The following is a 140,477-nucleotide window of genomic DNA, read 5'->3' on the forward strand; positions in this document are numbered from 1 at the left end:
ATTGGCAAAGTTTCTGCAGAGGACTGTTGGTGGTCAGAATGCCAGTCTGGCACGACAGCAGCATTCTTTATGTATCTGTCCTCCGGGGTCTCCACAGAGGTCCTCAGACTATCGTCATCATCCTGCTGCTGCTGTTGCTCCACCTCTTCCTCCTCTCTCTTCCTCTTCCTATTAGTCTCCGAGGGTATGAGGGGAACAGCTGGTCCCTCCCCATCTGACTGGGGCCTCTTGAACCGTTTCCTCCTCCTAAGGAAACTCCCGTCGTCAAACATGTTTTCTGACTGTGGGTCCAAGGTCCAGTAGTTGCCGGTGTTGTTGCCTGGCTCCCCGGGGATTTTCACGAAGACGTCGTTGAGATACAAACAATTACGGAGAGACATTTGCCAAGCAGAAAACTCTCTGTAGTATGGGAAGCGGTTACTGATAAATTCACAGATCGCATCACGGGTGAGCTTCTTCTGCGGGCTCTGGAGGATGGCCATGGTGATGAGGGCGATGTAAGAATAAGGTGGCTTTACCAGACTGCTCTCTGGCTTCTGGATCAAACCCCTCGAAGCTGCACTTTGTTTCGGGGAGATGGTTGGGAGAGGGTGGAGCTGGATGGTTGGGAGAGGATGGAACTGGAGTGCCATGCACATCCTTGTCTGATCGCTGTTTTCTGAACTGCTTCGCATTTCATTTCCCGTCGACCCTTGGCTCATGTTGTGGCCCTCCGCATCCAGAGTGGCCTGTGTCCTGATTGGCTCCTCCTGGGAGGACTCTGAGTTTGAAAAAGAGCTGGTGGAGTAGGAAGATGAGGATGATGATGACGACGATGAGAATGAGAATGAGGTGTGGTCCTTGTTTTCTGGGGACCAGCTCCTGTCGTCTCTCATCTTCTCTTCTCTCCTCCTCTCTCGTCTTTCTTTCCTCTGTTTGGCAAGGTGACGGATGCAGTATCCCTGTCCCTGGGACTCCTTTGGGCAACTCTCTTGGGAGCACAGAGTCCTCCACTGCTTCCCGTTGAACCTCTTGCGGATGCCTGTGTGGTAACGCAGAACCACGTCACCCTTCTTGAAGATAAGGTGCTTCATATTAGCTTCACAAGGGCGTATTAGTTGGTAGGATCACTAATATGTTCTCAATATTATGTCGTCACTCTGTTGTCATCTGCATGCTTTGGGGTCAAGGGGGCAACTATTTATACAGACAATTTGTGACGTGGCGCACGTCACCAGCTGCACCCATTTGGTACTGTACACTGTACTACGTTTCCATGGAGATCAACAAAACTGCACCTGCCAGTCTGCAACGTCAGCGCCGTAGCCACGCCCCCGCCGCGATGAGCGGGGGAAGACGCGGCTTCTGATTGGCTGATACGGGGGTTGGACTTGGGAGCGTGTCATCTTGAAGCGCGGAGCGTGTCAGCTTGAAGCGCGCGAGCCGAAGTAAACAATCACGGTAAAACAGTAGCGGTAAAACTTTGCCGAGGCGAGGTCAGGGTTGCCATGTCCATTTATTATAAGCGACTTTGGACTTGCTTTCTGTAAAGTTGCTTGTAAATATTTGGTAGTTGCGGGTTGCGGTTTTTTGGGCTTGTTTCTAAAAGTTCAGTTGCTTATTTTGGGCTTGTTTCTAAAATTTTAGTTGCTTATTTTGCGCTTGTTTCTAAAAGTTTATTTGATTATTTTGGGTTTGTTTCTAAAGTGTAGTTTCTTATTTTGTTTTCCTCGACCTGGTTGCTCATTTCTCTCACAAAATCTGGCAACACTGGTTGAGGTTCTTACCGCGTGAGTCAGTCGGTGTTTACTTCCAGGCCTAATAAAGCAACCCGCGATCGCACGGGCATGGGATAACACCAGTGGTGGAAAAAGTATAGTGTGTGTGTGTGTGTGTGTGTGTGTGTGTGTGTGTGTGTGTGTGTGTGTGTGTGTGTGTGTGTGTGTGTGTGTGTGTGTGTGTGTGTGTGTGTGTGTGTGTGTGTGTGTGTGTGTGTGTGTGTGTGTGTGTGTGTGTGTGTGTGTGTGTGTGTTTCCCTCTGACAGATTTCTGCTCGTTGGAACTTGATTGAGGGGTTTTCAGACCATGACCACTTTAATTCTATTCTGAAGATAACACATTCTTCATTGATTGACATCACAGCTTGTCCTGAGGACAACAGCACGCTCGTCATGACGCAACACAATCACATCACATGTGAGTTTTGTGTGCACAGTGTGTGTGCATGCGTGCGTGCAGACATGATATCTCACAAATGTAGGACACCACCAGACTGCCGAAAGCAGTCCTCTCTACACCATGGTTCCCAAACCTTTTAGCTCGAGACCCAAGAGAGAAATGTAATGTCTCCCTGGGACCCAATCTAGTGAAAATAGTAGATCTACAAGCAACGTGTCGCACATGTCATATTGTTTTAAATACATTAAATTCTCTTGAAAATGTTCTTTTAATATCTGAAAATGTTAAGATTTCTTTTTAAAACTTTTTGAAAATCTTTTGAAAATCTTTTTTTTTTTGTTGTAGTAAATGAAATAAAAAAGGGATATTTTCTCGTGACCCATGAAAACGGGTCCGCGGACTCTGCAACGCAAACGTGGGTCCCGACTCCCAAACCACTGTTTGGGAAACACTGCTCTGCTTACACAATGAGCTGTGTCAGGGTAAGCTTGGCTTCAAAGACCAACTCAAATACCAACTTACTGTAACAGGCATGGATACCAAAATGTGGGAGTTCAGGGCTGCTGAAAAACTCCTGGCGTTCTGCAGTAAACAACACTGTTGTGAAGCTCAGCAGTCAACATCAAGCAGACGGCTGCAATGCAGAAACGTGCTTGTCAAAAGGGTGATTCATTCGCCCAGACCTCTACTTCAACCCCATCAGGCTATAGGCAGGGGTTCAAGTACACTAGATGCCAAAAGATCTGTCGGTCATGGTTTGGCTCATTATGGACATCAACGTACCTGCCTCGAAACAAAGCAGAATGACACCAAACTATAACTATAAAACTGTCTTGCCTATAAATGATGTGTTCATAAGAGGATATATCACTATATGTCCTTGTTTACAGAAGTGGAACCTGTTCCAGCTCTCAGGCCAAGATGACTGCCATCTCTGACATCACCATAGATGTTGCACATAAGATACAACACATGTGACATCATCATGAATGTAAGGTACAGCACAAATGACATCACCAAGGGTGTAAGATACAAAAAATCTGTCATCATCACAAATGTAAATTACAACACATGTGACATCATCATGGACTACTCGCCTCTCTTCCCCAGATGAAGGTGCTGCTAGCAGGCTCAGTTTGTTGTCTACTTGTGTGAACTGTTTGGTTTTTAACATCACCACCTCAGTCAGAGAGGTCGACATCCCCATTCACTCTCTGTATATTTTTGGTAAGTATAGTATGTCACATACACACATACACACACTTTCACCCTCCATCCACTTTTTTTTTTTTTTTTCAAATTGCAAATCCCCCCACTAATGCCCCGATATTGTAACACTTATGGTAAAAAGACACCTCAACACCTGAACAAAACACAGACTCTACAATGATTATTCACAGTGTTTCCCTAAACACACTTAAAATAAATGGTTAAATGAACATAAACCAACAACACATTCCCTATGACAAATAATAACACAATAGAACATTGACAGACACGAATGTGCCCCAAGGCATGCTGCGAAGTCTCTCCACAGCCAATTAACAGCCCAGGACGGTACAATTAATAATTAATATATCAATATAATCAATCAAATGAAACATTTCATAATTATTTATATTGTTTTTCCAGGGAGGGGGCCGAGCATGAAGGAATCTGACCTGGAAGTGTTTCATCAGCAGGCCAAGTGTTTGAACTTCTCCCTGCCAGCCAGCTTCCACTACAACCAGGAACAAGGTTCGATCCAACAAAATAACTCATTAAACAAAAGCCTTGTCACTCAGTTAGCTCAGATAGCGAGCTAACTAACAGTTATTGTAGGGAAAAATATGCTGTAAACTCTTTCCATCATTAGCCAACAAAGAAACTGAGAGACAGTGTAGGAGAGACAAACAGTAGGAAAGCTGAGAGAGAGAGAGAGAGAGAGAGAGTGTAGGAGAGACCGAATGTATAGGACAGCTGAGAGGGAGACAATGTAGGATAGACAGACGGTAGTACAGCTGAGGGGAGACAGGGTAACTAGGAATGACAGACAGTAGGAAAGCTGAGAGGGAGACACTGTAGGAGAGTCAGACAGTATGAAAGCTTATGAGAGAGACGGTGTAGGAGAGCCAGACAGTAGGAAAGCTGAGCAGGAGACAGTGTAGGTCTTACACTGTAGGAGAAACAGACAGTATGAAAACTGAGAAAGAGACAGTAGGAGAGACAGGCAGTAGGAAAGCTGAGAGGAAGACAGTGCACTAATCCACTACACCACAGATAGAGAAGATTTAATAGAGAAGAATTAATGAATGAATCAAGGAATGAATGAATGAATTAATCAATCAATCACTGATCTTTCACAATATATTTATTATAACTCCTCTTTTTATGTTTATCTCTCCTCATATTCATGTGTTTATCTCTCATATTCGTGTTTCTCTGCTCATATTCAAGTGTTTCTCTCCTTATACCCATGTGTCTCTCTCTCCCTATAGAGTTTTGCTCTGAAGACAACATGAACGCTGCTGTGAAGAAAGAAGAGAACAATATGTAATAAAATCAATCAAATCTTTAAATGTGCATTCCATGTTTTTCCATGAAACTAAAGTTTCCACCATCTAAAATACAGAAGACACAGTATCTTGTTGTATCATACATAGATAGATGAATAGATTGATTCATAGATATGAACTGATTTGATATGAAAAACTAAAATCAAGACTAGATCAAATGCAAACACTATCTTAGTTTTTCTTTTGTTATTTTTAATTAATTACATTTTTTTAAAATATTATTATTGTTAGTAGTAGTAGTATTAGTAGCCTATAGTAGTATCATTGTTGTTGTAGCACAGTACTTTGAGGACTTCACAAAATTGCATTTCGCAATATGACAATTATAAATGTTCTTGATTATTATCAGCTTTAATAATGTACTGTACTAGTATGTAATACTGTGAATAACAGGTTCCAAACAGTTAAGTAAAGAACAAGACAATCCCAAAGGAGGTGTAGAAAAGAATCCATAGAAATCTATCATTATTATTGCTTGAATTAAACCAAGCTTTTCATGTTGACTGAAGTCAGGTAATATCTATGAATTATTTTACAATATCAAATTTACTCTAAATATCTCTTACTGGCCAGCCCATGTTATGAACAATATTGTACCAAACATCATGTTCAGTGACTGTTTATTTGGGACTCTGTGGTTTCATCTATCTATAATCCAAGAAAATGAATGCAATAACTTTTTTATATCCCCACATATACCAAATGCAAAAGCTCAAATGGTATGGAAAATAAAGGATTCTTATCAGTCTTCCATACATACTTTGAGCGTACTGTAGATGTGATAGCTTCATCAAGACAACAAGGCATGCATTTTCGTTATAATTAAATTGGCCCCATGGGGAAATAACAACCATATGCACAGCTTTAGGAATATTTCCATATTCCAAATAATATCTGGACACTTCAGGAGAGACTACCCAAATACAATATACTGGAGCACTCCACTGGTCTGCACGTTTTTCTTGTTTTGCAGGGGTGACTTAGTCCAGATTTCTTGAAAGTATTTCCACGCATCATTTTGTCACTAAAATTATTTTTGAATTACTTTTTTATGTTCTGAAATTGTTTTAATCTTGTGAAATAATTAAGTCTTTTGTAATATCCCCTATAAATGACAATGTCCACAATATATCAGTTTTAAGCACTTTCCTGACATCTGATCTCAAATCAGAATACGGCAGTGGATTCCCCATACACGAAAACCTATAAAAGCTAAATTCAATCAAGTTTCTACCTTGTTTACTAAACAAATATATGTTTTTATATGGTGGCCACCACATTTAAATGGTCAATTTTGAGCTGGGCATACAGCAGATTTGGATTCAGCACCCCTTAATACCCCCCAAAAAACATGTATGCCCTAAATTAACACTAGCACTTTAAATAAGCGCATTTTCAGAAATTCTGCCTAGACAATCAGGCGTTTGATCACATATGGTACGTGCCCTAAACACTCGGCTATCAGGTGGCTCATCACACAGAATAACCTTGTATTGATTTGTAGCGATCCTTCCTAATTCTAGTCAAACCAGTGGACCCAAACCATAGCAGGAAGTCATGGTGAAGGATGACTCTTCGAACATCTAATTTTTCCACATCTCTGTAGATCAGTGCTTAGATTCGTTTTTGAACCACTAAACTGTCAAATGTGCATTTGACTTGTAATGAGGGGTTTATTCACTGCAACACCATACACCAGTGCAGTGTAAAAGTAGTATTGCCAAACATTCTTGTCATATGGTGTGCATTAGATAAAGAACATAAAGCTACCCATTTTGTAGCTTTACCACCTCTAGTGTTTAAAACACTAGAGGCGTAAATAAATGGCTTGAGACAACGCTCCACCCTCCAAATTCTCTCCGATGTGCTATTCAGCACCATGAACAGTGTCAGAGTCAGAAAGAAGAGATTGAAAAAGGTTTCATTGACTGTGGGGAGTTCTCCAAAAATATTCTTTTCTTTTTCAATTCATCATTGAAGCCTCTTCCAGTTGCGATTACATTTCAGTTTAAATTAAACATGGCAAAGGACCACCTGTCTTGAGAAGTGAGTGTAGATCAGCACAGGTCACAAGTCAGTATGAAACATCCAGAAATGGACCAGGAAGCAAGCTTGCAGAAAAATATATGAATATGAAGATTTTAATTGGATCTTGGCTAGGACAACAAAACAAATGTGTGGAAAGATATACAACTAAAGAAAATACAACTAAAAGGAAATAAATGGAGCATCAAACTGAATCCTCTAAACCTTTTCTGACCAAGCTGTTTCCTTTATATACTCAGACTCCACCCTTCCATTTCTGAACAACCAACCACAGTATGATAGCAATCCACCCCAGATGCTCCCCATATTCTAATCAACCAGCTAGACACCCCTCAATCAGATCTTCAGGCACCAATCACCCAACTACACAGTTAGGCATCAACAGGCCGCCTCCTCATAACAGCATCTTCCTGTGAAAAGATGAGAGAGATTCCAGTCACAACAGAATGTGCTCCTTCTTTGTGACTGGGAATCTACAAGTTACAAGCATAGCATACATTTCAATATGAATGTGTGCTGCTGAACATAGAGAAAAGTTGTCTGTAAGAGGCTGCTCTGTGACAAGTGACATACTCGATTTTACTGATTCCATACTATGCAATAATATTATGAATAAGCCAGGTCGCAGTAATAATATCAGAGTTTGCTTATTGCTTTTTTTGGGTTGTCTGGTCAGGTGCTCTATTTTTAGAGCATGCCCTGCCAGAGATCTTATTTTTGTTAAGTTAGCCAATCCTGCCATCTTCTGAATAACAGATTTGCCTGGAATGCAGCCACAATGAAAATAAAATCACTAACTGAAGCAATATTAGCTTTATTAATATTTCCTATTCCCATACAGTTTAGTGGTAAAAAGAAAAGAAAAACGGGGACAATCAATGCTTCGAAGAAATGATAGCAATCTAAATGTCATTCACTGCAACTCCTGCATTGTGTTCAGTATAAGTTTGTTAGGGCCGTGTCAAGACAAAAATTATATCCCTTTCTTATAGCCTTTTGCACATTTGTGAGGTGAACCATTTTCTGTGCTAGATTTTCTGGTTATATATGTGGTTTTAGGAAATATTTAGGAAACAAACCGTGTACAAGTATGAGGCAGAGATACCTCCAACCTGGTTATCGATACGGCAGAAGGTTGCCAGGAAACCCCTTTAGCTGTGCCAAAAGAGCATCTATTTCAATTAAAGAACGTTTTTTGTAGGTTCTAAGCAAAGGTCATAATAGCAGATTGTTGAAAAGTCTTGTGTCAATCCCAATCATTTGGAATCCAAAGGAATTCACCTTTCAGCAAGGCACACACAAGTACCCTACCCTTTCACAATGTTCTTGATGATAATTCCTTTAATACAAATTAGCATTTCAAAGTGAGTACTGAAAAGAAAAGACAAGTTGAAATGAAGAATAAAATATATCTTCGCTAAAGCTATGAAATATGAATATACTGTATATCTTAACATGAGGACAAGATTTGATTTCACAGGGATTAAATAATGGCACAGACCTTTCTTTAACAATGGTCTTAACTACTGTGCAAAACTTTATTTATATTAAATGTTTTAATAATACTGTCTCCCGCCAGATTATTAGTTAGCTATGCATAGCCTACATACGTGTATCTCCCCTATGCCTGGTATGAGATTAGGCAGAGACCTGGTGAAGAGGATAACTGCCAGTAGCCTGGTAAACCCCTCCCTCCGGATATCTCATTTCCATTTGATATCAAGTCAAATGTAAATGAGATTTCCGGAAGGGTGGGGTTTACCAGGCTAAACTGTCAGTGGGAACATTCCTTCTTGTCTTCAATGTCATGGAATGATCTGGAGCTTAAATGCAGTGTAATGGTCTCATAAACAGTGGCATAAATTGTCTGTGACAGAGACACAACACAACACACATCAAACAACACTACTGCCTCTACCTGCACTATAAAATGTGCCATTTACTTTTTTCTATTGTTGTAATTTGATATTTCCAATTCTAAACACTAAGTGACAGCCTACTCTAAGATGACAGTGTATTAGAAGACTATTGCAACTATAAAGAATAGTTGCCATACTAATATCAAGGTGACCATTGTTGTTGTGTCATGCCTGGTTAGATGTCTCCCTCCTCTGGTGAAAAAGTGTTACCTTATTTATTTGTTTTCAGAGACGGGTACATTACGATCAGTCATTTTGTGTAATTAATATTTCAAAACCTTGCTTAACACTATAATTTCCAATTCCTTGTTATCACCTGCAAAATGTGTGGACTTTGTTTCCTTTCTTTGTAAACATATTGTACTGTATGGTCTTCTGACAAGGCACACACATTCATCTTGCCTGTCTCTGTGTTTCTGTGGGAGAAGGTGGTGGCTTTTAGAGGCACGGTAATAGAGACTGTTCCCCCTCTCACTACAGAGATGTGGAATGTGAGGCTGCAGGACCCATGTCTGCTGGTAAGACAGCAAACAGTTGTCACTTCCTTGGACTAAAATATTAGCTCCGACCAAGCTGACCAGTGGTGAAAGGCAAGCATCCCATTCTCTGTGTGGACATCCAGATTGGTCCAGAATGGCATTGCCATTTGTCTGTTTATGTAATCTGAACTCAACTCAACTGCAGAGGTGATTAACTGTTAATTATTATTTTCTATCAAGATGATCTGCATGCCAAAATATGAATCAGATGACACAAATTAGTCTTTCATGGTATTTATTACGAGCTTGGATCATACAAAATGTCCACCAGAATACAAATATACAAAATTCATTATTCATTATACAAATATACTCTAAACAATTTATTGGACACACTGAATTAGAATTAAAAGTGCACATTTGATTAAAGGTAGTATTTAAAACAGCATTCATCACAGGTTAAAAGAAGTAACTAGACCAGTCCAATCCGTGTGTGTGTGTGTGTGTGTGTGTGTGTGTGTGTGTGTGTGTGTGTGTGTGTGTGTGTGTGTGTGTGTGTGTGTGTGTGTGTGTGTGTGTGTGTGTGTGTGTGTGTGTGTGTGTGTGTGTGTGTGTGTGGGGGGGAGGGGGGTTCAGGAGGGCTGGCAGCCACCGCACTTGTCCTGCTGCTCCACCTGGACAAGTGGTGGGCCCTGTGGAACCTCCATTACTGTCTCTATGGGATGACGATAATGTTTTGGCTTTCTTCCCCTCTTCCTCCCGGTGTAGGTGGTCCTCTTGAGCGGAGGTGGCTCCAAGCTGACGTCCACTTCAATCCTCGGTGCATAAAGGCCTCCCGAGAAGGACTCTGTGAAGTGCTGCTGTCCATTAGCTAGCAGAGTAAAGCTGTAGGTGGGGCCAGACAGTGCTTCCCATAGCCGTTGTTTGATTCTACGGCCCAGCTCCAGGGTGTACTCGCGGGCCTTGCCATTAGCATGCTGCAGCATTGGGTCAACTACTGAGTGGTATAGCTGCTGATACTCGGCTACAGAGCGTCCATGAATCATCAGAGGCTCATCCCCAGACTCTGATGCAGCAATTGGCAAAGTTTCTGCAGAGGACTGTTGGTGGTCAGAATGCCAGTCTGGCACGACAGCAGCATTCTTTATGTATCTGTCCTCCGGAGTCTCCACAGAGGTCCTCAGACTATCGTTATCATCCTGCTGCTGCTGTTGCTCCACCTCTTCCTCCTCTCTCTTCCTCTTCTTATTAGTCTCCGAGGGTAGGAGGGGAACAGCTGGTTCCTCCCCATCTGACTGGGGCCTCTTGAACCGTCTCCTCCTCCTAAGGAAACTCCCGTCGTCAAACATGTTTTCTGACTGTGGGTCTAAGGTCCAGTAGTTGCCGGTGTTGTTGCCTGGCTCCCGGGGGATTTTCATGAAGACGTCGTTGAGATACAAACAATTACGGAGAGACATTTGCCAAGCAGAAAACTCTCTGTAGTATGGGAAGCGGTTACTGATAAATTCACAGATCGCATCACGGGTGAGCTTCTTCTGCGGGCTCTGGAGGATGGCCATGGTGATGAGGGCGATGTAAGAATAAGGTGGCTTTACCAGACTGCTCTCTGGCTTCTGGATCAAACCCCTCGAAGCTGCACTTTGTTTCTGCCCGCCTCTCTTCACAGTCCCTGTCTCCACTTCAATGGAGCTCTCCTTGGTAGTCATCCTGCAATCCCCATACATTTCCGTTGCTTTGTCGATTCGTTGTTTGGTCCTCATGGAGAGGTGGCGGTTGCAGTATCCCTGCCGCTGCGACTCCTTAGAGCAGTTCTTGCGGGAGCACAATGGTCTCCACTGCTTGCCATTGAACTTCTTGCGTAAGCCTGTGGGCATGCACAACACATCGCCCTTCTTATGCTTCGGTTCTGTGGCCGCCAGCGGTGTGAGCAAATGCTGGCCGGAGGACGTCACGCCGGCACCTGAGACTCCTCTGGCTCCCAAGGAGCCGCTGTCCGAGGAGCACTTTTCTGCTCTGGCGGAGAAAGTGGTGATGGTTGAAGGGGAGATGGTTGGGAGAGGGTGGAGCTGGATGGTTGGGAGAGGATGGAGCTGGAGTGCCATGCACATCCTTGTCTGATCGCTGTTCTCTGAACTGCTGATTTCATTTCCCGTCGACCCTTGGCTCATGTTGTGGCCCTCCGCATCCAGAGTGTTCTGTGTCCTGATTGGCTCCTCCTGGGAGGACTCTGCGTTTGAAAAAGAGCTGGTGGAGTAGGAAGATGAGGATGATGATGACGATGACGACGATGAGAATGAGAATGAGGTGTGGTCCTTGTTTTCTGGGGACCAGCTCCTGTCGTCTCTCATCTTCTCTTCTCTCCTCCTCTCTCGTCTTTCTTTCCTCTGTTCGGCAAGGTGACGGATGCAGTATCCCTGTCCCTGGGACTCCTTTGGGCAACTCTCTTGCAAGCACAGCGTCCTCCACTGCTTCCCGTTGAACCTCTTGCGGATGCCTGTGTGTAAACGCACCACGTCACCCTTCTTGAAGATATGGTGCTTCATATTAGCTTCACAAGGGCGTATTAGTTGGTAGGATCACTAATATGTTCTCAATATTATGTCGTCACTCTGTTGTCATCTGCATGCTTTGGGGTCAAGGGGGCAGCTATTTATACAGACAATTTGTGACGTGGCGCACATCACCAGCTGCGCACGTCACCAGCTGCGCCAATTTGGTACTGTACACTGTACTACGTTTCCATGGAGATCAACAAAACTGCACCTGCAACTTAAGTCTGCAACGTCAGCGCCGTAGCCACGCCCCCGCCACGATGAGCGGGGGAAGACGCGGCTTCTGATTGGCTGATACGGGGGTTGGACTTGGGAGCGTGTCAGCTTGAACCGCGCGAGCCGAAGTAAACAATCACCGAGTCGCGGTAAAACTTTGCCGAGGTTGAGGTCAGGGTTGCCATGTCCACTTATTATAAGCGAGTTTGGACTTGTTTTTCTGTAAAGTTGCTTGTAAATATTTGGTAGTTGCGGGTTGCGTTTTTTTGGGCTTGTTTCTAAAAGTTTAGTTGCTTATTTTGGGCTTGTTTCTAAAATTTTAGTTGCTTATTTTGCGCTTGTTTCTAAAAGTTTAGTCGATTATTTTGGGTTTGTTTCTAAAGTGTAGTTTCTTATTTTGTTTTCCTCGACCTGGTTGCTCATTTCTCTCACAAAATCTGGCAACACTGGTTGAGGTTCTTACCGCGTGAGTCAGTCGGTGTTTACTTCCAGGCCTAATAAAGCAACCCGCGATCGCACGGGCATGGGCATAACACCAGTGGTGGAAAAAGTACTAATTTTTTTTTTTACTTTAAAAGTAGTATAAAAGTAGAAATACTCCGTTACAAGTAAAAATCCGGAATGCAAAATTTACTTGAGTAAAAGTACAAAAGTATTGGCATCAAAAGGATTAAAGTACTCATTATGCAGAATGTCCGTTTCACAAGTTTTCAAATGTATACAAATCTTTTGAAAATAGCAGATCTAGACTACAATTAAGCTCACAATGCTTCGCATTGCACACATTGTGAGCTTGTAGATCGGCTATTTTCAAATGGCCGAAATATATGGGCTGAAGTGGTTAAGCACAGTAGGCCTACTTAAGTAAATGTACTCAGTTACTTTCCACCACTGCCTACTTCAAGGTAAACTACCCGGATTCGTGACTTCCCCAATATATCGATCAGTGATTGTTGTCTCTCACAGACACAGTCTGCTCCTTTCTAGTTTGAACTTTTTTTATGGATAATCTGATTGACATTAATTACATCAACATAAGTGTTCCTCGATCAAATTGTTTTTGTTTCCATATATTTAAAAAACTATATTTTCCTCTGTTTACTTCTCCTATTTTCCAATGTTTAGGCAGTGTGTGTAGCCTAGCTTACGGTTAGTTGTTTCGTGTGGTTTCATTTAGGTTATAGATTCTTAGCTGTAATAGGTGTTAGACATGGATTTGGTTTGGGTTTGGTTTCATTACACGTTTTTTTAATTTTGGACATGCATATGGAATATTGGTTTAAGGTAAACATCATTATTATTATGATTATTGATTGTTTCATATCATTAGACTTCAGAACGTGATATCAGAACGTGCAACGTTTTTGCCTAGGCTTATATTAAAGCTATTCCTGGATGAGTTTCTAGTCATCATGTTTGCCTATTTTATTAGAACACATTTCATCCAAAGGGCCACTGTCTGTGCACCATGGGTTAGCACGGCAGTCTAGTAGCCTATAAAATAACATTTTATTGGAATTCGTATTGTGATGTGGGGCTATATATATATTTATGTTTAGAGCAAATAGCCTATATATAGGTATTGTGATTCACAATACCTATATATAGGCTATTTGCTCTAAACACAACTCAAAGAAGTTGTAGGTTACATTCCCCAATATGCGTTCTACATTTGGACCTATAGCAGAAGGTTTCCTACAGCTACAAGCTCGATAGCCTTGGATCAAGAGACTATCATAGATCATGTATTTTATCGATATAAAAGTCAGAGTAGATAGAATACATCTACGGTATGATAGTCTTGATACAAGGCTACAAGCTTGAGAACCTAACCTGCAGCTACTTAGGCAACATGGTCATTGGTCACAGGTTTGATCTAAAGGTAAAGTTGTAGGCTACTCAATAATCAAGTGGCGTACAACTGGTCACTCACTCATAGATAGAGGTACAACAAGCAGCGAAATATTGGTGTGAGATGATCATGATCAATATTGCACAGTCGACTGCATGTGCAATTATATGGTATAGACTCATCAGATAACTGTTACCATCTAACGACTCATCAGGAATGTCCCTTTCCAACCTGCCAAATGTGTGAATAGATGTCAGGTTTGGTTGCCTTGGCTGTTTTTGTTTGACAAGCTGTTTGTTCCATCTGTATTGCAAATTATCATATATGTGCACAAAAAATTATCTCCACTTTTGGGTTCTGCTTTGCTTTGAGCCACACACACACATGATAAATTATTCAGATTCTTGTGACAGGGGGTTATTGGGACAGAAAATATGTAATCATGTCCTCCTGTGGTTTCTCCAGGTGTCTGTATTGCACAGCAAGCCACCAGATGAGTCAGACCCATCATGTTCTCCACACCGCAGTCGAAATCCTGGACTTTTCCAGATTGTCTACCACCTACCATGACATGGAACTAAAATACAGACACCACAACAACAATGTACAAAATGTTTGTCTGCCTCCTGTCTTGTCGCATCTTCCATCTGGGAAGAAGAGAATCAAGCGATGAGAGTGCGGTCTCTCCAACACCAACTCGGGACTCCTGAATCGCTGCCCTCCACACTCTCGTATCTAGCATCAGGGTCTTGAGCTCTACAGTGTTGTTAGCTAAGCTGTTACGCCGCAGTGTGTCTACGTAGGTGTTGCGCTTCTTGCCTTTGCCCTGGGTTGGCTCCCACAGTGTCAGTTTGCTTGCCACTAGTTCCGGCGGGTGCCTGACGCTGTGCCCTAGCATTCTTGTGTAGACTCCATCTAGGGCCCTTTCAACCCTCACAAACTTGTATCTGTGTGTCCATCTGGCTAATCTTGCAAAGCACTCGGCAGACCAAATTTCTTGTGCACACTGCCAGTAGGCCAATTTTTTCCCTCTGAATTCGTTTGTGTGTGTAAATATCTATCTATCCCTTTTCAGAATTCTTAATCTCAGTTCCACTGTCCCTCCATTTTTGGGCAAAACATGACATCAGATATCCACATGGAATCCAGTTTTGAGAGCCAATGTCCTGCTAAAAGCATGAAACGCTCTTGCAGAACACAGCTGTGCTCAGTAGCTCAGTGCAATACACTATATTTCACATGTCGAAAATAGTCGACCTATAAGCTCACAATTCATGTTGCAATGCGTGCTCGTAGATTGGCTATTTTTGGGAAGTATTTAATTGAACCTAAAACTCATTCTTTTTTTCTGTAGCAGATACATGCCTGGTGTGATTCAAGGTGCTTTATCTTGAATTGTTTAATATGAAATGAGTGGTTGTTACAAAATGTATGCTTAAAGAATAAGTCTAGGGTACATGTTCAGTATGTTTAATTCTCAAATAAGTGACGACAAAAATAAAAACATTCACAGGGAGAAAAAAAATGTTGATCTGTACAAAACAATATACATGCAAAGAAATAAAAAAGTTATGGAATTTATGAAACATGAATCTGGAAACAAAAAAGGAAGAAAGCAACGTTGAGGTATCATTCCATGTTTTTCTGTTTTTAATGGCCTATGCACACCTTTATAATAAATAATAGGTTAGTAAATTAGACGTCCTCTTTCTGGTATTTTGGATCGAGTCGTGACATACACTAAGCATTTTCATGTTGATAAAAAACAGTCGGCAGAGCATTATGGGTTTTAATTTCCAGCAAAGGCATCTTCAACATGCCAGGGCGAGTGTCACTGATGATAGAAGCATTAGTTGTTCCACTAGGACTAAGTATAGTTCTTGTTTACTTTGTGTTAGGACAAAACAAGAACTACCTTATGCCTCCGTCAATATTTGAAAAGAGGTAGGTCTTCTATGGGGAAGACGGTAAAAAAAAAGATCATTTATTTTTGGCAAATAAGTGTCTACACGAATAAAGAATGAATGGCATGTACAGTATCTAATGATGTATAATAATAAGACACTTAAATCTTGAGATTAAACTGCTCACTGCATGTGAATTATGAACAGCGAGTGTCTTTCATTCCCATTTCCCAGGACTGCAATGAAGGCTGTGAATAACGAAATTAATTAATAAACGGGTGTAAACAATCTTCTCAATACGTATAGAAAGAATATGCCTAAATTAAGCAAAATATAATCGCAATAAAATATCTTAAGTACTGTAAAGCTAGGGCAACTTTGGTGTACCAATAACTACATAGGCCTACAGTACAAAAAGAAAAAGTGTCAACATGATTTTGATCAAACCATAAGTGCCGTGTAGATTGTGACTCCTAAAAATTGGCCTAGAAGTCCTAATACTCAAAATCAAATAAACACAACTACCAGCAGAGCTTGCAGTACCACGTACATGCTTTTCTCTAGATTTATTACAGATACAACAGATGTCTTCATAAATAGTTGCATAAAATGTTAAAGCCGCAACATTGCACATAAGAATCAGAAACATAACATACAGTGAGTGCATTTACAGTAATCTGTCCCCTCCCCTCCCTCCCCGCTCGCTCGCGTCTGATTGGCAATCCCTGCTGCCACTCGGGCTCTGCTGCCCATGAACAATCTAACGTTACATCCGTGTGATTCATTTGTCCCGCCTCCCGAAAGGCAGGCATCCATTTTGAACGTTGAGGGAAAAGAAGGCAGTTAAAAGTCTATATACAAAGTAAGGCTTAAACATCTTATATCTGCGCAACATAAGTTTGATCTAGTAAAAGCAACAATGAATCGTTTTTGTCTATCGCTTCTTTTCAGAGGTTTGGACAGTGCAGCATCATCACTTGTAACATGGTTGCCATGGTATCTTAAGGGTGATTTATAATTAGTTGCGCTCCAGTGCGCAACTAAGTATGAATCAGGCATTAGATTAGGTACATATGGTAAGCTCACATGGTCAGATGTAGAAATGTCTCAGCAAAGCCAGGAAGCTCAGTCCCTGGAAACTCAAGAGCAGTGTCTATGGAGTCCAAAGTAGCATGGCAACCTTCAACTGATGAGCATTTTCCAATTGTTTTTTATTCTTCTTATTTGAACTCAAAACAGGTTTTTGAAAATTTATGGACAGCATTTTCTCTTCTATACAATATTTCATTAAGAAAGGGTTGCTTCTCAAAGTCTTTGAGTGACGTACAGAGTAAAAGAGCAAAAACGGAGCGTCTCTCTCCCTCTCTAGCAGTAAGAGGGAAGGGGCAAACATTGCTCTTGCCGCTATCGCTAGCTTGTTAGCATTGCCTTCCTCCTGAAAGCTTTGCTACTTTGTGCAGTGGCGTCTAGACTCCATCGCTTGGCTCTTTTGATCGGCTCAAACTCCCACAAAAGGAAAATAAATTACTTAATACATTTTTTTTTTCTTTTTACATTTGTGTTTTACTAAAAAAATCAGTTTTTGAGTTGAAACCAGCAAGCAGCAGTAGACAAGGACATCCATCTTTGTTTGATTGGCTGAGAACTCTGTTCTCTAGGGCTCTGATTGGCTTTGGACCTCAACAGGTCTCAATTTCATTGGTGAAAGGACTACAAGACTTTTATAAACGGACATTCTCTGAAAGAGGATGAGATCAGCATACATTATTTTCCCTCCTTTCATTCTTTCCATTCAGGCTTCTGAGATGCCCAACTCCGGGGGGAACGCTGCATCCCTACAGCCTCACATCTTGTGGAAACAACACACTATTTGTGTATCCAGTTTGCTCTGTTCCATAACAAGACATAAGGCAGTATAAGGGCCGAGGGAGGGGGCTGGAGTAGTGAATCTCTTCGTCCCCTCCGTCCATCTCTCCCTCCAGCGTCAGACTCTGGCCTGGAGGCGGCTTTGGATGAAGCTCTGGATTCCTCCGATGGGCCGCGCGTCAGTCTGGTGTTTCCTGCGGTCTATGAAGCACACCAGGCGAGAGGTGTCCAGGCAGCACTCCGCCCTGCCCCGGCTGTTGTTGTTCCCTGTTCCGGTTTGCAACCAGGGCTCCTGGAGGCACAGGCCGACCGGAGGCCTCCTGGCGGGATCTGTCCTGAGCAGCAGGCAGACAAAGTCCCTGGCCTCCTGGCTGACGGCGTGGAAGTAGTCCCTGGGGAAGCTGAAGTCCAGCCGGCAGATGTTGAGGCACGTCTCCTCGGCACTCTCGTCCAGGAAGGGAGAGGCGCCGCTCAGCAGCACGTAGGTCACCACCCCTAGGCTCCACAGGTCGGAGGTCACGGACACCGGCTCTCCGAGGACCAGCTCGGGGGAGGCGAACTCGGGACTGCCCAGGAGGGGGTGAACATAGTGGGCACTGTTGAGCTGCACAGCATCACCAAAGTCTGTCAGTTTGACCACAGGCTGGCCGCTGGAGTCGTGGGCCACCAGCAGGTTCTCAGGCTGCAGGAAGAGATAACAGAGTTGGAGAAATGATCTTACATGGACTATATTACACACACACACACAATTAAAAAAGCAGTTCCTGGGGAAACTGCATGGGCTTGCTTAACAGCTGTTAAGAAAAAACATGTTTAGTAGAAATTGCATTTGAGAGGAACGTACCTTCAGAAGCATAGAAAGTTAAAGTAAAATTAGGTTGAGTAGAATTTGAAACTTGATTACAAACATTTGATAGAATTATTGATTATGTTTAGTAGACATTGATTAGAAACAGCATTTAAGTGAAAATGTTAAAACAGAAGTAGTGCGTGTATTGCAAAACCTGAAAATACTATAACAATCCTTATAAAACTGACAAAAAGTACAACATATCACATATCATATTTTAATGGATCAAAACAATGTTGAGCTGAACATTTTAGAGCTGAACAAGTTTGAATGACGTTTTAAAGTTTCAAGGTATGAAAGACTAATAGATAGAACTCTATTTTTGAAAAAGTTAAATACATTTAAAAGTATTAAAAATATTTCAATAAGTAAATGAAAATCTGATGGAACATTTTCAAGTTTCTAGGTGAACGTATGATCACCAACGATAGTCACAGGTAACACAATGCATTTTGTAATGGGTGAAATAAACATACTTTTACATCCAAATGTACTATTCTGCAGTTGTGAAGGTAGAGTAAAGCTTCCAGAATATCCCGGAGGTAGCAGGCCACTTTCTCCTCGGTCAGATTCCCCCAGCTCACAATGTAGTCCAGGAGACGGCCTTGATCTACCCTAAAACACAAAAGGGACACACTTCAGACCTGCATCGCACAAAACCCTACTTAAGCGATTCCCAACCTGTGGGCCAGGGCCACTGGTTGACCGTGAGGATATTGCCAAGTGGGCCTCCAAAGAATTGGCAAATCACTAGGATTGCAATGATAATAACACTAATATACAAAAATGTATGTAAAAAAAAAAGAATCCTGGTATTTTGCCTTTAAAACCTTGAAAATTTGACTGTTCATTCTAAGTAAGTACGTTTCATTGTGATACAGATTTTAGTTCCATTGATCCAAGTTGGAACACAATCGATTGATCGATGAAAATAAACATGCTGTGAAAAGGCAGGCGGCCAACCCATCTGACCACGTAGACCCATTAAAACCGGGAAAGCATCCGTGTCATTTTAGATTTTAGGGTTGGCTATTCAAAAATAGCAGATATACAAGCTTGCAGATATACAAGCTTGTACATCTGCTATTTTTGAAAAATCTTTAAAGTGTTTTTTGATTGATTGAATATTTTATTAGGCCAAAAAATGTAAAACAGCACAGTTGCATTTAAAATACTTTGTCTAACAGGTCCGTTCATAAAAGTCCTTGCGGGCTTGTTTCCAATGAGGGCCTTGGTATTCAATTCATAGACATATATAGTGGCACCACAGTTCAAATATCATTAAAAAAAAAACAGCAAAAAAATAACACTATGTACAACAAAAAAAATAAAAAAGGGGGAAAAAGATATGTACAAGAACAGGGGGGGGGGGGTCTGCTGTCTAACGGGAAAATGGTACTACCTCCTCTTTTGCCTCCTGAAAGGTGATTTTTTAAAGGCTCTTTTAAATGAGCCCAGCGAACTGCATTTTTTTAGGGATGGAGTTAGACTATTCCAATCCTGGGTGGCAGTGCTGTAGAAGGAGAATTTGCCCATGTTTGTTTTATGGGTGGGTGGTACCAAATTGTTGTTCCCTCTGGTATTGTGACTGTGGGTGTCGCTAACCTTTTGGAGGTATTTACTCAGATATGCGGGAATAGGGGGCATATCGGGCAAATTTGCATTTACAATTTTGAAGGCCAGTCCCATTTTTAGTTGTTTAACCCTGTCTTCCACCCTGAGCCAGCCTAGGCTGGCAAAATGGGTGGGAGAAAGGTGGGTCATGGGCCCCAATCCGAGGAGTAGCCGAATCAGTTTGTTTTGGGAGGTTTGAAGCTTAGTCTTCAGTGACACTGAGGTGTTGGAGTACCAGGAGGCGCAAGCATAGTCAAAAAGTGGTTGAACTAAGGAATCGTTGCTCTACTTATTTACTGACCGCAAAAACACAGAGTCATTGACAGGGCACCATTCTACTTGTTCCACACTCACATCTCCAGGACGAGTGCGTAGCTGCTGGAGGTCTCGTACGTGTCGATGAGACTGACCAGGTGGGCGTGTCGGAGTCTCTGGAGCAGGTTCAGCTCCTGGGTCACCTGGTCTCGTCTCATTAGCTTCTTGTTCACCAGTTTGACCGCCACCGAGCGCTTGGTGCCTCGGTCGTCACACCGCTTTACCACCGCAAAACGACCCCTGAAGGAAAAAGTACAAGCTTTGCTTAAAAATGGCAGTTTCAATGTCAGAGAGTCAAGTCAAGTCTATTTAATTTATAAAGCACGTTTAAAAACAACCAGGTTGACCAAAGTGCTGTAAAACATGTTAAAACCTAAAGAAATATCATTTAATACATAGAGGGACTCATACATAGAGGGACATTGCAACCAGGATATTACGATCACCTGGTACGTGAAGTAAGTGGCGAAGAGACGGTTTGTTTGCTTGTCATAACCATTACATGTTCAACTTTACCATCATCATAAATATCATTATAATTAACTGTAAAACATTGTTTTATAGACTTGAGCGTGCAGCATGGGGGACAGCGTTAAAGGAGTAGTTCACCCAAAGAATGACCCATTTTCTATCAATTTAACACCCCATGAAGCCTTGAATTCATGGAGATTATTTAGTTTTTGTCGCATTCCTAAGCCAATAATTCGATGACCGGGTGGCTAAGCAGAAGGAGACTCCGCTGATTGTTTTATTGGATCTTGTTTAGTCGATACACTTATTTGTTTTAGCTCCTGCTCATTTGATTTTGCTATTTTGTCTCATCTGTTTAAGGAAATAGGTAGCTGATATATTGCACTTTTACCTTAGCACTAGGTATACTCTTGGTTGCTGGTTTTTGCAGAAAATGCACTTAACACATTGGCTGCCAAAGACGCATATCTGCGTTCTATTTAATCCCTCGCCTGGCTGCCAAAGACGCAGATCTGCGTTCTAAAAAAAAAAAAGACCCAAAGACCAAAGAGATATGATTTATCGAAGATTTAAACTCCTATCCACTTCCTTGTTAACTTAAAACTTAAAAATTCTGTATCTCGGCTCCTGAGTACTTTTTTTTCAATGAAAAATCTCTGGCAGTGTACAGCAAAAAATCTGAAATAATTCTGGCAGATTAGGTGTTAAGACTTCTGGTGATTAGTAGTTTTCGTTCCCTACCTATGTTGAATGCACTTATTGTAAGTCGCTTTGGATAAAAGCGTCTGCTAAATGACTGTAATGTAATGTAATGTAATGCAACAACAACAAAAAAATCTCCATGAATTCAAGGCTTCGTGGGGTGTTTAATTGATAGAAAAGTTGTAATTTTTTGGGTGAACTACTCCTTTAAGGAGATGGACGTAGTTACCTGCCCAGTTCTGCAACCTCTATGTATTGAGACTCAAAGTTGTCCTTCCAGATCACCCTGACTCCATCACTGGACACAGCTGGAACAAACAACAACACAGAAGCTCAATGCAAGGCCATGCTTACAGTTGCATATAGAACAGTGGTTCTCAAACGTTTTCATGTCAAGGACCTATAAATTAATATGTATTTGGCCCATCTGAAAATATCCTGTGCCCGGGACCCCATTACAAGATTTGAGTTGTTAAAATGTTTCAAATATATATATATTTTTGGAAAATAACACAACGGACCCGTTGTAAGCCTGTAGATCAGATTATTTTCAAATGGCTGATGTCTATAGGGTTACATTGGTTGAACTGATTAACACATTTTGTTGGGGACCCCCTGGAACGCCTCAAGGACCCCTGGGGGTCCCAGGATGTCACTTTGGGAACCACTGATATAGAAACTATAATCAGGTAAAACATTTAATGGAGAATTTCATTTATACAGAGATATGGATGCACCGTCTATATAGTTTTATTATGAATGTGTACAAATGCCAACTTTCACACCTAGTACTCTGAGGCTGGCCGATGACGTCACACTGCCCAGGTCGTTAGTGGCCACACATGTGTAAACACCATCATCCTCAGAGGACGCGCCGACTATCCGCAGGGTGGCCTCGCCCGTATCACTGCAACACACACACACAGGCATTGAATGTATGGATTAAAGCTAAATTAAATCTCACGACCGAAAATGTTTCAATTTGTGAAACATTATGAAAGGAACCCCCAACTCTAGCGCAACACTATATGTAAAATTATGACACCTGCCAACCAGGTGAAGAAATCACAGATTGAGACTTTAATCTTAGCTTTTATGAGAAATATCTGATCTCTGATATCTACTAAGATTTTATGGAAGATGCTTCTGAACATGTTACTAGCTTGACCACTTCAAATGCTCTAATCTTTTAAATAATAACCGAAACCGGCTATTTTCGCTGCGCAACATGTTTCCATAGAAGACATGCTGGCTTCTATGGAATCCAAATGATCCAAATTGATAGTTCAGTGGAGAGAGACTGGAAACAGGTAGAGAGTGAGGGAGTCATGTGCAGCAAAGGTCCGCCGGGGCTGGGAATCAAACCCGGGACTCACTGTCAGACACCACCTGTGCCATAACAACTTGTATCGGCCCCTCCAGCAATATTTCTTTACCTGTAGGTAGGGGTGTGCCGAAATATCGTCCCACGATATATCGCGATACGTTTTCGTGACGATATGTATCATTTTGGGAGAAAAAAAGATATAGTTTTGAAAAAATATATATTTGGAGTTTGAAGTTTCTTTTTTACAATAATAATAATCAGGCATGCAAACAGTCCCGAGGTGAAAAGGGTGACAACATGTTGTTTTTTTTCGGATCAGGTGTCACACTATTGCCCTATTTGGATTCAAAACGGCTATTGTAGCTGAAAAGCTACAAGTTTGCATGTCTGAATAATGCAAAACAGAAATATTTGTTTGTATTTGCTCCCCCCCCCCCATATATTTTCATAATAAAAAAGTGCCATATATCGTATCGTATCGATATCGTATCGATGTCGTGAGCCCAATATCGTATCGTATCGTTTCATGAAATTAGTGTATCGGCACACCCCTACCTGTAGGCAATGCCTTTAAGCTAACATTAAGCCATGTTTCTTTACCTGTAGGCAATGCTGAAGCGGCCGTTGTTAGTGAGGTTGCTCTGGTTGGGGCTCTTCCAGGTGACAGTGGCTTTGGGTCTTCCACAGACCTTACACCTGAGGGTGACACTCTCGCCGTTGTCACAGGTCACATCACTCAGGGGTACGAGGAACTCTGGGGGGACTGGAGATAGAGGGGCAAAGATCTCACAATGTCAGTAATAAGAAGGAAAATTAGAGTTTTATCTCCATCTCACTAGGAGATAAAGTCTGGAAAACAACTACTGCCTAAATTGTACAAGGTGAAGTACAAGGTGTTACATGCCACCTCCCAGAACTGTCATGTACTTCCGGTTAGACACTTTAGGCAGACGTACTTGTGCAGCCTAACACTTATGATGCTAAAGGATGTATGCAAAATGATAAGTTGACTAAAGACCTAAGATGATGACTGATATCACTTACCATCATAGATGTAGTTTGGATTTAGAAGCTGGAAAGACAGAGTAAACATGACAGATGAGAAAAGGTAATAATAATAAATCATGATAAAATAGAAACAAGTCTAAATACCCTGAAGTCTCCTAAGATGTACGCAACAGCCTTTCCTACCTTTACAGAAACCTTATTGGCCAGGCCTTCTCTGGACTTCCTGTACCCGTTCTCCAGCTTGACTTCTTTCTTTCCCTCCTTCTCCTTCTTCTCAGACTTCTTGCGGATGCGTAGGGATGTGTGCCACGATGACGACTTCCTACTTCAAACACAGACAAACAGATGAGCCACCCCATTTTTAATTGTACGACAGCGTTTGTACTACTACAGAAACATTTCTGGTGAACAAACAGAGGCAGGGTAATTAATCAGATTCCAGGTTCCACAGAGCCGGTGGAACTTTATATTTGGGCAAATATTTTGATGACATGTGTAACTCCATATTTGTGCATGATTTGGGAGAGAAATACATACATACACGCAGACACCGTTCTATGCCAATGGTTCTCAACGATAGTTCCAGGGTAGGGGTGGGACGATATATCGATATCGCGATATATCGCGATACTTTCTCCCGCGATAACTAATCGATATACTGCCGAAAAATATCGATATTATTATTATTATTATTTTTATTTTTTTTAAGTTTGTGATACGTTGTTTTTCCTACTCTGTATTTGTGTAATGATGATTTTGAACTGTTTGGTGCTATTTTATGTGTTTATGAATTGAATACAAGGACTATCGTGATATATCGTTGGTGAAATTTCATGCAATATATCGTGATATCGCAATATATCGATATTTTCAGATATCGTGATATATCGTTGGTGAAATTTCTTGCAATATATATTGAATATCGTGATATCGCAATATATCGAATATCGTCGAATATCGTGATATATATTGTTATCGTGGGCCTAATATCGTGATATATATCGTATCGTGAGGTACCCATATCGTCCCACCCCTATTCCAGGGATCACCAGGGGTCCAAATGGACCCTTACGGGTCTGTAACACTTAGGATTTTACAGTGCTGATTGGGGTTCCAGAGATAAAATATTGAATCAAATGCGGGTCCGTGGCCTAATGCATATCGAACTGGAGGTCCTTGAAATTCAAAAGGTTTGAGAATCATTGTTCTAATACGGCTCAACCCCCCCAGTCCGTCCCGTCTCACAAATGAGACAAACAGCCCCTGAGGTCTTACTTGATGGTTCCGTCGGGGCAGTCGGGGATGATGGCCGAGGTGTGTCCCAGCACGTATCCGGGGATCCAGCCCTCGGCGGCGGGGCCCTGCTCGGTGGCCGCCCGGAACACCAGGAACATGTTCTGCTGGTTGCTGGCCAGGATCTGCACTACCTCGCCCTGCAGTACACTGATCTCATCCTCTTTCACTGCCACGTAGTCCTGGGTTACCAGCATGGTGGACACACTACTGCTGCTGCTACTTTCACTCTGCACACAACACAATTAGTAGTATTATAATTAAAAACACGCATGTACTGTATGAACACGTTTAAACGCTTAAAGTCTGGCTATCTAAATCTATAGATGTTTTTATTTAGTTTCTGCTTTAATGTAGCATACCAGTCTTGCGGGTCATTTGTCACTCTTACTTTGATAGGATTTCATTCCTCAAAAACGTTTCGGTTATTGAGACATATTGGCCTATTCATGACTGTTATTGAAGTCTGATGTCTCTCAATGATGTACTTTAAGTCAACTGTGTCATATGTTTTCTTTTTAACATGCAGTGGAGAGGTTTAGGTTGTGAATACATTTTGGAAAATTTTGAAAATTACCAGTGAAAAAGGGGGTAAGAGTTTATGAGTTTTAGACTTCATCCTACTCCTTTTCGGACATTGTTGTTTTCTGTTTTGTACTCCATTTATTTTTTTAAACAATGTTCAAAATAAAACTCATTCATTCAAAGTCCATATTTAAGTCCCATATTCATGTATATGCATGACAATTGGTAGGGTGGATTAGCTTATGGCACAAAAACTAGTGAGAAAATGATAATGCCATTTTTTACAAAGTGTGGAAAGTCTTGAGTGATTTTGGTATATCTCAATTTTGGAGGCCATAGCTGTCTGCCCCCCCCCCACCTTCGTGCAAATGTATAGTGACAAAAAATACCCCAAAGGAATGGGGACTACATTATTAATGACTTAATTATTATTATATAATAACAGAAAAAGATATCAATAGACAGTTTTGAGGAATCAAATCCTATCAAAGTAAAGAGTGTCAAAGGATCCACCTCAAAAAGGCTGGTATGCTGCTTCATGTCTTAGAAATGTGACAATGATTTGGAATGATGTTCCAACTAAGACAATGTGATAGAAATGAATCTCTATGGTGGTAGGCTAAGAATAAACAATACAGCAACCTCTAGTGGTTAGTCAGGGAAAAGGTCAAAGCAGGACACAAAGTCAGGAGATAAGCAAGTGTGAACAGACATTCGGAACAATCTTCATTGAAGTACTTTTAATGAGAAGTGTACACATATTAATCATTTTCATCTTGGAAAACTAGTAAAAAAGAAAACTGGGATGGCGAGAAGAAGCAGGAAGATGAAGAGGTCTCCGTTTCATTCATCTTTGTTCTGTCATTCCAGGCAAAGAGGAGGAGGAGGAAGAGGGAGAGTTAAAAAGTCCAGTACGTTTGTGGTGATGAATCACAAACGTCTTGAGGTTAGTTTGCAGAGAGAGAGACAAATGAAAGTAAACACACCCATGAGGAGAGCGAGAGTGGAGGGAAGGCCGACCACTTAGCCAGGTGTTAGTGCGAGCTTAGTTAGAGTAGGGAAAAAACAAAACAAGACACAGCCTCGATTTAAGAAACGCTGAAGAAGAGTCGAACAAGCGCCGTTAAGGGAAAGTGTAGGACCTCAGTCCAAAAAGCGTTAGGGAGAAGAAGAGACAAAAAACTACCTCTGCTGCGACAGAATGAAGTATCTTCAGTAAAGACAAAAGTTGTGTGAAAGCTAGATAGGATGATGCCGGAGAGCCGTGAAGACGGTGACAGAGAGCGATTGCAGAGTAGTACAGGATTTAGGATTAGTAGAGCTGGTTGCGGCGAGACAGGAAATGGCGGGGAAAACGCCTTGCTGCTCCCGTCGTCCGCCGGGTTAGTGAGCACAGCCCCGAGGCTGTAGGCCGCGGACAAGCCTGGGCAGCGGGTAGTTATCTTACCCCGTTACTCTGGGTAGACTGGATGGACTGCTCACTGGCTGAGGAGCATGTGCTCATCCGGTCTGCCTCCTTGCTGTGCGTGGAGTGTCTGTGGGTTTGGCTTTGACCGCCGGACCCGGGGCCCGTCTGGCTCTGGTTCTGGTTTTGGTTCGGTTGACGCACCGGGCTCTCCCCTGCCTCCCCCGGGAAGGTGAATGAGCCCGGCCGGCTGGCCGGAGACCCCGGCATGGAGCTCCAGAACCCGGATCCGGAGGACCTCTGGCCGGGGCTGGGAGGGGGAGGGGGGAGGGCGTCCTTGCCAAAGGCAGGGGTGGCCAGAGGGGGGGCCATGGGGGAGATGGCACCCGGCCGAGGTTTGGAGTTGGGGGTGGTGGGCAGGGGTCCCACTGTGGCGCGGGGAATGGGGGCTACGGCGGTGGCAGGTGTGGGGGTCTGTGCTTGGTCCTCTGCGGCCTGCAGGGGGCGCTTGCCCTGGGGACTACCACCCCCGGGGGGGAGCGAGGGAGGAGGGACAGGACGGGGGGACCCACCTGGATCAGAAGCAAGCAAAACCTCAAATCTCCTTCTTTATGACATGAACACGTTTCAAATGGACCTTGCAGCAACGGGGCCCTTACCTGTCATCTTGTTGGGGCCGTCTGCGTCGGCCCCGGGGTGATGGCGTTGGGGCTGGGGCAGGCGGGAAGGCTGGGGGATCCTGGACGGCCGGCGGGAGCCCCCCTGGGGGCAAGCGGGGATGGCGCTCCCCTGGGGGGCACCACCCCCGCATCCGGCGGTTACGGCCGACCCACCGCTGACGGCCACCGGAGCTCCCACACCGGGTATGCATGGCCCGCCACTCGCCCCTATGTGGTTCCTCTGGTAATCTATGGGGGAGGTCAGAGCTGGGATAGGGGAAGGGTGGAAAAACAAAGCCATTGACATTTCCTCATTGTTCTTAACTAGAGTCCGACTGATGCCATATTTTTAGGTCTGATGCCGATCCCTATTTTGGAATCCTACACCACTGATTACCGATTACCTTGAAGTCAATTTGACAAACTGTAATAAAAGTTTCTATTTGAGAACGTTTAACTCATAAGCAAACAAATACAAAATAAATACAAATGACATTTGAAAATTGTATAAAATATATTTTAACCTTGATTATTAGCCAATCTACAAGCTCACAATACATTGTGAGCTTGTAGATCTGCTATTTTAGAATTTTTAAAAAAGGTTTAAAACCGAGACACCGGTTGCATTATTGCCAATACCAATGTCGTCAAAAAAGTCAAATAATGGCTGGGCTATATTCTTTAATTCAGCCACAATTGCGTGCTTGTGTGTGCGTGCGTCAGCCTACCGTTGAGGAAGTTGCGCTGGCTCTCCAGTATCTGGCCGATCTGAAGCATCCAGACCTGGCGGACGCCTGGGTGGGACGAGTGGAGCACAAAGGACTCCACGGTGTTGTTGGACACCCGGGAGGTCAGCAGGAATTTACAGGGGTCACCGTCCACGTTCTCCTCCAGACCCAGACAGCTCACCTGCAGTACAGAGAAGAACCCAGCTTGAGCTACACTGATATAGACCATCCTTGTCTATGAGATAAAACTCCAATGGTTTGAATGGCACCCATGAGCTATGTTCTCCAAGTAAAAGACTTATCGAGGAGGAAGTTATTATTTTATTTTGTGGATATTTGTTGTGGAGAGGGAGGTACAGTATGCAGAAAAACGGCAACAGAGGCTGTGCCGAGACTCAAAACAGTGTAATTTGTGCATATTATGAAGCCTGATATACATTTTGTTGCACGCCTGTGTCGTGAGGCGAAACTAGCCGATCGACAAGCTCACACCGCTTTGATCCGCTATTTTCGGCAATAAATAAGACTTGGAGTAAACTGGTTCGAGTCTTAGCACAGCACAGATGGTTACCCATCGCCCTTGCATACTGAGTCGGCACGATGCTCTGTTATCTTCACATGACACTCACTGGCGGCCATTTTTGAAGCCAGGACGTTACCTTGATGTTGTTCTTGTAGAGGAAGCCGGGCATGGAGAAGCCTCTCTTCTTGTCCAGGGGCTCGCTGAAGATCACCAGCTGTTCAAACAGGAAGACCCTCCTTTCCTTCATGCGGCCCAGCAGACCGCCCTCTGGGTCGGCAACCAAGAAGGTGTCCTGGAGCAGCAGGCGACCCTGAGCCACCAGCTTCCCCTAGGGGAACGAGGGAGGAACAGGGAATGGGGGAAGAGAATGACGGAGAAGAGACCAATCGTAGACATGTTAGGATGGATCAGGTGTGTTAGGGAGGATAAGCTTAACACATTGGGTGCCAAAACCGTATATATACTTATTTTCAAATACACCTGTTGAGTGCCAAAACCGTATATATACGTTTTTTGAAAAAAAAAAGAAAAAATATATATATATTTTTTTTTTCATTTTCTTTTTCCTTCACAGCACCAGGAGATAAATTGTTTTGAAGATTTAGACTCCAATCCACTTCCTGGTTAACTTATGACTTCAAAAACCTGTATCTCGGCTCCTGTGTACTTTTTTTTAAAACTATTTTCAACTGGCTGCAACTATGGAACGGATTACCGAATGTTTTTATTTTTTTCCCCCAGATTGTACGAGACCTCTATGTGTGTAATGAGGGGATCACCGTGAGGACGGTGATCACTGAAAATATTTTGTGACTACTTGAAAAAGGTTAAAAAATGGTTAAAAATCCAGGCACTCAACGTATAATATTTTAATAAACCTCTGGCACCCAATGTGTTAATTTATACTACATAGTACACTGGCGTTGCTTGACGAAAGGAACATACTTTCAAGCCAACAATGTGCCGTGACACGACGTACAACATTATGACTTTTAGCGAATCTCTGCCTTTTGAATATGCATTAGGCCACAGACCACCATTTGATACAATATTGTATCCCTGGGAGCCCACTCTACACTGTAAAATCCTCAGTGTTAATTTAACTTAAATGGACCCATTTGGTTTCATTTGTACAATCTCAGAGTTACAGACCTGTAAGGGTCTATTTGGACCCTTGGTGGTTCCTGGACCCAACATTGAGAACCAGTGAATACAGTAGGATATCTTACATCAAATCCTTGGAGTCTGCCAACGTTCATCATATCGTTGCATCTTTTTGGCACTATGCACATGACTTCCACCGCTTTCTGTAAACGGACGAAAATGAGCAAACGTTAAATCGAGCGGGTAAAGCACATTGCGTTTTCATAACGGATGGCACACAAACTCTGTCTCTTAGCTCACCTCCAATTCCGCAGTCTCTAGCCCAGCCTTTTTGGACAGCTTGAGGAAATCCTAAAAACAAAAAAAGAGGAAATTGGGACCTTAAGAGTAAAGCTCTGACAGCTGCAGTGTTCAAACGTTTTCATACAGCCTTTATCTAAAAGCTGTGTCGATTAGATTAGAGGACCACAATAGAAATAAGCCTTAGGGATTCATTGCGTTTTTATCCTTGGTGATATTGTGTCTGCTATACAGTATGTTCTGGAAGTGCTGATGGGCTCTTTCCTTTTATCACCAAATAAATTCATTCATCATTCATTCATCGAAAGGACCAATGCCTTCACTGGGGCTGAGATTACTTAACAATATTAAAGTTGCAATATGTAACTTGTGAACACAATGTTATTTAGTCTAATCTGTATGGTACAGTATGTTATTGTTAATACAATACAGCTTATACAATTGGGGTGGTTGTATTTGGTCTCCCTGCTGTGTCTGGTTTGAAACGACTGTGTGGTATAGTAGGCAGTACCACTTGTCGACCAGCAGGTCAAAATTAAATTTCTCCCCTGAGCAAGCAGGCAGGCTCTATTATTTCAGTAGTCAAAAATGTCAGCACTTGCGCAGGAGACCTGGGTTCAAATTGGGGTAAGACATAAAGTTACAGAGTGTAGGTTTAAGTAATCTCAGCCTGAAGGCAGTGGCTTGTGGTCTGGTGCCCCTGCCCTGCTGTAGGTGCCCCACCTTGAGCAGTAGCTGGTACTTCATGATCCTCTGGACGGGTTTGATGAGCAGGTCAGTGATCTGCAACCGGTGACCCAGACGTTGCTTCAGGTCCTACACATGGGTCAAACGTTCATACACATTTCACAACTCTTATTCTCATCCCAGTCATTGGTTCCCAAACCATTTAGCCCGAGACCCAAATCAGAAATGTCTCTGATTCCGGGACCCAAACTAGTGAAAATAGCCGATCTAAAAGCATGTGAGCTTGTAGATCTGCTATTTTCAGTACTTATTGAATTTTAAATTTAGTGTGTCAAAGTTTTTTTTAAGAAATTATTTTCAAAAATGTTTGAAATATTTTTTAATTTATGAAAAAAGTTTTTTTGTTCTTTTGAAATAAAAATCAAGTAGGAAACTAAATAAAGGGATATTCACTTGTGAGTGATAAAAATGGGGTCACTGTTTGGTAAACAGTAGGTTATCCTATTTTTACTGATAGTCTAATTTCCTAATATTGTGCTCTCATTGGCTGTAGCACGGATCTCCTCGCAGAGTGATCGCAGCCCCATTCATACTGTATGATTTCCAGTCGGCGACAAAGCCAAATATCAAACGTGCTAGATATCTAGAAACGCTCGGGGAGGCATCGCCGAGCTAGAATCGCGGCCGGATCGTCTTGCAGAGCCTTACACACACCGCGAGCAAAACCTCGGTGATCTTGCGTCAGATCGGGGGTCTTGTCGGCGAGCAGAAAAAAAGGTCGCGAGAGCATAATCGGAGCAAATATCTTGCAGTGTGTGTAGTAGCCTTAACTCATTCCCTGCCAGACTTATTTCTGGCTGTGTTTGCCCACTGCCAGGGATTTAGTGTTTTTTATAACATTTTTTTCTCCATTATGATCGCAAGTCCAATCGTTTCTAAACACACCCGCGATCCGTGCACGCCGCTCAGACAACAAACATTCCGACCGAGGCGGAGTCTCTCTCCTTCAGCCCAGTGCAAAAACCCCATGTATCGCCATGTGAATGGTAGAATCACTTACTTTTTTCACCTCGCCACAGACCTCGCTAAATCCCTTATGATCGCATGTTCAACTGTTTGTAGACACACAGGGTAGTTGTGTGAGTGGCCCAGAGAAGAAATTTTCAATCGGCGACATTCCATTTTGAAGTAGTAGCAGTTTCTAAAAAGCGTTTCTAAACAGCGTTACACGGGGGAGAAAAACGAAGCCGAGAAAAGACCGTTTTAGAGTGGGACCTAAACAGGAAGCGGACGGAACCGAAAATCTTCGATTTGACGTATTTCCGTATCCGGGTGTGCTACAATGAAATGTGTCACTGCGAGAGATGAAGGACGGGGAGATTTTTTAAAATCAAAGTTTTTTCAAAATTAAGTTTTTTACGTCCTAGGCAGAATTAATAATTGGAAATAATTACGTTTTTTACGTCCTAGGCAGGGAATGAGTTAACAGAGATCAAAGAATCCCTTTGTAGCTGAAAGTAGTACCTCAAAGTAGGTGTCGATGTACTCTGAGGCTATGTGCTCCGACTTAGGCTTGTTCTGGCAGTACACAATGTACATGTTTAGCCTCCGCTCCTGGAGAAAGACACACACACACACACACACACACACACACAAAGGTTTCAGACTTGCCTTAAAGTGCACTCATATATACAAACCAAAACACAGAACAGAAAAACCCATAGACTGGGAGAGAGCGGTTACACAAACCTGTTTGACAAAGAGCGTCCCTAGTCTGTCAGGATCCTCCAGACACTTCTCACACTCCCCCAGGAAGAAACTGTCCAAGACAGACACACACGTGCTGATTAGCAACAAAGCGGCATTGACAATACACCCTATTCTCACCGTGTCAGGTGCGTCGCTACTTACTCTTTGTGCCAGTCAAAGATTTGATGGATGTTGCCAAAGACAATCTTGTCTTTCCCCTTCATGTCGTCCGGAACCCCTTCCTCCTTCATTCGGCACATGTAGCCCTGAAACGGTTGATGGTATGAGCACAGTGAACCTCATACGCATAACTGGGATGTAAAGTGAGTGGAATCCGACTAATGCTGGATTTTTGGTTCGGATCTGATCCTGATTTTAGAGAGTGCATAATTGCCAATAGCGATGTTGTCAAAAAAGTCAAATAATGGACAATATAAAGTGCGGCCAGACCGATATATCGGTCCAGCTCTAATTTATAGTTAAAGTCAAAGACACACTCACCTCCACCACCAAGCCCAGATCCCTCACATAGTCTCTCTCAGTCTCCACCAACTCCAGCAGTATGTAACTACAGCAACAAGAACACACATGGCCAGGTCAGAATCATGTTTAAAACAAAAACAGTATTTGTTTTCTGTGACAGAGGGAGGAATGGAGCGGTACATACTGTCGCCTCTTGAGGACGGCGGTCTTCCGTTCGTCCATCTCGTCGATGGGGGAGGAGGAGGAGAGGAGCGAGTTGTCGGAGGGGTTGAAGGAAGGAGAGCTGCTGTCGCCTTGTTCCACCGACAGAGTGCTGGGCCTGTCCTCCAGGGCCTGTGCGTGGAGGAGGAAGACCAATGAGTAATGTTTGCGTGCGTGTAGATCAATAGACCTGTATTGATCCCATGAGGGAAATTCACTTGTCATGGCAGTACCGCTGTATGAAACACAGGATAGATAGATACAGGAAAAAAGGAAGAATAATAGTATCAGGTAGTAAAAGTACAGGGGATAGGAATAAGGTACCAAAAAAAGACGAAAGGAGATTTAGGGTCGTTGCTTGACCCCTCACACTTGGGACTGCCCGGGATTTGAATGTTGTATGAGCCATTATAAATATGGCATAAATATGAATTTACCTCAATGTATGCAAGTCTATGAATGTATATAAGTGTACATAAACAACAAATAAGAACAATGAATCAATTGTATATATGACCTATATACAGTGCATGTGTGTGTGTGTGTGTGTGTGTGTGTGTGTGTGTGTGTGTGTGTGTGTGTGCGTGCGTGCGTGCGTGCGTGCGAGCGAAGACATATTTCAGGAGAGGCATACCGTGGTAAAAAACATAACAGGCTTTACTCGCAAGAGCCACTGTGTCTTATACTTGACATTTAGCTGTCGATCTTCGATCACTGAGCATTTAGAGATCCAAATGCCTTGCTTAAGAGCATTTCTACAAGACACATGGCCGTAACAACCTAAATGTGTTTCCCCTACCATCTTGCTCTTCACCAGCTCCTCAATGGCGCTCACCAGCTCAGCCGCACTGGGGGTCTCGGAGCTGGACGGACGGACGGAAAGACGCGAGGACGTCTGGGTGGTAACGCAGGAAGCGAAAAGCGAGGGAGAGAGGAAGACGTATTAGAAATACGCAAGCAAGCAACCTACACCAGATAATATTGTATTAACCACTTCAACCCTTGGTGGTCCTATTTTAGGCTATTTTAACATTTTCAAAAGAATCTTCTGAAAATGGCTGATCTGCAAGCTCACAAAGCTTGCACAAATGTTAAAAAATATTTTGAAATTGTTTTCTTCTTTAATATTGGGTTTAAGTGGTTAAGCCAATCTATCGACAGATATCCTGTGGGATATGCGGGACGTAGTTATGGTCAATGCTGGACAGTTTTCACTAAGTCTCTGTCATCATTAGATACTGTAAAGCAAAGTCTAGGATATAAAACTACATCTCTTCAATTGAACAACTTAATCGAATGATAAGCCATTTAAATCAATCAATAACTAATAATCCATAACTATTCACAAAGTGACTAGTGACTATGTGACTATGTGAAGACATCTGTGAAGACAGATGTCTTATAACACACTATTTATCATTAATATAAAGAAATATTCTGTTGTAAATTCAATATGTCTTTGCTATTCAGAACAATAGTTTAGTTGTTTAATAGTAGTCAAAGTGAATTTCTGATTGTAACCTTCTGGGTTCAAATGTGTCAAATCTTAAGCTTAAAAATGGCGTTACTAACAAATATGTCACATGTTTAGGTTTAGTGCCATTCTGTACAGTGACGTTTTAACCTGAAAAAGAGACTCCAAGAGTTTCTTGCCAATGAAATATTGATGCTAGGCAATAAGTCTTCAAAGAAAAGTCAACAGGAGTGGGGGTTAATGGAATATAGAATTATGTCAGTGGAAAAGACAAAAACATGAAGTGGGAAAAGTGAAAAAGTGGTTCAAGTTCGAGTTTCAAAATAAGTTTTAATGAAACGTTTTATTTATCATAATTTCTTTTTTGTTCCAGTGAAGGATGGATGGATGGACCTTTGGAAAGAGAATGTATAAAACAGAGAAAATTAAAGAGGTATATTTCAGGAGGCTCTCACCCTTGCTGTGCTGCGCTTCAAGACTTTCCCCCAACTACTGTAGGTTTCTGGGTGAGGCTGTATGTGCCCTTCTGTGCCCTTCTGGGCCAATTACTCGCATGGGTAATGAAGTTTAACGCACAGAGGGTGGGGGGTGTGAGGACGGGTGAGGGGGCGGGGTGGTGAAGGGAGACGAAGGGGGTGTCAGGAAACGGAGGGATGAAGAGGGGCGGGGCTCATTGAGTGAGTCGTCATCTCATCTGAGGGGGGGGGCGGGGGGTGACGTGGCTCCACCTATGTTTTTTATTTGACCATGCGGGGGCGTTAACCCATAGGGTTTAATATCCAAACATCCGACTGTCAATCAATGTCTATTTTCATCAAACCCTTCCATAAGCCGGTGAAGAGAAAGCGGTGGATGTGTGCCAACCTCCCAGGGGTAGAGATAGATACTGTACTGTTTAAACTACAGCAAGCAAGAGATGATAATCTCAACAGTAATTGGAAGGAGACTGCCGTTAATGAGACCAAACAGCCTCTTAATTTGAGTCTAGGAATGAACAAAAACGACCGTGTTTAATAAATGTGGACGACTCTCTGTCCAGAGTTAGCTGTCAAATACATACTCTCTTTCACAGCAGCTTCCCGTGACGTGCGCAACACGTGACTGTCCTTTAAAAGTTGTGTTGAAGGAACCAGGCTGGCAATGCAAAACGTGAAATAACAGACAAAATAAATGGAAGCAGGACATTCTGTACTAAAGATTTTAAAAAGAGATACAAAGTTCTTTTTTTTTCTTGTTTGTTTTTTGCGTGAGGCAAAGAAAAAGTAAATTTAGGGGTTTAAAAGCGTAGAAGATAGAAAAAGGAAACCTTTAGAAAAAAAGCTACAGTGAGTTTAGGAAGAGACAACTATAAGCCTTTGATCTTATGTCATGGAATCCAAACGCAAACAAAAAGGCATTTGACATCAGCAACTAAAGCTGAAAAGTGCCGAGAACGGGGAAAAGAAGGAGAGAGCTTGAATAATTGACTGCGGGAGAAGACAGAAGGGGGAGAATGGGGAACTTCAAATGGAAAGGTATGGAAACTGAGACAAAGCAAAGACAGGACATAAATCAAGGTAATGCTACAACATGGCAAACAGCAAACGATACGACCAGGAAACAAAAACAAAGAGAAACAGAAATTAGTGTCAGAGGTGTTTCTGTCTTTAGGGTAAAGCCAACCAGACGAGGACCACCTGAAGCAAATTCATTCCCCACAGAGCAAACTCCTGAGTGTTAAATAGTACTCAGGATTTTGCTGAGGAGAAACAGGATGCAAAGTCCACGGGTACGATACGATGCAATGCTTATGCATAACTTAAAACTGCAAGTCACTCAAAAACAGAGTCAAACACATCCATTTTTGGCAAAAGCAAAAAAAGAATAAGGCTGAAATGAGCAAAAATGTCATCTATAAAACAGTTGGGAAACAAAAACCATAACTGCAAGAGCAACTGAACTGCAGAAGGAATGATTTTATCCTAAAAAGGAAGACGGCCCGATGTAAGCTTGATGTGTAGCAGCCTTTAGGGCAATATGCACATACGTTTTTTTTCCTATGGAGGTTTTACTCAGGTCTTTTCCATCTGAACCAGCATTTAACCAATCGCCTTATCACCTTATCACAATTGAATAAGATGTATTCAATCATACAGTATCTGTTGAATTTATCCTACCCAAACCCATTCCCAAATCACGGTTAGTCTTGTGCCCATCTTAGTGTAACTTATCTGGGGCCCATTGACCATATTCACATGGCAGCCATTTTGCTCTTACGTCATACTCCAGAGGGGTGGGAAACCCATGGGGTAAAGGTTTTCACGGGTCCAAAATGACAGACCCGAACAGTAATGCATCCGAACAGTAAAAGGACCCGTTCCTTTTCAAAACAAAATGTGCGTACTGCATACTGTACAACAGTTAGATCCGCTCTGAAGCAACTCGCTGGCATGCAGCTCAAATTTAACTCCCTTATTTCGTGCTAGTATAATCTGATCCTACTGTAGGTCAGCCTAATCATTACACAAGTAACAGCCCTTCAAGTGTTTCTCTCCTGATCAGCGCTGATCATGGGACTTCTCGGATCCACTCGGGTATTACACAATGATGAACAGAACCAGGACCCGTGGTAACAGAATGGGAACAGACCTGGACCCAGTAGACTATAGTCAAACATGAAACTGAACCATACAGGTCTCAGGTATCATCTTGAGTTTATAGATTGGCTATAGATCGTATAAATCAGTATTTCTTTGCCTATATGTCAGTCCGCAGCCCTCCCTTCTTTCCTTCTCATCTCTTCCACCATGCCTTCCCTATACGCCGACCAGACAGTCCCTTTCCCCTGCCTCACCTTGTCATCCTGTGAGTCAGGCTGTAGAAGGCTGTGCTGCTGGATAGCCATGGGCGGAGGCAGCGGTACGGAGTCGGCACCCTCCTCGCCCTCCTCCTCTCCACAGCTCTGCATGCCCGACGAGCTGGATTTGGACAAGGTGCCGCTGGACAGACCCTCGTTACGGACCCTCTGCAACGAGACACATGCACGGTGATGGAGCGAGGAGATGCGAGTCAGTTGAGGTAGGGTGCAGAGAGACGGTGTGTGTGTGTGTGTGTGTGTGTGTGTGTGTGTGTTTAAGTCACAGAGAGAAAGTCCTTACACAGTTTCTGTAAACTATTTCCATACTTTTTAAAAACCTCTTTGAGACTAGTGTTTTTACTAACTAGACCTAAGACGACCTGAAAATAATTAAATACATTTTCCACATTCTCCACAACTATATGTACCGTGTAGTACAATATATATGTTACATCTCTCTCTCTCTCTCTCTCTCTATCTATCCCCGTCGTGGCAGATATGACGATACTAAAATGTATGGTGCTTCAATAATGATAATAAAAATAATGGCTTCAATTTATATCGCCAATCGCCTCATTACTGCTGTCAGACAGCTCTCTGTAAGGACAGGGGTCAGTCTGTTTTATTCCTGTTTGTCTTATTTGCAGCTGTGTCCTATACACCTGTTGGTAGCTTGCCAGCGGTAGTATTTATAAGCTCAGCAAGATCATGTAGAAATAACCATTTATGGACCGGTCCACCAACCAAACTCCATCTATTTGTATCATCCTGCTGTGCATAAAGGGGACTTGTGAACTGTATTTAAGAGACTTGCCTGCATGCTGCTAATAGCTCCTATTAATTGCTTGATGACAGCTTTTTGTGGAAGTCCCTGTTTGTGTGAGTTATGAGATTTCCACTACATCCCTCTGCCCTCCCTATACACGTTGCCTCTGTTTTACTGGATGTGATTGCTGCACCCACCTCCTCCACGGTCTCGTCCTGGGGCGTGGCGGCGCTGTCATCAGAGTCCTTCTGAGAGCCCAGCGTCACAGCGTCACCGCTCTTCCTCACCTCGCGACTCTTCTTGTGCTTGTGAGCCAGTTTCTTCACGTGGCCATCCGCCTTACCGCTGCTGAGCCGCCGCACCGGACTGGTCAGCCACTTGCGTAAGGTGTTGCCTGGCAACAAGACGAGGAAAAACGGGCACCTCGTTAGTATTAAACTCAAGTCGTTCTCTGGGGTCCCCAGGACTTGTGTCTCTAGAGCAGAGGTTCTCAAACTTTTTAATTTCAAGGACTCCCAGTTTGATGAGCATTAGGACACAGACCCCCATTTGATACCATTTACCATCTCTGGGACCCCAATCTACACAGTAAATCCAGGTTCCTGGACCCCAGTTTGAGAACCACTGGTCTAGAGGAATTAGGGCTGAAATTATACTATAAAATATATTTTATAATGATTCATCGTGAAATTAAATGTTAGCAAGTGATTAATAATATGTACGATTTACATCTTCTACCAAAATATTGATGCTCAGCTTTGATCCATATTATAAAAGGAAAAGTTATGATTTTGACTGCTGGATAAGAATATTCAGCAATTTAAAGACTGGGTTATACATTAGACAATACATTAGTTACAGCCTTAAGGGAACACAGGGCTACAGAGTTGGGTCAGAGGTGTGTACCCGGTCGTTTGGGTCCAGGTGAGGTGTGGGATCCCATGCCATGTCCAGGCTGCAGGGTGGCAGAGGACCCTGGCAGGATGGAGTCATTACTGCACACTGACAGAGTGTCTGACAGAGGTAGAGAAAGAGAGAAGGCATTTAGAGAGCATGAAAGAGAAAGATCACTTTACACTACAAGTTCAAAGTTCCAGTTTGTCATTTGCATGACATTGGGGCTGCAACTGTCAATTATTTTCTTAACAATTATTCTATCAGTTACTTTTTTGATTATTCGAATAATCGAGAAGCGTGTTTTTGTCTCCGCCGGAGGCGGAGAGTATGTTTTCGCTTCGTCCCGCTGTGTCCCCCCCCCTAGCCAAGCTAACATTGGTCAAGCTCTACGTGACACGTGACAATATGTTGACACCAATGCTTTTGATTGGCTAGAGGGACGCATGACGAAATGAAATCCTATAAATAGGTGTGTCACTTCAAAAAGCCATTTATGTTCTTTGAAGTGAGGTAAGACAGGATCAATCAGTCTTGATTGGAACAGTACCTTCCAGTACAAATCACCCGTCCGTGCGTGTGTGTGTCCCTCTGAGAACACCTAACATTGGTCAGTTTCACGTGACATCACAATATGTAATATAAATATATAAATACAGTAGTTTTACCCTACTGTATCTCATTAGATACAGTAGATACATGTTCTATTTTAAGTAAGAATTAGAACATTCCAAGAGAACTATGGTTAAAGATAGGGTAAGTGATTTCATTTGATTAAAATAGCACGGGTCTGCTGGCGGAGACTTGTGCTCCGAGGAGCACATTTTCTAGTTTAATATACTACACCGCGGCCCTCACACCGCCGATCCGACCAATATGCCCATATATAGAGATCTCTGTATCCGTCAATCCTTGTCCCTGTTATGCCCAAATATGGAGATCGCTGATGTCATCAGTATACGCCCATATATGGTCATGCCCCCTTTCGTGCCCATATATGGAGCTGATTTAGCTTGCGCCTGATTGATTATTTTCAATAGATTAAATTGATTAGTTCTATTAACTGTTGCACCCCTATATGACATAACTGAGATATAATACACACTTTGGAATCCCACCTCCTACTGCATCTACACATCACCCAGTGTTCTCAGTTCCTGTCTACCTTTATGGTTGAAGATGCCCTCCATCTCCATAGACGAGCGAGAGTGGGCGATGCAGAGCATGGCGCAGGGCACCAGGCCCTCGTGGGCGGGCGAGCGGTCCGTGGTGCGGACCAGGCACCAGTCGGGCTTGTCGTGGCAGCGCTCCAGCACCTCCACCGTCTGGCCGCGGCGCACCGTCAGCTCGTTGCTGTTGCCCGCCATGAAGTCATGGATGACCACCGTCAGCTCACAGCCGCCCGACAGCTGTCATGCAGAGAGAGAGAGACATTAAGAGGCTGGATGGGGAGATAATTCTGCACCCTTTGTTTAAAATCTAGTATTTTATAAACATTTTGAGGCCCTTACTATGGAGTCATTAGTATATACATTTGCGTAATGTACTGTATAAATATACAACTCAACATTAACATTTTCTTGTGTAGTTTCAAGACAGGACATCAGTTTGAACAAAAAATTTTGAATCAAAATTCAATAGCAAAACTTGAGCAGGTGTACCTGCAGCCAGTGTGCAGTATAGAGTATCCATAAGCTCTCACTCTGGTGAGGTGTGTTCTCACTGTGTCACTGTCCAGTGTGTGTGTGTATGTGTGTTCTCACCTTGTCACTGTCCAGTGTGTGTGTGTGCGTGCGTGCGCTCTCACCTTGTCACTGTCCAGTGTGTTTTGTGAGGTGCGGGAGGCCAGTGAGATGGTGTCTGGTTGACTGCTGCCGTCACCCTGACTGTCCAGATCCTCTCCATCCCTGCAGGTCACACACATAGTGTCAGAGTGTGTGTTTATGATCCATCATAAAGTATGTTTGTTGTGAGTGAGCATGTTGGTGTGCGCCGGTACACAAGTGTATGTGTTGGTGTGTGAACGTGTGTGCATGATAGTGTCTGCCAGTGCACGTGTAATAGAATAGAAACTGTGTTGATTCCCGAGGGCAAAATGGATACCAAAGTTTCTCTCATCAAGTAAAACAAACATGAAAAGGCAATAAGTAATAACAATAAAATAATATTGCACCACGTCTATATGCCTACATTGCATCTCAAATTGATTAATGCCCACTAGGCATTAAAATGTTTAATGGCGCCGGCAGGAATTATCGAGTAACCCTGCCTGAAACCTAATATCTCCCTTCGCAAGGGGGGAGGGGATTATCTATAGAATGAGCAGTAGATGCTTGATTTTCCACGCGGGAGACACAGATTCGAACCTTAGCTGTACACGTACCTGCGGCCCTTGTGGTGCTTGGCGGTGGTTGCCTTGGGGATGTGAATGGGCTCCTTGAGTGCTCCTCTCAGATGTATCGTTCTCTCCTGGATCACCTCCCTGATGTGCTTGATCCAGTCCTGTTTGTTCTCTATGCTCGACGCCTGCCATTGGCCGACAGCGAGTGGGAGGGTGGGATAGGGTCAAGGGGTCAAAGGTTAGAGCAGTCTCTGGGAGTGACCTTTCTTTGAACTTTTAAAATGTTTGTCTGTCAGTGTTTTGTCAGAAGTCTGGAGTCACTTCACCTCGGCTTCTCCTACCTCGACCGAACTCTGAGTGAAAAGTAGATCTGTGGAAACATTTTACTGCTTCCAACTACCCAGTCTTTAAAGTAATGTTGAACTTTGTAAGAAGGTTGGGTTATATAGCTACTCTAGTCCAAATATTGTCCACCATCTTTATCTGTTGGTTCTGTGCCCTGTGAGCAAGGAACCGGAAGTAGCGATCCCTTTCACTCTCATTGCATGGTCAAACAGCTCTCAAAATCACACTTTTAGCATAAAGAAACAAGTCCTGGTACTTCCCCCGAACTTCAATATAATTTTAACATAGAATTCAGGCGTAGGAGATGCTGAGAGATGAAGCTCATCCAGACTGCTGTGTAGGGGGTAAATTAAGTACTCACCATGGCTCCATGTTTGCATCCCTGACTTAGCTTTGGTTAAAATATAGAATAGAGAATTTCACTGGATTGGTTTTTTGAAAAGTTTACATATTATTATTCTTACACGGTGACGAAATGGTTTGACATGGTAGACGTGACAACACCGAGGGTCCCCAATGACAGTTTGGTCAAGTCAAAACGTGCAGCACATTGTAATGGATGAGCTGTGCGTGTGCATGTGTGAACATATACTGTACTGTTAGTAATAAGACAGAATCCATTTACAATGCACACAGCACGTCATTACTTGTTGTTAGTGGTTAGTTTGGTAAACCTTAACCAATATGTACATGTATACTGCAGTTGTGGAAAATGGTCTGAATTAAGACATGTTAGGATTTGGCCATTTGGCAACATGCTTTTCCATCGGCTGACACCATATCTTTCTGCTTTTACACAGAAAAACCCATGAACCAAATGTAAGGTTGGAGTGGTGATTAAAATACTGTACAGTACATTAATTCTAACACATGACACAACAAAAATACAATAAATCTTTCTTTCTACTTGTGGAAGACTAGTCAAACAATTACAGGGTGGATTTTGTTGGTGGTGGTAGGTGTGGGGTTCTGGTAGCCTGGCATTGCCAGACTGATCACGTGGCATTCACTCACAAGTTCCTCCACGGAGGAACTTGTGAGTGAACTTGTGATCAGTCTGGCAATGCCAAGGTAGAGTTCTGGGGCACTGAGAGGTTAAAGTGGGTGGTCAGCAGCGTTGGTGCGTGTTAGCCCACAGAAAGGGATCAGAGATACAAACATATCCACAGCAAACAGCCCCACGTAAATGGTCAGCTTCTGTGTTAACACACGGAGCACAGCTAAAGCACACCAGGTGACAGTACAGACCAGAACAGACAGAGGGCAGTAGAGAGAGACAGAGACAAGTATGGTCAGTGCTGACCAGAACAGACGGACAGAAACAAGAGAGACGGAGAGATGGACGAAGATAAAGGACAGTGGAGAAAAATAGAGTGGGTGGAGGAAGCGGTGGATACCGAAAGCTTTAACCGCCATCTGGAAGGTGGCTTCATGCACTCAAAACAAGAATCAGAGAGAGGCAGAGCAAGAGTGTTTGAGGACAGCAGCACCGTAAGAGGTTTAGAAGTGACAACAGGAATAGGGGTGCAACAGTTAATGGAACTAATGAATTGAATCGATTATGAAAAATAATCGATTTTAAAATTATTCGATTTGGGGTTTGAGGTAATCAATTTCAATTAAGAAATTGTGCAAAGAGCAGATCTACAGGCCCAAAGTATAAAATAGGGCTTTAAGTGCTTAATCAGACAAATCGATTTAGACACGTTTTCAAGTCAAATCGTTGATATATAAACACGCTTTCGATTATTCAAAATAGTAATCGATAGAATAATCGCTACGGAAATCCTGGATAGTTGCAGCCCCTAGAAGTGACAGCAGGAAGAGAGGAAGAAGAAAAAGAAGAAAGCTTAGAAGGAATATGACGCGGAAAGAGAAACGTACCTTGAGCACAATCTTGTTGTCCGAGGTTGGCGTGCGTCCCACCCAGAGAGCAAACTTACAGGGGTCTCCCTCAACGTGCTCCGTGACCCCCAACTCTGACGTCTGGATGGACAGAGGAGAGAGGTGGAGAGGGGATGGTTATGTGATGCCGTCATCAGAAATGGTCAGAGACTCAGCATCGACAGGACATATGTAGTCGTAAGATCGTGATGTGATGTAAGTGCTGTTCTTTCCTAGTTTTATCCACAAGCTAACAATGCCATTTTTGATCATTTGATATTATCGTCACAATATCGACAGAGGTATTTGGTCAAAAATACCATAACATTTGATTTTGTCCATTGACGGAATTAAAGACAGCTACAGTGCACATGAACTTTACATTTAAGGTGTTAATCGTTTGTTTAGGTTTGTAATTATAGCAAACAAAGACAAAAAAAAACTATTATTATTATTGACCATCTTAAAGCATCCAAAAACTGGAAATGAAAGGCTTTTCAGGACTTACAAATAGTTTGCTCTTGTAGATGTACTTGCTCCTGCCATTGGAATCTTTGACCTCCTTGCTGAAGATTAGTGACATCTCAAAGAGGAAGAGGTGGCGCTCTCTGCCCTTGCGGATCAGAGTCTTGGGGTCCCACACTTGGAAGGACTCCTGGAGAATCAGCTCACCCTGTGATTCAATGTTCTCATCGAAACCTGGGGACAACGGGGAAGGGGTGGGGATGATTTTACAAAACTGATACCAAAACACTTGGACTTCACTCACTGAGGACCTGCTTAATAAAAAAGGTACAGATTTCAGGGCTATAGACCAAAACAAGGGCTTTAGATGCACTTATCAATGTCATTTCAAAGGTCCAATATCCAAGAGGAGTGAAGCAGAGGTGGGACCATAGAGGAGTCAACAGTCTGTTCGTCTGCCAAACATATGGACCGAGTTATTGCTTGATGCTAATGTTAATGCTTCAACTTGACAACAGGTCAGCGCTCTGCGCTAAAAACAAGATGTAGGCACTTTTGTTTTACAGGTCTCTGGTGGACAGATGGCCTATGAAAGATTGCATGAGGAAGTGTGTACGTACAGTATATCTATAACCTGAAATGAAATTATTGGACATAAATGATACATTTTGACCAAACCGATCTCTGAAGATCACAACAACATAAAGTGTTACTTTCTTTCAGGGTGTGGTGTGCATGCGTGCGTGCCTGCGTACGTTCATGTGTGTGTGCCTGCGTACGTTCATGTGTGTGTGCCTGCGGCTCACCTTCCAGCATGGACAGATGCATGGCGTCATTGGCTCTCTTGGGAACGCTGAGCATCACCTCCAGCCCGTCCTTGATCTCTCCCTTCCCCTCCTCACAGCACGTCAATAGCTCCTACATGCGCACACAACCAGAAACCATGACAACAAGAACCATGGGGATAACATCCACAGAGACCAGATTGTGCTGTAGTGTGCTAGTGTCCTTGTACAATGCGTTTACCTTTAGCAGGAGCTGGTACTTGGTGATTCTCTGCACAGGCTTGATCAGATACGATGAAATGGAGTTGGCCAGTCGGTGCCTCTGTTGGATTTCCTGTTAACGTGGATGAAGACACACACAGTGCTGTGACCGTAGACATAATAAATTCAATGTCGCCACCATATTGGCAGGGGGCAACTTGTCATAACTCACAACTCTGAGTTGTACATAAGTACCTGACACTAAAACATTTACTCACGTCAAAGTAGGGTCCAGCGTGCTCTAGGATGAGCTGGGTGGAGTCTGGTTTGTTTTTACAGTAGTTCACATACATCTGGAACTTGTCAGCCTACAGAAGAGAGAGAGAGATGGCTTATCAATCGTCTCACTATGACAATGAATGGCTTTTCAGGGTGCAGCTCTCCCTTTTCTCCTTAAATGTATCTCACAATTCGGCCTTTTCTTCGCGCAATATCTATCAGAATCTGTCAAATCAGAATTATTTTCCTGTGATAGAAAATAAAAACAAACAGGTGGGGGGGGGGGGGGGGTGGAACAAAAAAACGGGACCTCCCTTTGAAAAATACTCTTTTAGTTAACAACACTTACCCATGTCACAAAGCAATGCCCCACATCCTCTGGTAACTGCTCATATTTCTCCAGCTCTTTAAGAAAGATGCTATTGATAGAACAAAACAACAGAGACAAAAGGTCAGCACTTTCAGAAACAAAATAGTTCTTTGAATTATTTAAATTTACTAGAAAAAAACAAATCATGATGGCATCTACATTAAATAAGAAAGTAATACATTAAATTATAAATACTATTGTAGGGGCTGATTTATGCAGTCACAGTTCAGTTGGAAAACTAATTGGGCTGCGGGATGGGTGTGATGGCACACCTGTTGTGCATCAATCCAATCAATGCACACAGGATAAATCAGCCATCCCTACACATGGTCAAGGGCTGTCTCCCAAATTCATCACTAAAATTGGAAAAACACTTTATCTAGATTTATTTTCTAGCTTTTCCTAGTCAATGTTTCTGAAGTACATAGATCATGCCATCACTTTCATCAACCGACGGACATGATCACATACTGAACATTACTGTCAGTACTTAATACCCCAGACAATAGTACATGGAGAGATAGAGCATCTTTAATCTCAATAACATACATCGCTGTAGCACTTCACACAAGCTTAAAGCTTAATTTATAATCCATCACATGACTGTGTCACTAAAAGAACAGATTTTCAAGCTAAAATGGCTTGAAAATCTGTTCTTTTCAGGCAAACGACACCATTGTTCTACAGAGCATCAGTTAGGCTTCAGGGCTTACTTATGGTGAAACTCGTAGAGATCCTGCATGTTTCCAAAGATGATGTGCTCTTTGTTGATGATCCCTGGAGGAATCTCCTCCACTCCACTGGTCATCTCCCATAGGTACGTCTAGATGGAGGCAAGAATGCACAACAAGAAAGATTGTATTATTAAAGGTATCATCATATGAGAATGAGATGGCCGTATAATCATCATGATTAGATAATAACCATCCCATATCAATCCTCTGACTTTCAGATTATGAATGTTTTTTTGTACAGAAGTTTGACAATTGTTTTAGGGGCAAAAACTCACCCGACCAACCATGAATTAATTCATAACGCTGACATTTGGAGCTGACTGAGTTTTAATGGGACCGCACAGGCGTTTCAATTAATTTCGTGCACTTGCATATTATTCACACTCCACTGGGTGTGAAAAGGGTGTGAACAGTTTGGCAAAAAAAATCTGATTACTGCTATATATCTCTCTCTTTATCCTTTTACTACCAATTGAGTCATTATGGCAATACCCAATATTCCCCACACACGTGTAGTCCCCGTCACTGCTGACCTCTACAGTTGGTCATGTGGGAGGATGTTCTCTGATACACATGGAGTCTCCTCTCCAGTCTCTTATTTTTACTTGACAACGAGAAGGACGGGAGGACGTAACGTATGTGGAGGAACACGCACACTCTATCCCTTCCAGTTCTGATTCCCCACTGAACGGATGTCCCGACCAACCTGTGGGAGTCGCTAGTGCAGCGACAGAGATCGCTCTCCAACACAGCCAAATGTGTTTGTTGGAACACAGCGCACATGAAAACAAATACATGCGTTTTCATGCTGTGATGCTGTCTAAAGCTGAAAAGCACAGTACCCATCAGGCCAAGTGGGGATGCCCTCTTGAAAGAGCGGTTAAGCTTGGTATCACGTGCGGGGAGACCCGTGTTCGAATTCCGGGTAGGACTGCAGGTTTAAATGAACACTGGGGGACTTTACTGTGTGTCTGTACTTACGTCCATGCACTCCCGCAGGTCACGCACGTAGGTTTTCTCCGTCTGAATCAGCTCCGCCATGATGAACCTAGGAACACACACACACACACACACAAACACACTCACGATTAACCACTTTCAACCTGGCGTCCTTATTTATGCCATGCTGAATTACAATAATCAAGTTAATCACACACTGTACATCAAAAGCAGAGAGACAGTGCAGTGCCTCAAGAAACTAGGATCCCAGGTAAACCAAGAACCCACAGTAGCATCAGTCTAAACAACTAGACTATAGGATACCAGGTAATCAATGAACCTAGCATCTGTTTAAATAGCATGCAATATAAATTACAACAAGTCATTATGGGAGAACATTTAAAAAATAGCCGATCTACAAGTGGATGTGGATCTGCTATTTCTGCCACGCGTCACTATCGCACCGTGGCGTATAGAATAGATGGTCATATCCGTCTCATTCAACATCCCACTGCACAATGTGATTGATGTCCGTGCCAGTAGCTCCCTTACAGCCTGTCTGCTCCCTCCATTTACACTGATGAATAATGAAAGACTTTTGGGCCATAAAACATGGTCATAAACCAGACATGAATTATGAAAGAAACCATGTGTATGATTTGTGTTTCACATATAATATTAAGACGCAGTCTGCCCCCCTCCCCCACCCCCGGTGTACTGCATACAGTACGTTCATGTGCACTGTTAGTTCAGTTGATTGGTTCTTATGCTGACGCAGCCCCTCCACAAAACAGAGGTCAAAGGTTGAAGTACAGATTTGTGAAGGTGGACAGATGGAGGACATCAGAGCGCTCATTTGTTCTGCATGTGCACCTGCATTCATATTTAAAGTGTATCCTTTAAGGTCATATTGATTACATATTTTTGTAAACGAATAATAATTATAATTAAAAAGCAATCCACATAGCCTTGGGTGTGGAATAATGCATCACACTGTGACATCATAATTATCCCAAATTATTGTTTTTGTTAACCTGCTGACAGCCGCCATTATCCATGTGCTTCCATTTTTGTTGGGAAGGTAACGTGTAATGCAACGTTACTGCTTGGAGGCAGCCAGTACATTACCATGTTGCATACTGTATAATTGCTGCTTTACAGATGCGAGTCAGGGAATTAAGAACCCTTATGCAACAGAGGTGCTGTGAGTGGAACATCTAGTAGCTGAAAGTTGTCTATTGCACTTTTAATCTGTTCACTTGAACATTTCGTTAGTGCTCTTAACTAATAAAACTCCTCTAATCCAATGAACATGCACGCGGACCATCCGTCTGACCACTTAATTTAACTGTTAAGTGGTGAGATAGGTTACGCGAACACTTTTGAGATTTTCAAGTGGGCCCTTTTCCAGAAACGGTTGAGAAACGTTTAGCTGTGAGGAAGTATATGTACGTACTCCTTCCTGCGGGCTGACTTGCGCTTCTCCTCGTTGAGTTCGTGGGCGGCGTCCCGTAGCTTGACCTCTGTCCCGGGCGCAGTGGCCGGGATGATGTCCAACTGTAGGTCCTTACTCTGAGAGAGACGCAGACATGTAGATGAGATGAGATCATTTATTTTGCATCCACACACACACACACACACACACACACACACACTCTCTCCCTCTCTCTCTAGTACACTCACAGCCTTGTTGGAGTCTGAGGAGATGCCCAGGGCCTTCTCCAGACTGGACCGGTACTTGTCCATGCGCAGGGAGAAGTCTCTGTATCGCTTGTCCACCGCCGTCACCCACTTCTTGATCTCAACGGCGTGACTGTGGCCCTTGTCACAGAACCCATCAGCCAGCTGGATCAACAGCTTCACACGCTCTTTGGTTTGCTGAGAGACAGACAGAGGAAAAAGGGTTTGTTCAGAAAGGAGAGAATGTTGCTAATACATTGAATGGTGGGGTGTGTGTGTGTGCGTGTGCGTGTGTGTGTGTGTGTGGGGGGAGGTGTTTGAGACCGACCTTGGCTGTGATGTGGAAGTCTTCGTGCTCTTTGAGCAGCTCCTGTGTGTGATGGATGCTGGAGCCGGTGGAGGTGTGTGTGGACAGGTAGAACTCCCCTGTGTCATGGATCCACTCCAGGGCCTGAGCACACAAACAAGTTTGCATTAACAGGGCGAAGACAACAGGACAAGAGTGCATGGTAGCAGGTATGAGCGAAATAATAACTAAGCAATTGTGTACGTATATGTGAGTGAGGGCCTGCAACAAAAATAGCCGACATACAAGCTCACAATGTGGCCTGTCGCGAAGCATTGTGAGCTTGTAGATCAGCTATTTACGGTGCGGGACACCATCATACGACAAGTAAGTATGAATCAGACGTGGGTCATAAAGTGTACAGGAGTGTGTGTATGTGCGTGTTTGTACCTGTTTGGCGCTGCGTTCAAACACCACATACTGCTGACACTGGTCCAGGCGTCGTTTCCTCATGGTCCAGAAGTGGAGAACACGGTTCTCTCTCTGCAGGAGCTCATTCAGAATGTCTAAACACAACAGGAACACAATTAAAATAAAATTAAGAACACACACGTGTGCACATATGGACAAAATGGCAACGATAACAAGCCAATGTCCCGTTCTCGCTTTCTTTAGAGTTCTGTCACTCAATGCTGTAAAAACACCAATACGTTCAAACTACTGTAAGACTTTTACATAAACAAAGGCTTGCATTTTCTCACGTCAGCTTATGTTTGCAAGTGACAAAATGCCCGTGGTGGACAAAGTACTCAACCCCAGTCAAAGTATAGCATACTGGAGTACTTGCCTTTTAAAATGCTTAAGTATTCAAAAGCCTGTTTTGGCTGATACTCACTCTTGACCTGCTGTTCAGGAGCTTTGACGTGGCTCAGCATGCCCGGCATGTTGACGCTGTTCCTGTGCATGTACTTGAGGAAGACATCTGCATTTCTTCTGGCTAGAGTACAGGCCTGACAGAAACACACAGTTATTTTTTGGGCTATATTCTTGACAACAAACTGACGGGTGAAAGAAATTGCATCAAAAGTGATCAAGAAAGTCAATCAAAGAACAAGGTTTTTGGGCACAAATGTAGAACAAACATTCTCATTCTACTACTCTGCCACCAAAATGTGGAATGGCCTGACACCATCCATTAAAAGGTTGTGTAACACTGGTTTCTTTCAAAATTGGCCTGAAAAAACATCTATCAGGAGACCACAAGGGGAGGTAAATGTAAATTTCCAATCTCTATTGTACATATAGTGTTAGTATTTGCTGATGACATAATTGACTGATTAAGTATTCAATCAATCAATCAACTGAGAAAAAAGTGCATGTTAACTGTGTGTGTTCGTGTGTGTGTGTGTGTGTGTGTGTGTGTGTGTGTGTGTGTGTGTGTGTGTGTGTGTGTGTGTTCATACTTTGAGGAAGGCCTCCTTCTGCTCCAGGTGTTTGCTGATCATGGGGGTGACGTGGTCCGTCTCACAGTTGGGTCCCAGTTTGTCCGCTCCGCCGCACCAGTCCTCCTCCCTCTTATACTCCTGCTCCAGGCTCTCCAGCACACTGCACACCTTCAGGAGAACACACACACAGAGTAGACTACGTCACCCACAATGCAACTCAATTCATTCATTCTAAGCTCCCCAAACCTCAATTGACCCTTTGTCAAGTCCTGCCCCATTTCGCGCCCATTGGTTGCCGTTGCTTGGTTGTACAAAAGTCCTCTCTCTTCATCCCCTACCATTGAAAAAAAAATGTTTGTCTGTTGCCTCTTATTGATATTTAATCTATTAAATTAAATCTTATTTCAAACTTGGCCTCAGTAAAAAGGAACATCTCAGGTGCAGTAATAGTGACTGGGCATAACGTGTTTTTTTGCCCCCGAAAACTGGATATGTCATGAGTTTTTTGCAAACTCAGCATAAACAACCAAAAGCAGGAGGAACTAGTGCGGAACAGGGCGTAAAGGAACCTTCTGGTTGGTCGGTAAGGGACCAATCAGAAGGCTGACAATGGGTCAATTCTGCAGTCTTGAAAGATTATTTTTCGTTTCTTCTTTATTTAGGTAGGACAGTGGGCCAGGAAGAGACAGGAAGTCCACAGCAGAGAGTGAGAGGGACACATAACACCGGGCTCCACCCGGTATCGAACCTAGGAAGTTCGATTACTGTTATGTGATCAATGCACCATCCGATCAGCTACTGGGGCGTCTCGCAATGTGCAGGTCTCATTTGTGTCTACTCTCTCTCAGTGACAATGTATTTCAAGCTAACGTAAGCTACAGCTTTTCTCTTCCTGGAACACTAGCATTGTGGGGTAACAGCAAGGTCCAAGCTCTCATCGTCATTTGGTTAGAATACAAAATACAACAGGGAATGAGGGAATGAAAATAAGAATATATACATGAAAATATCAGAGCATTTGAGAGAACTGGGCTACGTGTGACTCTAAACAATGTTGGTCAGAACAATATTTCAAATACAAAAAAACGGAAGGATTACAACAACAAATAGTGCAGTGGGACAAAAAGATTTATGGATGGTCCAGTCTGCGGGATAGCCTTCTTGGCCACAGGCCAGTGTACTAAGGGAGCTGGGAGGTCCACCAAATTGGATTCAGCCACAGTGTTGTTGTAGTCCTGTTGTCACTACAACTATAACTGTTTTCTCTTAATTTAGTGGAAACAAAAACAGTAACTAGAACTGTATCTCGTGCCAGTTCTGTTTGGGATTATTCAGTTTTTTCTTGTGCAACCCAAAAGGGCTATAATTTCTGCTTTGTCACATAACACTACTTTGTACGATTCTGCTTTGCCAAAACATCAGCATAAAAGAGCTAGTCAGTCATGAGCAGCGTTGGGTAACGTTACCAGATTACTGCATTTAAAAAGTCAACCATTACACTAAAGTATTACCTGCTGAGAAAAGTAACTTTTGCGTTACCGACCATTTAAACCCCAGTTCAAATGATTATACTATGATTATTTGGGGGGGGGGGGGGTCCCCAGTTCAAATATGATTATTTTGGGGGGTCACGGCCTGAAAAAGGTTGTAGAAGACCACAAGCCTACCTGTTCAGAGGTCTTGTAGAAGGCCACGGAGGCGTTGACCAGCTTGAGGCGGTCCTCCATCTTCAACATGAGCTGCTGCCAGTGCGAGGCCACGCTCTCAGCGCAGTCCCTGATCAGGTCCATGTCGTAGTGGTTGGCCTGCAGCAGGGCCTCCGCTTTCTGCTGCACCTGCAGAGCGCTCTGGTGGGTTTTCTACACGGATAAGGGTGGGGATAGAGGGGCAGGAGAGGAGAGGGATTAAATGGATGCCATCGAGTGAAAACCACATAACTCCTATTTTGTGACTCAAAACCAGCTGCAAGGTTCTAAACACACATCTAGATTTCATAACATATCGTCGCTGTTGGGGTGGAAACCTCGTACGTACAAAACCGTTACTATAAAGGAAATGGAAAAAAATAACCTGTGTTCCAGTGGATCTAATGTAGTTATTATTTAGTAGCAAGTTCTTATTCACATCTTTCATTGGTTAAATCTTCATAAAACTAACAGACAAAATTAAACAGTCACTCTCACTTTCAAAATCTTGCAAATATAGCAAAAATTGCCGGCTCACAGATCTGCTCTTTTCTCTACTTTTATGCAACACTTTTGTAAAACGAAGTAGGGAATTTACGAAAAAACATAAAAAGTTTAAATATGGAGATACAAGGTTTCTACCCGACAGCAAAGAACTACTCATTGGTAATAAAAAAAACATAATACAAACTACTACACAGTGTGCGCCCCAGAGAACAGAAACGCAGTCTCACCTCGATGGCGTGCTGGAACTGCTCGTGCTCTCTCTGGAGCTGCTCAGCCTCCTGGAGCGAGCTGGCTGTGATCAGACCGGCGTTCAGCATCGACTCGCCGTTGCGAATCCAACCCAGCACCTACGTAGACACACAGGACGGATAGGAATATTAATATGTTAAGCGTTTTACCATTTTGTGGAATCATGCAGACAATCCCTACCGCACGACGCAGCAATGTAAGAAATGGGATGTTAAATTAAAAAGGATGTGTAGTGAAAACTATACACCAGAATTGTTTGAGTACACCTGTAATGTAGGCGTGTTAAACATGCACTCAAGCGATTCTTGTCCACTGTTGTCTGCAGTTCTTTCTTTCAGCCTGAAGGTGGTGCAGACGTTCGGTACTAAGAATGCCTATTGTTGCATGTGTGCCTGTTTGTGTGTAAATGTGTGCATGTGCTTCTTCAACCTCGTCCTAAAGGTGGCACAGACGAACGTGTCGGTGCTACGTTTCGCATGCATGTGTTGCATGTGCATGCTTCTTGCCTACTGTATACACGTTGCACAATGAGTGTCTTCTACCTGTTTGACTTCAGCCTGGAGGTGTCTCAGTTGGACGCACTGCTCCAGGTGCCTGCGGTGCTGCTCTGCAGCCAGGTCCAGCTCCTGCTGCTTTTCGTGGAGGAACTCCAGCAGGTCTTGAACCCGCGTGGCCATGTCCACGTCCCTGTCGCACAGCAGCTCCACACCTGTTGCGGGGAGAGGAGGAGGAAGAGGGAAAGGTGATTGAGGAAGTCTGATTCGAAATACATTTTTGTAGGTGGGAGCACAGTTTAAGCACAATGCATACTACACCTGAACAGGAGAAATAAGTTCGGTTCGGCTGGCCCAAAACTACAATATGACGTCATTCAGAGCTTTGGATGGGCGGTCTCAGAACTGATTTCAGGTGTTCTGCACATCTGAGATGTTTTGACTAGCCAAACTAGTTCGGCTACTGTTATTGGTCAGACGTTCAAGCTAGGTGGACGTGATATAAATGTATTTAGTTTTGTTTCCACATTCAGCCCAGCTTGATTCTGTCAGCAGTGAAGTGAGTGAAAAGAAGCAATAGTTTGGAAGAGACATGAGACATCTTCCAGGACTTTTCTTTTTTTACATTAATGTTTGTATATCAATGTGATATTATCAATAAAATCTTAGTGTTTTGCCAATTATAGGGGGGCCTACTTGCAATATCCTCACGACCCACAGGTTGGGAATCACAGCCCTAGGAGACATTACTTCTCTGCGGTGAGTCAACAGTGTTTGGAGCGCATCGCTCAGGGGACACTTAACCAGGCGACACGAATCCTGGAGGAGCCGAGGAGTTTTTTTTTAAATGTTTAGCGAGACTCACCGGAGGCCTGGACCTCGTTGACGTACTGCAGCAGCTCCTGTCCTTGGTGGATGACGTCGAAGGTGAGGTTGTTCATGGTGAGGGCCTTGTCGGCGTGGTGCTGCAGCCTCTGCTCGGCCAGCGTCAGGTCCTCCGTGTCGAACTCGCCCATCTGACCCGTCAGCTCCTCGTTCCACGACTCCAGATCCGAGATGATCTAGAGGAGGCAAGCAATGCAGCGCGTTTGAAAACAACGTTCCTCTGTTTTGTGAACATACTGTACATTAGCACTGTGTATGTTAAGTTAACAGCTCAGTGGCCTTGTGGTTAAGAGTGTCGGCCCTGAGATTAGGAGGTCAGGGGTCATACCAAAGACTATAATGGTAGCTAATGCCTCCCTGCTCGGAACTCAGCATCAAGGTTTGGATTGGGGGTAAGTACCTGTGACATACTGTACTAGTGTCATGAACAGGGGGTTTACTTGTTCATCAAGCTACCTCACTCTATGGAAACAGGCGATAGACTCCTGAAATATTGGCCACATGGCTCGGGAACAGTTGGTTCCCAAGTAGACTTACTTTACTGTAAATATTATGTGTTTATTTAGTTCATTTATTGTATTTGTGAAAAAGTCATACAGGTTATGAACACAAGATTTCTAAAGATGTAAAGTAGCCACTTCTGAGGATGTAGCACAAGTTCAAAGTAATAACATAATCTAAAGATGATGTATTTATGGTCAAAGAGCTGTCATTTCACACACAGTTCCCGCCCCAGAGGCGCAGGGACAGGACACTCACGTCGATGGCGTCCCTCTCAAAGATGCGGAGCTGAAGGAAGAGCTCCAGTTTGATCTTCCTCTCCTGGAAGAGTTCCTCCATCTGGGCCTGAGCTTCATCCAGCTGCTGCAGGACGCTCTCGATGTGGTTGATGGAGCTGTTGTGAGGAGTCTTGTTGCTGGAGATGGCAGAGTCCCTGACAGACACAAACAAACAAACTATAAATTAAATAAGAACTAAAGCCAATCTGTTTATCTGTCAGGCAGATTTTCACTGGGTTTCTGTTGATCGTGACAGGTGCATAGGAGCATGTGTGCACTCACAAATGAACACACACACGTGCACACTTAAGAGAGGAGATCAACACGTGTGTGTGTGTGTGTTAGATAGATAGGAAGCAAATACACTGGAGGTCATATAGATACTGATTAGACATGGCAGATTTATCAGCAGGACTAAAGTACTTTCACGCACGCACACACACACACACACACACACACACACACACACCCACCCACACACAATCAGTCAATCAAACACACATACTCATACACAAGGTGTTAAGTGTTTCCCTAAGGGAAGCTGTAACACAAATTAGACACGTTATTATTATGAAACAAAACTTATGTAAGAGAGAAAGAGAGCGAGAACGAGAGAGAGATAGAGAGATACGGATGGAGAGAAGAGTCTCTATGGTATAAAAATAGAGTTGGTGAAGTCAGGGTCAAAAAGGTCAACTATGTGCACCTCTCTAGCACCCTCTCTATCCCTCCCACCCTCTTTCGCTCCATCCATCCCTCCGTCTTTCTCTCTCGCTGCTTAAACCTTACAATCCTTCCCTCCTACTCATGCCATCGGCCCACTCTCTCTGTGCAAGCTTTTCTGTTTATCTCTCTCTCGTTTTTCTCATTTAGAGCAGCCAATTATCCCTCCCCCCTTTTCTTGGAAATGTAGTCATTATGCCAATATCCCAAATTCCCCGTACACTTGTTGTAGGTGTAGTCACTGATTTTATTCCTCCTACTTGTTCACCTGCCGGTGAGGAGCTTCACTGGAAGCATGCAGTGTGAGCGGGTGAAACACCTTACCACCCCAGCTCAACACCCCCTGATGACAGGCACCCATCTGACCACTTATCACTGGACTTTTATTATAGCTGTAGCAGATTCGTCTGGTTTCCAGGCTAGTGTTAAAGTTGCAGTTCACACATCCAAACTTGGTCAGAAATATAAATGTTTGATCAATAATGCCCCAGTCAAGTATTTCACCCAAAAAACATCTATAAAAGGAGTTCTATAGCACCTTGAACTTGGCTCTGCCTGTGCCCTCATTAACAATTCCAGGATGTATTAATTAGGCCTTTATGCCACGCCTGCAGGAACAACCCCTTATGAATTTGCTAATGCAACAAGTGTCACATCCCACACCTGCTTTCACAGAGAGGGCGGTCTTAAGGCCAGTTTTGGGGGTAAAAATACATATAATGCTTTAGACAAAAGCAGAGTGCCAAAAACCACCAGGAGTTTTCATAGATAAGCTTCAAAAACACTAAAAACTAAAAAAAAACATGATTTTGGGTGGAGTCGGTCTATAAGTGGTCAGTTGGGTGTGAACAGTTTCAAGATTTTCAAGTGGGCCCTGATCCAGAAAAGGTTGAGAACCACTGCGTTAAAATCTAGCACACAGCCCAGCGTACCTGAGCTGCTGGATGAGGTCCTCGCCCTCCTTGATGACGTTGACGGTCACCTGCAGCGTGGTCTGCTGCTGCTGGCCAAAGCGCTTGATCAGGTCCTGAACGGCCTCCACCGACTCGGCGTAAACGTCGTCCAACAGCTCCTTCTGGAGCTCCTCCAACCACGTCCATAGCTGGAGGGAGGAGGAGTAGGAGGAGGTGGAGGGTCCAAGAAGAGGGAGAGATGTTTGGACAAAGGTTATTAGATCAATTCTAAAAGGTAGGGCAACAGATGAGGGACAATTTCAGATTTCATTTTTTTATAGTAAAGACCGAAAAATTTAATTCCCTCCGGACATCGTGACCGATTAAAAACCCATGGCAATTTATTATTATCACTGTCTGCCAATCAGACACATTTCAAAAGCTCTCTTGCTCTCTCTATTGCGCGTGCTCTAACATCGGAGAACCTTTCACAACAGAGCCGCTTCGTTTCACAGGAGTACTGTGAAGTAGTGTGCAACTGTCATGAACATATTTCATCAATATACAAAGTTGTATTACCACAAATCAACAACAATGCACACGCATTTGAAGATCATCAGAGTCAACATCTGTCCATATCAGCGTCAGGTCGCGTAACATGCAGGTTAAGCCAGGAAGATGGAATGCACTCACGGCCCCAACCCGTAAACAAACATTACCACTTGAATTGAAATTATTTATGAGGAGCTTGTACAAGATCACCACAAAAGCTTATTCAACTTTCCCAAAGTTGCATCTAACAGGTGCATGGACGCACTCGCGACATATAATTATGTCACCATACGACCATACCTGTGAGTAGTCTAGATTTGTATTCATTGCAGGCGAGATGAACCAATCAACTTTATGAAAGATTTGCGCAGACCCGGCTTTTATTGCTCATTCTTCTTAAGAACATGTGCTACTATGAAACTAATGATGCAACATATATTGCCGAGAAATCATTACGCACGCTGCCATGGACACAACCTTCGCGACTGTAGACTTTTAAGATTTATCCCCTTAAGATGAAGCTGTACAACTTTTCTTTACATTCAAAGCACTTTCGGTCCCAAATATAATGCTTTAACTGTTGTTATTGGCTACATTTATGTACCTGATTGTCATTCATGCATTAAAAAATGATTATGCAAGATCATAAAAAACATCAGTTGTTGACTACAGTCAAGATGGAAATGAAAGTGCTCCATAACTGCTGAAAAAGCAGTTCTCCAGTTATTACGAATCATGACGTCACTAGTGGAGGAAGCTGCTATTTGCACGTAGTGTACTTACTGTACTTTATTGTCCAGTAAATGCACATTGTAAATTATTGCATTCAAAACCCAGCTACATTTGCTTTAACATACAAGATACAATATGACTCTATACTGGATGATTTCTGAATGTTGGAATGGGACCGATTTAGGTGTTCAAACAGCGATTTAAAAAAATGTATATAAACTAAATCTGTTTCCCTGTCTTCAACTGAAATATAAATTAAAACTAGACTTTCGAAAAATACTAAAACTAACTTATAAATAATTGGGTACCAAACTAAAATAAAACAATATACATAAAATGTATTTAGTTTTAGTCAATATCAATTTGGTGAAAAATCATGAGGATACATTGGTGCATATTATGTTATGTACTGTATGTTACATATACTGAGACTGGGGTGTCTAAATTGCCTTCACAAAGTGTTGTGTTTGCATTGTAATATCTATTCTGAACTTCTTAAATCTTACCCTTGACAAATACCACCTATATTAAGATAAAAACTCAAACTGAAAATCATGAAAACTAAACTAAAACATTTTTAAACGATAAATACTGGAAACTAACCAATATTAAACTGACTTCAACAAAATGATAATAACTAAATAAAACTTAATGAAAAATACAAACTACAATAACTAGTATTTTCAAATTGCCAATGAATTGTACACTGTTGACTTCTTGCAAACGTATTCCATCATGTTCCAGTCTTTAACAATACTTGATTAATGTTCCTAAAACTGCGTTAGATAAAGTCAAAGTCCAGTCAAGTTTGTGCGTAAACACATCTACACGCCCCTGCTGTTTATCCAGCCTGCCTTACCTCCTTGACGTGCGTGTGGAAGGCGACGGACATGTCGAGGAGAACCTTGCGCTGCTCCACCCGGCGCACAAAGTCCTGGATGCGGTCTTCCAGCTGGTGGGCGGCCTGGTAGATCTCCTCCGGGTCGCACTCCCCCGTCTGGGCCAGCTGCTCTGCTGCCTCCAGCAACTTGTCTGCATTAGTGTATGTGTTCTACAACCAGAGAGAGAGAGAGGGGAGAGAGAGAGGGAGAGACAGACAGAGAGAGAGGGAGAGACAGAAAGAGAGGGAGAGAGGTGGTTTACCACTTAAATCCTATATGCTTCGTTGAGGGGTCTATTTCCAAGTCTCCTCTTGCAGCTTGTTTTTCTGCAATTTGTTTGCCCCAGAACTGGGATGCCTGGGTTCATGTGGTTAAAACATCTATATAATTCACATACACTGAAAAAGAAAGGAGAACAGAAAGTGAGGACCGAGAGTGGAGAGTGGAAACAGGATATGATGGCACTGATGGAACGATAAATAGATCACACCCAACAGATGGATATACTGAGATATATTTTGTCAAGCTCATAAAAACAAAATAAAAAAAAACAAGGTACTGTGTAATTCAAGTACAAACTTAGCAGCAAGTAAGAAAAAGTGAAAAAGTGATCAAGTGTGTGCCAGTGTGTATAGTATGATGTGTAGAGGGGTTTGAACAACCTTATATTGTAGGTGTGCAAAAAAACATATCAATGTATTAAGACAAATTAGAATTGGAAAAGGATTTACAGAATATACCTACAGAGTATATACATGGTGGAAAAAAACATTAAATATTGTGCTGTACTGTAGCAATTCTTAGCATGCGAAAGACATGTAAGAAAAACAATGTACCTGGGCAACTTCCTCAAAATCTTCATGGCGTTTCTGGAGAGCTCTGGCTCGATGCAGGGACTTGCCCACACCGGTGTGTTTACTGAGGAAGGCCTCGCCATGGTTTTCAATCCAGTCCAACACCTGTTTGTATATGCACACACAAAATAAACATTCACACAGTGAAACAAACAGGGGGTCCCAGGACAATAAGGCACCACAAGGGGGAGCTCTAATGTTCAGAGATGCGGTAGTACACTACAACTGATTATTATTATAGCAGTTCAACGGTATATAAAATAAATTACAGCAGTTATAAGAAAAGAGGCTACACATAATATCCTTGTTTATCAAAGGCAAAGTGCTTTATTGATTTTCTGATAATCCTCATTTATTAGAAAACTGTATATTAACTCGACACCACAGAAACGGTCTACTGTATGGAAGTAGTGAATATTGGTAACACAGTTTTAAAACTAGCAGTTGTAGGTGTGAAATCAATCAAGACTGTGCAACTACATGGCCTATTTCTTGCCTAAAATGTATAACTCATTTACAAACATGCTGTCAGAGACAAGCATCCTGTGTCTGCAATTCTCCTCCCCGTCTGTGAGCTCTACTGCCGGGAACAGACGCTGGCTTTAAGCCGCTAGGAGCACCGTAGCTCTAGCTTATTTACGAGGGTGTCACTAAGACCTCGGACACACCCATTTTCAGTGGTGCAAAGTTTACATTTACTCAAGTACTGTACTTTGAGGTATTTTTTACTTTACTGGAGTATTTCAAATTTTCTGTACTTTTACTTCTATTCCACTACATCTCGGAGGCAAATATACTTTTACTCCACTACAATTATTTGAAAACTTTAGTTACTTTGTAGATTTTGATTACTATTACAAAACATACATTACCACATCAACTCTGTGTACATTTTGGCCATTTGAAAATAGCCGATCTACAAGCTCACAATGCGCCGCATTCTGAGCTTCTAGCTATAGCTCTGCTATTTTCAAAAGATTTGTATACATTTTATTTTAAAACTTGTGAAATGGGACTTTCTGCATAATGAGTACTTTCTACTTTTGGTACTTTAAGTACATTTTGATGCAAATACTTTTGTACTTTTACTCAAGTAAATTTTGAAGAGTATTTCTACATTGCAGTATTTATACTTTTACTTAAGTAAAAAATGTTAGTACTTTTTCCACCACTGCCCATTTTATTGCATTTAATGAATGTCCGCGCTATGGAATTTCACTCACAGCTGCTGTGTGTGAATTCAGCGTTATTATATGTGTCTGTGTGTTTGTGTGTTTGTGTGTTCACGCGCACATACAGACCTGCTGAACGTCCTGTTGGAAGACACAGAGCTGGAGACGCTGGTGCAGGCGGACCTTGCGATGCTGCCAGATGTTCTCCAGCTGCCTCTGGTGGTGCAGCACCTCGTGGATGATGTCCAGGACGTGGTGCACCGCCTTGGAGTAGTTGGCCGACGCCGTCAGCGAGTCGGCGGCGCCCGGGGTCAGCGGTCTCTGCAGCTTGTCCAGCAGGGCTTTGCCGTCCTGGCTCACCTGCATAAAGCAGGTGGTCATGTTACTTCAATAACTTTCAACCTGGCTGCCTATTTTGGGCATGTCATCATAGGCTAAAAGTTTGAATTTTTTTAAACAAATTCAATTTTTTTTATTTCTTAAAAAAAGAAGAAAAAAAACTCACTCAACACGTTGTGAGCTTGTAGATCGGTAACTTTCACTGTTAAAAAAAAACTTGAAAATCCAATACGGGATTCGAAACCAGGTCCCCCGCACGAGTGCCGAAATTTCTCCTGTTGAGCTATAGCGGAAAGCTTGCTTGGGAAGGCGAGATATTTCCCTTTCTATTTCATGCAATACCTCTTGTTAACCAGTAGGTGTCCTATCCTACCACGGGATCTTAATGTCTCAAGAGGAGAGTAGGGAGATGACCACGGTTCTTTTAGTTAAATCGTACAGGCGGTTAAAATAACGTTTTATTCACTTTAAATAAATTATGGATAGCATCTTAAAGTGGCTAACGACACAAACAAAAAAAAACATGATACAAGAGGAGATTTTGTCACATAGTTACGTATGCAAAAGCAAGGGATGAAGGCAAGGGAGATCATGTATTAAAGGTTTCTTATTTTTAGGGCAGCTGTAGCTTAGTGGGTAGAGAGGCCATCTGGTAACCAGAAGTTCACTGGTTTGCCTCCTGGCCCGCCCATATCTAAGTGTCGGACAACTTCACCCATTTTCAAACTATCTTCATATAATTGGTTCTCACTAATGCTGATAATAATGGTAAAAAATATCTACTCGGTCTGTGTCTCAGAGGAGTGGACAGTTCAGAAACCCGCCTACCATCATCTAATTATTGTTAGGCAGGTGTTTTCCCCCTCATTTTTTTCATTTTTTGTTAACGCGAGAACAATGGCTTCCATTATAGCATGTTAACTTTCACAGGAATAGAAAGCCTGCAGTTTCTATTAGCTTGGATTCCCCATCGATCTAATTATATGAAGATAGGTTGAAAATGGGTGACGTCGTTCTTTAACCTCCTCCCGAGCACTCATCGTGACCATCTGAGCAGCCATCAGCTGGGTGAAACTGAAAACTGAATTACCCCTGCGGGATTAACGAAGGTCTCCCCTCCCCTTCCTTAGTTTATGAGTTGTTTGATTGTAATACCTCGGAATAAGCAGCAGTGATGTGTTCATATAGGCCTTGGTGGTGGTGGATCGCGTCTTCTAAGTCTTGAAGTTCCGAGGGCAAGTCCACCTCTCCGCACGCTTTACACCACGAGTCCACGTTACTCATGTACTGGAAGGACACACACACACACACACACACACACACACACACACACACACACACAATTAGTGACATGCACAAAGCAATTCACTAAACATGAAAAATCCATTCCAGTGAGTCATAGGTTAGTCATACACAGCATATACTACAGTATAATTAACTCCCTGAGCGACATTCTGCAACTGTTTACTATTAGCTGCTTTCAACCATGCATAATGGTCCCAGGGAGGGACCACAGATGCAAATTAGCTACATAGCAAACTCTGTTGCACTGTTGGATAAACAAATAAATGAAAAAAATAATGTCATCATTTCAACTCCACAAACTGCTGCGGAGAAGTATTCCTCCTGCATGGGAGAAGAGACCCTTAATTAACATGTGGCGAGTTCATATACTGTACTATTCTCTATCCAGCTAATAACCCCCCCCAACCCCTACCTCCCACTTACAGGAAGAACAAGGACAAAAAAATATTAATTATTGCCTTCTGCCCTCCTCTCCAACCCGGTAGGATTGAAATGAGCCACAGATGAATAGCACAGGGATATAAGTGAAGGTTTATTGGTACAGAGGAGAAAAAATGGGAGACATGAAAGGCTGGCAGGATGACAGCTATATTCCAGGTCAGAGGATGTCAGACTGCCCCGGTTCCCTCACTGGGGATTGTGTTTTTTTTTGTGTTCATTTGCAATGATAAATCATTCTGTGGTGGCAGAGCTAATGAGCACAGACTGAAATAAACCATGGGTAGCAAATACTTTACTCACACACTGCTTATGTCTATGTAAATATATGCTAATAGCCCAGCATATGTTAGCACATATTCAGCCAACGGTGCCAAGAGGCTATTTTCAACCCTGAAGGTGTGTGTGTGTTTGTGGGGGGGGGTGTGTGTGTGTGTGTGTATGTGTGCGCGCGCGCGTGCGTGCGTGCACTTGTGCATGTGGAGAGCTGTAGCCAAGACCACCTGAGTCGAAGCCGGCAAAATCCAAGCCTGAAGCTCATTGAGTCCAGGTATAAAATCACAAAGATATAAATAAAGACCAGTACTAAACAGTTGGAAATTTGCCACAATTGCTATGAAAATTTGAATAAACACTGATAGAGTACAAAAAGAATAACTTAACTATATTTAATATTTACATTATTATTATTACATTATCATAGCTTTCCTTTTTTATGGAGAAAAGGCGGAGACAAATGAAAATAATAATTGTATTAATCACACCACCTCTATGTACTCTGTGTAAATCCGGCCAGGCATCTAACATACACCCCTTGTGGAGGGACCTACCTGGTCACATTTCTGGTGGAAGCTGGCCGACATTTCCAGCAGAGTGCTGCGTTCGTCCAGCGCCGCGGCGAAGGCCTTCCACTCCTGCTCCAGCTGACCCGAGATCTGCTTGATCTGCTGGGAGGCGTAGTGACCGGACTCCAAGAGGCGGTTCCCCACCGACATGATCCGGTTGATGTTTACATACACGTTCTGCCGAGACAGGAAAGGGGAGAAGGGTTAGATTTCCTTTATTTGTCATTTCCCTATGCACTTTGATACATAGGAAAACCAAAGAGCATTTCCCACTGAAACGACCCAGATCAAAACAGTGCAAAAGCCAATAAATGTACTAAATAAAATGTCCAATACGATAAAAGCTTCAGGGACGGCAGGAGAGGAGAGGAGAGGAGAGGAGAGAGAGCTGGCATCGATTGTGATGCATCAGCATCAGTTCTGCAGTAGCCAGCAGATTGATTCCCAGTGCCAACAGTTTCATAACAGTTATGCAACACAGGCATGTAGATGAGGAACGGCACTGTCCAACAGCACCTGGCTGAGATGAGGTGCATGTGCATTCACAATACATGCAAAAGCTCCGTGCACAAACTAAACGATTATGCGGAACAGGGCTCGAGTGGGCATAAATAGACTACCCCCTGATGTGTGTGTGCGTGTGCGTGTGCGTGTGCGCGCGCGCGTGCGTATTACCATGCAGTTCATTGCAAAATGGTTGTGCTGGGTTTGCAGCTCCATGGCGTGGGGATGGTTGTTGCCGATCTCTGTGTAGCCCGCCAGGAACAGACCCTTGTTGTGCATGATCCAATCAAACATCTGAGTCAGGGAGAGATCGCACACACACACACAAATAATTATAGTATTTACATTGTTAATAACATTCTAAAATATTGTAGTTGACTTGTAGTGATTTTCAACGACTAAGTAAGATCGTGTCTCCTGGCTATGGGATCTAGGGTAACAGAAACTCGTGTTACATTCACGGGGGCGGCACCATTTCCACGGTAACGCGAGTGCAACCAACCAGAGCCTTTGCTTCTACACTTTAGGATTGTGGTTAGTGGTTAGTCCATGGCATCGGGAGTTAAACATGTTTTTCTTAAAAGTAGATTGACTGCATACAAACGTCAGACGTGTGGCTTCTAAAAGAGTGTATAACATATTTATAGTGAACATAATAGGATTGGGAGGAACCAGGGGAACTGTTTCCAACACTGAGGAACTGGAATCGGTTACATCACCTTTGGAACCGTATTCGGAACCGGTTTTATCACACTCAGAGGCTGGTATGTGGACTTCACGTCTGCTATACAATTACAATACCAGTGGTTCTCAAACATTTTAATTTCAAGGACCACCATAACTGAGTGTACAAAATGGAGCCAAATGGACCCCTAAGAGTCCATTTGTACACTACACTCTCAGAGTTACAGACCTGAAAGGGTCCGTTTGGAACTGCCATAAGTCAAAATTATATAGATTATTCATTTTATTTAGGAATTGTTAAAGGGACCATTTAAGAGGGAATCGTTAAGGAACCGGAATCGTTAAAATCCTAAAGGATCCCAACCCTGGTGTGGGGTGCACCTGAGTGTGTGTGTGTGTGTGTGTGTGTGTGTGTGTGTGTGTGTGTGTGTGTGTGTGTGTGTGTGTGTGTGTGTGTGTGTGTGTGTGTGTGCTGCAGTGGGTGTGTAGAGAAGATTGCATCTTTCACAGGCCAGTTATGGAATGCCTCTATTAGAGAGAATCCTCTCAGGCAGGCAGGCTCTCCCACAGAACAGAACAGAACAACCCCAACCCATGGCCATGGTTGGTGTCCTAGCAACAAGCTCCTACTACTACTGCAGTCCGTCCATGACTACTGCAGCTCTCTCTCTCACTTTCTCTCTCTCTTTTTTTTACTGCAATATCCTATTTTATTCTGCTACTTGCTCCAAAATGTGCATCCCTCTTCAAAATAAATAGAATTTTCAATTCATTTTTGTTTACCACAGTGTTTACATTACGTCGACCTGTACATCTTCCTGGAAAATAGACTGTTGGGTACTGTGCGATCGAATCAGAATTTTATAATTCAACTGACATTATTTTCTAATTCTGGACTACTACTTATGTGACCATGTTAGATTCCTGGCATGTGCAAACATACTGTAATTAACACGAATAAACAGGATTCCGATTTTTTTAATTGAATGCAGTAGGTATAAGCAGAAGGAGAGAGTTACAACACTCTTTGCTCTCGCCACGACGCAATCTAATTGCTCGGAAACACACACTAATGGCTCGGAAACAAGCAGTTCAGTATGGTATGCTTCTGTGCGTTCTCTTGTACTTTTACTTGTCTCGCACTATACTAGCACTGCTGAGGGTGTATAGTGTTGTATACAGTATTGTATGTTGCTTATCTTAATATTTAAACATGTAATTATAAATACTTTTCTTTTTATCAGCTGAAATAAAACAAACTGGCCTTTCAAAACTGGCCTGAAAAAACATCTATCAGGAGACCACAAGGGGAGGTAAATGTAAATGTTTGCTTTGTACGTATAGTTTTTGTATTGGTTGATGACATGTATTGTGTTATTGTGAAAAAAATGTATGCTATGTTGAGGAATTGAATACTTAGCACCACAATGGAAACAAGTCCCCAGAACTTTTTTGTGTTATCCTTTTAGCCTTAACCCATTAACTGCCAGAGGTATTTTCATATTTTTTTAGCCAGTGCCAGAGATTTTTAATTGAAAAAAAGTACTCAGGAGCCGAGATACAGAATTTTTAAGTTTTAAGTTAACAAGGATAGGAGTAAAAAAAAAATCATATCTACTTGGTCTTTAGGTCAAATTGGATTTAAAAAAAAATATATATATATATATTATTATTATTTTTTTTTTGTTCACGTAGATCTACGCGACTGGCACGTGGCAGCTTTAAATAGGTTCGCGTAGATCTACGTGATTGGCAGTGAATCAGTTAATGTCTTACTGTAACATGTGCTGTTTACATTTCTGACTAATAAAAGTAATCAATCAATCAATCTAGAACCACTGCCCTTACCTTCTCAGCGTCCTGTTCAAACAGGCGGAGCTGGAAGCACTGGTCCAGCTGCAGCTTGCGGACGTGCCAGGCCTGGTGGAGGTGCTGGCGGGTGGAGTGCAGCTTGTCCAGCAGCTGGCTGACGCGGGGCACCAGGCCCTGGGTGTCGATGTTACACATTCCACCTCCTCCTCCTCCTCCACCTCCGCCCCCGCCACCACCACCTCCTCCACTGTTCCGGTTGGAGTAGGGCTCACTGCTCTGCTGAATGCGCTGCAGCAACCTGGGAGGAGGTGGGACACACATCGAGGATTCAAAAGCTAAATAAAATCTCACAACTGAAAAATGTTGTTAGGCCAAATAGCACAATTATGTAGAATTATGATGTTTTGGTAGCCATACAGCCAACCGGTTGAAGAAATTGCAGATTGAGGTAACATTAGCTATGCCAAGGCTTATATCAATATGCCAAATAATATTTCACACAAATCAAGTTATTTTTGAAATGTTGACCACTTTCAACCTGGCGTCCCTGGGCATGTCATTTACATGCATTATATCTCAAAAGATCTTCAAATATAGCCGATCTACAAGCTCAGAACGCGTCCGGGAGCCGCACGTTCTGAGCTTGGTAGATCTGCCATTTTCATCATTCTTTGTATGATAAAGTGGAACGATGGAAATGGGAAATTGACTGCCAATTCATCATTATCCTCATTGTGTGTGTGTGTGTGTGTGTGTGTGTGTGTGTGTGTGTGTGTGTGTGTGTGTGTGTGTGTGTGTACCTCTGTCCCTCCGTGTCTAGCTCCTCTATGGGGGCTTTGATGACCTTCTTCTTCAGCGTGGCGTGTTCCTCTATCATTCTCCTGGCTCCTTCCAGGTCTTGAGGGAAGTCCTTCCTGGACACAGTGTCCTGCATCTCCTCCAACCTCGACAGCATCTGGCTCGCATGGCCCGAGAACTCCTCAAAGGCCACCCGCACCTGGTACAGCAAAATGGTCAACAGTCACTTATAGGTGTACCGAAAGAAAATGTATGGAAGGCACAACGTGATGTGTCACATCGATTTAACAGTGCTTGATTGGAACTTGGGAAGTCAGCATCGGGCAAATATAAAACGATGACATTTCTAGTTTGGAGTACCACAAGGACCTTACAAACACAGTAATATCCTCAGTTCATCAACCCATTTGTACAGTTCGAAGTCCAATAGACAACATTTAGCCTTCTAGATATCACACTCTCATCACCTGTATAAGGTTCCTTATATTTCCCTGACTCACGTCTGCAAGGCAGCAATTATGCAGTTAGCAACGTTGTAAAGTCGCGGCCGATTCCAAGCTATGTTTCCCAGTATCTTTCCCAGGAAATACGGAAGCACATGGATACATGCATTAACACTGACGATTTTACCGTGTATAGATTTAGAAACAAAGTGAGACACTGGTTAGGTCCGCTCATCTCACCTCTATCCACTCTTCGTGGTTGTAGTCCAGACTCCCCTCGAAGTCTGCCGTCAGCTGTGAGGGGTCAACCACCTTGGACAGGCCTTCTAATGACACCATGGTGGTCTGAAGATTGAGAGAGATGGGGGGGGATACTGTAGGTTAAGTGGATTTCAGTGAAAGGTAACATCAAAATCACCCCGTATGTTTGTGGACAGGCACAGCAGGAGGTGAGAGCTCGTCGGTCCACGATCTCATTTCGACACATAACCTGACTCCATCTCAGCCTGCTAGTGATCGTGATCTAAACCGCTGTGATTGGACGATCACTAGCAGTCGACATCACAGTATTTCACATCCGATGGGCCGTGACAGGATCGAGGGCCGTTGTCACAGAGGACACCTCTAATCCCTTCCCACTGTTCTCTGGTTTCATCTCACATCCCCTACCTCTCACATTAATAATAATAATTCAAAATCCTTTCCTCGCTGTACAATAATGTGCAAACACACAGCAGGCAGGTTTGCGAGCTGTTGTGACAGGTAAAGGACATCCAATGCAATACAACCACCATAAAGACTGCCAATCATATGGGTATTATATATTCCTGCACTATCTGCAGTGTACTAATTACATGTACATTCAGAGCAAATACCTTGAAATACATTAAAAACAAGACTGGGAACATTTGCAAAAGGACATCACAGAAAAATGGGAAACAACTTTTGGAATTGCATTAAGAAATGTATGTACATGACGTGAAAAAGGATTGTACGCTGCACTTTCCAAAAGAAATACAAATTTTAAATTTTTAAGTAATTTTTTATTTGTTTCTCTGCAAAAGCAAACTGTACGGTTTGTATTTTTAAGTACCTTTACGATATTTGATTGTGGTGTTGCAATGTTACACAGCTCTGTTTACACATTTCTTTATTCTATCTAGTAGGCATGTTGTTACATGCCATGTACATACTTTTTCCCCCTACAAAGTATTTCACACTTGCTTTGGAAATGTAAATGTGCTTTATGTATCCAATGTCAATAAAGCTCCTCTGAATTTAACTGGGAAGAGAGAGAGAGAGAGAGAGAAAGTGGAGCGCGAGAGAGGCTTTGTGTGGGTTTGCGTGGGTTTGTTGTATTATGTGAAAGAGCATGGTTGTTGCCATTGAAAACCCCTGATACTGCTACTTTATCTCTATTGTCGGACAACATAATTGATTTGCACTGCGTTCAATAAAAAGGACCAATAAAACGTGGAGGATTATTGGCTAGTGGGGGGCTTGGAAAACTAACAATCAACACAAAGAGATGTATTATTCACCCCCCCCCCCCCCAACATCTCTCAATCTCTCTCCCAGCCTCTCTCTCTCTCACACACATACACACACACACACAAACACACACTTTAGAAAATTCAAGGCTATAGTCCACTTTGTGCTATGCTCTTTTCTTCTACTCTAAAGTTTGCCTTGTCTGTTCTTTTCAACTAAGTAGAGCGGAATGTTCCATCTCTTCATGGAATGTTCCATTTCTACAGAAAAAATGGGTATGGGGGGGGCACTGTAGATATAGCAAAGCAGATCCTACTGCAGGTTTTATTTTTGCAGAGCCAGGTTTAAAAAGACTCTCTCTCACACACACACACACACACACACACACACACACACAACCCTACACACTATGACAGAGCGCATCAGCAGTGGTAACTCTGTGACATTTTATTCGACTGGGAAAAGTTTGCCAAACGGATGGCAGAATGTCACACTCAGTTACACACACACACACACACACACACACGCACACACACTTGCGGAATAGGCACACTGTCATAGCAGGACACTTGCTGTTTAATTGTATCCTGCCCTGCAGCAAGTGGCTTCTCATTCAGTACACTCATGAACCAGTCAATATAGTATCATCAGACCGGCTATTACCACATGTTTCTGTGTGTGTGTGTGTGTGTGTGTGCAGGCGCGCACATGCACGTGTCAATGATCAAAGGCCAATCAATTTTGCTTGGGGTGCGCACACGTGTCTGTATCTACCAGGCTGATAATTGCAACTTTCCACTCGCGATAATAGACTGCACAGACAAAAAATGCTAATTAACATTGGGAAATGGCTTTAAGCAACACTTGTCATAACACAAAATAAAGACCCAGTGGGATAGTGGGAAATGCGGGAGCCGCTTGTTAAAGCCTCATTAGAGTGCATGAATAAAACAGGCTTGAAATCAGACGAGGCTATGTTTAGCGATGCTAACCTCAAAATCCTTCATTACAAAAAAAATGATTCATGATTCAGCAGGTAATGCAGTATTACATTCTCTCAATGTCATTTCACCATTCTGTAACAACATCACCATAATGCAGCGTTTCAGGAAGCAGCCTTATGCTGACAACATTTTGACCTGTGTACTGTAGAGCAGTGGCTCTCAACCTTTTCAGGCCGTGACCCCCCAAAATAATAATAATATTTGAACTGGGGACCCCCCCCGCCACCCTGATAAGCACTTGGAATGTAGGAGTTGAGGCATTCAATTTAGTCTTGATTCCACAGATAAATATTGTGAAAATAGCCGATCTACAAGCTCACAACGCCTCGCGATCACCTATTTTCAAAACTTTTGCCTCTTTCTTATAATATGACAATTTGGCCAATGTTTGACCAGTTTTTATAGTATAGTTTGTTGATTACTTTTGATGCTGTAAAGGTCTTTTTTTCTAGGTATTAAAAAGGTCTTAAAAGTCCTTCATCATATCATCATCATGGGGACCCCCCTGGGGGTCCCGACCCACAGGTTGAGACCACTGCTGTAGAGGTCCACATGTTTTGTAAATTGACTTGGCCAACGAAATTGCTCTTTTTATGCTAAAAATGTATGCCCAATACCCATTCATTCAGAAATCAACAATCGTTTGAGCATCGGAGCTTATTTTTATGCAATTAATTCACCTTATTAACATTCCTTTTGATCAGTTTGTTCTAAGTCTTGAATATACAGACTAGTGAACAGAAAACATTATTAATGTAATGTAATCCCCTCCAGCTGCGCCAATTATGTCATGGGTTGGCTGAAAACCAGTCTAGAGGAAACACTGCAGTTTATAACTAATTAAAATATACTGACGCTAGTCAACAGTAAACAGGAAAAACTGACATCCAACTCAGCTTCTTCTCATCCTGACAACTGCAAAGCTGCAGCACAGCCAACATTGGCCACCGGTAGGACTGGGCGATATGACTTCAATATCAATATCACGATTATTAAAAATGTCTGCATCGATTACGATTGGTGAACGAAGATTTAAAAATAAATAAATTGATTTAGTTGTGTTGATGATAAATATTTATATTAAAATATATATATATATTAAGTCTGTTAGAGGTTCTAAATGTTGGTTTCGATATATTTCCGATATTCTCACCTCAAACTCAAACTTGGAGCTTCCAAAGTTGGTCCTCTGCTTCTGCCAGAAGTTGTCTGGTTTGATGATGAGCGCGACGTGGATGCAGCTGGGGAACGACTCCTGGAGGATCTTCAGCAGAGGCTTGATGCTGTCCCACTTGGAGCCGCGCATGTCCACGATGACCGTGAAGCCATGTTTACACACCTCCTCACTGAAGGGGGGGAGAGAAGATGAAAAACATTGAAATATCGCTGACACTTGTTTCAAAAGTTTGAACCCAAGCTAACCTTTCCCATGTATATAACCATTTATGACAGCAAATGCACAATTATTATGGTTTTGCAAGCTAGTGTTTTTCTAAGTTGCAATGTAAGACGGCTGTTTAAGTATTTCTTTATTCTCTTTTAATTGTACACTACATACATTGTTTTGTTTTGATTGTTTTATTCCACTTTTGCTTTGGCAAACGTATAGTTTGTCACGTTGCCAATGGGGACAGAGATGGAGAGAGAAAGAGCAAGGGAGAGAGAGAGAAAGCGGGGGGGGGGGGGGGGTAGAGATGGAGAGAGAAAGAGCAAGGGGAGAGAGAGAAAGCAGGGGGGGAGTGGTACAGAGATGGAGAGAGAAAGTGTGAGCAAAAGAGAGAGAAGGGACTGAGACAGTAGAGAAACAAAACAGAAAAACAGAGGGAGTGGGGAGAGTGCAAGAAAGAGAGAAAAGGAGAGTAAAAAAAGAGAGGAAGAGGAGCGGACGGACGGAGAGAGGAAGAACGAATGAGGGGAGTGGTGGAGAGAGCAGGCACGACAGAGAGAGAGAGAGATATATGCACAGAGGTATGGATGGTGGGAGAGATACGGTAGAGGCGGGGCAGGGATGGATGGAGAGAAGTTAATCCAGGAGGAGGGGGGAGGAGGGGGGGTGAGGAAAGAATCACAACAAACCATGAGATGATGACGCATTTTCTATACTGTGAGCAGCCTACGCAGCACACACCCACGCACAAGCAGTATGCCCCCCCCCCCCACCCACACACCACGCATACACATAACTAAGGAAAAATAAATGTGTGCACACGCACGCAAATATATGTAGTAATACGTAACACAGCCATGCACACATGAAACATAAACAATTACAAATGAGCCATAGTTCTGTGCAGAAAAGTACACATCGGCAGAATTGTGCTTCAGTGAGACTCGCTCCCTCAGGAGATCTCTCACACACACACACACACACACGCGCACACACACACAAATTCCCCCTAACCTACCTTCACCAACCACCATTAATCATTCTATGTTTCGTAAGCTAGCTTTCATTTAAATCCACTAAATCACATTGACTTTGACTTTTAATTTCTCTCTTTTTTATCCCTTTTTCCCCCAATCTGTCCACCCCCAACATCTACCGCTCTCTCCCCTGAGCTACAAGCTGCCAGTCTGAAGTTAGACGGTGCAGAGCGCTGCGTGCAGATGTTTACCCAACCCCCCAAAAAATAACATAACACCTTTTGAACAGAAACACACAGATATGCAAAATGTCAGGGAAAAATTCAAAACAAGCTTGAAAGAGGGAAATTGAGTTTGTGTGTTTACATTTACTGCACAAATCCCTATACACAATATCAAAAAATATATATAATATTATAATAGTAACAACAATAGATACAGGAGTGATGTTTAAAGCTGACACACGCAGATACCCACTAACTCTCTCAAGAGAGGACGGAAACACAGATGACAAGCAGAGGAATCACAAACATGACAGATGATGCTGTCTGTCATATTTGCTTTTTGCAGAGAAAGTGGGAAAAGACGAGCAAAGAGGAAGGACGGATTGATGACAGACGGAGAGAGAGAGAGAGAGAGGAGACAGAGTAATGAGGAGAGCGCGAGAGAGTGAAAAAAAGAGAGAAAATAGAAAAAAAGATGTAGGAAGAGGGAGAGATATTTACCTCGGAGTCAAAGCGCTCAGAGCTACTCATCCACGGCGACCACAACAACAACTACTGCACCGCTACTGCGACACTCACACTCACAGACACACACACACACACATTTACACCCACTCACACACCTCCCCGCGCATGCGTAGTGCTCTCACTTAGTTTTAATCTCTTGCTCTCTCTCTCTCTCTCTCTCTCTCTCTCGCTCCATCCCTCCCTCTCTGTTATGGATCCCTCTCTCTCGCTCAGCGTTCTCTCTCACTTTCTAGTCCGGCTTCATTTCTCTCTCTCTCTCTCCCTTTATCTCTCTCGTTCCCCTGTCACTCATTCCTCTCTCTGTTATGGATATCCTCTTCCTTACATCAAGTGTTCTCTCTCTCTCTTTCCCTCTATATATATATATAGTATACACATATACATCACTTTCTAGTCCTCCCCTCCACTTATCTCTCTCCCTCAACTCCCCCTCCCTTCGGCTTCCCTCGCTTTCTCGCCCTCCTTCTCATGATTAAAATGTAGAGGATGGGTTTTTGGCAGCAGGGAAAGCTGCGGCAGGCTCTCTGGCCCACAATATTATTCATGCCCTCTTCCCCTCGCTCTCCTCTCTCTCTCCCCCCTCTCTCTCTCTCTCCCGTCACATGTTTCTTGCCCCCTCTCCTCAACCCCAACTCGCTCTGTAATTCATTCTTCCCCTCCTTTCCCCCGTCTGTCACGTGCTCGCTGACAGATCGATCACTGCTAATCCTACACACTAACTACACCATCCCTCTCTGTCTCACACACACATAAAGATGCATTATGCATTATGCCCGCACACACAAATACATGCACAGCCCCGTGAACCCGCAACACACACACGCTTGTATTACTATACTTGTGAGGACATTTTAGGACAGCACTTTTATGATTGTAATTTTTTATGTTTTTTAAATAACAGTGGCTATTTTTGGTTGTAGGGGGAGTGGGGTGCCTGGCTATGACACCGGGCATAATTCCCACTCCAACCCCTAAACCTAACCTTTGGATGTCTAATCCTAAGTAACCCAAACTTGAATCTTTTCTCAATTGTAAAGCTAACTCTAAATATCTTTTTTTTAAACTATAAAACAATCATCTCTCTTGTGAGGATCAGGAAAATGGTACTCACAATGTCTTTGTATTTTTCCAATCCTATTATACTTGTGGGGACATTTAGTCCTCATAAGTAAAGTAATAAGCACACACACACACAAACACACAGGTGTATAGAGGACAAATATAGATGGTCCCACCTGGGGATGCCAGCCAGGTAGGCTATGAGTCTCCTCAGATCCTCCTGTCGTATTCTGTCGTGGTTGCTGCGTGAGGGAAACGTTAATACTGGACCGCCGCGCTTGTCTCTGCCACCTGCACACGCACACGCACACGCACACACACGCACACACACACACACACACACACAAACACACACACACACACACACACACGGAAGTGCTGTTAGAGTAATGATTATGACAGAGCAAATTCTATATACATACAACTTCAGCAGTTAACCACTTAAACACTCTAGTCTTAGAGAAACGTTTCCCCCCCCCCCATTTATACCAAATGAGTTTGCGAAATATTTTTGAACGTTCCCTCCAGAATAGGGATGCTGGGGTTCAAGTGGTTAAAGGAAAACTTAAATCAACCTAAATCCTATTGTTATGATGTGAGGAGATCAATAATATAGTATGGGGAAAAAAATACCCCGTCTTCTGTGTATTTCTCTGCAAAATGTAGACGTTGCGTAACGATGACACCCAATGATAATAACAATCCTATGAATTCACAGGATCTGTGTGTGTGTGCATGTGCGTGAGAGTGTGTGTGTATCCGTCCTTTGCGCATCTCAAGAACAGCCCGACAGATTGACTTCAAAGTAAACTCAGCGTGCGTATCACAGAGGACCCAAGCAAGTGCAGTGCCTGTTATCAAGTCGGTCGGATCGGTCAGATACAGTAATAATGATAACAATAATAATAACCATAATAATCCTCCTATAATTCTACAAAGCTCTGTGCATGCGTGTGGTGTGTGTGCCCAAAATCTCTTCTGCCCGGTTCTCCTCAGTGGCTGGAGCAATTGCTCTGCATTTGCACACAGCCATTGACCATTACCGTGTGCACGGAACACCGAAGCCCGTTTTTCACTTTCCCCAGATGTCAGCTGTTTATTAGCGTTTTTGTGTTCGCTGGCTCCCGGGTTGCCAAATCATGTGCGTGAAACAAGCGTGGGTGCTCATGGTCTAGTGTATGGTCTAGTAATAAATCATTTAAACCTCACTCCAGTTAGGGGAGCAGTTAGTGGTTAAGTGTCTTGCTCAGGGACACATGGACTGGGTGGATGGTGGTGGGTGCTGAACTATGGCCGGCGTCAATCTATGGTCACGTTTCACGTCCTCGGGCATTACAGAATATAGAAACCCTTGAAAATCGTCAAAGTGTCCCTTGAAGGTAGACGTGACAACAATGGGAGAGTGAAGGGTGCATCCATTCATCTCTCTGTCGCTGCATTAGCATCTCCAAGGTTGGTCAGCACTAGTGTGCGTCATGTTCTCCCGGTGAAACTCCACTGTCGGGTGAAAAGAAGCGGCCTTGGCATTGTGCGTATCAAAAAGAGAGACACGTGGTTGTCTGAGCTCTCCCTAAGACTAAGTGTAGGAGTTAGCAGTGAAAATGGACTACAGTAGCAGAATACGGCGTAATGGAGAAAAAGTCAAATCAACATTTCATATATCTCATATTTCCTTCTACAGTATGTGTGATTGGCTCCAGCAGCCAACCGCACATCATCTAGTTATCAAGTGGTTTGCTCATTTACCTCGTCGGCAATCCTTAATTCCACCCACTCGTGGCACTGAGTGTGGCCCACACGTTTCACCTACTACTGTATATACCTCAGAACATCCAAGTGTCAGCCTATGCTGCACCTGTGTTTACCCGAGTACGGGCTCCAGAGGCAGCCCCGCCCTCGCCCTGCCCCCAAAAAAATCCATGTTGTCCAATCACAGCACTCAGTTCCTAGAGTAAAGGCTGGAACTGCCTTCCTCTCCTGGTCTACTGGCTGTAGCATGTATCACGGATAATAATCACCAAACAAAAACAAAACAAATGTGGGGAATGACTCAAAAAGGGTTGGACCCAGGATAACGGGCTCGTTAGAACAAAGAGACGGAGGGTCTCCCGTCTTCATGTCAGTCCTCTTGTCTCTCGGCCCTTCAAAGCCAATTCATTTGGCAGAGGATACAGGCGAGTGTGGTTGTGACAGCACGGCATCACCATGGTAACGCTGCCCTCTCTTTCTCTCTCTCTCTATCTCTCTCTCTCTGCCTCCCTATATGCCCCCCCAGGGTTTCTGAGTCATAGACCTCTCATCATTGTGTTTTGTGTTTGACCTTGGCTGGACAAGGGTAGGAAGGTAATCAGAAAAGGTCATGTGCGTGCCCTTGCATGAGCGCACGGCCGCACGCACACTCCCACACACACACACACACACACACACACAACGTTCCACTTTATCTGTTATTTTCAAAGCTGCGGCTCATTGAGACCATGCAGACCATTGAGGTTTCTTTTGAAATGAAAACGAAGGAATCTTAACAAAAGTACGCAGATAAACACAGTTGCTGAATAATGTTTTTTTTGCAAAACAATCCTGCTGAATCCTGCCGAGTTTTTTTGCCCTGCAGGGATGGCTTCTGATCAGATGTGTGGTTTCAGAGTCACAGAGCTATACTGTATCTTTTGTACTGCTGACTCTGCATCGGGTTGTTTAGCCCGTTAAGACCTGAGGCGATTCTTAAAAATGTTTTCTAAATCCTAACAGTTTTTTGAAAAAAATCAAAAAAAAAAAAAAGTTTCAATATTCTTCAAAAATAGCAGATCTACAAGCTCGTAGCGCGGCACTCGGTGCCGCGCTATGAGCTTATCTAATCTAAAGCGACACAGATGCGTTCCAGGTATTAATGGGTTAGAGGAGGCTCCAACATCAACTGCTCATACATGTTTGAGTATGGGAAAAAATATGAATCTTTTTAACACACTTTACATACGTGGACTTGTTCTCACAAATTTTTTATTTTTTTTAATTTTATTTTTTAGAATGTATTTATTGTACCTACAGTATTGTACTGCACTGTAGTGCTTGTTAAAACATTGTATTGAGAACACTAGGAGACCAATTTGAATTAAAACTGCCTGAAAAGTAGTTGATTAGCTAGCTCTGATATATTTGCTTTGATGCGGAAACTGAAATGTTAATTAATGTGCACTGTCCCTGGTAAAATAAATAAACAAACATCCATCTTTAAACTTCCGTGGTAATTTTATATTTTAGGAATCACATTTTTGTGCATATCAAATAAACACAAAAAATATCGTATTGAATATACTGTATGTTTCATAGAGGGTGTCTAACTCAATTGGACAATTAGTGACCAATATCAAGATTGTTTTTACAAGCCTTAAGCTGTCTTATCAAGACATCGATGGATGAGAGTGTGCGTGTGCACATGTGTGTGTGTGTTGTGAGTAACTGACAAGTTAAGTGACTGCCTCTAACCTGAGTTTCATTGACATAGAGCATGGCTCATTAACACCTCTTTGTGCGCGTGTACGCGTGTCGTGTGCGCGTGTGTGTGTGTGTGTGTGGCATGTAAGAAGCAGACAGAGAGGAGCTCTGGGAGAATGTGCTGTCTATATGTGCGGTGGTAATCAATGTTTGTGTCATGTTTCATTGGACTTGTTAGCCCAGATCAGAGCGCTGTGTCTTTAGAGATCCAGCTTGTGAAGTCTGTTCAAACACTCACCCACTCACTCAAACACCATCTCGCTCTTTCTCTCACACACACACACACACACACACACACACACACACACACACACACACACACACACACACACACACACAAAGAGAGATTGATCCAGGCAAACTTACCTGACAGAAAGGCAACTTTTTCCTTTAGAATGGGCAGCACCTCCATGGCTCTCATCTCCTCATTTCTCCTGAACGCTGAACAAAAGAGGGAGAAGACAAAGTCAACATAAACACGATAACAACAAGATGAACGCTGAACAAAAGAGGGAGAAGACAAAGTCAACATAAACACGATAACAACAAGATGAACGCTGAAGAAAAAGAGGGAGAAGACAAAGTCAACATAAACACAATTATAACGGGATGAACGCTGAGCCATCGAGGTGAGAAACCATGTCTCCTGTAATCTGAGGGACAGATTTAATGGGAGGACAGATTTCGATGATTTGTAATCTCATTCTCTGGAATAAGGATTTGGCTGCCCACTTGCATGTGAAAAAAAAATCAATACACGAACACACACACAGTCATTCCCTGTGGATTTTAATGAGCTCTGACTGTTCTTAAGACCCAATACACCCACATGAACATGCATACTTCAGCTTCACAATGCATACGCTTCTGAACATGCACACACACACACACACACACACACACACACACACACACAGAGTGATGGAAGAAGTACTCACATGGAAGAAGTACTCACATGTTTTACTTGAGTAAAAGTATCAATACTGCTATGTAGATGTACTCTGTTACAAGCAGAAGTCCCGTATTCAAAATGTACTTGAGTAAAAGTACAAACCTATCGGCATCAAAAATACACTTAAAAGTACCAAAAGTAAAAGTACTCATTGTGCAGAATGTCTCCATTTCACAAGTTCAAAATGTATTAAAAATATTTTGAAAATAGACGATCTATAAGTGCTCACAATGCGTCACATCTGTGAGCTTGTAGATCTGCTATTTTCAAATGGCCAAAATGTATATACTGTAGGGCTGAAGTGGTTAGTGTGCTTTGTAATAATAATCTACAAAGTAACTCTGAGATGTAGTGGGGTAGAAGTAAAAGTATTGAACATTTTAAATACTGAAGAAAGTAAAAAATAAAAAATAAAAATAAAATTGTACTAAAAGGAGTAGTTCACCCCAAAAATTACTTATTTTCTATCAATTACACAACCCCATGAAGCCTTGAATTCATGGAGATTTTTAGTTTTTGTCGCATTTCTAAGACAATAATTTGATTACCAGCTGAAAGATGCTAATGAATCCGGTAGGAGACACAAAGTAGACTCTTTGTGTCTCCTACCGGAAATACACCCGGTCTTCAAATTATTGTCTCAGCAATGCGACAAAAAAAGAAAAAAATCCATGAAGTCAAGGCTTCATGAATCATTGCAATTGATAGAAAATAAGTAATTTTTTGGGTGAACTACTCCTTTAAGTACAGTACTTGAATACATGTACTTAGTTACTTTACACTACAGCACGGCACACACACACACACAGACACATACACACCAACCACAGCGAGTAGTGAGGTTGTGGTCAGAGTGTTCTGACAGAGCAAGGCCAACTTCAGGGGGACGTTTTGGGGAGATGAGACGAGGAGCTACAACTCTAGTGAGGCTTACAAGATTATTATGGTTTTGCATTTTTCATTCGTTTTTATTTATTTTTTGTCATTTTGACATTTTATTTTCAATTCCAGTTTAGTTTTAATTAGTTTTTAAAGCGGGTAAATTTGGTTTAGATTTTTTTAGGCTTAGTTTTAGTTTAGTTTTTATTAGTATTAGTTTTAGTTTTTTATTGTAATATGGATTAGTCAGGGGCAAGATTCAGCAAAGTCAGGGGAAAAAAAGCTAAAATAGTCGATCTTTCAGCTCACAACGCATTAAATGGCCACGAGTTGTGAAGTTGTAGATCTGCTATTTTTTGCTATCGTTGAAGATAGATAGATTTCACAAAGAAAAAGGATAGAGCCCGTTCAACACAGTATATGGTGTATAAAGTGGTTAAATTGGGCAAGTATGCTGACGTTAATGTGAATCTTATCGTTCTCTAGCACACAGGTTTTGAGAAGTGTTGTGTGTCAGATGTCCTCACACAATAGGACCAGGTTAACAATCGACAAAGTTGTCCTTTAACACATAAGACCATTTTTCACCTAAATGAGCCAAATTCGTTTGCAACAACCTCAAATTATCCAACATGTTGAAAATGATATTCAAGAGGGAGATTTCATTACATTTGAGTATTGCCACACTTTTTCATATTAAACTCAAATGAAACTTCAAAGGTTGAACTGTAAAAGACCCTGTAACTAGTTGGACAGAATCTTTTTTTCTCCAGATACTTCATTAAATAATGTATGACGAACACTTTCAGCTAGAGTAATTTAGATCACGGAAAAAGCTCTCCAAAACCTTATTCAGTAGAAGCAGTGAAGTCAGGGCCAACAGCACAGATTCTCTGTTATGCTGTGTTCAATACATCTCAAGGTTGTTGTGAATTCACGTAACTGTTTTTAGGGTTAGGCAAAATTCTCTGTGCGAGCAATGAAACGGATATTTATTTTCGAATATGTATGGCACAAAGCAAATATATACAAATATACATATTTAATATGTATATTGTATACTGTAAAATTGGTTAATGGGAGGGTGGGCAGATGGACGATGTCATCACGATTATGCCACTATGACTCAGCCATAACCATATAAGGAGTTCCCAATGTAGCTTTTATGAGCATACAGTTACAATATATCAGATATCCAGTTGTCCAGAACCGCGGATCCACCCGACATGCCCATGTACGGGCATGCCAATATATGAGCATATACTGATGACATCAGGGATCTCCATATATGGCATAAAAAGGGAAGACAGATACAGACATCTCCATAAATGGGCATAAAACGGACACAGACAGACGGATACAACGGGTACTCCCCGACACTATGACTCAGACATATCGGTCAGATCGGTGGTGCGGCGCAGGTGTGCGCAGAACTCTAGCTGTGAGGGCTGCGCGATCGGCCCTAACCTCTAGTACAATACAATTCCCCATGACAGCAGACTATCATTTTTGTGTAAGGAAGGAAGTACAGCTGTATTAAACAGCTTTAAGACTTCACACTTCCTGGCAGGGATGACCCCGTAATGTCAAGCTGGATCACAAGGGTGTCGTTGTGGAAAAGACCTCTCACTGTGTTCCTAACGGCCTGTTATAAGGACGATGAATGATACGGAGCTGAGGGATCCTAGACGAGTGAAACCTCCTTCACATAACCTCCATTTACGCAACTCTGATGTGACTGATCTCATATAACCCCCCCCCCACAAACACACACCTGCTTTTTCACCTTGTTAAGAAACATTCTATACCGTCACAGCCCTGCCCACACCTACAGATACAGTGTTTATTATCACCTGCTGTAGAAATAGCCATAGGTACCATACATACAGTATACACGCACACGTCATAGAATGAGCCAGATACACAGTTTCATCTGCATCTTTCTCACACACACACACACACACACACACACACACACACACACACACAGCTACATAACGAGATGGACAGAATTGGCTCAGAGCATTAGCTTCACACAAAGAGAACAGGTCTATTCTGAGTGATGGTTCCTGGCTAGACCGCTGGTCCCCAAAATCCAGCATATCCACAGAGAGATGCTCTGATGGAAAACACACTGACATACTGCAGTTAAACTGGACAGGCTGGACAGGGTGGCTGGCTGGGGAGAGAAGGATGAGCCCCTCCTACCCCCTCTATTATGAGCTAGCAGAGATGAGAAGCACTGTGAAACTGCAACTATAGAGTAACTTCTTAGCGATTGTTCTATCAATTACTTCTTCAATTAATCAAATAATTAAGAAGCAATCTTTTTTTAAATACTGTGCATATCTAAAAATATATATACTGTATATATGTGTACTGTATATCAGTGGTATTTGGCCGTGGACCCCCCATCCGAAGAGTTTGTGCCAGGGACCCCCAGAAAAGAAGATTTAGGTTAAAAAAAATTTTTCCTTGACACTTAAATCTGCACTCAATCTCAAGGCTCAAATACATTTATGGTCATGGCTAACCATGACACCAGTAGAGAAGAACACATCTCCAACTGACCATATCTTGGTCAAAATCGTTTTTAATATATATTTTTAGTTTTAATTTTTTGACTCTGATTGAAGGAGCATGTTGGTGTACTATAGTAGCCTGGTTCCTGACCATAGACCCCGCCCACTCTCTGAGTGTGCTCCTCTTGGTCTGGCATTATAATGTCAGCCTATGGCTTTTCACGATCGAAGAAATACCTGACAAATCAGAGTCGGAGGTGGGGGTGGTCTAACGACAAGCCAATCAGCGAATATCTGCTAAAACAAGCTGTCCGATGACGTCAGATGTGGGCGGATCCGTGGATCTCTTGTGATTGGTTTAGGGAGATTTTAATCCCCTCCCCCTAGTAATCGCGGACATAGCAGCCAATTTCAGACTGAAGCTCCACGCAGCTTCAGGCTGATAATCAGGCTAGTACTATAGCTGTTTTGTGGATTTCTTAAAAATATATACTTTTCATTTTCTATTTGTATTTCTATAAAAAAAAAAATTAACAAATGTACAAGTTCGCAGCGCAGCACTAAGTGACGCGCTGTGAGCTTGTACGTCTGATATTTTTGAATAGCCAACATATAAATGCATAAAGTGGTTAAAATGATTGCGATGCTGTATCAACTACTTTTGTGGGGTCCCCGGACCCCACTTTGGGAACCACTGCTAGCTCACAATGCGGCGCAACCCAACATGTTGTACATTATACTGATGGTGGAGCCTATGTTATATTTATGAATAGTTTATACATTATGCTAAACCATTCAGTCAAATGGCCTGACAACTGTATCAGACTTTGAGTCAATATTTTATATATTTTGTAATCTTTATTACATTATGTTTGTTGTTACATACTCTTATTTGTATTCATCTTGTATCTACTAATACTCTAACCTGCATCTGTCCTGTTTTTTATGCTTACTGTGGTGCTGTGATGACACCTGAATTTCCCCATGGGGAACAATAAAGGTCTATCTACCCATCTAGAGATACTGTGGAGGAATCACTCCACAGTATCACAAATCATAACTCTTCCTCCATTCCCAGCTACGGTCTCTTGGTATTGCCGTTCACATTTTCTGCAACATTTCTCTGGGATGGCACAATATATCACCCATAATATGGAATTTATTATTAATATACTGTATGTGTTTGGGGCACTGAGCAGAATCTATAGCCTACAGATTGCAAAGTGGCACGTTAGAGGGGGAAATCTTTCATCGAACTGAAGAAATTCTAACATCAGCATTTTCTCCCTGCCAGGTTTATGAAACTTTTTTTTATTTGTGTGCGGAGGGGGAAAAAATACTTATGCAGAAAAGGCTGTGTTCACCAAGTGTATCGCCATGATTTTGCGAAAGCATTATTTTGCAGAAAACCAGCAATCTGATTATTGTATCAATAATGCACAGATCCCGACTCATCTGTGATCTATGAGTCACCAGTTACAACTCTGTTTATTTCCAGATGCTGTTGGCTCTTCCTCTCTTTAAAAAGAAAATTGCTTAAATAGCCCATCTACAAGTTCAGCTATTTCAGCATTTTTTTGTAGAACGCGGGACTTCTTTTTGATAGGGCATAGCAGTGCCCATTGTGTGGTGCCCCATTCATGTTTTTCCCATAGAAATTTCCTAAAATATTTATATAAATTATTTGAAGCCTGGAACCAAGCCATCCAGGCTCCTGGTGAACCATGCCCATAAAACATTTGATTGTGACTGTGTCAAAAAATATTTGAAAACCTAGTGACACAGAATCAAATGTTTTATGGTCATGATTCACCAGGAGCCTGGATGGCTTGGTTCCAGGCTTAACATAATTTATATACATATTTTCGGGGAGCTCTATGGGGGAAATGAATGGGGTTTATATCTGTGCCACCACAAAATGGCCGCCACTGCTATGCCCCGTTACAAAAAAGTTTTATAATGCTTATAACAACATGCCCAAAATAGGGATGCCAGGTCACTTCCATCCCAGTGCATTTCCAGTCAATCTCCTATTCCTTCTCCTCTGTCAAACCTTATATATTTTAGACTTCCATTCTCTTGCTCTCTGATGCCTCTCGACTCGACCATTCCCAACTCTGCTTCAATTACACTATCTAGGGCTGGGTGATATGACTTCAAATCAACATCACGATTATTTCAACCGTTTGCCTAGAATATACAATGAATGAATGATTAAATTCAAAAGACAAAAGTGTGAAAATATTTTGTGTTGATTCGTTGATATAAAAATAACAAAATCCCCCAAAAAGCCTGCTTCTTGACTATTTGATTAACCTACATCAGCAACATTAAGTCGTTTATTGGTTCTAAATCGGTTTTGATATATTTGCGATTAATTCCCCAGCCCTACCCCAACTCTGCTTCTCTTCCATCATTCCTTCTGACCCCCCCTCTCTCTCTCTCTCTCTCTCTCTCTCTCCCCCTAATGATCGGTGGCTGTGAGCTATTGAGGACAGCATCCCTATTGCAGAGAGAAATGCTTAATGCCAGCCTACAGTACAAGCTCACAACACGTCGCGGATGCGATGTGTTGTGAGCGTGTGTTGTGAGCGAAATTGTAGGTCTGCTATTTTCGATACGTGACACCGTCGCACGACGAAGTATGAATCGGGCTATGGATGATGTCATCTCTCTAGAGAGCTTGCCCACAGCACAGCGCAGTCAGTGGTGATGCACGTGCGCACGCACACACACATACACCTACAAGTTGTTACTATGTATTACATAATGAGAAAACGGTACAAGGGAGGTGTAACAGATGTAATCCCTCGGTTGTGCATCCAGCACTGGTGAGATGGTGGAGAGAGCAGCACTGATGCACAGACACGCGCGCACGCTCTCACACACACACACACATAACACACACACACACACACACGGTAGTCTATTCTGTTCCAGTGGCAATTATGGATTTATGCTAACAATATGTAAATGTATTCTCTATTTTCTAGTTTTTACTCATTAATGCTCCCTTTCCTCCTCTCATTTAGCTTCCCCTCCATATACCATGATAAACTACATTTCCCAGCATGCCTGCCCAGACAGAACGGCTGTCTGCCTGCAAGCCAGATGAAGACCAGAAGACAAACACACATAATGTTGACAGGCAGGAAGATGCGCTCGCGTGTGTGTGGCCGTTTTGCTAAACAAGTCTGATGAGGAATGTGTGATGGACATTACAGTCTGAGTCCTAGCATCCACCTCCTCAAACTGTGGTGTGTGTGTGTGTGCGTGCGTGCATTGTGCGTGTGTACGCACACAGTGAGTGCCTTGTTTGCAAGTGCTGTGTGAATTCACTACTGTTAACTGTACAGTATTTTTTAACGGTTGCCTAAGGCCAATGACTGCCCCAGACACACACTTTCCTCTGTACACACACCTTTCTGTGTGGGTCAGAAGGCTGAAAGTCCACTGGATCCTACTACTCAACTTTTTTGGATCACGGCCCACTTGAAAATCTCAAAAGCGCTTGTGGCCCACCCTTCTGACCACTTAACACGGCTGACGTGTTAAGTGGTCAAATGGGTGGGCCGAGCGCATTTTCAAAGGCATTTGTTTTAATAATAAATCAATCACTTGTGTTCCACTTCCGGCTTGTATCGATGGAACCAACATAGTATAATTTAAGTTGTCAGTATCGCAATGTTTGTTTTAAAATATGATGTCATATTATCATTAACAGCTTAGTGTTTTGCCAATTATTTGGGGGCCGACTTGCGATAAACTCACGTCCCAAAGGTTGAGAAACAGTGACCTAAATAATCATAACATGAAGACATGAAGAAAGAAGCACATATGGATGCAAAACAGAAAGCATAAATCCTTCAATCCTTTCATATCACGCTTTTCCAGGATAGATATTGCACTTATGAGCTTTCGGCTGTACTACTTTTCAGCCAGTAGGTGTCTTACCCGACTCCAGGATCAAAATGTCTCAATGGAAGAGTATGGAGACCACCTCAACCACTTCAGATGTGCCATTTCATATTGTATTAAAATACTCAACCATACAGATTGGTTAAAATATTAACATGATTAACCTTCATTAAAATAATTTCCAGATCGCAGCTTTAACGTAACAATGGTGTGGCTTCACGGTACAAGGGTCCCTCTTGATTATTCTGGGGGGTAGTCACGGTCTCACTGCGTTTGAGAGAAACAGACGCACACGTGGAGATGAAGCTCTGTAAAGTCTGCTGTAATGGTGTCATGTAAACGCCTTTCTTTGCTACTAATCTCCAAACGGACACTAGGATTAACGCAGATTAACACCTGGCTCTGTAATATCACTGTATGAACCTAGCACTAGAGAGAGCAATCACAAATGTGAGCTGACACACACACACACACACACACACACACACACACACACATATACGTACGTAACATACTTACACCAACTGTGTACACACAAACCTTAACACACTCATTTTAAGCCTTTTATACTTTGCCGTAAGTAGTGAAAATAGTCAATCTACAAGCCAGCTGATCTACAAGCTGTGAGCTTGTAGATCTGAAAGGAAATATTGAAGATTTTAGAAAATGTAGCAAATTTTCACACAAAATTACATACCCAGGTGCTAAGTGGTTAACATCCATTCTGATTGGACAGCTTTACAATGGCGATTCTGATTACACTAACACACACACACACACACACACACACCCCCACCCCCCCCCCCCCCCTGGCTGTACGGTGTTGTGGGAGAACTGAAAGTGGTACAGCCCAGAAGCTCCACAAAGCACAGGGCCAGCTATATATAGAGCAGCCAGGTCAGAGAAGAGAACTGGAATCGAAGCACAGAGAGAATGAGAGACACACACACACACAGGTCCGATGATGTTGATGAGAGCAGGGATGACAAACCACAGTGGGAGAAACAGAATGAGGGATTTATGGAAGCCAGGGAGAGATGAAAGGAGGATGGATGGACGGACGGACGGACGGATGAGAGAAACAGAGAGACCGCTGCTGCAGACACTGATGCAATCCTGCCATAACCACAGAGAGAGAGAGAGAGACAGCGAGAGACAGCGAGAAAGAGAGACAGCGAGAGAGACAGCGAGAGAGAGAGAGAGGGGGGGAACGACAGACAAGCATAAAAGGGGGGAGAGAGCGAGATGTAGAGACCAAAAGACAAAGACGGACAGAAGAGAGACAAGACAGGGTGATGGGTGGAGGAACATCTAATCATCATCATCATCTCTCTTGATGTGTTCCTGACCTTGTCTTTCAAATCCAATTCCACCTGTCCAATGCCCTCACATCACAGTAAACAGAGAGGAGAGAGACAGAGAGAGAGAGAGAAACTCATTCTGTGGTCATGCTTTTTGGCCTCATATCCTACCATTTAATCACTGTATACTATCCAACTTTGAAACTCAGGTGATAAGTGTGGCATTTCCTCAGTCAAAGTGACCGCAGGGCACTTTGACATCACTCCAAAAAAAACATGACACTGACAGTCACTCAAAATAGCATCAATAATGATAATTTTCTCACTTCTCATATGTCTCACCTGACTGGAGAATTAGTGCCACCTATTGCCAACTCCTAATTTCGCCTAGTGGAAGGAAAGTCAAATATTTTGACATTTTGAAGTTCAATTGACAATTTATGGAAACACCCCCCAGCTTCCAGTGACCAACTAGAACGAGGCTAGCACCTAGTCAGCCATAGGAGAGCGGCGTCTGAGCAAACCGCCACTCCTCATTGGTTGTCTGGGATGTCCTCTTAACACTCCGTCTCAACAAAAGTTGGCCTGGCTGACGGCTGATGGGAAAGGCAGTCCATTGCCACCATAATACAGTAGCAGCCCCTGGGGGGGAGGGGGGGTGTCACGAGACAGCCAACGTGGCACAGGGATCCAGCCTGCCGCTCGAGGAACACTGTAGCCAAAGCTAAGTCCCGCTATTCCAAAACGAGTTATTCCAAGCAACCACCAGACGTCCTAGCTTCAACCCACCACCATCATCTTGACACTTTCCGCACCTCTTTATGGAAAACCCTGATGCTGACATTTCCACATGACATGAGGGGATGACGCGGCGGTACCGTCTGTCAATCTGCGCTGGGACGCTAACGCCAGCCGATCGCCACCTCCTGCTTTACCCATTTAGACCTGCTGTAACCTAGATACGTCTTTCTTTATGCCTTTCAACCCGGGAAAGCATCTTTGTCATTTCATGTTTCCATCTGCTACTGAGGCTGAGAAAATCATTTATTTAGTGCACAAGTCAAATGTCAAGTTTTTCAGGAAACCGTTAGGATTTAGGAGGCGTTTTTAGGATCGGCCTCAGGTCTGGGTTAAGAAGAACCGGAACAGACTTTACTCAGAGACGTTAATCTCAGTCACACTTTGAGAAGTAGGGGAGGGGGGAAAAGGGGTTACGGGTCTCGTCATTGAGAGGGCTGAGCTGGTTTAGGGGGTCTGGGGTGGGTGTGTGGTGGCGTGTGGAAGGAAGGAAGGGGGGGATAATCCACAATATGTGGAGTGATAACGCCAACACTGCACTCTGTCAGAGAGAAGCTGCTTAGAGGGAATGAGTGGGACTTTGGTCTGGGGGAAGAGCCCCCCAAAACCCCTTCCTCCTCCAGAGAGACAGAGAGAGAGGGGTGGGGTTGAGGGGTGAAAGAGGTAGGTAGGGCTGTCACGATCATGATGTTTTACTTGACGATTAATTGCCAAGATTTAATTGTGTTTTTCCATTGAACATTGGAACATAAAAAATTGCATTTCTGTTCGCCTTTTAGGCTTTATAAACAAAAATGGCACGGGGCAGATATGACAAGTAAGTATACAAAGAAATTACTGACAATAACCTGATACCAATAATCAAAAGAAGTAATGTACAATCATGCCAAAATAGACCATATTTAATCATGTGAAAAATAGAAATAGACAATCTACAAGTTCACACCGCCTCACATCGCGATATGTTGTGAGCTTGTAGATCTGCCATTTTTGTTTGATGATGTTTGATGAACATTTTTCGACAAAATAATGACTATCACAAATAATTGCAATTAGGCGATTATGTAATAAATGTAACAGGCCTAGGGATAGGGGGAACGGGGGAGAAAGTCAAAAGAGTAAAGGCTGATTTATACTTAGTTGCGCGTCGGTGTTGTGCGCCCAAAATAGCCGATCTACAAGCTCAGAGCGCGTTATGCATGTGAGGGAGCTAAACTAAGTGTGTGAGAGAGAGAGGGGGAGAGAGAGAGAGAGAGAGACAGTCCAACATATCTCTAAATCACATGAAAGGTGTTTGACATCTGCAGCTGCATGTGTGTATCTTTAGACAATAGCAGTGATTACAACAGGTCAAAACTGTGTGTGTGTGTGTGTGTGTGTGTGTGTGTGTGTGTGTGTGTGTGTGTGTGTGTGTGTGTGTGTGTGTGTGTGTGTGTGTGTGTGTGTGTGTGTGTGTGTGTGTGTGTGTGTGTGGGTGTGTGTGTGTGTGTGTGGTGGGGGGGGGGGTCGTGTGCTCGCTGTCAACACGCTGACGCCCTTGCACTGTGAATGTATGTGCGTGTGCGTGTCTTTGTCTCTCTGCAGTCAACACTCACCCGGACATGAAAAGGCTTCCGACCAGCAGGGTCCCAAGAGGTCAAGTGGGCATTACAAGGGATAATACTACAAAGCAATTTACCACACACACACACACACTTCCACCAGCACCTCACAAAACCCTGGGAGGAGGTTGAGAGTGTGTATGTGTGTGTGTGTGTGTGTGTGTGTGTGTGTGCGTGTGTGTGCGCGTGTGTGTGTGTGTGTGTGTGTGGGCGCGCGCGCGCGTGTAAGGAGGCAGAGTACAGACTACAAAGAGAGAGAGAGAGAGAGAGGAAGAGAAGGAGACAGAATGCAGCAGTTGGTTGGAGTGAGACAGATGGAGAGTGTGGTATGGACTATAGAGGGCGTGGAATCATTGCCTACATACCACATAAATGGGCACACATACATGCAGAGTGTGTGTGTGTGTGTGTGTGTGTGTGGGTGCATGCGTTCAATGCACACACACATGCACAAACGCACCAGTATGCAGTGCCAAGACACACACGCACATGCGTACGCGCACACACACACACTGACTTGAGGCCAGTTGCGTACAGGGATAATCTCATAATGGTCCCTGATAGCAGCTGACTCGGAGACACTGGTTCCACAACCAGCTGTTGTCAACAGAAACCGTGTGTGTGTGTGTGTGTGTGTGTGTGTGTGTGTGTGTGTGTGTGTGTGTGTGTGTGTGTGTGTGTGTGTGTGTGTGTGTGTGTGTGTGTGTGTGTGTGCTTTCTTTTACACTTCTAGAAGCAGACCAGTGTACTGGGTTGGCTGATATATCAGTCATTATTTTACTTGATTTGTTATGTAGCCGATGTGTCCCAGTTTTTAGCCACTTTAAAGCTGCCATCACTATTTTGGGCATGTCATTATAATTGTAGAACATTTTCCAAAGTTTCCAAAAGTTTTCATAAAGTGGTGAGCTAGATCGGCTATTCATTTATTTATTTATAATTCTAATAGGGCTTAACTTGATTAAAAGGTTATTTGTATTTATTTATTTGCATATAAATTAAATGTTCTCAATTAGAAACATTAATCGCAAGCAGAAAAATATTATTGATTCGAAAATGTTTTGAAAAGATATCGGTCAAAACATTGGTAATCGGTGGTGGACGCATCGGACCCAGAAATATGGCATTGGTCGGGGCTAGTGTGTGTGTGTGTGTGTGTGTGTGTGTGTGTGTGTGTGTGTGTGTGTGTGTGTGTGTGTGTGTGTAGTTGTCACTTCCCACATTGACCGCAGGTCTGGAATGCTTGGCTGGGGGATGTGTTGGAATGCCAGGCATTCCCTGAGGCTGCTCCCTGTACAGGGAGGGAAGGGACGGGAATAGTGGATCCCCCCCACACACCTAGGGTTAGGTTCATTTAGGATTTGATCGATTCAGGTTCCTTAACGATTCCATCTTAACACATCCACCGCCAGAGGTTAATCTCATAATGTACTCACCAGTGCCAAGGTGTTTTTGTTGTTTTTTTGTTTTTTTCATGTCGCCATAGATCTTGTTAAAATCCTTAAGATTGAGCCGTGAACGGTCTGTTTACATCCGCGAGATCTCCCTGTATCTCCCAGTGAAGACCGCATGTCAAACGGACTTCCATGACTGTAGTTAGAGCGGATTACGTTAAACAGTGAAATGCGAGGAGAAAAAACTACAGGAAGAGAATTGAGTTTCAGTTTCGTCTGTAGAATGGGAGCGGGCGTGATCGTCGAAACCGGATCCCAAATAATTCTATTTCCTGTCATCAAACCGGAAACGGAAGTGGATCAAAAAAATTCCGAAAGTGCACCCGGACCGCGCATGCGCGAAAAGACCGCAGCCCGTAGGACTACGGGCTCGGCGCTTAACCGTTGGATTTAACGGCCCGTAGAACTACGGGCCCGGCGGTAAAGGTGTTAACGGTCCGATTCCTTAACGATTCCCTTTAACAATTCCAATAGGGGGTTCCCAAATACCTTAAAGGGATAGTTCATCCCAAAAATGAAAAATTTTCTATCGATTACACACCCCATGGAGACTTGAATTCATGGAGATTCTTTTGTTCTGTCGCATTCCTAAGCCAAAAATGTGATGACCGACGGCGGCTCCGGTAGGAGACTCAAAGTGTCAACTTAAGTCTCCTACCGGAGATTATTGGCTTAGGAATGCGACAAAACATCCATGAATTCAAGGCTTTAAGAGGTGTGTAATTGATAGAAAATAAGTCATTTTTTGGGTGAACTATCCTTTAACAGGTCTGTAACTCTCAGAGTTATGGTGGTCCTTGACATTTTAAAGTTTGAGAACCACCGTATTGTAATTGTATAGCAGACGTGAAGTCCACATAACCAGTTCCAGAAACGGTTCCAATGTGATGGAATCAATTCCGGTTCCTCAATGTTGGATCTGGTTCCTCCCGATTCCAAATCCCAACCCTACACACACCCCTAAGGCTGTCAGCCTGTCACCATCATGACATTTCACTTGACGATTCATTGTCATACAAATAATTGCGATTAACGATTAAAACTTTTTCCCCCACTGAACATTGGAACATAAAGCTTAAATTTCTGTTTGGCTTTTAGGCTTTGTAAAGAAAGATTTCACGGGGCAGAAATGACGAATAACTTAAATATACATAGACATGACTGACACATTTAATAACTTTATACTTTAAAATTGTAGTGGATATAGCCGGTCGGCCAGCTCACAACGCATCACAACACGTTGTGAGCTTGTAAATGTACATGAACATTTTTCAACATGGAAATGATGACGATAATGCCATCACGTAATAATTGTGACAGGCCTGGGGAGGGGAGGGACAGGAATAGTGCGTCACCCCCCGCCACACCTAAGCACCAGCAATACCGGAGGTCCAACCAACGCACGTGGAATGTTGCCGATTGTGTCTCAAGACACAATGCAATAAACACTACAGGCTACAGCCATGCTGGACAACAATCGAACAACTAGAATGGGAACAAAAAACTAAACAGAAATGTGTGTGTGTGTGTGTGTGTCTCTCTCTCTCGCTTTTAGGTTACTTTCTCATGTCATAGACAGAGACAGGTTGTTGCAGAGGAGGATGATGATGATGCCATGAAGACACATTTATGATTCTGATCTCTCTCTCTCACACACACACTGCAAAATAATGAGTGTTAAAGTGTTTATGTATTTGAAAGAATAAATGGTTCCGGTATTTTAACCGATCTGTATGGTACAGTATGTTAACATAACTATCACATCTGCAGTGGTTGGAGGTGGTCTACTCTTCCAATGAGAAATGTAGACCCTGGTGTCTGGTAGGACGCCTACTGGTTGACAAGTAGTAACGCCTGAAACTTATATGCGCAATATTGCTCCTGTCAAAGTGGGGATGGCCTCTTGCCTTAGCGCTAGAAATTTGATCTCTCTCACATGGGAGACGACTTGGGATCGAATTCCTGCTAGGACATGAACATTACGGAGTGAAGCTTTAATTTAACTCGATTTCAGTTTCAATTTAAGCCTTTCTTACACTCAGGATTTTGCAGTGCATCCGGATGCTCATCTGCCTCACTCTTTTGCATTTCTCCCTCTCGCTCTCTCTCTCTCCTTTTCGTGTCCGTCTCTTCATTCTTTCCGTTTCCCTCCCTCGTCCCGTCCCTTCAATAACTCCATTGTAATCCTCTTTTCTCTCTCTCGCCTTTGTTTTCCTCCAGAGACTGAAGCGCGCCGTCTTATCCTCCCTGCTGCTTAATCAACCAGCTTGTGGTTTGTAATTATTTATCAAGATGATGCTCTCTCGCCCCAATAACACCCTGTGTCTCTCTCTCTCTCTCGTCTGCCCGTGCCGCCTGATCCTCTACTCTCCGTTATAATTTATACGCCATCGCATGAGGGTATCGTTTGCCAAAAGGAACAGATCTACACGCTTGTTGTTAGCGTGTAGATCTGATCTTTTTGAAATTAAGCTTTAGCCTACTTCACTTGGTTGGTGTTTCTGGTTCCGCCTCCACAGTCCTGGTCGAGTCAATTCACAGTGGCTACAGGTCCCAGACGGAGCCGTTCCATTGGCCGCTGAAACACAGGGCTCTTTATTGGCCGTTGGCCAGCCTGATCAGACACAGCTGTGGATGCTTTAACAATGCCCACACTGTGGGTACAGCTGGCACCAGAGACGCCCACACACACACACACACACACACACACACACACACACACACACACACACACACACACACACACACACACACACACACACACACACACACGTGGGCGTGTGTGCAAGTGAGCAAGACACATGCAATATGCATGTTTGCATACACACATACACGTACATGTGCATGCACACACGCACACACACATGCACGTGTGTCAGTGGGAGTGTGCGGACACACATACGGTACAATAGGCATTCTTGCAATGATTTAACAATAAAGTACATGTAATCACAGCCACACTGCTTGCGGTACACAGAGAATTCAGGCATAATCTGTGAAAACATGATCTCAGTCTTAAACGCTGAGACGACAGCACAAACACTTAACCACTCACACCCTCTAGACCTAGTAAACTGGACATGAGCTGGCTCTGTACTTTCTTTTCCGTACACAGTACTACTACACACCAAATCTCTTTGCCAGAAATAGCCGATCTAGAAGTTCACAACACACACTATCTGCTATTTTTGGAGAATATGGACGCTGGGGTCCGAGTGGTTAAAAACGGCACAGACTGTGTGTTGTATTCTGACCCATTCTCTCTATCTGTCCTACAGTCTGGGTTTTGGGCCCTGCACAGAGGGAGGGAGGGGGGAAGAGAGAGAGAGAGAGAGAGAGAGAGAGAGAGAGAGAGCCCTCTCTCTAACCCTCCCTCCCCCCGTCTCCCCCTTGTTCTCGTTCTCTCCATCCGTCCAGACCTCTAATAGCAGGGTAGAGTAACGGAGTGGGAAAGCGGGCCAGGGTTACCCCGGCGACACAAACACAGCAGGGGAGACAGACAGACAGAGAGAGAGAGAAAGAGAGAGGGAACGAGCGAGCGAGAGAGAAAGAGAATTTAAGGCCAAGTGCTCATTCGCTGGGCTCTCTCCGTGCCACCTGATCTCAGTCTCACTGAACCACCGGATCCTCAGAGTGGGGTGACCCCCCAGGGGTCCTTGGTCCTTGATGGGTTCCCCAGCTAAAATGAGGAATAGTTTAAACACTTAAGCTTTATTAAATTCTTCGGCTATTCGGATGTTGACAAATGTTAACTGATCTTTCTCTTATGGGGGTCCCCGGACGGAAATCTTTTCAAATGGGGGTTTGAGGACAAATACATCTTCATGTCAAGGCCACATCCTTGACATGAAAAGGTTTGAGAGCCACTGAACTAAACAACAGGGATATTTGAGATGGATAGAACAAGAAAGGAGAGATGGAAGCCAGAGAAAGGGCAAAGGAAGGGAGACGGAGAGAGAGAAAGAAGAGGATGAACCAAACCCCCCCCCACACACACACACACACACACCCTGCTCTCTTACTAAAAGCACTTCTCAGCACATCTGTCGACGTCCGACGGCATTAGCATCATTACATAAGTTATAACATCACCCCCCCGCCCCCCACACACACAAACACACACACTCTCCTACTCTCTAAGCACCCACTCAGACCTGTGTCAGTGGAGGTCAGGCCAGCAGATGGCCTGGTTTAATTCCACCCGGACCCCACCCAGAGGCCCTCTCAGACAGGAAGCGATCATCGCTCGTCAGCAGCACAAGGTGGCTAAAGAGCAGAACACTTCCTTGAGCAACACACTGACACAGACTAGTGGAACAGTGACCGTGAATGGAGCCAGGGCAGTGAATGGCCTAGTGGTCTGCTTTGTGTGACAAATACAACTGCTACTGTATAGGAGAAAGAGAATACATGACTGGCTCACTGGAGCAAAAGAGCAGAATAGAAAAGGTTCAATGCAGTAAAGTGAAGAGCCCGACCGACGCCAGATTTGGGTCCGATGCTGATCCCGATTTTAGAGAGTCCTGGACCATTACCGATGTATTGAAGTGGAAACTATTGTGATCAAATTGAGAAACTTTTATTTTATTAAAGTTTTAGAACATTTAACTAGAATTCATTTGATTTACTTATTTTATTAGAATTTATATTTACTTATTGAATAATATTCAACTGAATAATATTCAATAAGTGGTTATTGAATAATAACCACTTATTGAATAATAACCACTTATTGAATAATAACCACTTAACTTATTGACCAACATATAGGCCAGACCAGTATATCGGTTGAGCGCTAGTAAAGACCCATGTGAGGGCTGAAAGATGGAGATGATTGAGGAGAAGATTCAAACTAATTGATTTAATCTATCATATAAAAAAATTGCAATTTAATTAGCAAAAGAAAAAACTTTTCAAAACCCTGAAGCGAAGTGAAGGGAAGAAAACAGAAGAAAAGGGAAGAGAAGAGAAGAGAAGAGAGAAGCTGCCCTCGTTTGTCTCCACCCATCACCGTGAGGCTGGCGTCGCTACGGAGACTGCCTAGACACAGGTAGCCAATCGGGGCTTGGGAAGACGCAGAGTATGACGTATGGATCAGAGGGTGGAGATGGATAGGAGGTGGCCAACATTAAGAATGGGAGAGGAAAAATTAAAGAGTTGTTGAGGAAGGGAGAAGTCACAGTGTGTGACAGATTACAGCTGATTATGACCCACTGTGCACGGGAACGCTGAAATATGGCGCGTGACAGCGACCCTGTGTGTGTGTGTGCATTTGCATATCACACTTGATAACTATATGACATTATGATCTGTTATCAGAATAACATTTTATGAAATGTGACACTTCAAAATTAAATGTGCTGATTAACTTGAAGCACCTATTTTCCAATATTGACTAAATCAGTTCCTCCTGTCAAATTTCAATGTCTTTTTATAAAGTGTCATATCAAAAGAATCAAACCGTGGTGAAAAGAGATTCCGTGATGCATTGAATCGTTTGCTCAAGAAATGTAATGGAATTCATTTGTGAGGTCATTGTGTACGCTGCATACAGAAACAGTGTGTCTGTATCTGTATGACAGACCGTAATTGCCTTACCTGCTAAGGACAAATCTGTGCGTACATATGCATGTTTCTATGAGTGGTTTTGTGTGTGTGTGTGTGTGTGTGTGTGTGTGTGTGTGTGTGTGTGTGTGTGTGCGTGTGCGTGTGTGTGTTGCACTTGGGTTACCTGCTATCTGACCCAACACATCTCCTTTTGGCTCTTTAGGGAGGGAACCATCTGTAGAGAGAGAAATAACGATGATGTTACAGAGAGACAGAGAAAGGGAACTTCACTGTTATTCACTAACAGGAGGACAACCTCGAGGATGGATTACAGAAGCAGCTTCATCAGTCCAACCAGGACCATAGCTCTATCTCCTCGCTACCTTCTACACAGGTCATCATCACACATTTCTGTTTTGTTTATCACAGAAACCAGTGATGCGCGCGGTCGTCACCCAATCATGATCATGCTGGATACAACCCATGACTGAGCGCTACCGCTTTCTCACCGAGAGTGCACAATAACCCCATTGAAGCAGCTTGCCCGAGTGTGGTGAGCGGCCATGCTCAATTCGTTGTCCGGCGGTGTCGCACGATGAAAACAGCAGATCTGCAAGCTCACAGCGCGTCGCGATTACACGCCGCTGTGAGCTCGTAGATCTGCCATTTTCATCAGGCTTTCAGTCAGCCTCATCATGTGCTGTTGACATGTAAACATGCAGATGCTTGACCTACACTGGTATGTGTTCCCTGACTAAGAGGCACTGCCTCATCCTGTTGTGACCTTACTGACTGGTGGCGAGCGCGCTGCGATTCAGTGGACTGTCCGGCATTAGCCGGATAGCATTGGAAGCTAACATTTTTCACACAGGTGTATCTGTGATAACCTGGCTCCGCCAGATGAAAGAAGCTTGCGACACACATTTTGTTTCACAGCCTACTTACATCTGGGACTCCGGTAGCAGAATCGATGCAAGACGACGGTCCATTTTTTCCAAGCTACTTGGCAGGTGATTGGATGATCCCGCCCCTAGCAGCCGCTGATTGGTTCATACACACAGGGGTGCGAGTAGCTCTACTCTGTGAGCGATCCCAGATGCAGGGTGGTAGTGAAACTCAATACCGCCCTCATCTGGCAGGTCAGGTTATATCTGTGATAGATTCAATAACGTTGGAGTTCGCACAATGGTATATGCTGCTCCAAAAGATAAATGGTTTATTACCACCGTTAATGTGACGTTTCAAGCCTATGGCTCTTCCTCAAGACGGGTTAGGGTCTGAGGAAGAGCCACTAGGCTCAAAACGTCACATTAACGGTGGTAATAAACCATTTATCTTTTGGAGCATATTCCAGTGCACAGACTATTTTTTCACTGTTTCGCTTCTGCCCTACGCCTGGCATTTGAACGTTTTTGGACGTGCGTGCTCTTCTACTTGTTGACATTCAAAAACATTTAAATCATTCACCAGCTAGCTAGATCTTCAGACAATCATGTGTCCATAGATGGTGTATTTGTGGCCAATAACCAATGTTGGGTTGATGGCTGTAGTTAACCACTTGAACCCCAGCATGCCTTTTCTGCCAAAAATAGCAGATCAAAGCAAGAGAGCTTGTAGATCTGCTTTTTGGAGAAGAGATTTGGTGTGGACGGAAAAAAGCGGTCAGAGTACAAGCCCGTTTGACTAAGACTAGAGGGTTTAAGTGGTTAATATCCCACCCTCACGTTGAGGCTACACAGACACAATAACAGTCAACAACCACGAGCACCGTTTATTGATGACATATGGCCACACTTAGGTCCACGATCATATGGGAGAAGCACATACATTCACACAGATTTACATGCACAACACACACACCAAAAAAAGTGGTAAAGGTGGTGTGAATTGTAAAGGGAGTCACATTCTTTCTCTTCCACATTCCACAGAATTCTTCCCTGTACTGGGAGTTGAGGACGAACCCTGCAACAGTTTTACCACACAAAGAGATCAAAAAGAGGGGGGCGGCAGACCAAATACAAATAATACTTGGCATATTTGCGATGCCAAAGATGTCTGCCGGAGTCACAATGTTTACCATTGTGATTTTGTACTGCAGTAGTCTTATCGCAATAGAAATAAGGAGATCTGGTGGTGGTGGTCAGACTGGAATTTAAATTACGTGAGCCACCTACTCCTAGAAAAACTGTAATTTGGATATTCCCTCAGTCAGATCCTGGTATATCTGGCTCTGCACATGGTGGAAGTGGGGATCAGTAGTCTAACCACACACACACACACACACACACACAAAGTTCTTACAGACCCTAGTACGTTAAGTCTCATGTCAGCCAGCCGTTAGGAGTAAAGTTAAACAACTGAGACACACGGATAACGGCCATGGAGGAAATGACAAAGCAAGAATTCAACTGATCAAATTCCCCAAAAATCTCCTCCGCACTCCCCTCTTGCAAACACACACACACACACACACACCTAACCTACTATACCCCCTCACATGCAGTTCACTCACCCTCACCTCAGCTGAACAGCGCTCATACTGTACCCTTCACAGAGTTTTTTTTTTACAAACAGATCTCTCTTCTCCTGATATACTGCTCTCTCCCTCCCTCTCCGGGGTCACATTAACACCAGAGCACCCTTTCTGTGGGCCCCTGCTCCCACATGCTAGTTCTCGGCAGGCACACAGTCATCCTTTTTTGAGTCATAAAACACTTGCATAAAAGCAAGGCCCTCTCATTTAAACATGCCCAAAAACATGGGCTGAAAAACAATGACTAATACCCTTTTAGCCAAATGTCAATAACCTCCTGGTGGTGACTGTGTAGAAGAGTCACATGAGGGGACACAGAGAGAGACCAGTGAACAGGACGTTTACAATGGATCAATGTCTTTCCGTTTCACCGTGTGCTGATTAATACTCAAATTATTATTATCATTAATGGGTTATAGTGAACCAGCTAAGAGGAGACACAGACGGAGATAGGGGGAGAGGGAGAGAGCAAAAGAGGACAAGAAACAAATAGGAAATGAGGCAAAGAGAGAGAGAAAAGGGAGCATGACCGAGAGAGGGATGGGGGGCGACAGTGAGACAGCAGTTTTGAATGCACTGGAGACCCAATGAGAAAACAGTACAATGGTCTTTCAGGACTTGTCCTAGTTTGGTGCGCTCTCTCTCTCTCTCTCTCTCTCTCTCTCTTTCTCTCTCTCTGGCATGGCTTAAAATAGGAGCAAAGTCCATGGCGACAGATCTTCCAAACCAATGCTAATCAATTTCGAGCTGGTTCAATTCATGGTCACTTCACACCACAACACGGACACAGACAGTGAAGACTCACTCCGCCTCCTTTTGTTTCCTTATCACGTCTCACCTGCAATGAATGAACTTCCTTCTTATTAGTAGAGGACAATAAAACAAAACAAACAGTCCTTTCCCAACACTTTTGTTTATGCTCCTTTCACAAGAATGCGTGAAGAAATCACTTATCAGTGCACGTGAACTCGTGCCCACCTGCACCCTCTATTCCCATCCCCCGCTCTCTCTCTCTCTCTCTCTCTCTCTCTTTCTCTCTCTCTTTCAAAACAAAAACACAACCTACCGCCTGCCTTCTCCCTTCTCTCCATCTTCTCTCCATGTCTGTCAATGCCCCCGCTCTTGCGCTCTCCCCCTCGACACTTTTCCCTCTTGCGTTCCAGCTTGTAAGAGATGACGGCGGGGCTACAAATTTTCCCCGAGCCCACACCAATTAGCTATCACGCCAGAGAAATTACCGAACGAGAGCACAGGAGAGGAGAAGGAAAGTGGGACAACCTCCTTTTTTTTAACGCATGGAGAGGAGTGAGGTGTGTGCGTGTGTGTGCGCGTAGACGTGCGTGTTTGTGCATCTATTTCAGCTGTTCCCGAGGTTGATAGTACAACACAGAAAAACTCCCTTGTTACGTCTCTGACAACATTTATTAATAGTTACATTACCTTGGCTGAAAAAATACACTCAGCGAGTCTCCGTGGCTGAGAGATCGTCTCTGATAAAAAAGCTAGTTTATCGCATTCAGACCGCAGACGGATCCCAACAGGCGAATGGACTATTCTTAAATTACACTAATAACACTCGTCTAGGTCTCTACTTTACAATAGCTATTAAAGCTGCACTCCGGAACATATTTGAAAGATTTTTTATTTATTTTAACCAATCTGTATGGACGAGTAGTAGGCAACTAGCACATCTGCACTGGTTGCAGGCGGTCTACCTAGGAACTTTACATCCTGGTGTCGGGCAGAAGAGAACACCTACTGGTTCAAAAGTGGTACTGCCTGAAGCTCATAAGCACAATATCTCCCTATAGCCAAGTGGGAATTCCATCTTGGTAGAGCGGTGGAAATTTGGTCTCCCACGTGGGAGACCCGAGTTCGAATCCCAGAACTTACAGATTGCAGCTTTAAGACATGAGGCAAGAGGGGCTCGGGTGGCATAGCAGTAAAAGTGCCTGCCCACCAGGGGGGTTCGATTCCAATTCTATACGAACACAATTGGCCTGTGTTCGGGGGAGGGAAGCCGGGCGGAGAGGGTGATATTTGTCACTGCACGTACGTACTCCTACAGGCTGGGGCGGCGCCTGTCAGCAGGGAGTGCTGGGCGGAAGGAGTAGGCAGGAGGCTCTAAGTCCTCCTGGTGGGGGCTCCTCACTGGCAGGTGAGCAGTGGTGGAAAGTAACTAAGTACATTTACTTAAGTACTGTACTTAAGTAACATTTTGAGGTATTTGTACTTTACTTGAGTATTTCCAATTTCCAATACTTTTACTTCTACTCCACTACATCTCAGAGGCAAATATTGTACTTTTAATTTACTACAATTATTTGAAAACTTCTAGTTACTAGTTACTTTTCAGATATAAATTATGATATAATAAAACATACATTAACCACTTTAGCCCTATTTTATACCTAGGCTATTTGAAAATAGCAGATCTACAAGCTCACGACGCGTTGTGAGCTTGTACATCTGCTATTTTCAAAAATAAATGAACTTTTACTTTTGATACTTTAAAGGGGAAATCCACCCATTTTCAATATTTAACTATGTCATTAATATAGCATAAAGGAGTTGTGTGGAAATAAGAAAAAAATAAAAAAAAAATTAACATTGCAAAAAAATTTAACATTGCAAAAAAATTAACATTGCAAATTACACTGTGATGACTCATCATGGTGTAATTTGCAATGTTAATTTTTTTGCAATGTTAAATTTTTTTGCAATGTTAATTTTTTTTTTAATTTTTTCTTATTTCCACACAACTCCTTTATGCTATATTAATGACATAGTTAAATATTGAAAATGGGTGGATTTCCCCTTTAAGTACATTTTGATGCCAATACTTTTGCACTTTTACTCAAGTAAATGTTTTATTCCGGAATTTTACTTGTAACGGAGTACTTCTAAATTGCAGTATTGATACTTTAACTTAAGTAAAACACTTGAGTACTTTTTCCACCACTGCAGGTGAGACAACAGCAGTGACAACACACAAATGTGTGAGGGGAGGAATTAATTGGCAAAACTACAAAATTGGGGAGAAAAAGCAACAACGAAAAAATAAAAAAGAAAGGGCATGAGGGCAAAACAGGTATATTTAGGCCTAATTCATTCACATAGCTCTCACTGAAAACAACACTCCTGTGTTTCTCCCTCCAACTTGTTCACCGGGCTGTGGTGATGAATTCACATCCAGAGATTCTGATCATGCCTTTATAAACAAGTCTCAAGTTTGCTCCCTCTATTTCCTCGCTGCTGAAAAAAAGCCATACTTGGCCTTCCTGTTGAAAAGACGCCATTGATTTCACAGCGATGTTTCCGTTAGTGTTGGCAACCGGCACAGACTGTAACGGTCCTGCTGCGGTCTGTCCCTGAACCCAGTGACCAGTATCACCACCATAGAAACTGACTCGCTCCTCCTAGCTCTTATCAGCTGACCAGTTGGCTTTATCTAGAGACCATAGGGTGGTAACTGTGTGTGTGTGTGTGTGCTCGCGCACGTGCGTTGGGGCGGGGGGGGGGGGGGTTATCACAGTCGTTTTGTTTATGGCACCGGTTTATATAGGCCTATAAATAGGGACTAAGTTACCATAGCTGGGATGGACATGCACAGATGTTACCATGGTAACACACACACCAAAACCAGCCTTGCAGATATGAGCAGATAAAACATCTACCTTCATTTACATGATTTTATCATTGCTGTATGATTTGTTGTTACATCAGTCTTAGCCTACCACTGAAAGCTTTGATTAGAGCATTTCTCTTTTAAACTTCCATAAGGGTGTTTAGAGATCAGAGACCTGCACAACCTTTACTCCTTATATTAAGGATTACACACCCCATGAAGCCTTGAATTCATGGAGATTTTTTTTATTTTTGTCGCATTCCTAAGCCAATAATTTGATGAATGGCAGAGTCTCCGGTAAGAGACTCAATTGACCTGCAATTGTGTCTCCTACCGGAGACTCCAGCAATCATCAAATTATTGTTCGAAAATAAGATTTTTACTACTACTCCTTTAAATTAGCTATTGCTACTACCAGGCAGAGGGGGTGGCTCAGGAGGTAGAGCGGCCGCTAGTTTGATCCCGGGCTCAAGTGTCCTTGAGCAAGACGCTGAACCCCAAAATGCTCCCGTCCCGATGAGCAGGTTGGTGCCTTGCAAGGCTTCCTCCGCCATCGGTGTGTGAATGTAATGCACATTGTAAAGCATTTATTTACCATTTACCTACTGTGCATTTATATAACACCTTTCTCCAAAGCAAATCACAACGTGCATCATGTTCACCCACCGACGGCAGAGGAAACCATGCAAGGCACCAACCTGCTCGTCGGGAGCAGTTATTAGTCACTGAGATTTGTATTGTGTAATCTGTACATTCATGGTTCTGCTTTCACTACAGGTTCATTATTGAAGCTCTTACAAGGTCAATTTCTTATTCCCTTGTGCAGCCTATTCAAAGACACAAAGACAATTGTTTACAGACGAATGAATGATTATCATTGGGGAAGTAATGCATTGTTCCCCTTTGTTGTTTTACAGGTCGGATTACTGCACAGGTTTACCAACCCTTCTCAATCACATCACAGCTGCTACTGATGATCAGCCATTTATCTTACTGTTCATCACTCTGAACAACCACCATGGGCTGTTTATTCTGTATTACCCAACGCAGGAGGTCAGGGTATAGTGTAGTGTAGTCAATGACCAAAGAAATGCACAAATATCCACCGCGATGGATCCGGTTTGGCAGAGCATCTGTACTAACACAATTGGCCATGTTTGGAAGCCGGGCGGGGATGGTGAAAGAGCAAATTAAACTCCCTCTATTTGAATACAAATTATTTACCAACCATTTTGTCTTACTGCACAAGCAATCTTGAATAGAATATGATTTGCACAAACAGAGAATACACAACTTTCTCACAAGACTAAAGCCCCATTATATTTCAGCGTACAATGGTCACGTGCCAAAAATAGCTGATCTATAAGCTCACAAGTCACAACGTGTCGCAATCCAAGGCGTTTTTAGCTTCTAGATGGGCTATTATCAGCCCAATAAAAAGTGCCTCACTTTCCTGGTTAGCCATGACCTGCCACTAATGTGTAATAGTACCTGCAATTATGCATGGATAGGAATGATTACATGTTTACAAGATGAGTAATGAGGGAAATGACTAAAAGAAGTTAGCAATTAAAACACTATAGGTGGTTACTAAAGTTGTCAACACATCAGCCAACCAAATATGAGCATTTCTCCATAATTCCCCACCTACGAATCTCGCCTTTTCGTAAATGGTACAAGGTCATGTCACACATTTTTGCATAATTCTGAGGTGTTGAGTCATGTTTTCCAAATTATCCTTTCAATGCCAGTATGAGTGTAAACACTGCCGGTGAAAAAACAAGACAGAGGCTAATGACAGTGTGGCCTATGCAATCAGATTAGGCTCAATAATCACAAATGCACAAAACAAGATTCACAAATATAATGAGTGTCATGACTTATAAACAAATCGCTTTTTTACAATGTCATTTTTATATGAATGCGAAACAAATCCATGAATATCATTTTAAAAAGCACTTGCATTTTTAACACATTGAATGCCAAAAACGGTCCGGACCGTTTTTGAGGGTCCAAACGAGAAGTGCCGAAAACGGTCCGGACCGTTTTTGACCCAATTCTATTTTTATACATGTGGGCCACGTGGGGCGCTAAAACGAAACTTTGACATCACCCAAGCAGTTTCTGAGAAGAAGAGGCTGGATGTGGCTCCATGTCAAAAATCCTTCCGGTCGGCGTTTTCAATGTTATCTCCTTGATTAAAAGCTTAATATCTCCATTTCTTTTTAATCTGGTGGAAACGAGCCGTTTTCGATCGGCGATCACGCTGCAATGGAGGGTCGCGTTGGAAATATTATTGTTCCAGGCGTTAGTCGGGACCCTCCGCCGTCTCGCACGCACGCTTTGTTTACATGCACTTCCTCGTCAGGGCTTCTCACAGCACGAAATGTATAACGCAAGTGGATGGAAGAAATGCTGGCACTCAACGTATAATATTTTAATAAACCTCTGGCACCCAATGTGTTAACAACTCATTGAGTGCCAGAATTCCCGAATTATTTCAGAATGTTGTGAGTTTTTTGCCAAGTAAAAAAAAGTGCTTAGGAAGCGAGATACAGCCTTTTTCAGTTCTAAGTTAAACAAGGAGTGGATGGAGCTGCAAATCTTCAGATGATGATATCTTGGGTTCTGAACATGTTTTTCCAAAAAAAAAAAAACACACGTCATTGGCGGAAAAAAAACGTGAAACATTGGCACTCAATGAGTTAAGTGCTTATAATGTTGTGAATGTTGAAGATTGTTTAATCTGCTTTTACAAATAACTGGATACTTGTGTGTGGATGTTTACAGCGAGGCTGTGTCTGTCAGGTGCTAATCTCAAAAACTGCTGGATCACTGCCAAATGTCTTGTCCACACGAGCCAGGACACCAAGGAAGTAACCTCCATACATTTTTTCACATTATTTTTTTTTTTAAATATTTAACATTCATTTCGTAATGGATGTGGAATGCAAAAGTTGCCCATTTCACTCTGTCCAGATGTCATTTCCAAGTTCTACACAACAAATACTTGCATTAATTTAAATCTCTGAGCCGTATTTTATACTATTGCCGTACGATGGTGTTGCACATCTTGTTGTAGATCTGTTCTTTTTGCTATTTTTGAAAATTTCCAAAACGAGTTGGAAGTGGTTCATGGACAAACATTCAAAACACTATTCTGAAGCCACAACAAAAATAACCATAATGGACTCACTGTGCTGTCGATCTCTGTGCTTTATTGTAATACTCAGACCCTTGCCTTCTTAACGACTTGAACCCCAACTCCCTCTAATCTGAGGGGTACATTTGCCAGACAAAGCCGAGCTACAAGCTCTACAAGCGTTGAGCTTGCAGATCTGCTTTTTCTGGCAGAGAGATTTGGTGTAGAAGGAAACAAGAGAAGACCAAGTACAGTTGCTACTCAGGTCCAAAATAGAGGGTTTACGTGGTTAAAAGGCCTTTTTTGTTCAGTTCGTTGTTAATTGAACAAGCCTATGTAATTGCACATGCATCCATCGTGGTCAGATTAACTTTCCTTTCATTCTATTAGGTCCATCTGTACGACAGTACAGTTGTGTTATCTTACAACATTAGTCTGTCTGCACCTGGACTCTCAACTCTCGGAGAATGCCTGTTTCAATGAGTTGAATAAACACATTTTAACTCTTTAACTGCCAGAGTAATAGTGTAATAGTGCAACGCTACTGCCAGCGAAAACAAGCGATTTTACTGTAATTAAAGGGATATTTCACTTTCACAAAATCATCATCTACTCAGGCTTTTGTGAGCCCCCCCAGACAGTTTTTAAGTTGCTTGATTCAGTATTTAGATATATGATATTCATTTTATCAGACACGCCCCCTTCCTATACAAACCCATTATAACTTCAAACTCCATTTTAACCATGTTAGATTTATCAAAAACACCCGTCCTTGGTTCTGGTGACTCACCCCGCCCTCCTAATACGATAACTTTTTTCATTTATTTTACTTAATGAAAAAAGTTATAAAAAAAACACGGCCCCTTGCATATTAGGAGGGCGGGGTGAGTCACCAAAACCAAGGACGGGTGTTTTTGATGAATCTAACATGTTAAAAATAGAGTTTGAAGTTACAATGGGTTTGTATAGGAAGGGGGCGTGTCTGATAAAATGAATATCAAATATCTAAATACTGAATCAAGCAACTTAAAAACGGTCTGGGGGGCTCACAAAAGCCTGAGTAGATGATAAAATGACCCAACATTTTTTTGAAAGTGAAATATCCCTTTAACATACTGTAGCTGTGGCCAGTTGAATGTGACTTGTTTTTGCCGTAAAGCAAGAGGAACGGAGATATAGCCATTTACCCACAGGAAATAAACAGAAAGTAAACAAGCTTTTATTTTTTTTAATTACGCCAATTCCGGGTCTGTCGTCATCTGGCAGTGAAAGCATCATCCATAGCTAGCGAACAGCGGCATCTGGTGGAAAACCACTGGAAACCCCAAACTCGTCAAACTTGTGTTTGGCACTGTGGACCAAGTGCCAACTGACGAGTTTACTCATTCATGGCATTAATGCTGTTTAGAATTACATATAAGACCAATTTCACCAGTGGAATAAAATGGAAAATGGTAGAGAGAATGCATGTATGTGTGAACTGGTGGATTTCAAACTAAATGCCTCTGAGAATAAGATTGAATTTAAAATGTAAAACACTAAACTAAATGTAACTATGTACAACTTCTTACAGGCTGAAAATTAGTACCGGTAAATACAATTTAGTGGGGCAAGAAATACCCTATGTCTTCGAGTACATATTTCTCCACGAATGACATCAAAAGCCTGTTAAGAGCACACAATATTTACTCTGTACCGTGAAACGTGTTTGACGTCGTTTTGAGACAAAGAAGAGAGCTATAAAGACAGAAAGACAAAGAGAGAGAGAGACAGAACTGTGTCCGTCACAAAGACCTTCCCTCACGCTACTAACCACATGATGTCTGAGTGTCCAACACATTTAGCCTAATTTAAGCCTGATTTATAAATTAATTGTTGGTTGTGCATCATGTCTCACACCGATCTACAAGCTCACAGCTTTTAGTTCTGCTATTGTCAGCGCAAGACACTGACGTGAAATCAGACTTTACTCTGAGCTTCATGTGTGTGCGTGTGTCTTGTGCACTGATGTCTGCACTCTTACTATGGCCAAATTCATGGTCTTTCGTGCCCTAAATCGGTGTAAAAAATCATTATGTTTGAGGGTAAACACCTGCATTTCCATCTAACGCAAAGTCCTGGAACTGACTACACAACAACATAACCTAAACATTGGCATTGGAACATCAGTCTTTCAATGTTACGTACAAAAGACGTATTGAAGGCCATTATTCATTCGTTTGTATTGAGCAGCAATGCACCAAGCGTCCGCTACTATCCCATAAACATGAACGACTGAAGGCAGTGTGCTTTGGTTGGCATTAGGGCTTTAGCCGTTGTTCAGCTCCTGACTTGGCAGCTTTTGGCCCGGAGGAAACCTTTAGTGAGGGACTTCAATCTGTCTCCATCTTCCTGGATCAATACCCATTAGTCTTTGCTCTGTGTGTGTGTAGCCCTCAGCCTTGGTGAATGGACCTGAGTCATAAGTGCAGCTCTAGATCAGATTTCTCTCTCGGTCTCTCCCTTACACACACACACACAGAGAGCGAGAGCAAGATGCATTCAAATGTATACTGACCAAACCGACTGAGCATGTTGCAGGCAGCTTCTAAACTTTCATTCATGAGGACTGTGACTGAGGATTGTGGGTTTGTTTTCCCCATTGTCGGGTGTAATACCTATCCTTCTGTCATGTAATAACAGCACAAAGGAAAACAACAGCCAATTGGCCTGTTAGTAGCCTGGGATGTGTTTGTGTGGTATGATAACTTAATGATTGACAACATGCCACAACAGAACTCCCCATTCCTGTGCTCCAAGGCCCCATTATTAATTCCACTAGCAGACAGGAGAGAAAGAGAGGGGAGCGCTGTTTTATTGGTTGTCATTTTGTATCACAGCAAGATGAAGCAACAATACTGAAGGAGGCAGGAAAACCATAAACATGGACAGCGAGAGAGAGAGATTTGGACAGAATGCGGCACACAGGGAGTAAATAAAGTCCCTGAGTGTGTATGGGGATTGTAAAGACAAAAAGGCTGATGCAGAGAGAAACAAAGAGAAGGGAGAGGGAGGTGAAGAAGAGGGGAGAGAGAAAAAGCATGGCCCGTGGCTAGACACCAGACCTGTGCATGTCAGAACACGGCTCCGAGCTCTGCGAGAAGGAAGTCGATAGGAAAACAAAGGGGAGGGCCCCCTCAGAGTGACACTCAAGCTTCTAGCCAGCCTTGTGTACAAAGCCATAGGTAGGCTTTCCATATTCATGCCTCGGAGTGGTTTCACTGCTGCTGGACTGACTGCTTACCTCTGGACTGTTTCAAAACAAGACCTCCGTTAAAGCCTGATTTATTATACTTTGTTGAAAAACAGAGCTGGGCACCGAAAATAGCAGATCTACAAGCTCAAGGGAAAACACATTTCTAAAACAAATTGAATCACGTGGATCTCCGAATCCACATAGGAATGGCATCAATGTGGATATCAGACTTCATGTGGCCAGCCTCTGATGTCAGTCATCTATGGCATCCAGTCGTCTATGACATATCTATGACGTGTGAATCCAAATTTGGACAAAGTTAAGTTTCAGCCCAATCCATGCCCCATTGCCTCCCATTATAAATTTAAAGTTAAGAGATTTCAAAAAGTATAAAACATATGTGGAACAACATTTTGTACTGTGGATCAGTCCTGTGGTTTGCGAGATTAGCTTTGGACACACACGCACACACAGACTGACCCTCTTATAGATGGCTAGCCTCCTGCAGAGCCACACCATGAAAAATAAATAGGAAAATGGTCTGACACAGTAAAAAATGTGTCCGCGACCCAAAACCAAACATGGGTCGACCCACTGTTTGGGAAGCGCCTCAAGCGCGTTTGGGAAACAGTGGGTTCCGCTTAATGACGCTTTGTTGTGACGCCACCGAAGCATCCTTGGTCCTTAATTCCGGGTTTTTGGACGCAAATCAAACAAGGAAGGAAGTGATGGTCTCATTAGTCATCCGTTAAGAGTAAAATGCTGACGTCAGTCCTTGTCCAATTGACGGAAGCATCACTGGCACCCTACAAATAGCACCCACACCCACGTGTGTGTGTGTGGGTACTGGGTAGGTGTGTGTGGGTGGGTATGTGTGTGTGACTGTGTGTGTGTGTGTGTGTGTGTCTGTACTCATGCATTGCATACACAAAAGCAACCTTGTCAATCACAGTTCTTGCAGTGATAACGAAACACCACACTGCTGGCTGCCAGGCACTGAGGAAGATGCATCACACAAGCCGTCCCACAATAGTCAGTAGTCACTGCACTCTACAGTAACACCTGAGACATTGAGGTCACGCTTTACATTAAAGTCTCACTTTAGTCTAAATGGGAGTGCAACAACAATACAATTAACTGTTTTGCCTCACATAATTGCTAATTTGCTATGCATTCGGCTTATTGATGGTACAGCACTGCTTTGTTTAGAAGAACACAGACGTCAAATAACCAATTTATGTCTGTCAAGAATCTTTCTGTGTCCAAGGTAACAGAAAGAGGTAGTATACAAAGGGCTGGTATGAAAAAATGTTTAAAATAGCATTAGAGTTCAAATCACACTGCTGGGCAACTGTCCCCATTGACTTAGTAATGGAAGGAGTGATTATGTGTTATCTGTCCTATCGTTCACACTAAGGATGTAACAGTATACCTAACCCACATGAACCCAAGTATATCCCTGTTCTGGGGGCCGAACATTCAGCGAAAATAGCAGATCTACAGGCTCACATCCGTTGTGAGCTTGTAGATCGGCTATTTCCGGCAACGAGATGTGGTGTAGAGGGAAAGGAACGGACCAATTATAGAGCCTCGGGGGGACCCCGGTCAACAATACAGGGGTTTAAGTGGTTAAGGTGTACCACAGTATCAAGCGACCACAGTTTTTAAGCATATAAGCCTTTCCCTGTAATGCCGTGCCCATGGTATAAATTAACCCTTGTGTTAAATATTTGTACGCAAATGTTCAATGCTAACGCATGAGTTTGAGACACACATGAGTTTCATTTCAATAAAAGCAATATCTTTTTCTTCAGAGCGAAATACTGTTAAATGTCACACTGTGTCTGTTACATCCCTAACTTCACCACAAAAAAAAGAGAATTATAGGAACTACGTTGAAGTAGTCTGTATTTCATATAATATTAGTGTCCAAAATCCTAAATTTAGACCACAAAGTTACAGGACCAGCTGTACGTAGGTATGTACGGCAACAAACACGAATAGGGTGCAAACCTGTTTTCCCAAAACTGGGACTGTTCAAAGAGCTCAGTGACAGGTTGGGTTACCAGTTTGAAGCAGGAGGGCCAGCCCGGGGTATCACAAGACGGACAACTGTGAGTCTGGTGAAAGTAAAGCCGAAGTGCACACTCAGAACAGAACGCCCTTTGCCTCTCCCTTCGGAGACGGCGTTGCCATGCCTGCTTATTATAAGCGACTTTGGGCTTGTTTTCCTGTAAAGTCGCTTGTAAATATCGGAAAGTTGCGGGTTGTAGGTTTTTTGGGGATTGTTTCTGAAGTGTAGTTGCTTATTTAGGCTTGTTACCTAATGTTGTTTAAACCAGTGAAACATTTTCATGATTGTTTGCAGACCCCCCCCCCCTCTCTGACAAATATGTTGTGCCAGAGACCCCCATACAAGATTTGTGTGGATTTGAAAATATTCCACAATTTTCACTTTTCTTTTGAGATTTTTCTTTGAAAATAGCAGATCTACAAGCTCACAACGCATTGCATCGCGGCACGCTGTAAGCTTGCAGATTAGCTATTTTCAAATAGCCAACATATTACATATATAATAGGCCTATAAGGTTAGAGACAGGAATCCTGTGACCTATAGTCGCTTCTTTTGGGCTTGTTTTCACGGACCTGGTTGCTTATTTCTCTCACAAAATCTGGCAACACTGTTTTAGAGAAGACAAGAGGGAGCCTTCAACAGATCAGCTGTTCAGGCAGAGGCAGCAGCTCAATGCAGACACTGAACTTCCCTCTGTGGCTTTATTATCTAGCTAAGACACAAACCACAGGAGCCAGGGGCTGCTGCATGTCAATACTCAGGCTTCGCTTAGCTTCTCTTATTTACCCCTTTCCCCTTTAAAAAATCATGGCTCTTCTATACCACAACAGGAAGGATGAGACCCAAGGCTGCAGTGCAAGATTTCCCAGTGATTATTATGGCTGTGCCTGTGAACAGTGAACCTAATAAATCATTCCACTACTCCCTATTGTGTCCTTTTAATTTAATATGTTGTCATGTGCCATAATTAGGTCAATCCCCTTGTTATTTTGATAGCAATTATTTACTCCTTCCCCGCCCCCTCTCTCACTCAGAGAGCACCAAGACAAAAGACAGCCCCCCCCCCAAAAAAATGAAATATATATATATATATTTTTATCTCAAACCTGCTTGTTACTGGTTGTTACATTGCAAGTACAGTATATATGCTGCTGCCTTGGTGTCCAGACCTAGCCAACGCTACATTTTATGTTAGCCATGTTCAATTTTTAATGGCAATTCATCAGCATGGAAAAGCTCCCCGGTCAGTGAATTATGAAATGAACATTTTATAGGACAAGTAACCAATCATTCCCAAGAAGAGCCAACAAAGCAGTTATGAGTTATAAGAGAATGCAGCAGGCAGACATGAGATCATGCCTTAGAAGCAGGCAGCGCACGCACGCACGCGCACACACACACACACACACACACACACACACAGAGTGCCTGCAGCCAGTGGAGCAGAGCCCTCAGCCCAGAGGGGCTCTGTTCTCTCACTGAAGGGCTGACGGTGACCCATTAAATCAATGGAAAGGCCCCGTGTTGTGGCTGTACGCCCTGGTCCTTTCCTTTTGCTGACAATTTGGCCTACTTTACTAGCCAACGTTGGCGATTGATGCACGTAAACAGCACCTAAACCTACCAAAATACAAACTAAGACTTTGTTTTATGGAGGTGACCAGCGTTCTATGGGTGTAACTAGTTACAGCTCGGACACAATGCGGACTAGAAAGCCACCGTCGCTGCCCTGCACAGCACATACGTGGTGCCACGCCATGTACTGTTTACATAGCAGACACCATTGTCAGTTTATGTTTGTCCCACTTCTGACACCATGTCGGATTATTCTATAATCAGCATTGTCAGAAATAACCACAAACGTGTGCATGTTTTCCTCCTTTGTGTGAAAATCCCATACACACCAGAGGGCAGGCAGCTTTGCTATCTTAACTGGCACAGTCTGTCTGGCAGCCTGGCTAGCAGTAGCTGGGCTAACGCAGTATAGCATGGTGGTTCTATAGGATTCACTGGGATAAACGTTAGCTTTGTGGCTAACACAGGGAACCTGGCGTGTGGGAAAAACCCGGAATTAAGGACCAAGGATGCTTCGGTGGCGTCACAACAAAGCGTCATTAAGCGGAACCCACTGTTTCCCAAACGCGCTTGAGGCGCTTCCCAAACAGTGGGTCGACCCATGTTTGGTTTTGGGTCGCGGACACATTTTTTACTTTAAGTAAAGACCCCCTTTTTTGTGTCTTCCATTAAAAATAATTATTTGTATTTATATATGTAGATAGATAGATAGATATAAAATAAAAAATAAACTCAATTAGATGAATTCCAACAACATATTTCAAAAGTATTTCCTAAATAAAATACAATAAATCAAATCATTTCCATACATTTGAAAGCGTTTAAGAAGTAGCGAATATAGACAATCTACACTGTGTTCATTAATATGTAGATCGGCATTTTTCACTATTTTGTGTCCTGGGTGAATGTCTCATTTTTCTTTTGAGTCTTGTGCTAAAAAGTTTGGGAACCACTAATCTAGCGGAACTGTTTCAGACTCAGTTGTCCACATTTTACAAGTGCTTTCCACGAGTGTCAATTGACAAAAAAATACTGTAAACGTGTGTTTTGGTTCATTTTTGTGACACTTGTGGAAAGGGTTATTATTATGCGACCATTAATGCCAGGGATACTAAACACACAGGCTACACACGGCTCTGATTTTTTTTTGTGTGTGACGACACGGTTCCATCCTTGGTATATTTATTCTAGGGGAAAACTAGCCAGTTAGCACTGTAGCTATAAGGATACCCCAATTATTACATTTTAACGACAAAACATAGAATTTATCCTACTGCAAAATGCATGCACGACTTATTTTAAAAAATATATTTTGTAATGACATCTGGTGTTGTGAGCAAGAATCCATTGTTATTCACATTATTTACTCTTACTGTGTTGCTGAAAACTGAAAACCTCCCCCCTCCTCCCCATCATCCCCAACTGAGCCCGAAAAAACAGACACCCAGACGGGAACAATGTCGCCCCGCCTGACGGTGCATCTAGTCTACAATCCACCCGATCCCCACTGTTCATGTCTCGGGCTGATCTTACCAGAAGTCTCCTCCGATGCTTCCCCGGAGCTCATGGCTGCCGACCTGAACGGGATCAGCAGCTAAAATTCCCCAAAGTGGATCCCCTCGATCCCCCCCAGTTCGGGTTTTTTCTTTCCTTTTTTTGTGGCCGTATATCAAGACGAGATGAGTTCTTCTGTCCTGACAAAAGCGTCAGTAGCGACACACGGACCGTGGGGCTGGTAGTGCCATCAGCAAACCTCCATCTTGTGGGTATTAAGGAACGAACAGCCGCCGGGCCGCCGGTGGTGGGGTTCTTCCCTTCGAGTGGATCCGAGGGGAGAGTCACTGTAGACGGGGAGGGGCCGGGGTGACGGCTCGGTGCGTTCGGTGGATCTCCGTGAGCTTTCGGAAACGAGCAGACAGTGTGGGTGATCAGGGAATGACAGTCACTGCCCCTGCGCGCGTGCGTGTGTGTGTGTGCAGTGTTGTAAAGTAAGTAACTAGTACATTTACTCAAGTACTCTGTTGTACAATTTTGAGGTATTTTTTTTTTTACTTTAGTGGAGTGTTTCTTTTATTTCTACTCCACTATATCAGGGGCAAATATTTTACTTTTACTCCACTGTAATTATTTGAAAACTTTAGTTACTAGTTACTTTGCAGTATATACATTATTATATTATAAAACATACATAACCACTTCAGTCCTATTGTATAGGCTATTTGAAAATAGCCGATTTCACATTTTAGTACTTTTACTTTTGATACTTGAAGTATATTTTGATGCCAATACTTTTGTACTTTTACTCAAGTAACATGTTTTAACACAGGCCCTTAAGCCTTTACTTGTAACAGAGTATTTTTATATTGTGGTATTGCTAGTAGGCTACTTTTACTTACGTAAAATAAGTGAGTACTTCTTCCACCACTGGGGTGTGTGTGTGTGTGTGTGTGTGTGTGAGACGTGTGTGTGTGTGTGTGTGTGTGTGTGTGTGTGTGTGTGTGTGTGTGTGTGTGTGTGTGTGTGCGCGCGCGCGCGCGCGACCGAGATTACAAAATTGAATGATTCATGAATCAGCAGTGAGTGTACACATGGAATGATACATAATACATAATTGCGTTATAACTGATATCCCGTTTTGGGATTGTGGCTGTATTTATGGAACCTAGTGGAACATGATGATGACTTATTTTATATAGTCTATGTGATAAGCCACGGTGGAGACTAGTAAAGTGATTATCATTCAAATAGGGTTGCATACTATTTTGTTGATAACAATCTACTTGACACACCCAGAAAAAAGGTGTTTCATATTATGTTAGTTAATAATGTTAGTTGGATTAAAGTCACTGAAATAAAGTGCTCTACAGAATGGGTTCGATGGAGTGAAGATGATTTGCATCACATTCACAAATAATGGGTTCACATAAAAACCATTGGTCGATATTCTTTCCATTAGCCTTTCGTTCTCAGCTGTATGCGGACTAGCTGACGCCACCTGCAGGTTCAGACTGGAATTGGAGTGTCTGGACTGAGGCGCCTGAATCTATAGCTATATATCTATTCATGGGACAAATACACTACCACACTCTCTGTACCCCACCACAAGCTGGACAAATTCCACTCCTGTCTAGCTGACATCAAAAGTTGGATGTCTGATAATTTCCTTCAACTTAATGACGCAAAATGCAAAGTTCTGGTGTTCAACCTGCCCCAAGACATACTGTAACCCCCATAGAAAATAACCTTGGTCCACTACTTCCTAATTTACAACCCACTGCCAGAAACCTGGGTGTAGGCCTATTTCTTGATTCTAACCTCTCTCTGGAAACCCATGTAAAGAAAGTTGTTCAAACTTCTTTTTACCACCTCAGAAACATAGTCAAAATCAAATCCTTTCTCTCCACCCTCCACCTAACAAAAGTCATTCATGCATTTATCTATTCACACCTTGACTACTGTAATTCCCTCTATTCATGCCTCTACAAAAAAATCTATTCACAGCCTGCAGCTCGTTCATAATGCGGCTATGCAGCTTTTAACTGGCTCCAGAAAGTTTGATCACATAACACCCATTCTAGCTTCCTTGCACTGGTTGCCCATTTCTTTTAGAATAGATTTTAAAATGTTACTACTGAACGTTCCAAAATGCCACTTGAAAACAAAAGGTGAACGTGTCTATGCCTTGCCCGAACAGATGAGGCTTGCTGAATCTCTGCCCCGTTTTAAATCCCTTCTTTTAATTTTTTCTTCTGTCAAGCACTTTGTGACTCTGTTCTTAAAAAGTGCTATACAAATCAAGTTTATTATTATTATAATTGTAACATGACTGCATGGCCCAAGAGCACTGACTAACACACACACACACACACACACACACACACACACACACACACACACACACACACACACACACACACACACACACACACACACACACACACACACACACACACACCTCAAAGACAAGTGACTAGTGATCAAATCAAAAGAAAAACAATTCTCTAGCTGTTATTGCTTCCAAACGTATCACATAATATGCAGTCCACATATGGCATGTTAGTCGCTCCTGCACATAATAGACAAGCTTGTCAATCCTCTCCAGAGTCACTCCACTGACCCAGCGTTCTGAATTTCCAAATCTATGGTTTCGAAATAGTTAATAAAGGGACTCATATTTTAGTCTTTAAAAGAATAAGTGATATTTTCTGAGGATAATCATATAGACAGCTCTTTTAACTGTTCAGATCATCTTTCCAGACAATGCTATCATCCGTTTTGCCTGTAATGAACATTTAATGAATATATTTCTTTGAGTAATTGACATTGAGCATGGCATTCTAATGCCATGCTCACATTACATTACATTACAGTCATTTAGCAGACGCTTTTATCCAAAGCGACTTACAATAAGTGCATTCAACATAGGTAGGGAACGAAAACTACTAATCACCAGAAGTCCTTAGTGCATTATCTGCAAAAACAAGCAACCAAGAGTATACCTAGCGCTAAGGTAAAAGTGCAATATATCAGCTACCTATTTCCTTAAACAGATGAGACAAAATAGCTAAATCAAATGAGCATGAGCTAAAACAAATAAGTGAATCGACTAAACAAGATCCAATAAACAATCCAATAATCCAATAAACAATACAGCAATAGAAAACAAGCGTTCGTACAACTAGTTAACAACAAGTAGGTCAGGCAGAGAGGAAGGGTAGTGTTTCCTGAAGAGGTGAGTTTTCAGCCTGCGGCGAAATATGGGCAGTGACTCTGCTGTCCTAACATCAGTGGGAAGATCATTCCACCACTGTGGGGCCAGAACAGAAAAGAGTCGTGACCGTGTGGATCGGCCAGAAGGACCCTTGAGTGACGAGGCAATCAGTCGCCCCGAGGTGGCAGACCGAAGTGGTCGGGCAGGGGTGTAGGCATCGACCATAGCCCGGAGGTAGGAAGGAGCTGTTCCTTTCACTGCCCTATAGGCTAGCACCAGGGTTTTGAACTGGATGCGAGCCGCTACGGGGAGCCAGTGTAGAGAGCGGAGAAGGATGGTTGTGTGGGAGAACTTGGGGCGGTTGAACACCAGACGAGCCGCAGCTTTCTGAACAAGCTCCAGGGGTTTGATGGCAGATGCCGGAGCACCAGCAAGGAGGGAGTTGCAGTAGTCCAGGCGGGAGATGACGAGAGCCTGGATGAGCACCTGGGCTGCCTTCTCCGTGAGGAAGGGGCGAATCCTCCTGATGTTGTAGAGCAGGAATCTGCAGGACCTCGTCACTGATGCGATGTTTGCCGAGAACGTCAGTTGATCGTCCAGGGTCACACCCAGATTCTTCGCAGTCCGAGTTGAGGTCACCACAGCATTATCAATGGTGATGGCCATGTCTCGGTGCGGACAGCCCTTCCCCGGGAGGAACATCAGCTCGGTCTTGTCCAGGTTGAGCTTCAGGTGGTTTGTCGACATCCACTCCGAGATGTCAGCCAGACAAGCAGCAATGCGTGTCTCCACCTGGGTATCAGAGGGGGGGAATGAGAGGATTAGCTGGGTGTCATCGGCATAGCAGTGGTAGGAAAAGCCATGGGAGTGGATGACAGCACCCAGAGATGTAGTGTAGAGAGAGAAAAGAAGAGGACCCAGAACCGAGCCTTGGGGAACCCCAGTTGTGAGCCTGTGTGGTTCTGACACAGACCCTCTCAGCATCACCTGGTAGGAGCGACCCGTCAGGTAGGATGCAAACAGGGAGAGTGCAGAGCCTGAGACACCCATCCCCTCGAGGGTGGAGAGGAGGATCTGATGGTTCACCGTGTCGAACGCTGCAGACAGGTCCAGGAGTATCAGAACGGAGGAGAGAGAGTTCGCTCTAGCGGCATGGAGCGACTCCGTCACTGCCAGGAGGGCAGTCTCTGTCGAGTGACCCACTTTGAACCCAGACTGGTTCAAAGTGACCTGTTCAGTGACCTTCCCTTCATTCAAACTCCTGTCAGCGGAATTAGCTGCTCCCTTCATGCTATTTGTCTAATTATTCACTTAATGCATGTTCTGCCTGAGGATTCTTCACAAAGAGCTGCCCCTGTTTTACTTTGCACAACCCCAAATGCAAGCATGCATACACGTTCCGCACACACACACACACACACACACACACACACACACACACACACACACACACACACACACACACACACACACACACACACACACACACACACACACACACACACACACACACACACACACACACACACACACACACACACACACAAAACATAAACGCTCATTAGACATGCTTTTTTCTCCATCTCGCTTGTGTTTATGAATGAAAAAGAGGAAGAGCCCCCCCCCTCTTAGGGTAGTGTGAAAGCAAACACCTCCAGCTCAACACTGCTGTGGTGGACTACGAAGAGACCCCCAACTCCCATCACCATCCGAGGGGAAGAGGTAGATATCGTGGACACCTGGGAGTACACATGAAAAATAAAAACTCAGAAGCCTTCTACAGGAAGGAACAGATGTTTGATGATCTGTTTGTTAGTAATGTTGAGGAGTCATAGGTCCTTCAATGTGTGCAACATGCTGCTGCAGATGTTCAACCAGTCTGTAGTGGCCAGTGACCTTTTCATTGCTGTGGTATGTTGGGAGGATAACATCTATACAAAGGATGCCAACAAACTGAACAAGCTGGTGAGGAAGGCTGGCTCTGTATTTGGAGTTGAACTGGACAATCTGGAGGTGGTTGTGGAGGGGAGGATGAGGAGGAAGCTGGATGCTCTGCTGGAGAATCCCTCCCATCCCCTCTAGCCAGTGGAGATGAGGAGCACATTCAGCCATAGACTCATCATCCCCCAGCACAAGACTGAGCAACTTGGTCAGTCATTTGTGCCGACAGCCATCAGGCTGCCAAGCCCCCGGCCCATGCTGTAACTGTACATTCTGTTCTGTTCTTGGAATACGCACTCCTGAGCATATTTGCACATGGGATTTAGCCTACACTAAAACACAGTACTAAATACAGTAACAGTTGCCTGCTTAGGTTAGCTATAAACATTTCACTGTTGATCGATCATATATTGTTCATTATATTCACTGTTGTTTGACTGTACATATAATATCCATATTCTGTGCTGGCTGACATACAAAGCCTCATCCACTGTAGATAGTCTGTACATATACACTGTACTGTTCATGGATGAATCATGATAGATGTGTGTTCATATTACTAGTGATATACTGTACATTATACTTACCTATATTTATAATTATACTTATTAATAGTACACTGTCTGTAGGCTACTCTATGCTAACCTGGTCGGTCCCAGTGTAGATGGCTAGCTCAGACAGAGATCCTAGTTGTATCTTTCTACTCTTATCTGTATCTGTCCTGTGTTTCATGCCTACTGCAGTGCTACAGGCATGACTGAATTTCACTTATGGGATCAATAAAGGGAGGGTCTATCTGTCTGTCTGTCTGTCTGTCTGTCTGTCTGTCTGTCTGTCTGTCTGTCGATCTGTCTAAATCTTCTTCACTTGGTACACAAACAAATCTGTTAATTTAAGGGTTACATTAACACTCTAGATTGTACTGTGTATGGAGACGCTTTGGCAGCAGCTTTCTGTCTAATAAGATTTAATGTAATTGTCTTTATTTGAATACTGTCTTGATATTTATGGCTATTTTGGCAATTTAGTTATTTGTGATTAACATTTTTAGTTGTGCTATTTTACGTTTTATTGTATTCTATTTTATTGTTACACTATTGTCACTGCCTGTAATGCTGCTACAACTGTATTGTATGTATGTGGCAATAAACAAGTGAACCTTGAACCAGTTTAGTAAGTGGACACACTTGTATTACTAAGATTTTCCATTAGAGGGCAGACTAATCCCAGTGAACAACCTATAGTTCTAACCTACACAGACAGATGTTGAGAGCACACTAATAAGCAACTCAGCACTGCTCCTATATATTAAAATAGCTTTTCCCAGCTGAGGTTGAGTTAAGATGTTTCTCAACCCATACTTAACTTTTATCAATTTTAGTCTTATACTTATCTTTTATTGTTTTTGCCAATTATTTGGGGGCCCACCATTGGGCCCTGGCCCACAGGTTGGGAATCGCTGGTCTACTTTATATAACAATTACAAAACCCTTTAATGGTATATGGCTAATGCATTGTGTCCTGGTGTGTGAGGGTTCTCTGACTGCCTCCTTGTCAAATCAATTCTGTATGTTAATGAGCCTGGGATGTGTTTTCCTGTAAAAGCCATGTTTTTTCTGGATTAATGTTTAGTCACTCTGATGAAGCCTGTTAGTTGTAGGTGCATATTTTTTTCTTGCCATGCATTATATATTAAAAGGCTTTTTTAATAAAGGCTATTAAAAATGTCCACTAATGTGCCTTGGTCTTTCCCCTTTTTTTGCCTGTATAATGAGTACTTTTGGTGCTTTGAAGTATATTTCGAGCCACTGTGGTAAATTTTGGGTAGCCTACTTCTTCCACCACTGCTCTACTGCTGAGTTTCCCTGTTTTATGGGTCAGAATCAGAATCAAAGTTGTCACATCACATGATTACAGGTGTTAAAGAGCGGGTGAATTCTTGTTTTTGTGTGCGCTCTCAACATTGCAGTTACAGGAAGAGTTAATATCCACGTTTTTTAACCTTTCCTACACATTTCCAGAAAATGTAAAAAAAAGAATGAAGAAGCTCACATCATGACACATTGTGAGCTTGTTGATCGGCTATTTTCACGATTATTGAACAGGGCCTAAGTGGTTAATTCCTACTGTATATTAGTACGTTTGGTTCCTGGGGAGACACCAAATGTCTCTTATGGCTCTGGAGTGGAGCTGAAAAGGTTTTGGAATCCCATGCTGTACAGAGCAGTGAACATGAATCTGTGACGTCATCAAATGATCAATAGCAGGACATGCTCCAGTGATAATGAATGAGAGAACAATGTGTGGACATTGTGATTGTTCCCAGGATCAATTGTCCACATATCTGCTTTGGAATTTATAGCATTACTGTTGAACTAGTATTCTATAGCTGTTGTTATCATCCCATGGCCATTCACGTCACAGCCATTGTCTTGTGCTGTTTGGGTGTAAGGCATTTGTTTACATTCAAAGATAAAGTCAAAGAATGGTGTAAGCTTGGCCGACATTTACCCAAGACGTACTGTAGTATTTTGAAAAGAGAATGGATGTTTCTCCTAGAAGAAAACACATCTCAAATCTACTCTATAACTCTAAGGTGAAGAAAAGGCTGCACAGTGCACACTCATAGCCACTATGCAGGATAATTGATTGAAAACCAATGTGTCGACCTTTGAAGGTCTTCTTCCACTGTCTGTAAAGGAAGAAGACCTTTCCAGGTCGAAACGTTGGTTTTCAATTAATTATGGCTATGAGTGTGCAACCTTATTTTCTTCACCTTTAGACTTCTGTACCAAGGTCAGCAGCACCTCAGCAATAGTGTGTGCCCTTCTCCTGTTTCTTTGCCAGTCATTTTTAATTGTGTTTTGTGACTGTGAACGATGGAGATCTGACATAGCATTCAGTTTCAGATGGGTCACTTTGGGTAATTTAATGTTTTTCTTTTTCTGTCACCATTCCCAGTTTAAGTCAAGGGATGATTTAAAGTGCATCTATTTCTTTACATATAGCTAAGGAGGGGTGCTTATTTATAATTTACTTGAAGTAAATGAGCCACATATTTCATACTTGGTTAGAGCCAAATTAATTTAGCTTTCTTACAGGGAAAACTCTTAAACCCCCAACCCCTTGTTTCTTGAGGACAATTTGTCAAATCCCAGCTTTGTATACAAACAAAATGGTCAAACCCCCAATTTTCTGAAATCTCAACCATTTAAGCCCTATTTAGTCATACGCCAAATAGTAGCTTGTGTATCTGCTATTTTCACCATTTTTTATTCTTCTTTAAAAACATTTTGCCCAAAAATATATTAGGGACATCAGGGTTAAAGTGGTTAAGTTGATGTCCCTGCTTTTGAGGCCTGTCAACGTCACCGTATTTAGCCTTCCAGTGATGAGTGAAAACTGTATTTAGCTGCAGTATGAGCTTGGCCTACATGTCTAGGTTAGGAGAAGTAGCTAAGTACATGTACTCAAGTATTGTACTTAAGTACAAATTTGAGGTATCTTTACTTTAGTGGAGTATTTCCAAATTTCAATACTTTTACTTCTACTCCACTACATCTCAGAGGCAAATATTGTACTTTTACTCCACTACAATTATTTGAAAACTTTAGATACTAGTTACTTTGTAGATTTTGATTATTATTACAAAACATACATTAACCAGTTTAGCCTTATGTATACTTCAGCTACCGTATTTGAAAATACTTGATCTACAAGCTCACAATGCGTCGCTATTTTCAAAAGATTTGTATACATATTGTGAAAATGGGACATTCTGCATAATTAGTACTTTTACTTTTGGTACTTTAAGTATATTTTGATGCCAATACTTTTGTACTTTTACTCAAGTAAATTTTTAATAACGGACTTTTACTTCTATCCGAGTATTTCTAAATTGTGGTATTGATACTTTTACTTAAGTAAAGAATGTGAGTAGCCTACTTCTTCACCACTGAGTATGGATAATGAAAGAAAGAAAGAAAGAAAGAAGAGCAGATAGACAGATAGATAGACAGATAGAGTTACTGACTTGACAGTGGAGGGGGGTATCCTAGCAACCACAGACGCCAGAGTCGGAATTCCTTCAGTCGCTCTCTCGGCCAGAAGCAAATACATTTGTTGTTGAATCTAACTGACACAATGGATATATCATTGGATTTGGAATCCTATACAAAACCCATCTCTACCCTGTCTGTGTTCAGTCACATCCCACCACGACGAAAGGACACGAAAGAGATGTCTTATTTTAGCAATGAATCCAAGGTAACACTATGTTGCATAATATGTTGCATAAAGTAAGCTAACTGGGTACATTAATTAATTAAGCAAGGAAGAATGTATAATTGATCTTTAATTTGACGATGGTCTAGTCCGTAAACGTGTCACTGCAGTTACCAAACGTTGAACGTTATGCTTTGTTGAAGATAGTTTGGCCAGTCAAAATATTGTTGGACAAAAAAAAAACTAAAAACGGGTTTCAGCACCTTGGACAGCGGCTAGAGATCCATAATGAGTTGGATTGAGTGCACCCCACGCTGCAGTTACTTACAGGCCAGGAAAACTCTGCAACACATTGTTCCAATCCCATTTCCCCTTGAAATTTAGAAATATGAAGTTATAGTTGCCAAGAAAATACATTTTTCGCACTACAACATGTTAAACATTGATGGATGAGCTGTGTGCTGTATGTGTCCAACATGATGGCTTGTCCCATTGTGTCTGGAAAGGAGCTAAATATCATTTTACTGACAAGTTCCACCAGCATTGGCTCCTATGTGGCCAATAGGGTTGGGATCCTTAACATTTTTTATGATTCTGGTTCCTTAACTATTCCCTCTAAACGGTCCCTGTTCCCTTTAACGATTCCTATATTTAAAAAAAAAATCACACCCTGTGTGAAGTGGGCGGTGTCTTGCTAGCTAATCACAATACTGAGTCAACCAATCATGTACAAAAGATAAATACATTTATTGAAACACTCTTTATGATGGACGAAACCATAACTTGAAAAAAACAAATCTTTGGTTTTTTTCAAGTTATGGTTTCTTATATAGGGCTATGCACATGTGTCATGTGACACTGGCCAATCACAGTCCTGAATAGACTGTGATTGGCCAATCACAGTGCAGGATAATTGTACAAATTTCCTGGGCCCAGATCACAGCGCAGGAAAATGTACATTTTTCCAAATCTCACTTATAGGGGCGGTTTCACCGCCCAAAAATCAATATAATTTTGGCCATCATTTATTAATTTGTTGATAAACACAAATTCAATCATACATACTGTATCCATTTGGGTCCATTTGGTTCCATTTGTACTCTATCAGAATTATGGTGGTCCCTGAAATTAAAAAGTTTGAGAACCACTGACAGTGTGATAAAAACGGGTTTCCGGAAATGGTTCCAAATGTGATGGAACCGATTCCACTTCCTCAGTGTTGGATTCGGTTCCTTCGGTTCCTCCGGTTCCGGATCCCAACCCAAGTGGCCAAGTAGCCTACCTGAATCTGACCTGCTGTGGTTGTCTAACATCTGTCTGTTTGAACCTTTAGGCCCCTGAGGTCTTCACCTATGATCGACTGTTCCATCGGCCTGAGGGTTATGATAACAAACTACACCGGGATGACAGAGAACACAGTAAAGGCAGAGGCCTAGACCTGTTTACAGAGGTAATATGATCACAGCGGAACAGCTTTTTAACCAATTTCAGACCTGAGGCCGATTCTACAAATGCCTTCTAAATCAGTAGTTCTCACACTTTCACGATTTGTTGAAAATGTTCAAAAATAGCAGATGTACAAGCTCGCAGCACTGTGAGCTTGTACATCTGCTATTTTTGAATAGCCAACACAACAATCTAAATGACACAGATGCTTTCTTGTTTTCAATGAGTTAATTTGTATCAACTCACCTAAAAAATATATTATACTATTGTATAACATATATTTTAAAATGAGGTCAAGTCAAGTCACCTTTATTTATATAGCACATTGAAAACAACAGGAGCTGACCCAAAGCGCGTTCAAAGTGCATTCCAATTATGGCAGATGAAAAAACAACAATTCATAATTCATAAAAGCAAGACTAAAGTATAAAACATAAATCACAATAAAATGTGTCGATCTACAGGCTCACAACACGCTGTGAGCTTTTAGATCTGCCATTTGAGCAGAATGTTTGCCCGCCTATTTTCACAGAATGTGCACCTATCATGCCATTCCCAAAATAGGGACACTACTGCAGGGTTCATGTGGCTAAGGCGTGTTTGGGGAACTGAGAGTTGTTGAGAGGTTAATCTGTTTACATCAGTGCACAGCACACATTCAAGCCATCCAAGTTATTAAAGCTGCTCAGTAAGGGTCAGTTTTTAAACTCCCAGGGTTAAATGAACATTTAGAAGCCAGGCACCACATCGGGTCACTTTAATAAAAGAGGACATTTTAAAGTTGTAATCAATTAGAATTCCCCAAGATACATCTGTCAAGGGAGAGCTTTTGTGAGGTCCAATTATGCTGTATGGTCATTTGCATTTAAATTGGCACTGGCTACTGTAGCAGGTATGGTGGTGAGCGTGGGCCTTGTCTACGGGCCAGACCAGTGATAGTCACCAACACTAATTTGGGTGTGCTGCATTTAGCCTGGCAACCTACAAGTATGTCAGAGTAATTATACTGTACTTGTCTTGTCAAGGAAACTGGCTCAAAGTTACTTTCTAGGTCGCTGAGAGCGCGTGCGCACACGCGCACACACACACACGCGCGCGCGCGTACACACACACACACACATACTATGGGGCTCCCACACACACACACACACACACACACACACACACACACACACACACACACACACACACACACAGACTGTTCCATCAGGTGAGCGATGGCTAGTGGTGTGAATTAGAACATTTCAAATAAAAGACAAAATGAACCTTTATTGATCCTTGTGGGGAAATTCAGGTGTTGGCCCTGTGCAGACTCAGTCATTGGCGCATATTTATTGATCTCAAGTCAATCCTTGATCTCCTTCCCTCTTACTGTACTGTACTAAACAAGTATTGTTTCCATCCAAACAACACCCCCATACCATTTATACCCAAGGTTCGAACTCAACAAACAAGCCTTTATGTTCACCGCCCCTGCAGCTTGGAGCCACTTGTATAGACAGATCTGCAGCTAGAGGAGCTTATCTTGTTTACGGTATGACTTATACAAATGTAGAGGAGGGTTTGGTAGCAGATTCTATTGGACATTGCAATTGGGTTCATTTTATGTTGTTTTCTACACTGAAATTTGTTGCTTTTAATTTTATTTTCTTAAGTCGTTGCTGCTATCTTGGCCAAGGATCCCTCGAAAAAGAGATCTTGTAATCACAAGTGGCTTTGTGGTGTGCCAGGTGGGGGGTGAGTCTGTGGCTGAATGTGCTCCTCATCCCCGCTAGCACATCATAGAGTGGATGGGAGGGATTCAGCTTTGTCCTCATCCTCCCCTGTGCAACCACCTCTAGATGGTCTAGTTTGACTCCAACTACAGACCTAGCGTTCCTCAACAGCTTGATTCGTTTGTTGGCAACCGACCACGACAAAGAAGAGGACACTAACATCTGTAGCAGCATGTATGCTGCAGGTGCTGCATGCAGGACCAGTCTCTCAAAGGCATTTGTAATGTGCAACATCAGAGCATTTGGCCTGTAGTCATTGAGAGAGCTGGGGTGTCCCTCCTTGGGCACCAGGACAATGCAGGAGGCTTTCCATGGAGCACCTTCTTCAGCCTAAAGGAGAGGTTGAAGAGGTTCTGGAACCAGAGCTTAAGCTTAAGGACCTTCCATCCTCCTGGGACTGATGAAAGGAGGAGAATGTAAATACATTTTGGGATGAATTTAGGACAAGAGTTAGAGAGAAAAGAAGAGCAGCAGTAGTGGACCTCCGATGGCCAGTCTGAGTGGGTATTGTGCATGGTTGAGAGAGAGAGAGAGAGAGAGAGAGAGAGAGAGAGAGAGAGAGAGAGAGAGAGAGAGAGCGTGTGTGGTGGTGAGGCTGGCAAGCAGAGTAAGTTATTGCTGTGAAAGCAGCAGTATACTGTGTGTACAGTTTAGTCTATTTGTCAGTGAATAAATGCTCCTACTGTGCATGTAGAGATGTTTCTGGTGGACTAGCCACTCCTCCTAAACAGAAAGGATGTTTAGGATCACTTATTTTTCTGGACATTGCTCTAGTCTATTCATTCCTCAATGGATAAGCCTCCATGGAGATTGAAGTTCACCTAAAATGTTGTAATGTTCTCGTTTTAGCTTTCCCCCCATAGAGAACGGTACAAAGGCAGACTTCAAAGCCATGGTTATTATACCACAACTATTGACCAGTCAGATTGACCTCTCTCTTTCTCTCTCTCTGTCTCTCTCACAGGAGATGTCCAGAGCTATGCCAGTTCGATCCTCTTCAGAGTATGGCAGACGCACACCTCCCGTCCTTTACCAACCGGGGCGGCAGTATGTCCGTGTTGCGCGTATACAAGTGGAATTCTTTCGGAAAAACGGCATTTCACGAAACGTAGCAGAGGGATACGGATCAGTCGTTCCAGTTTGACACAAAAGTATCAAAAGTAGCAGATCCACAAGCTCGAAACACGGCGCAAAGGCAAAGCAACACGTTTTGAGTTTGTAGATCTGCTACTTTTGCTATTTTTGAATTTGAACCCTGAAAAGTAACAGTTTTGGACATATGAGGTTTCCACCAGACAGAGATGATATATTATTACATAATCTTATCAGATGAAACAAAATTATGCTTATATGTGAAAGTTTGCAATTTCCAGAAGCCTCAAAAGAACATGGGTAATATGGAAAAAATATCATGTAAGACATTATGCAGGAAGGCTTTTTCTAGGTTTCTGAATATCTGACAGACTTAGGTACAGGAGTTCTCCTATAATTGCCTCTTCTGAATTTATGATAATGGTACATTACTTTAAGTGGTTTCGGCAAGTGCAGCTGCTGAAAATGAGGCAATGAGATCTCACAGAAAAAGTATAGAAATAGATGTTAATAGTTAGTATAGGGTAGATGGATACTGTAATTTAAAGCTATATAGAACTGAACATGATGCAGACCACATTTTTAGAAACATATTGTAGAGTGTTTGTTGGATACAATAATACAATAAAAACTGTCTGATAAAAACCTGTATTGTTTGGTAACTAATCATCCTAAACCTTATAGGATTACCTTAGGACCTAAAGTAATCTCCTTTTTTTCCTCCACTGTTTTCACTGTCAGCACATTCAATTTAGTCTACATTTTCAAGGACAAAGTACAATATCAAGACAAACAGACAGTCGAGGTAGAGATCCTCAGCTTATATACAAATGTTTAATGAATAACAAAATGATGGCAGTGAAAATCTACGTGTTTCAGATGCATACAAACAAAAAAAAAGTTTGCTGTTGAATCTTGTGCCCGAGTCCGCCTACACATTTGTGGACAGCTTTCAAAGCTATATTTACATTTCACAGATTCTTGCAAACTAGCCACCAAGCTGGCAATTTGTTGGCATCAGATGCTCTACATGAAAATAAACAATTGTCACGTAGAGTGAGTATTTGAACTAAAAATGCAACACTGTTGTTCTCAAATTGGGCGCCAAATAAAAACAACATAAGGCAAAGCTCCACAGGCAGCTCTGCTTGACTGGATCTAAGGCTCTGAAGCACAGCACCACAGTCAGGGTTGAAGCTGCAATCCGGAACTTATGTTAATGAATAAAACATAATTCTAAAGGTAGGTTAAGTGATATTTTTTGATTATGTTAACAGGTTAACGCACTATATTCTGATAGTAATCATTGCTACGGAGTAGTAGAGTGTATGTAAATCTAGAGTAGATTTTGGCTGCTGAATACCTTGTGTCATCACTTCCAGTTTCACTTGTTCAATCTGTATCCTATGTGAGTTCTCTCTCCTGATTGAATACAATTGGTATCCCAACCTGAAAATGCATTTTCTGTTTACTAAAGAGCTGTAACTTAAGAGACAGGGAGACTCCTGTTACTGAACAAACACTCTATAGCAAAGCCTACTATCACACTATAGAGCTATACAACTTACTTATTACTTATTTAAACCAAAAATATATATAATTTACCCTACCTTTAATCAATCTGTTTGATACAGTATGTTCATTATAACATCCGCAGTACATCTGCAGTGGCTGGAGGTGGTCTCCCTACTCTTCCATTGACAACTGTAGACCCTGGGGTCGGTCAACTAGTACTGCCTGAAGCTCAAAGCACAATACCTCCCCTGACCAAGCTTATTGCCAGATTGGTAGAAATGTGATCTCTCGTGCGGAAGACCCAGGTTCGAATCCCGGGGTAAGAGACGGAAGTTATGGATTGCAGCTTTAAATGAGCTCCACATCACTCGTCCTGTACAAGTGGTCTACTGCCTTCTGACCGGAACACATCTTCCTTTAACCAGGCTCTCCCCTCTTGGCGTGCGGCAGGACTGCATTTGGGCTGGGATGAAAACCAGATGCAGCACAGCACTGAATGGACTGCGACTGTGCACCCGTGGACCAACACCGATCTACCGTATAGTTTCCTAAGGAATGACAATGTTCTGGAAAGTTGCGTGTCTGTACAGTATGTCACGCTGGTGGTTTCGGGTAATGTTGGAGTTGGCAGAGCCTTGGCAGATCACTTTATTTTTGCTGTGTGCGTTCGGTCAAGTCCACCGTTCACACATGCGTTTGTGTTCAAGGCATCACGGTCCCTTGTGACAGAGATCTGGTCATCTCGGTGTGAACAAAGTAGGTCTTGAGCTCTCCCTTACCCTTCACGTTGATGATGCCCCGACATGAACACATGTATCCCAGCGCTGTCAGGATGCGACTCGTCTCCTCTGTTACCTGCATGGAGAACACAAACTGACATTAGATAGGAATGTAGTCTTGTCTGGAAGAAAAATAATCTAATAACAGCATATGACAGAGTTAGACTGGGCCACTTCAAAGGTTAAATGCTTATCTTATACTCCATTATACGCCGGTGTCGCATATGAAATTATAAATCAGTACCTCAGATATGGGTAAGCTCAAAACAAGATTCAATAGCAACAGCGGAATAAGCTGTTTGGTAGGGAGTTTTCATTGGTAAAGAGTTTTCATGGCCACAGCCCACATATGCACGTTGCTTTCAAATGGGGCACCATTTAAAATGAAAATAAACATTCTTTCCAACGGTGTAAAAGTCATTCAATTCAATTCAATTCTATTCAAGTGTCAAATCACAACAACATATCTCAAGACACTTGACGTGTAGAGCAGAGACCAGACATTGTCCCACCCTGAGCAAGCAATTTTTGCGACAGTGGCAACCCTTAACTGGACGTTCAGTCAGATAACTCACGAATAGATTGAACCAATATAATAAAACGACTAGATTGAACCAATATTATAGAATGAGAATACAAGTGTGGATGTAATGTTTTATCTTGGCGTTCAGGCTCTGCTCACAATTAGACAACCATCATTAACCATTAAGAGCAAGGAGATACAATAACAACCCCCCATGGGGAACAGAACTGGTGGTGCTGGGGTGGCGGTAGCCTGGTAAACCCTCCCTCCGGAAATCTCATTTCCATTTGATTCCAGGAGTGAGTCTGGCATGAAGGCTTGTATGGGCGTTTCTAGTGCATTACCAAATAACCGAGCCAATCAGCGTCCTCGCTCATTGTTTTGTGATTGACAGCGGGGGTAGGCCAATCAGGTGGAACCCCAGTGGTTCACACGTCATTAATCAATACACCTTTCATACAAGCTGCTCATTAACATCGAAGACAAACCAATTACTCCTGGTGATAATCACTGCAGCCTAAAGTGGCTTAATTGGACATCGAAGGGCCACTTGGACATCAAAGCTACATTACTCCCGCCCAGCTCCAGCCCACAGCCAAATTGCCCATATAGGTCTGCAGGCCAGACTCACTCCTGAAATAAAATACAAATGAGATTTCTGGAGGGAGGGTTTACCAGGCTAGGGTGGCGGTGGGAGCAAGCAGCCGCAAGATAACAAACCAGAACACACACAGCGGAAGGAACGGAGAGTGACGTATGGGTCTCGCATGACACTGTATACAGCCACATAGTAATGAGCATGTAACCTCTCGAGAGTATACTGCCTGAACTAACCTCGCAGGCTACGTATCATTAACGCCAGGCAGACCCAGGCTCTAGGGTGGGTGGCCATCTAATTGCCAACAAGCATTGTTACAACAGAGAAATAAGTTACCAAACACACATTTTCCAAGAACTTTGGGGGGGAAAATACCGTACACAACAATTGCAGTGTGTCAATTATTATTTCATAATCCTATTCAGTTTTTCATAAGCTCTGTGGATGTATAATTTTCATTCTATTATTTGTTTTCATGTGTTATATAGCAAGGCATGAAATCTCACCTGTATCTTCCCCAGAACCCCAGTGGTTTCCATCCTACTGGCTACATTCACGCTGTTCCCCCAGATGTCGTACTGAGGTTTCTGGGCCCCGATAACACCTGCGATCACCGGCCCATGGTTGATGCCTGACCCAGGGAAACCACAAACAACAACACTGACCGTGCCTCTCTACAAATGCACATAATTTGTCATACATTGATTTAAAACACACTCACCAACTCTGAGTCTGAAGTCATTGAAGGAATGTTTGTTGATGTTGTCAAGTTTCCCAACCAGTGCAAAGGCAAATTCCACCATGGTGCCAATGTGCATGTACTGTCTGTCATGTTCCTGCAGAGAAGTAAAAGAAGCCAGATTAACCGTAGACCTTTTTAACAGCAGCCATACTGGCATCAAATAGTAGGGTAAACACAGGTGTTACTAATGATACTATACTACAATAGAATAGAATAGAATATTCTCTGTCGTATGACGAAGTAGGGCATTAATTTACAAAAAAAAAAAAAAAAAAAAATATGGAGGTACAAGGTTTCTGCCCGACAATATTCCTAATTTGGCCCAAAAATGTAGTCGAATCTTGGAAATGTAGTTCTTTGGCCCTATGAAACAGCCCTTGGTCTAACTTCATGCCTGTGTGTACTCTGGTCCAGGTGTTGCATTGAGTCCAGTAGCAGCCATGTAGGTGCTGCCAATGGTCTTTATCTTCTCCACTCCACTGAACTTGGGCTTAGACAGCAGCTGGAAAATACGCATAAACAAACAGTAACAGTACAACAACACACAAACCAATGTCTGATATACGGTAAACTCTTATTTTGAACATTCTCTGTGTTTCAAAAATACACAAAAAGGTACTATATTTTATTGTTCAACTTTAATAAGCTCTCTACTCCCCTACCCTGTCTCTAGAGTCTAGACGCTGTACTGTCTAATAAATCAAAAAAAGGCCTTGAAAACAATATTTTCCCCTCTTCATATTTTTTCCATTTTTCATTTTCTGACAATTTTGTCATTATGCCAATTCCCCCATGTAGTCACTGCTGATCCCCGGCTCCCTCAAACCACCAACCACACTCCTTGAAAAATATATATTTTCTTTGTTGTTGTATATCATCGCTGTCGGGTGGAAATGAAATTGTCCAAAACCGTTCCTTTTTTATTATTATTTTAGAAACATTAAAAAAAATATCAACAAACTATTTTCGAACCTACTTAAAAGTACCTCAAACCTGTACTTAAGTAAATGTTTTTTCATACTTAATTTATGAAAAAAACATAAATGAAATATGGAGATACAAGGTTTCTGCCCGACAGCAACGATAGATGAATTATTATTATCAATGCTGCTATAGTACAATGTCTGAGGAACCACAACAAAATAATTTTACTCTTACGCACCCAGACACAAGGTATAGAAATAAAGAAAAGTGACAGAGTCCTGCGAACATGGTTTTTAGTTTTTATTTTGCTGTAGTACCCCAAGTGTAGGATTTGGACACCCAGTGTCCACGACAGTGGTGGGCGGAACTTTACTCCTGCGACCACCCGGACGCCCCTGAAAAAATGGAGTATCTGAGTATATGAGTATACCTCATCAAAGTCGGCAATGATCTCGTTCAGGAGGCGTAGACACTCCAGCCCCTCCTTGTTCACGTCAGACTCTGTGTAGAACTCTTTGAAGTCTGGGATGGAGGCGAACATCACACACACTGAGTCATATGACTGGTGATACAGATCCTGATGGACACATACAGAGAGTAAATAATTACAAGTACTGGCTACTGTAATTTTGTAGCTTTTTCGTGTTCGTTTTTGAATACATTCTAATACTAGTAATTCTACTTTCAATTAAATTGGGGTAAAACACAAAGTGTATTGTTTATAAGTTAAAGGGACTACACCATGAATTTTTACTTTTTCTTATTTTTTGTGTGTTTTTGGTCTCCCCTACCTCTCTTCTATCTCCAAAAATACCCCAGTTTGAACACTCAGGCTTTCACAGCAAATCTGGGGTTTTCTGTAAATTGGTCTCAAAACAGGCCAAACTGATTTGGTCCCTGACGTGACGTCACGTCAGGGTACAATACCTCCCATTTTTCAGTTCCAACCAACAAAAAAAAAAAAAAAAGTTTTTTTCCTTATTGTTTTCATTATTAAAAAAATAATAATTTCCACTTAGAACCAGGAGATAACATGCATACAAACTGGCTCAATAGCGCCCCGTGCCAAACAGGACAATGTGGTATTGCAGGTGAAAGTGCTTTATAAGCCAGAGAGAAGTTAGTTGGAATGAGTATATCTGAGGCTTGATTTAGGCTCAAACCTTTTGAAAAACGTTTGAGGGAACAATGTGATATTAAATATTATTAGAATTTTTTTAATTCATGGTGTAGTCCCTTTAAAGCTCTATATTCTGATAGAAATCATCGCTATGATCTTGAACTTCAACTCGATCGAGTGCTTTCATCCAATCAGGAGAGAGAACCCATTGATCAGCTTCAATTTTATAATGTTCCCGTTCCAATTTCATCCGCCCCCCCCCCCCCCCCCCACATCACTTCCAATTTCCACTTGTTTATTCTGACCTCTGGACAAAATCCAAGAGCAGCCTACAGTTCTGCTGTTCATGATCACATTTTGAGTTCGCTTTGAGCCTCTCTTCGCTCATCTATCTTATGAAGAAAAGATGGCCATTACTTTGGACAGCGTCACTGGATTAGAGAGGGATTGGATGGTACAATGTAATCATGAAATGATTACGGTCAGGGGACACTCTGTCCTTTTACGGTGACCATACATCATCAATCCGTGGGCCGAGGTCCACTAGTGGGCCGTGAGGATACTGCAAGTGGGCCCCCAAATAATTGGGGAAAACACTATGATCTTATTAATAATATAACATTAATAGAAAAAAGAAATGTCATGGCATTTTTTCTTTAAAACCTTGAGAAATTCGTTTTCATTGTGATACCGATAGATACTTAAAGTATACTATGTTAGTTCCATTGATCCAAGCCGGAACACATTCGATAGATTGATCTGATCATTAACCCATTAAAACCAGGAAAGCATCTATGTCATTTTAGATTTTAGTGTTGGCTATTCAAAAATAGCAGATATACTGTACAAGCTCACAGCTGCGAGCTTGAACATCTACAATTGTTTCACATTTTTGAAAAATCTTGAAAGTATCTTCTAAATACTGATTTAGAAGGCCTTTCAAGAATCGGCCTCAGGTCTTAATGAGTTAAAATAAACCTGCACTGAAAATGCACGCGGTCCACCCACCGGACCACCATGTATATACCCCCCCCCCCCCACACACACACACACGTATATATATATATATATATATATATACAGTAAACAGTATATATATAGTACCGTATATAAATATAAGCTCACCTCATTCTTCCAGTTGCGCCCCAGGAAGTGTTCTGCAACATGTGCAGGTAGAACGTTCTCCAGCAGAACGCGGTTGAGGTTCTCCATGGTTTCGATCTCCTCGCACTCCCTCTTGAACTTGTCCCTCCAGAGGAAGTCTAACCTACAGTAATATTCATTCTGTTACAGGAGGACACAGAGTAAAGAGACACCTGTGTCATTCACACCCTCCATTCTGCTCTGGCCATGAACAGAATGCATGGGGAAAATAAAGACTTCAAGAGAAAGTTAGTAGGAGAGAGTCCACACACCTGTATTATGCTCCAACACACTGTTACAATCTGTCAAATAATGTCAAGACCTCAGTCTGCACCTTAGGTGTGATGTTTGACTCTGATTTATCTTTTAATATGCAAGTAACCAAAGTTGTACAATCCTGTTTTTTTTTCAACTACGAAATATTGCTAAAATTAAGTATTTTTTATCATTTGCAGACCTTGAAAAGTTATTCATGCTTTTATCTCATCGCGCCTAGACTATTGCAATTCATTATATTCTGGGATCAGCAAAAAGGTTATCTCTTCAACTGGTGCAAAATGCTGCTAGAGTACTGACAAAGTCTAGAAGATATGACCATATTACAACCGATCCTAGCTGCCCTTCACTGGCTGCCGGTAAGTTTCAGTGTTGATTTTAAGATTTTACTGATGACTTCAGGGGCGGACTGGCCATTTTGCATACCGGGCATATGAAAACGGCGTTGAGTAGAAGTAAAATGATTGAAAATTGGAAATACTCCAGTAAAGTAAAAATACCAAAACATTTTACTTAAGTACAGTACTTGAGTAAATGTACTTTTCCACTTTTCCACAATGTTACTTTCCACCACTGTCCATAAGTGTTATGTGCTCCTGTTGAAAATCCTCACTGTCAGGTGAAAAGTGGCCTTGACATGTGTCGGAGGCATTATTGCACAGACAATGTTTTGCTTGTTAAATCCATGTAATATGAACAAAGCAAAAAGCCTTGGACGATTAAAAACACCCACAACTATGTTTCAACGAGCCGTTACACAAAGCTAGTCACTATATTGTCCTTGAAAACAATTTCCATTCCTCACGGACATAAGACCGTTTTCTCCGAGATGGGCTGCTTATATATTTCTAATCTTTCCGGGCAAATGGAAGCTTTATGAGATCTGTGGATAAACCAAACAATCTGAATCTAAAGTGCATGTTTGATATTCATAGAAAATTAATGTCCCAATAAAACGACAGTGAAACAAGGCGAGGGTCTCTGCTCTCGTTTCTCAAGGAATTGGTATGTGGACGGGACTGTTTTGCATAAGAGATAGCCACTGCCTGTTCATTGGTTATTCATGCTTGGGGACTTTAACCATGCCTAAATATGTTGAGAGAATCATCTATCTGGGGAGCGCATGTGTGTGTGTGTGAGAGAGAGAGAGAGAGAGAGAGAGAGAGAGAGAGAGAGAGAGAGAGAGAGAGAGAGAGAGAGAGAGAGAGAGAGAGAGAGAGAGAGAGAGAGAGAGAGAGAGAGAGAGAGAGAGAGAGCACTATGTGTGTATGCATGTCAGATATTGGGGTCTGTGAATGACCCATTATACCCCTGTGTGTTTGAGAGCTCCATGCTCCAGGCATGGTGTATGTGGGTACATACATCACAGTGTCTCGCATCTCTTGCCAGATACAGTATATATCATGATGTGTGCGATTAGCAGTCTAGTTGATGCATGGGTTTGCCTTACTGATTTCACCCTTGAGAGTATACAGTATAGCTTATATATTACATCGAGGCTGCATCAGTTGCTCCAGTGAGACGCAATGCGAACAGTTGGTCCTCTAGCTTGGGGATGACTCGAGAACAAGATACAGTACAAACCACCTACCAGGTCACTTAGGATAAGCAGTACTGTATGTGCTATATGTGGACATTTGCTTCCTTTCAGAACACAGGGGGAGAAGCTATATTAACAAGGCCAGGCAAGGGAGAATTCCCAACACAGCTTAGAAACCGACTAAGAAGGATTCTAACCCCTTAAGCTCTATTATATAATTTACTTTTTATATACTACTATACTCCGAAAATAACCAGTCTACAAGCTCACAACGCGACTTTCTTCATTTTGGAAATGTTTTGCCCATAACGACATGCCCAAAATAGGGACACCAGTTAGAAGAAGAAGGTCAATGTGCCCAGCCGTACCATCCTGCATCTGTGTGTGAGCGATGCATTACTGCAGCCGGTGTTCCCCTGACCCGCTTTTTCAGATGTTGTGATGTTGATCCATTAGCAGCAAAAAGAGCAGGTCAAAAGCATGCTCTGGTTTGCATGTGTATCCTGAACAGAGGTCTGGCACTTCTCGTCAAAACACAAAAGGGTGTAAACTTTCAGACTTTTCTGAAATGGCATACAATTTCAGACTTTTCTGAAAGGGCATACACTTTCATACCTTTCTGAAAGGATATAAACTTTCATACTTTTCGGATTAATTTTCAGTGTCTTCTCGGGTCCTAAGTGTTTTGATGCAGTAAACACAACGAGGTCAAAGCACTCCGCGAGGCCTTCAAAACAGCTCGCTGAAAGATGAACCCAATTACCCTCCAAAGACCTTGATGAGAGAAATATCCACTTGCAGGACATGATGAAGACTAGCGTGTTTATATGATAAAGTGCTTTTCCACCCAGAATGAGAACAAGCCAGGGAACTCTTTGGATCTAATTGCATTTCACTGGGGAGTCCCAGTTTTGGGGAGGAAGTCCCAGAGGTGACACTCGCTGTCCAGCACATAGTGTATGCTTGTGGTCAACATTGATGGATGATACTGCAAATGAGATGACACACACACACACACACACACACACACACACACACACACACACACACACACACACACACACACACACACACACACACACACACACACACACACACACACACACACACACACACACACACACACACACACACACACACACACACACACACACACACACACACACACAAAATGTCTGTCCTCTGTGCCTGCTGAATTTATCTGCCCGTATATTAGATGCAAGAGAGAGAGAGAGAGAGAGAGAGAGAGAGAGAGAGAGAGAGAGAGAGAGAGAGAGAGAGAGAGAGAGAGAGAGAGAGAGAGAGAGAAAGAGATGTTTTAAGTCTTTCAAGTCCAAGAGAGAGAAGTCTCAAGTCTTTCAGTGCACGTCCACGGCAAGTCACAAATCCTGATACACCTTGCCCATTCCAATAGCTGAATATCCAGTGCCAAACCAGTCACTAAGGTTACTCTAGTTGTACAGAAGTCTAAACAAATGCTGTAGAATGGCATAACTATGTGAAAAGCAGTAGGCTAAAGCAGGCCTGTGACTGCTCATACATTTACAGTTTCATCATTCTTTGAATAAGCTATTGCGCCTCAGTTTTATCAGGTCAATGCAGCCCAGCTCTTATATGCATGCAATGATATTCTCACATCTTGCAGAGTGCATCACAACAAGACGCCAGAGCTCTGGTTGAGTCGGCACAAAGGCATTAACCAACAGTGATTATCACAGAGCTGAAAATGCAACATGATTTAATTTGTTTTGGTCAAGGAGTTAAATTATGGTTAAAAGAGAATCAACATAGTTTTCATATCTAAAGTACCTTATGGACCCCCAGTTTTCCTCTCACTGCATGTATTCTCCCTTTCTTCCCTTCAGTCCCTCTCTCACTTTGAAATCGTTTTGTAGTTGTTGATGTTTTGTTTCTTTGTTCTCTATTTCCCCCCCTGTGTATTCTATCACTTCAAAAACCTCCTGTGGTCCAGTGTTGTACTGAAAGGCGTCTTAGCATCTGGTGCTGTGCATAGTT

At 42.7% G+C, this 140,477-nt stretch overlaps 3 protein-coding genes across 9 annotated transcripts in view; 1 reads left to right on the top strand and 2 right to left on the bottom strand.

Moving 5' to 3' along the window:
• Positions 1-15,230: 15,230 nt before the first annotated feature.
• LOC308095899 (triple functional domain protein) lies at positions 15,231-115,937 on the bottom strand (the record flags this gene model as incomplete). Of its 5 annotated transcripts, none has more annotated exons than XM_080443040.1 (63): positions 115,646-115,937; positions 98,110-98,160; positions 79,320-79,394; positions 75,635-75,749; positions 72,437-72,629; positions 69,029-69,133; positions 68,348-68,544; positions 67,584-67,845; positions 65,223-65,345; positions 64,533-64,724; positions 63,115-63,246; positions 61,750-61,980; positions 60,431-60,553; positions 59,573-59,764; positions 57,469-57,638; positions 55,794-55,968; positions 55,015-55,210; positions 54,198-54,364; positions 53,634-53,753; positions 52,882-53,073; positions 51,233-51,382; positions 50,665-50,779; positions 50,220-50,335; positions 49,812-49,934; positions 49,487-49,681; positions 49,260-49,375; positions 47,846-47,912; positions 46,844-46,953; positions 46,110-46,179; positions 45,760-45,849; positions 45,522-45,614; positions 45,302-45,413; positions 44,539-44,729; positions 44,031-44,132; positions 42,508-42,537; positions 41,844-41,986; positions 41,268-41,367; positions 40,626-40,869; positions 39,473-39,580; positions 38,764-38,960; positions 37,798-37,968; positions 34,290-34,385; positions 33,474-33,622; positions 33,308-33,374; positions 32,969-33,072; positions 32,807-32,876; positions 32,582-32,671; positions 31,094-31,186; positions 30,371-30,421; positions 30,196-30,273; positions 29,103-29,294; positions 28,444-28,624; positions 27,716-27,982; positions 27,099-27,628; positions 25,109-25,356; positions 24,017-24,155; positions 23,870-23,897; positions 23,426-23,588; positions 22,284-22,405; positions 21,728-21,806; positions 20,365-20,565; positions 18,873-19,011; positions 15,231-18,228 (listed from the first exon to the last, which is right to left on the bottom strand). In XM_080443040.1, exons 1-63 carry the CDS (start codon positions 115,677-115,679, stop codon positions 17,665-17,667), a joined length of 9,339 nt encoding a protein of 3,112 aa, XP_080299166.1. In that variant the 5' UTR covers positions 115,680-115,937. The 5 variants fall into 5 exon arrangements, with proteins under 5 accessions (XP_080299166.1, XP_080299165.1, XP_080299168.1 ...); XM_080443039.1 differs by having other exon boundaries at positions 24,017-24,158; XM_080443042.1 differs by lacking the exon at positions 42,508-42,537 and having other exon boundaries at positions 24,017-24,158.
• An 8,970-nt stretch (positions 115,938-124,907) lies between these two features.
• cfap90 (cilia and flagella associated protein 90) lies at positions 124,908-129,353 on the top strand (the record flags this gene model as incomplete). The annotated part of the gene is made up of 3 exons (XM_080442606.1): positions 124,908-125,030; positions 126,322-126,438; positions 129,174-129,353. The coding sequence occupies 3 exons, from the start codon at positions 124,908-124,910 to the stop codon at positions 129,351-129,353; spliced, it is 420 nt and encodes a 139-aa protein (XP_080298732.1).
• Positions 129,354-130,575: 1,222 nt separating this feature from the next.
• Positions 130,576-140,477, bottom strand: part of adcy2b (adenylate cyclase 2b (brain)) — a 61,815-nt gene continuing 51,913 nt past the window's right edge. For 2 of the 3 annotated variants that reach the window (XM_080443242.1, XM_080443241.1), the window contains exons 20-25: positions 136,628-136,786; positions 134,813-134,959; positions 133,853-133,960; positions 133,438-133,552; positions 133,223-133,347; positions 130,576-131,671 (exon numbers count right to left, since the gene is read on the bottom strand). In XM_080443242.1, coding sequence (XP_080299368.1) covers positions 131,519-131,671; positions 133,223-133,347; positions 133,438-133,552; positions 133,853-133,960; positions 134,813-134,959; positions 136,628-136,786 — 807 coding nt within the window. In that variant the 3' untranslated portion in view covers positions 130,576-131,518. Of the gene's footprint in view, positions 131,672-133,222; positions 133,348-133,437; positions 133,553-133,852; positions 133,961-134,812; positions 134,960-136,627; positions 136,787-140,477 lie in introns of those variants that run through there. The other variant, XM_080443243.1, reaches the window with a different exon arrangement.

The sequence above is a fragment of the Gymnoscopelus braueri genome (genome assembly GCF_963280865.1).
Source record: "Gymnoscopelus braueri genome assembly, chromosome: 11".
NCBI classification, from domain to species: Eukaryota; Metazoa; Chordata; class Actinopteri; order Myctophiformes; family Myctophidae; genus Gymnoscopelus; species Gymnoscopelus braueri.